Genomic DNA, 144179 nt, shown 5'->3' with positions numbered 1-144179 from the left:
GGGAATTTAAAGCTCAAAGTGAGTAGAGTTGACTGCAATATCAGTTATTATCACAGCGTGAATATCTGACCTCTGGAGATTGACACACAGGAGTTAAGCTCCTGTAGTAATCTCGGAAAACTGTTTTTTTTTAAAGAGGGTTGAATCTGGAATCTGGAAGTGCGCTAAACTATAACATCCCAAATAATCCAACATCTCTGCAAAACAGAGTGACTGCGACAATAGCTGCATGTTAAATATGTTTTGGATAGAGGCTGTCCTGTAAGACGCGCAGAGTCTTGCTGGACTCAGTTGATCCGTGCGCTCTGGAAAGTGATTTTGTTTTGTTTTTTCATGGATTTGCATCCTGAGGATTATTGGCTGGATATGCGGGAGGTTTCTGCATGACTGCGCGCTGTAGATGGATATACAGAGAAAGAAAGAAAAAAGCTTGAGGACATGGCATCTGAAAATGAGAGGAGACATAAGTAATAACAGAGTAGATTATAGCTGCGTGTTTGTCAGCATTTTTCAACATTGGCATCCGAAAAACTGATTTTTTTATGCAAGAAAATCTCTTGAGATACATTATTGACAATAACACCTTTACTTAAAGTCCCCTTATTTAGCATTTATATAGGAGTAACATTTAAAAAATGGTTTATAACACACTATAATGTAAGTATTTAAGGACATTTTATGTGTATATTAATGTAAACAATTATAACTTCTCCTATGAATACATATTTTATATTATTATTACAACTATATTATCATTCATTCTCTTACAGGTGCACACAAACACATTAATAAACAATTATATCTGCTTAAAACTATATTATAGGGTGTTATAAACCATTTATTTAATATGTTTGTATATCGCTAAGAAATGTCATAGAGGGGGTTTAAAGTAAAGTGTTAGCAGGAACATTTCCAGATCAGCCTGCGCTCTCCTCGCGCTCTCCTCGCGCTGGAGGCTCTCATCATTACCATGTATGGATCTTCTGTTGGTTATATGCAGGATATGTGGGAGGTTTCAGCTCCACCGCATCTCTGAGAAATGAGTTGAGGACAAGTGAAAGAGAGAAGTGACCACAGGGTGTAACTGTGCGTTTTTAACCCTTAAAAAGTAGAGCCTCCTGATATTTAGCTGAATTAATGTGTGAGTGTATGTGTATCATAGTTTCAATGTAAGTATATGTGAAGGAGGATGTCCAGGAACCTGAAGTGAGACTTTTTTTAAAAAAAAATGTGTGTCCCTGTGGATTAAAGACGCAGCAACGCCAGCTGGGTTTTGTTTACTACTACAGCTGTCCGAGTAGATTATGACGTCACCTCTCCTGCAGTTGGAGTGAGTAGTATCCATCCATCCATCCCTCCATCCCTCCATCCATCCATCCATCCCTCCATCCATCCATCCATCCTGTGCCCGGGTCAGCCCTCACGTGAGCGAGCAGAGCGCAGAGCGCGCGCGTGCCAAGCCAGTTCTGTTTACTCCAGTTGCCTCTCGCGCCATGACTCACATTATGTCACATCGTTGACGTAATGTGGTTGAACAGCGCGGGAACATCTGAGAAGGAAAAAATAGGTTAAATTACTAAATCCAAAGATTAAATGATTTGTTGAATAATTAGGAGGTGGAGTTTTTAAAACATAAGGCTGAAAATTTTCTATATTTTTCTTGTTTTCAACAAATTTCATGTTTGGATCAAAACCAACAATGAACTGATCTACTAACAAGTATTGTGTGTGTATCAAAGCCTGATATAACTTATTCCTCCGTTGTTGTCCAGAAACTATTAAAAACACGTCAGTGAGTCACACCGCTGCACTGGGTCACATGTTCCTTCATTATGACGAGTTTACTCACGTTAGTTTGTTTAGAAACGGCTCCAAAGACTAATAACAGTGATCATGTTTTCAGTCTCCGGAGAGTAGTTCAGTGTAAGGCAGACGCCACTGACCATGTGCGGAAACGCGGTTCTGTTTACAGCTTTGCTAGCTTGTTGTGCTACATATCACAACCTCTTGACTTCGTACTATATTGTTAATTTCTACAAGAACTTAAGTAGAAAGTGATCATGCCTGATACATTGTTGAACCTGTGCTATTTACACCACTAAACTCTCAATATTCCTATAAACAGAAGTCAAATGGACAATTTAACAATAAGTCATATTAGTATTTATTTTATTAAAAAAAACTTAATACATACACACAACCTGGTGGAAACATATCACAACTTCTTGTGCTGATAATATTTTAAAAAATAGTACAATCAGAGTTAATCAATAAAAAACCTAATTTATCTTAACCATAATTGCCATTTTTTGTGTTCCTTAAACATTATCCTCAATGTACCTTAACATAGAAACATGGACTCTACCAGATAATGTAACAATCATACAGGTTTGAGTTCCGGTCATCAGTTTTATTATTTTATATTTCTTAGAAATCATGTTTTGTACATCAGACGACTGTAAATGAGCGTTAGCTGCTGTTGCTATGGAGAAGAAGCCAATCAGAGGTGGAAATCGTTGTGGATTTTTTGAACAAAACACGGTGGCATTGTTGCTAAAATCATCCAAAACTGATCCAGAATCCATAACTGAATAAACTTAAGCTGCAAATTGTATTTTCAGTGTTCTCAAGATTGGATATTTAGCTTCTGCTTACCGTTAGCGGTGCGCAAAACAGAATTTGAAGCTTTGTGATTATATGTTTATGCATCTTAGGAGTTGTAGTTAACTTTTCCCATTAAGTTTTTATGTCCACAAGCTTTTATCGTTGACTTTTCCAGTCACAGAACCAGATATTTACTCTGCCAGTTTTTAATCTTTTGTATTGACGGGTTTTCAGTCTATCTAACCCTTGAAAGGCTCCAACTGTCAGTCACATTGTCTATGAGAAAATAAACAGTTCTTTCATTTCCAGAAACATGGATGCTTAAAAAAACTTTTTTTTTTGTAGGATTACTTTATTTTTTTACACAAAACATTATTTAAATCACTTGCAACTTGTAAGTCTCTCACTGTATTTGGAATGATCCAATCTGACGTCCCTCTATGTTTGTATTTCAGGTCATAATGTGAATGTGCAGCATCAGTTCATCCAATGATTGAGACCAGCACACCGACCATGTTGGACAGAACCGAGCCGGCACACTGCACCGTGTGCTGCTGCACGCTGGTCAACAAAATCCTGATGGTGCTCTTCATGGTGTTGCTGATTTTCGCCACCTTGTTTGGGAACTTGGTGACTCTGGCGGTGGTGCTGGGGACCAAACACTTCCACACGCCGCAGGGTTACCTGAAGGCATCACTCGCTGTGGCCGATCTTGCAGTGGGGATATTTGTTGTGCCGGTGTCGGTCTACGCCGAGGTCTATCTTATGGCGACTGACTCGGCGCCAGAGTGGACTTCATACAACTCACAGTCGGTGAGTTTCCACCCGTGCAATGTCATCGGCCCGATCTTCGCAGGGTGCACTTTGGTCTCCATCACAACCATCTTCCTGCTGACGATTGAGCGCAGCATCGCCGTGTTGAGACCGCTGCATAAAGACTCAGTGATTACACGTAAAAGGACCACGATCCTCATCGTCCTTTCCTGGGTGGGGAGTTTCTTCTTGGCGGTGTCTCCGATGGTTTTCAGCAGCGAGATCGCTCTGGAGTACAACTCCTGCAGCCGCATGTGTAATTACGCTCTGGGGACCATCGGCGAGTTCCCCAGCCAGGCCTGGAACATCCTCCTCCTCTTCCCCGCTTTTGACTTCACCCTCCTCGGTGGCACTGTGGTCATTAACATGATTTCTCTGTCCAGCATTAGGCAGCACTCGAAGCGCAGGAAACACCTGGCGGAAACCGAGTGCCAGAGCACCACCAAACCTACGTTCTCTGACATCAAGGCAGCCAAAACTATTGGGACGCTAACGGTGGCCTTCACCGCGTCGTTCACGCCCATCGCCGTCTTTGTGGTGGGGAACGTTTTGGGGAATAAGTGGTGCAACTTTTCCTTTTTCGCCTTCTGGATTTTGGCCACCAACAGTTGCTGGAATGTGATTATTTACAGCGTTTGGGATCAGAAGTTCAGGCTCCGCGCACACAAGCTCCTCATGCCTTTCCAGAGAAAAGACACAACCAAAACCTAAAAAAAAAAACACTCAGGAACCAAAGACTGCAGACAAACCTGAGCATCATTTAGACGTTTGTTTGTCGCACAAACTCTTTGTCCAACACACATCGTGAGTCTCGCTAAGAGGCGTGTCTGCATGTCTTGTGGATTGCTGTTGTGAAAGTAAAATTTTCTACATCGTTAACAAGCATGGAAAATTTTCAGATCACAAAATGTTGGATATTAAATGTCCCTCATTGTTGGGGATTCGTCTTGTTTTTGTGTAATGTTGCGATAACTGCGGCCTGTTTCAGTCTGTGGAATGTTTGTGATAAACATTGATTAAAACATGATACAAACAAAATCTGTTTTCTGATTCCACATCTGTCGTATGTAAAGATGTATTTGGAAGTACAGATGGGTCAAACAGCCTCCAGAACAGCTTTAGACTTAGATTCCTTAAATCAGTATCAAAAACGCCCCGAAGATAATCCCCCTAATTAACTGTTTTGATGCTGCTGGTGTCCAACATGTCTCATTTTCATACTCATCAAGACATTCAGTGAACCGTCTCATCCTTTATCGTTATGTTTCTACACTCATTTATTCAGGGTTTTCCTCAAATTGGTCTCCATGTCAGACCCATACAGAAATGTAGTATAGGCCATATTCACATATATGTGAGAAACTAGTAAATATATTCAGATATGTTTGGAAAATATATTTCAAAAATACTTAGAGCAATTAATCTTCATATTGCATGTGTAAATAGCAGTGACAATAAATGTTAAAATAATATTTCAAAAAATGCAAATATTTACAGACATGGATACCTATTAAGTGCGAATAAATGTGAGTCTAAATATGTTCACATATATGTGAAAAATACTAAAAAAGCAGCATAAATTGAACATTTGAATATGTTTCAAAATAACTTAACATATATATATCAGGGTTTCCCTTATAATTGCACAGGCCAGACAATGAGAACCCCTGTCAGGTCAAAAAATATCTTTTTAATGCCAAAAATAACGTCAAATATCCATTCATTCGGAAATCAATAGCGTTTGGGGGCGTCTCTGTGCAGTGCTGTTCTGAAATGTGAGTCAGCCTCTGTGTCGATGCCTGGGAAACTGTTGTTAGCTTAGCTCCCTTTAAGGAATAGGGCAGTGCGTAATGTGTGTGTGTAGCTAGCATGTGGTTGAGCGAGTGAGTTAGCGGCAAAAAAGTGAGGAAAGCAGAGGAAAAGGTTAGCAGTAAGTTATAAATCAGGTGATAAATGTATAGTACAGACTACAGTGTGTCAGTTAATAAATGCTGCAGCTTCTCAAGACAAAGAAAGGTCTGTTGTTTCCCCAACTGCAGGAAAAGTGAGGGGCTTAGCTCCAAAGTTAGCAACAATGCGTTAGCCTAAACTGACGATGCTAAACAGAGAACGGAGAATTGTGCAGCTGCTGAGTCTTTGCTCAGCTCAAGTCTTCTAGAAACGCAGAGGACTTTTTTGGCTTCATTTGCCACTGACCAACTTTCATAGGAATGAATGGACGCCATCTTTGAACGTGGTATCCAGCTCTCCTTAATACATCCATGGCAGGTACATGTGTAAAACTGAGATTTAAGGTGAGCTCAGAGGAACAAACTGCACAGAGAAGAGAACAAACATCCAACTGAAGAAACAAGAAGAAGAACATGTTTATGAGTGGAAGGGGACGTTAAAGGAGGTTGGTATAATTTCCTATTTTTAACTTACTTATAAAAACATTAAAAAGTGAAGTGAACAGATCTCAGGTTTGGATCCAAATTATGTACTAACAAGTAGATCTGTCACAATAACTACTTTTGTTGGACGATATATTGTCCAAGAAATAATTGCAATAAACGATATTATTGTCATTTTAAGAATATTTTATGCCACAGTTTCAGTTAACATAGTAACACTAGTTCAAATACCATACTTACCTATAAGGGAGGTGCCAGGATCCATAGCTTCACTTTATTCACTTACACCGTACCTGCAGCCTACATACACAGCCCACACACCCCCAGCATATGTTCACTAGTGGGAGTGAAGTGTTTTGGGAGAATTTGGTTTTCTAGAAATGTCAGGATTTTTATTTGTCGGGGTGAGTGTGGTGCTTACAAAAAAGGGACTTCATGAATTTAATAGTTCATATATATATAAGTCCTTTTCTGTTTATCTTAAAAAAGAAAACAAAAACAAATTTACAATCACCACATTAGTATTGTTCAGGTTGTACATTTTATATCTTGTTATGCTCTTGCATGTCAGTAGGTGGTAGTATTTAGCTGCGATTCCTCTGGGAACTGGAGTTTGAGGGATGCCCATAGGCTGTAAAAGATATGGTTGTAGCCACTGTGACGTCACCCGTTGGTTTCTGAAGAGTGGTTTTGAAGCTCAAAGTGGGCGGCTCCGGCCATCGCTATCTTCGCAGTGCCTGACTCTTGGCTAATCCAGAATGGACAAAGAGGTGGAGCTGAGCCGGGCCCGAATGAAGCCTGGTTGCTAAAACAAGCTACCTAGCAGCTAGTGACCTATCACTCAAAGCAGCCATGTCTTTAGCTAACATTAGCCCAAGGGTTCAGCGCTCAGTGTTCCCTGTAAGCTAAGTGTTAGCCTGGGTCCCAGGTAGCGGCGCGTGTTTCCAGAGTGTGAAAGGCAACACCCCGCGCTCCTTATTTGGAAGGTCCTGGCTCGAAAACGGAAAAGATGGCACCGACCATAACTGCAACTCTGGGCTTCAAACCACATCCAATGAAACCAACGAGTGACGTCACACCTCGCTAAATCCAGCTTTATATACAGTCTGTGGTTCTCTCTGTTCCATTCTGTCAAACTACCACTGCTACTGCTGTGCAGCGCTTTAATTTAACAATACTGACGTTTAAAAGTCCATTGTTGTTGTCGTCCCCACAACTGAGCTGCATTCGCCTACCAAACAGCACACAAAGATATGTGTGTTATATGTTTGTACCAGTGTGGACATACAGTGTCGCCTTTACAATTGACGTTCTGGATTGAAAACCATAGTAGAAACACAAGGCACAAGCTATATTTTAGAAGTAAATTAAGGTTAAGGGAAGCTCCTGGTTTCGAGTCATTAAAGAGGACATATTCTGTACATTTCCAGCTCTGTATTTATATTCTTGGGCTCTACTGGAATATCTTTGCATGAGTTACAGTTAAGAAATCCTTATTTATCATATACTTGCCCTTTATGCAGCCCCTCAGTTCAGCCTCTGTCTGAAACAGGCCGTTTTAGCTCCTGTCTCTTTAAGGCCCCGCCTCCTGATGACCCCACTCTGTTCTGATTGGTCAGCTTCTGGAAGCTGTGTCACAGCCGCTACAGTAGCAGGATTTCACTTCTTTTTCTCGTTCTTTACTCAAAATGTCAACCTCTCAAATACATCCATACATGTTGGAGCCAAAATCTGATCCGAAATATAAGAACGTGAACAACACGTGGAAAAACCTTAGCAACAACCTTAGCAACCAAGGCTACGTCTTTCATTGGCAAAGGTAGAAAGAAATGTTGAAAATGGAGCGTTCATGCAGGTTCAAGCCCTGACTTTTGACTTGCAGGCAGCATTTCCGCATATGTTCATCTCAAACTTTGGACTTTGGGCCATGTTTAACATCTGACATATATATATATATATATATATATATATAACAGAAAATCACATAAAGTAGAATATAAACCCTTTAAGTTCCAACAGTGGAAAAAAAGCATAAAGATGATGGCAAGAGGTAAACCCAAACTCAAATGTCCACCAATGAAATGTTCACAAAGTGAGTGTCTTTGTGTCCTGAGTGTGAGCAGGTATGTGTTCAGTGTGTTGTTCATTGACACTATTAGAAGAAAATTATAGACAAGACCGAACATGTGTTGTTTTGCACCCAGCATCTCACTTTGTATTGTATTGTACTGAATTCTGTGATTGAATGTTCACCGCTGTGATTTAGCCTGGTGTTGTTCTCTGTGTGATCTTTGGAAATGGTTTGTGTGACTCAGGTTTGTATTGACATTTCAATTTCGGGATGGTTAGTCTCACATAGAGCTCACCACTTTGCTTAAAGCAGATTTATTACGATGTTTCAGCAGTGTGAGTTTGTTTTTCACTCCCCTTAGAGCAGGAGGAGGGGCCGGCAGGCGGGTGGGGTGACTGGATGTACTGCATACATGGTTTTTATCCAGAAGAGGAGGGAGTGTTTTTCTGCAATTTAGACATTTTATCAGCACTTATAGAAAAGAAAAAACATTCCCATGAAACTCAAGCAAGGATTTATTGTGTCATTAAAATGGTATTTGTATTATCAGGAATATCATTTCATACATCGGTGTTATTTAATATGTAGTGTGTAGGTGAATGTACATTTTATTGGTTACTGCAAAGATTCATTTGCATTGCTTTTTGGTTTTTATTTTAATGATTTAAAGAGGACACATTTAACTTTTTTTTGGTTTTCTATTATTTATATTCTGTTATGATGTTGGATATCTACGTTAAACATGGTCAAAGTTCCAAAATTGAACGTATATAGAAATACTCCCTGCAAAAGTCAGTTCAACCTGCTCAGAATTCATCAGCCATCCGTTCTGTAGCCTTTGTTGCTAAGGTTGTTTCTAACGTCCATGTGTTGTTCGCGTTGTCCACTCTCATATTTCGGATCAGATTTCGGCCCGAACATGTATGGATCTAATTGAGAAGTTGACATTTAGAGTAAAAAACAAGAAAAAGAAGTGAAATCCTGCTACTATAGTTTGTTTCATAGTTTGTTTAGGTTGCCTCCGGAGCAGGAGGAAGTTTCCTGAAGCTAACCAAACAGAACAGAGCGGGCTCATAAAGAGACTGGAGCTGACAATAGATAATGCAGAAAATGCTTTTAACACGCTAAATCTGGCATTATTAAATATCAGGTCTTTGACAGGAAACACATTTTTCATGAATGATTTTATTATCAAGCATAATCTTAATTATATGTTTTTAATTGAAACTTGGTTAGACCAAGATATTTATTTATAAGTGAAGCTAGAATGCATAAGAAAGGAGGTGGAGTTGTCATTTTGTTTAATGATTCCCTCCAATACAAGCAGATATCTTATGGAAATTTTGCTTCTTTTGAAGCATATCTCGAGCTATATTTCTAACTATCTACAGGCCACCTAAAAACTGTGCAAACTTTTTTGATAACTTTGCTCAACTGCGGTCTATAATCTGTATTACTTTGACTGTTTTGTTATTGTTGGTGATTTTAACATCCATGTTGACAACCCCCAAGACAGCAGCACTAAAGAACTGTGTTGTGTTCTTGATAACTATGGAGTGACTCAGCATGTGACAGAGCCCACACACATAAAGGGGCACACTCTGGACTTAATCATCTCCGAGTGTCTGAACATTTCTAAGGTTGTGATGACTAATGTTTCTCTCTGTAATCATTCCTTTGTTTTTCTGAGAGTGCTATCTCCGTGCAAACAAATGCTCGAACAGGCGTAATCACAAAACGGTCTATCACTGAAAACACCAGTGAAATATGTATTCAGGCTTTCTCTTCCACACCTGCCCTCTCTTGGGTCTCGGTCAATGAGCTTGTAGATAATTTCAGGTCTAAAATTACAAATGTTATTGATGCCATCTCCATGGAGAAACACCACGCTGGTCAGAATAGAAAAAAAGAGAGTGTCAAAAAGCTGAACGCAGGTGGTGAAAAGCCAATCTCCAGGCACATTATGACATCTATAAAGAGAGACAGCAAATTTATAATTTGGAACTGAGAAATACAAGGCGGCCTTCCTTCTCTGACATCATTGCCAAAAACAATAATCATGCACGTGCCTTGTTTGCTACTGTCGACTAACAAACCCTCCTGTGTCAGTAGCCCCTGAACTTCTATCCATCAAGGCTTATATGAATTTGCCTCATTCTTCACAGACAAAATTCAGAAAATTAGACAAGCAGTCAGTGCCTCCATATCAGGTGCAGGATATGTGTTGTCCCTGTGTCCACTTACAATCAATATGAGTAGTATGACACAATCTAATGAACCATAAAAACCTGGAGGTCATTATACAACATCTGAAATCCTCCTCCTGCTGCCTTGATATTCTGCCAACAGGCTTTTTTCAAAAATGTTTCTAATTGCATGGCCTCAGATCTTTGTCAAATTGTCAAGGTTTCTTCCCACAGGCCCTGAAAACTGCAGTCATCAAGCCACTCTTAAAAAAGAACAAGCTAGACTCGCCACTAATGAACAATTAAAGGCCCATATCAAACCTTCTGTTTTTAAGTAAAATCACTGAAAAAGTTTTTTAACAGCTGAACAACTTTGTGACACTAAACAACTGTTTTGATGTCTTCCAGTAGGGATTTCAACCACAACACAGCATTGAGACTGCTTTTATTAAGGTCTTCAATGACACCAACTTAAACACTGACAGTGGCAGAATTTCAGTATTAGTATTACTGGATCTCAGTGCTGTATTTGACACAATCAACAGCAACATATTACTAGACAGACTGGAAAACTTGGGGGGACTCTCTATCACAGTACTAAACTGGGTTGAATCCTACTCAAAAAGCAGGGACTACTTTGTGTTTATAGGTAATTACACATCTGAGCAGACAAAAATGACATGCGGAGTTCCTCAAGGCTCCATTCTGGGGCCTCTTCTGTTCAAAATCTACATGCTTCCGCTGGCTCAAATTATGGAAAACAACAAAATATGTTACCACAGATATGCAGATGACACACAAATTTACATAACTATACAACCAGATTACTATGGTCCAATACAAGCACTTCAATTAAATAAAGATAAAATGGAGGTCATTGTTTTTGGAGCTTCAATCGGTAATGTTAAAAACCACAAACCAAGCCAGAAATCTTGGTGTAGTCATGGACTCAGACCTGAATTTCAACAGCCACATTAAGACAATTTCAAAGTCAGCCTACTATCACCTGAAGAATAAATCAATAATTAAAGGACTTATGTCTCAGCAGGACTTGGAAAAACTTGTCCATTCAGTAGACTCGACTACTGTAACGCTGTCTTCACAGGTCTCCCTAAAAAATCAGACAGCTGCAGCTGATTCAGACGCTGCTGCTCGAGTCCTCACTAATAACAAGAAAGTGGATCATATAACTCCAGTTCTCAGATCTTTACACTGGCTTCCTTTCTGTCAGAGAATTGATTTCAAAATATTGCTGTTGGTTTATAAAGCACTGGATGGTTTAGGGCCAAAATACATTTCTGATCTGCTGCTACTTTATGAACCATCCAGACCTCTCAGGTCATCTGGATCAGGTCTGCTTTCTGTCCCTGGAGTAAAAACTAAACATGGAGAAGCAGTTTTCACTTTTTATGCTCCACATATCTGGAACAAACTCCCAGAAAACTGCAGGTCTGCTGCAACTCTCAGTTCATTTAAATCACAGCTGAAGACTTTTCTGTTTGCTGCTGCCTTTTATTAAATCCAATTTGAGGCTTTTGATTAATTTCTTACAGTGCACTGTAACTTTTACTCTCCTGTTTTATCTTATTCTATTTTAGCTTATTTTTATCTCTAATTTAACACTTTTCAATTATATTTAAATGTCTTTTTATACTGTCTTGTGTTGCTTTTACATTGTCTTGACGCCTTTTATGTTTCATGTAAAGCACTTTGAATTGCCTTGTTGTTGAAATGTGCTATACAAATAAACTCACCTTGTCTTGCCTAAAGGGCCAGTATAAGACAAATAAGGAGCTTTTAACTGTAAATCATGCAAAGATATTCCAGTAGAGCCCCAAATTAAAAATGTAGACCTGGAAAATGTGCATAATACACACAGTATATGTTTGTGCATTTCCTTCACATATTTATAATATATTTATGTACAATATAAATCATGCAAATAATTACTCACCAAACTATATTGGTTGTTTTGCAGATACACTTCCAGTATGTACAGGACATTCAGTATGTCAAGATGAAAACACAACATTGATGCATTATTATCACGTTGAAAGGTTGTTGCGGGAAATGCATTAGTAAAATACCTATTTATACATCCAGCAGACAGGAAGCAACATTATAATTAATTTGTGATGTTGAGCATTGAGTAATGTTTGAGTTTGTGTCCATCGCATTATAAATACTGGTTAAGTAGCTTTAAATATGTATTTTTTTGATTCAAGGTTTGATTCCGGTGGGTCATCTGTTGTTTTTAAATCTTATATACTGTATCTACCCATTACATTTATATATTTTTAATATAAAAATGTAAAGATATATGAAGATTTGCTTGATTGTGGTGCTACATGAAAGGTCTGTCATCAAAAAGTTATGTTTAACAAACTAACTGATACTCTGATGTATATTAAAAACTTGTTATGACGTGGAAAAGTGTCTCACAAGTTCACAAACTCGTTAGTGGTGTTGATGTGAGTTGGCCTCTTCACTTCAGATTACGCCTTGCATTAAAGATGATATAAAGTTTGACTGACTTGAACTCGGCTGTAATCTGTATTCCCATCTGCCTCTCTGAGGGGATTTATTCCTCTGGAGGGAGTGAATCTGGCTGTTTAGTAATCTAATCAGACAACCAATCAATCTAATCAGTCAATCAGTCTAATTGAGATGTGAGTGCCTCTCAAACTGACAGCAGATGGGACTTTCTAATCAGCTCAGGTCAATTTTATGTTCAGAGTTTTAACAAAAACAAGTTCATAAGTAAATGAATCAAAGGGAGGAAAAAAAAAATCAGCGCTGATTTTAAAGAGCATCTTTAATCAAGAGAGCAAACATCTTGCGTGAAGGTGTTTACGTTTCAATTTATTCAGCGAGCTTTTATCCACAGGGACATAAACTCTGAACTCTTCTGGTGTTGTTAACATTCAGCTCACGGAGATAACAGAGGAGAGAGAAAAACGCGAGTGAGTGAGAGAGCGAGCAGGTGGGTGTTTGGTATAATTTTGACCATGACATTTTGAATACAGATACAGAGTGGCCACTGTTGATATCAGTGTTAATGTTACCACTAAGTACAGTGTGAGAAATGAATAATAAAGACAGAAGAAGAACTGAGGAACAGTGGGAGCCAAGAGGATGAATGACCACAGGACACTGCTGTAGATTTGACTGCATTTATTCAACAGTAAACCGGAAAATAAGCAGGTGGGACCCAAGAAAAGTTCAATCTACAGAATCATAAAAAAAACAATAAAGATATGTTTTCAAAGTCTTTGTAAGAGTCACAATTCTCACCCCAACTCCGGTGTGGGACCGGTATGAAGAAAGGTATGTATGAAGTCTGTCTCCAGAGCTGTATGTGTGTGTTCACTTCAATCCTACCGCACTTGATGTAGGTGTAGAATATGTGACTGTTCTTTAGTTCACAGCCTTCTTACTGCAGGCAACAGGCTCTGTACCTTGTGGGCCGGGTTCACAATCCAGTACTGGAAAAGGTTTTCTCTGGAACCTTTGAAATCGTCTCTTGAGTCTCCCTTTGAAAAATATCTGTCCACCTGGTGAATGTCAGTCCAATATTTACTCTCTTTTATTTCTGTTGTTGCTCTCTACCAACTCCTGAGGGAAATATCTGGCTCTTTAGCTGCTAAATGCTCCACTATGTTCACCAGCTAGTCTACAGCTAACTGTGTGTTTGGTGCTGAGCAGGTAGTGTACAGCGGCTTTTTAGAGCTTTTTCTCTTAAAATGATGCTATGAGAGCGCTGAGAGTGAACCAGAACAGTAAAGTTGCAGCCGGACAGATAAACAATGAGCTGAAACTCACTATAAAGCTGCAGAATCGTTGATAATTCTCTGTAGGTTCATCACTACGAGCCAAACACATTACACACTGACAGATCAGACATTATTATAAAAAATATAGATCAAGTTTCCCAACTGACTCTAACATAATGAAAGCATTAAATATTAACAACCCAAAAATTAAAGTTGCAATAAACCTAACTCACAATAATTGTGAAAAAGAGGAAAATGGCAGCTTTCATGAGACTGTCCTAAGAAATCAGGTGACATTATTATAGAGCCATAAAGTCTACATAGAGAGGAGGTCAGCGTGGCTGTATGAGTCGATGAAACATCAGACTTAAACACAGGAGACTGCAGTTCACTTCCTGTTTCAAACTGTGAGTCAGCACTGGTTTTTTTTTTAAAACTATGGTCACAATCAACCCAAACCATAACCACAGGTTATCGCTGACTAGTCATTTTAACCCGGTCGTAATTATGGCTTCGAAACTGGCTCGAACACTATTTACAAGTCAGAATCTCATAATTACAAACCACTTCATTTAAACATGAAATTGGAAGCGAGCACATCCAACTGGCTCTAGACGATCTGCGCTCAGAGGCGGGTGCACTCGTGAGTGGAGAGGTCGCTGAAATCAAAGTAATTATATTATCTGATTGTTTTAGACTTTTCCTCTGTGTGGTAGTTCTGCTTCATTTATTGTATTCATTTTTCTTTGTAAAACATTTTGTGTTATGTGATTGTCCCTGGGTAATCTGTAATACCAAGACAGAATTTTATTTTCTTGATATTATAACTGTAAATAAGGGACATCAATACTGGGATGGGGGAATGGGAGAAGTGGGAGGGAAGGCAAGTAAAGAGGACTAATTGGGTGGATGTACGGTATGGATAGACTTCACTCAGGTGAAACACATGACAAATGAGTGCAAAATGTTGTTGCAGTGAGGGAAAGATGGTTGAGAGAGATCCCAAACCTATATGTTGAGAAGAAAAACTGATGTAATATCTGGAATGTACAGTAAAAATGTCGCCTACTCTGTCATGATCCAGTCACCATCTGTCCTCAGTTCCTCTCTGCAGCCACATCCTCTCATCCGCAGCCCTCTGCGCCGCCCTCTGTCTGTTTTCAGCACCTGTTCACTTCTCTCAGGCCATGTTCTTCCCTCCAACTCCCCAGACCTGCCAGCTACAAGCTGTCCACCAGATGCCCTCGGACATTTCCTCTTTTCTCCCCATCAACACACCTGTCCCCGCTCAGTAATTGTCTGCACCTGGCACCGGTCCTTTACTTTGTTCTTTGCCAGTTCAGTTGAAGTTGATTTATGGGACATTTGCTTTCCAGCCAATCCTGATCCTGTCTAATCCTGGACTTTATCTGTTCCTGTGGTCTGACCCTGTTTTGCCACCTTTTTATCTGCCTTGCCACTCTGACCTGGTCACCTGTTTTGGACCAGCTCTCGTTGCTACCTGTAAGCCTGAGTTTTAAGCTGTGTCTCAAATCACATAACTTCTGTTAGTACACTTTCATGTAGTACACTGTGTACACTATGTACTCACTGGCGTAGTGCGCAAATTTCTACAGGGTAGTGTTGTCTCAAATCAAACACGGCTGTTGTGCACTTAACCGGAAATGACAATCGCAAATTAACATTAGCTAGCTTCAGCATTCGCTTTATCGTTCGTGCTACCAAATCATTACAGGCTGCTAAATTAACCCAAAAAACATACCGATGGCTTATATCCGACAACAGTATAGTGGTGCTTAGTGCTAAAAAAACACATGTATAACTTACATTTGTATAATGTGGTGATGTTCACCGTGGTTACAACATCCTCGGCCGCCATTCCCAGTTTGAAAAGTGGTCCCTCTCCTTCCACTGCGTAGCCAAGATGGCGACCATTGAGGGCGAGAAGTGTCCATTGTTCCACACTCAACTTTTTGACCGTTTTGAGTGCTCCATCCGGGTACTCACAGTTTCCCATACTTCTCAATGTGAACGCACTTACGCACTCAAAATGTTAAGTGTAAGTACAGAAGTGTGCGATTTGAGACACAGCATTTGCTTTTGCATTAAATTACCTTCTAATTTCACCTGCCTCTCTCTCTCGTGAGTCCACATTTGAGTTCTCCACCTGTCTGTCCACTGTCCTCATTCGTGACGGTACACAATACAAAATAAGTTGTAAAAAAAAAAAAGAAGAAAAAGAAAGTGAGTGCACATAACTGTGGTAAAACATGGTGGGTCAATGCTGAACAAGTACATCAGTCTACAACATCTATTGGATGCAAACGATATATTGAAGAATAAACGTTTTAGGGTTCTGGGGGATATTTGGGGTTAACACTGGGGTTAAGGAGGCTTTTGGAAGTTTGGGGTTTGATTAAAAAGGACTTGATAACAAGTTTTTATCTTAATTTGAGGGTTAATATTTTACAATGCACTGTAACTTTTATTCTCTTGTTTTATCTGTCTTATTCCCTCTTAGCTTCTTTTTATTTCCAAATTGAACACTTTTTAATTGTTTGTTTGTTTTTATGTTTGTGTTGCTTTTATATTCTGTTTTGATGCCTTTTATGCTCTGTGTAAAGCACTTTGAATTGCCTTGTTGTTGAAATGTGCTATACAAATAAACTTACTTTGCCTAAAAAGCCAGTGTGTGAGATTTAGTGGCATCTAGCAAGTGTGTAGGAGAAACTACGGTGGCCGCGAAAGGCCTTCTCTAGATCCAGTGTTTGGTTTGTCCCTTCTGGGCTACTGTAGTAACATGGTGGTGCAACATGGTGGGCTCCATGGAAGAGGACTCCCACCCTCTGTAGATATAAAGGGCTCATTCTAAGGTAACAAAAACACAACAATTCTTATTTTCAGGTGATTAAACACTAATTAAAACACACTTATGAATATTATATTTCAATTCTGCCAAGTCCGTTCTGCTAGATGCCACTAAATTCTAAACACTGCACCTTTAAACTAACATAGGAGTAAAATTGTGTACATGTTAGTGTTGAGCATATCCCCGGCAGCAGAATAATCGGTACAGCAGGAGGCTTTGTTGAGGAGCTTTAAAGCTTGTGTCGACATGGATTTAGTGTCACAGTGCTGAAGCTGCACAGACGCCTCTCTGCCTGTTCACAACTAACAGCCAGAACCAGATTTAACTGCTCTAACGCTGCGTTCAAAACACACACTTTCCGCTCACAAGCTTCAGCAAACAGCTTTCCCTGTTTGGCTTAAGGACATGCACCCAAATGTTCTCTTTTATTTTGGAAATGTCACAGAAATGTAGTCATTCATGTGTTAAATGTAAAGCTGGGCTGCTGGTGACCGTATTTCCTCTAAACCTTTGTAAGCCGTTCCTCGTAAAAGACTAAAGTCAGTCGGACAAACTTGATGTCAAATCAGCCGTTCAACAAGCAATTAAACATAAGCTGACACATATTCAGCATGAACATTTCACTGACCATCTAAAGAGGTCAAAACTCCAGCAACACTTGTAGTATATAGAACAACTTTACTGTCAGACCAGAGCTGATGAAGACCACAAGCTGAAATGTGTTGACATCATTAGATTATTAATAGTGAAGCATCAGTGTTAGAGCAGCATGTTACTGTTGTAGCTGCTGGAGGTGGAGCTAGTTTACACTACTTTATATACAGTTAGCTAGTTTAGTCCAGTGGTTCCCAACCTAGGGGTCGGGCCCCTCCAAAGGGTCAGCAGATAAATCTGAGGGGTGGTGAGATGATTAATGGGAGAGGAAAGAAGAAAAAACAAAGTTCTGATACACAAATCTGTTTTCAGTCTTTGGACTTTTTCTCTAATCTTTGATTTTTGCTGAAATATTGGATCATTTGAACATTTATTGAAATGAAAGCATGTGAGAAGTTTAGAGGGAAAAATCACTATTTGGTGGAGCTGTTAACAACTCATAGACATGTGAAATGTGACCCCGACCCCGATTATTTAGACTGAAGTTCAGTGAAAAAGTAAAATGCTACAGCAAAGAGGAAAAAGAGACCAGCAGGCTTTGAACAAGTGAAGAGGAGGATGGCGGTCTGTATATAGTAGGACTGTATGAGGTTTGGTATTTTGCTGCACAGGATCAATCTGCTGATCAGGAGGAAGATAAACTCGGGTTTTGGAACACAGCTCGGACACATGGCTTTATGCTGGACGGCTGCAGTCGGCTTCACCACAGATACACACATCTGATCTCCTGACTGATGGAAAATAAGTGATTGATGTACAGATTTATAATAATGATTCAGCCCATATTATACAGAACAGAGAAGGAAAAATCATTCACTCTACAGTGACGGGATAAAGTCTCAGAAGGACTATTGTTACTGGAGGAGGAGAGTGTTTGTACGGGATTAGATTTGTTTCATAATTATTAAACTAAATCTTCCAAAAGCAACATTTACAGTAAAACAACAGTTCTATATTTGATTACAATATTATCCACTTTTCTTTCTCTTTCTTCAGTTTTGATGCTGAAGTTTTTCAGTTCTGACACAAAGCTGTTGTACCGGCGGGTATTACAGAGCTGCGTCCCCATTGGCCAGTTACTTGTGGTGGGACTAGTGAATGGTCGTAATGGCTTAAATTATTTCCCCCCTACCAAATCTTTCTTTCTCTCACAACTGGTGCTCCCACCAGAAGGTGAGTGACCTGTTATTATTAATTATTATTATTAATTAATTATAAACAAACATATGGATACTTTGGCTGATGAATTTAAGGAATGTGATGTGATAACTGTAACTATGCGTTTGTTTTGGCCTCAATCAGCTGCAAGAAAGCTAAAGCTAACATGCTAATTAGCTAGCGTTGCTAAAAGATAAATGTTAAAAGGCAAATATTATACTTTTTGTGATTTTCTGTTATTTATATCTTGTATTTTTCTGATCGTCACAAACACCTAAAATGACTCTTTATTATCAGAATTTGATCCATTTGGTCCAAAGTTAGAGGAGCTGTATGATTAAATTATTTCATCCCATTCATGCGTGCAGGGAGTGAACAGGAAGTCAGCTGGCTTGGACAGCAGATGTCTTGGAGTCATGCTCTGAACTGGCTTCACTGGTTTCAGATCAGTGCTTTTAGACTGAATAACTTCCACATGCAGACATCTGTCGGAGGGGGCAACTACCGACGGTGATTAACTGAACCATCCCTGCTTTTACTGTCGGTGTTCGTATATTCCTTCCCTCCAGTCTCTGGCATGTCTCTCTCAGTCCCCTGAAATGCAGGCAGTTTGCTGTTGTTCAGAGTTCAACCGTTGCATTCAGTGAAAACGCTCCACATGGATTTATTTCACTGTCATGAGCAAATCCATCGATTATGACAATTCTATGCAAATGTGTTGGAAAGAACTGAATGTTTACCTTCAAGTCAACACTCAGGGATAAAGACTTAATTAGATTTAAAAAAAAAAAAACAATTGAGGAAGTGCTCCTTTGATCTGACAGCTGTGACAAAAAGCAGGTGCTCCTGATGCTCTTTAATAAAGGCTTTAACCACCTTGGCGAAGCGGTGTGCTGTGACTATTTGGGGAATTTTACTTGTGAACACTTGTGAAAGAGCGTGAACCTGCACACAGTAAAGTTGAAAATAAAATTCAATAATAATAATAATGGCATTTAGCTTCATGCCATTCCTTCCATTTCTAAATTGTTCAATTACCAAAATAATCTGTTTCAGCAGGATTCTGCTCTGTTCTCTCTCCACAGTCAGACGATTCCCAGCGTTCGTTTTTTTCGAGGTTTAGGAAAAAAATCATTGCAACTTTTCTCCCGGAGCACAGCGGCCCTTATCTGAGAAACAGTATTGATTCGAGCTGAGCCTCTGAAAGATACTCTGCAGGGAGGTGCAATCAGTATCAGTTATGAGTCACATATATCAGGACAGAATCTGGACTAAACTTTTGCTCCATAATGTTCCAGAAAATCATTTTTCTTGCTGGTTTGATTCCAGCAGCTCATTCAGCCCACCTGTCCGCAATCTCACTGATGAGTTTCTCAACCTGCTCATATAACAGCGTAATTATTCATTACTGTACTGTATTTTTCTACAAAACATGAGCGTGAACCAGTCTGGAGAATATATTAAATATGAATATATACAAGCTTGATGCCAAAAGGAACAGAGTAGATCACGCTATGAATTAAGGTGCATCATTATCGAGACAAGAAAGTGAATTTATTCAAATGAAAACACTGTTTGACCTTAACAATGACTGACTTTCACATCAACCTCCTGCAGATGATTTGAGTTAGATAACAATGATAATATTTTGATCGTTTTTAACTGTGAAAGTGGGTCAAAGCAGGAAGGAAAAAGGAAGAAGTTGAGCTCTGAAAACAACCTTTGAAAAGAGAGAAATGTCTCCCGCAACTGTTTTCATTTGTAGTTTTAAATTCAAAACTAAAATTGGCTGAGATATTATTCTGATGTTGTATTTCTTCCTGATATGTTTTTCTCCTCAGTCTACTGGGAGGCCAGAGGTCACGGTTACCAGTTTTATACTGGTATAACAACCAGGAGCTGGATGATGAGCTGTTTTTTCTTCTTTTTCTGTAAAGCACTTTGTAACTTTGGGGAAAATGTATATATATAAAGGTTATTATTATTAATGTCACATATAAGCTGTCAAACATGTTTATTTCTCTAGATAAATGTTTAACGGATAAGTCTGGTGTTATTCTATATCTGTCAGTACTTTCAAACTTCCTTACTCTGTCTGTGTCTCGTTAATCTTTAAAAAGGGTTCACAAATATATAGATTTATTTATATAAAGGGCTCAGTAATTTCCTAAAACTGCTGGTGACTGTAGTCACTCAAAGAGGAGGAACTAGTGAATCTGTTGGGGACTATTTTCAGCTGCGGATTTATCTCCTGCAGCTGTTTTCATTTGCAGTTTTAAATTCAAAACTAAAATTGGCTGAGATATTATTCTGATGTTGTATTTCTTCCTGATATGTTCTTCTCCTCAGTCTACTGGGAGGCCAGAGGTCACGGTTACCAGTTTTATATTGGTATTATACTGGCATAACAACCAGGAGCTGGATGATAAACAGGTGAAGTGATTCATCTCATTTCTGATCATCTATTTAGTGCCGTTTTTTTCTTCTTTTTACTCTGTATATGTCTCGTTAATCTTTAAAAAGAGCACACGAATATATAGATTTATTTATATAAAGGGCTCAGTAATTTCCTAAAACTGCTGGTGACTGTAGTCACTCAAAGAGGAGGAAGTAGTGAATCTGTTGGGGACTATTTTCAGCAGCGGATTAATCCACATTAGGAGCTTTAGTAAAGGGATTCCCAACCTTTCTGGCTCCACGGATCGTTTTTATATTGACTTTGTCATTGTGGACCAGGAGGAGGGGGGGTTCTTATTGTTCATCAAGATGCTTCATCCTTAATCTCGCTCCATTTATCTTCCCAACTAAGGCCAATATACCTTCATCCCCAGAGAGAGAGGAAAAGGGAGCAAACGAGAGAGAGAAAGAATGGCTGATTATAACAGTGATTGTATTCTGGGGCTCTACTGGAATATCTTTGCATGACTTTCAGTTCATTTTGACTTGCAAGCAGCATTTCTACATACGTTAACTTTAAGTTTTGGAGTTTTGACCATGTTTAACATTGATATCTGACATTATAACATATAAAAGCATATTATGTGTTCTTTAAAACAACGCTGTTGCGCCAATATATAATAAATCACTGCAACAAACGCTGAAGCTGTTCTCTCTGAACACGACTACAGAGTAAGAAACGAGGGACACAATCCACAGCCCTCGTTCCGAAGTTCGGCTGAAGCTGAAATGAGGCTTCAGCAGTCTGAGTTTGCTTGATCGAGTCATTAACGTCAACAAATCTACACACGACTACCAGAATATATCCCTCCGCTGCAGCTTGACCAGAAACGTTCCAGAGAAATAAAAAGAGGAATTTTGTTCTAAGATACCGACTAGATTTAGCTAAAACTGCTGAAACTTTATATTAGCTTTAGCTGAACTTTGGAAGGTATTTGTACTAGAGATGTGCAGAGATCCCAGTATTTGTATTTGTATCTGTATTTGTTGAGGCAGCAAAATTATTTGTATCTGTATTTGTATTCGAATAAAAGAGGGAAGAGGCTTAAAAATCCTGTTTTTGTATTTATTACGCTTTTAATTTTAGAAAAATTAAAGTGTTACAATAAGTGTTCATGAATAAACTACCGTATGAAGGAGTTCTCAGATCATAGACGACTGCGCTGATTACTGAACTAAAACTTTACTCATCGCCTCATTGCAGACAGACCTCTACCTATTTATACACCCATAACACAGAGACAGCACACCGTGTAACATGTAGAAGAACTTCAAAGGTAATTTTTGCTTTGCACTTTTCATTTATTGCCTATTTTTTACAACCTAACTTTGTGGAAAGGAGAAGAGGAACAACAGGTTATGGAGAGTCCCTTGGGAGCACTCAGCTTTATCTCTGGGGAACACCCCCAACAAATAATTTTTAAAATATTTGTATGAAACCTACTATTTGTGCTTTGCTGAATAATGTATTTGTATTCGGGCACACCCCTAGTAGGCAGTTTGCTGTTGTTCAGAGTTCAACAGATTTAAAAAATCCATCGATTATGACAATTCCATGCAAATTTCTTGGAAAGAACTGAATGTTTACCTTCAAGTCAACACTCAGAGATAAAGACTCTTTAATTAATTTGATTTAAAAAAAAACAAACAATTGAGGAAGTGCTCCTTCGATCTGACAGCTGTGTGACAAAAAGCAGGTGCTCCTGATGCCACTTTAATAAAGGCTTTTTAACCACCTTGGCGAAGCGCTGTGCTGTGACCATTTGGGGAATTTTACTTTACTTAAATTTACACTTGATAGATGTAACAGTGGAGCAGAGGAGAGAGACTGAGATAACGATGTAATCGACCTGCGAACTGGTATTTGACGTCTTTTTTTTCTTCCCAAAAACAAATAATTTTAAAAATATTTGTATGAAACAAATATTAGGAGAGAAGACTGTGGATTTTCTCCTCCATCTCTATCGGTCTTTTCAAACCAACAGACACAAACTAGTTGGCAGTCTCTGGCCTCTCATGAGTCTCGAGGTGTCTGTGTATGTGTTGTGTTGCGTTGAGCACATAATTTACATACTCTGCTCTGGCAGGACAGTTGTTTTCTGTCATAGCCGCCGTACTAATGAACCAACAATGACAGCGATCTCGTTAAACACGCGTCATATAGGGACTGGTATGTCAGAGATCAGTATGTTGTTTTTGGGGGGTTTGACATGACAGAGACGAATGAGAGAAAATGCAGCACAGACGGTGCCCAGTTCAAGGTCATTACTGCAAAAAATAGCCTATTATTGGCGGTGAAATTATATAATTATTCACCTTTTTTCCCTGATGGCCTGGTGGTTGAGATCTTTTGCTTTAGTGAGTATTTCTGGCAGCAGGTTGGTGTGTGTGTGGGACTGAGTCCAAATAAACTGCAGTGTGTGTGTGTGTCACCCGGTGCAGCATTGTGGCTCATTGATGTGTTTTTAATATCTTTTGGACAACAATGGAGGTCCACAGCACAGAGGAATAAGATATATCAGGCTTCAGATACACACACAATACTTGTTAGTGGATCAGTTCATTGTTTGTTTTGGTCTTTTCATGAGATTTGTTGACAATAACTGTAAGATATTGTCAGCCTTATCCTTTAAGCTCTTGGCAAAGCACAATGAAAACCAGATTAACATATGCAGGCTAAAGGCTAAATAAATATGTATAAGATTTCTTTCTTTCTTTGTGATTTCAAACACGTGTCCCTTCATGTGTCTGTAGCTTTAGCTGTGAGGTTTCCATTTCAGCCGGCTAATCAGAGGTTATTTTGATACATAGGTGAATGTAATCAACTGTCTGTATTGTGTTCCTGGAATCCATTTGATTTTAATTGGTTTTTTTGTTTTGTTTTATCTGTTTGTTCCCTCTCATTCTAACCTCTTTTCCTTGAGCTCAGTGGAAACTGTCATGAAGGTAAATCAGGTAAGTAATACATTTATCACAAGATAAACTGTGATCTTTGGTTACAGCCTTTTAATGATAATCTGTTCCAGAAAGTCTTCTCTAAATCTCATCGACCTGATACTGGTGAGGTGAAGATTGTCGGCAGAATTTTCTCATTTTAAGAATTGAAAAGTGAAATAAAAGTACAAGCAGGTGATAAAAATTTGTATGCATTGGGTCAGAGTTTCCGTACAGGTGCCACATTCTCTTGTCGAGTTGGTTTTTACAAATCCCAACTTTTTCGGAGGAAGTGGTGACCGCCTCTTTCAAGCTCTATTTTGTATGTATGCAACGCTTATAAATGAGGCCCCTGGTCATTTAATTTGTAGGATTTGTTGGAAAACGGGTATTAAATTGTGTTTTATTAAAAAAAAGTCTTAAAAGTCTTTAATTTGGTGAACGCTGCAGAAATCCTGATTAGCTGCTCAATCTAAAGTTTTAACATTTTAAAGTTAAAGGGGACCGGTTATGCGTTTCCTTATTTTCAGTCATATACATAATGTTATAATGTCGGATGTTCATATTTAAAGTGGCCAAAGTGTCAAATATTGAGGTGAATGACATATGTAGCAGTTATCCCTGTGAGCAAAAAGCAGCTGCTTCAGACTGCTCTGAACGCTCAGTTTCCAACGTTTTTTTCTACTTTCTGTCCGAGCCGATGTCGGCTGGTGACGGATTCCTTTATATGGTCATCTGTTCCACACACAGCGCGCCAGTTAACTGCTCCGCTCCGCAAACATTATGGTGTTTTTCCATTGTTTTGGTGGCAGTCAGTCTGAGCCACGACTGTAGTTGAGCTGGCACGCTGTGAGTGTGTTTCCATTAGACAGCAGGGCAAAGTAAAATAAGTATTTTATCTGTTGGAGGTGTGCTGGTCGTCTGCAGCTCTTCATCAAACATCATCATCACTGTGGCTGTTTCTGTTTGTACTATTCCTCCCTGCATTGTTTCTAACTGATCTGCTGAACATATCGCTCCAAATATCTCCATATGTTGTTGTGTCGACTGGATTTTAACGAAGCTCTGCTAATTCTGTGAACATGTTTAATTTCCTGTAAATTATTCACAATAAAAGTCTCCCGTTTTTTAGTCATTTAAAAGCTTTTAACATGAAGCAGTAAAGCAGGAAACGTTGGGTTTGCATCAGCGGTAACTTAACACGACTCTGATACAGCTGCCCCTCAGCAGGCTTTCTGAAGCCAGCCAATCAGAGCGTGGGATCAGGGTGGGTGGGGGGGGGGGGCCTTAAAGAGACAGGAGCTAAAACTGCCTGTTAAAGGCAAAGGCTGAACTGAGGGGCTGCATGAAGGGCCAATATAAGATAAATAATGAGCTTTTTGAACTGTGAGTCATGCAAAGCTGCTCTAGTGGAGTCCCAGAATTAAAATGCAGAGCTGGAAATGAGCATAATAGATCCCCTTTAACAAAGAAACCGAAATGCAGAACAGAAACATGGGGACTGGGATCATTAATTAAGCACAGACAGATACACAGGTACAATTAATTATGCGCCGTTTCAGTATTGAAAATAAAAAGGCTAATATTTTAAAAAGGCATTAAATCAGTGTTTGTTTCCTGAGAGTAACAGGTGTTTTTCACCTTTGTTTTTCTGTAAATGTGTAAGAAAAAACATAATCTCATTATAATCTGGATTTACAAAAAGGTGCCAGTAAACAAATCCTGTTTGTCCATGACATATACTGTAATACTCCATTTATTTCTCTCCAATAACAATTTGAGGCTGCTTTCATTCAGTCTCCAGAGTCAGATTCTGTTAGGAATTTAAACAGAGGAATTACACAAGGCATTCAGGTAGTGACTGTGAGTCTGTGAGATGCAGCACTTCAAAGCTGGCTGCAGGTGTGCCCATGTGTGGGACCCTCTCAGGGGGATTTCGATTCAATAGCCAAATAAATGAAGATGAATGAGTCAAGCTCCCAAAATGTCAAAGATGAAAGGAGAGGTAGGTCTCCTTGGCAACAGATCAGACCCCAATTTATCGGTGGAGTTTCTTTCATCGTCTTATTGTGTTCAGTGTTTCCTGTGTTTGTTTCTTGTTCCTTTCAACATGTTCCTCCACAACGTTCCTGCACAAACCAGCGCGGTTAGACTTGAAAATCATGCAGAGATGTTGTCTTTTTGTTTCTGAATTTTCTTGTAGATTCAACAGTATCAGGTTATAATGTTCAAGTGAGGATCAAAAACAATATGGAACGAATGAATCTGTATTTGTTGTATTGATGATGGATAAATGAATGAATGATACGTCATGAAACTGGTATATTTGAAAGGAATATGCATAAGTTTAAAGTGTGATTTGTTTCCATGTTCGGTATGAAAAGCAGCTTCTGCAGAGAGAGAGAGAGAGAGAGAGAGAGAGAGATAATTCATCACAACCTTTTTGTCTGATCTGTATTTTATTGAGTGTTTTCATATCAGAGTTGCATCACCTGATACACCCACAACAAAAAGAAATGGAATCTAATTAATGAAATAATCCCTAAAAAAAAAAAAAACACACACTCCTTTTAGTTTGGAGCAGGTTTGTTAACCGGAGCAGCAGTTCATTTAGTGGAGAGGACAGCAGAGACATACATCATTTATGCATATCTGCCGCTCACAGCACCTCAGTTACCATAATTAATCAGTAAGTAGCAAAGTTTTCAACCACATGTAGCAAAAATTTTAACCAATTTCCAGGAAATCAGTAAAAAAAAATGCTAATAAATGCATGTTTCCCTCTACTGTTGTTATGCAAATATTGTTATTGGGACTATTGGGATTAACAAGTACACAGTTCCAGTCTGGTGCCATTAGACCAACTGCACTGTGTTGCGCCAGCTAATCATAAATTCATCATGATGTTTGTGTGTAAAGTCCTTTTTAATTTCCTCTAACTAAACTCAGCGAGCACTTTTATTAGGAACATGCTGCCCAATACAACAGCTCTGACATAAATTCTACTTTTATGAAGCTTATACATTTTTAGTTTCTGTTGATATTGTCAGAAAGGTGATAATGCTATGTCATGTTTAATATTAAGGATAGTGGTTGTGGTTTACTGGTGTGTATTGTATAGAACTGTGCTCCTAATATTAGGAATATCCACCTCATTAACAAACAGGAGGGGTGCAGCCTCATTTCCATCCCTGCAATTAGCTGTAAATAGATGAAAACACACCTTTAATCAGCCTTTTGTACATCAGTGATCCTGTCTGCTCCATCAGTCCTGAGACTTGTCAATAAGAAGAAAAGATGTCATTAGATGAGAGATGTGTTTTTTTTTATAGCACCCGTACCATTAATTCATCACATGCACCTCTAAACCGTCATCAGCAGTGATATCTCATCATTATTATTAAATGTCAGAAGATTCAAGACTCAAAAGTTAGTTTATAAATACACCTTTGATTTACTTTTACAGATATAGAGACTGCAATCACACAATCAGTGGAAATGTCTGAAAAACTGAACAATTTTTTTTTACCGTATGATTTCGTCTCTCACCTTGTATTTCATTTCCATTTCATCATAACACCCACAGCTGGCTCTAGGAAGAACTGTGTGTACGATGGTCTGAAGTATGTGTGATTTGCCTCATTCTCACTGCACATTCTGTTTTTATAAGTACCTGTGTATGTGCGGGAAATGCGGTGTATGTTTTTGTTTTTGTGTGTACACATCGTTCATACATGAGGCCCCTGATGTTTTCATCTGCAGCAATTTTTCATCTCTGCAGTGGATGCTCAATTGACGTTGAAAGCTGATGTATGATGCACATTTCCAGCTCTATATTTATATTCTGGGGCTCTATTGGAATATCTTTGCATGATTTACAGTTAAAAACTCCTTATTTATCTTATACTGACCCTTTATGCAGCCCCTCAGTTCAGCCTCTGTCTGAAACAGGCTGTTTTAGCTCCTGCCTCTCCTGATTAGTCCACTCTGCTCTGATTGATTAGTTTAGCAACGTCAACAAACCACGCAACAAACAATAGTCGCAGGATTTCACTACTTTTTCTCCTTCTTTACTCAAAATGTCAACTTCTTAAATACATTCGTACATGTCCGAACGAAAATCCGATCTGAAATACGAGAGTGGACGACGCCAACAACACATGGAAAAACCTTAGCAACAACCTTAGCAACCAAGGCTAGTGTCAGCTCATCAGGAAGATAGAAAAAAACATTGAAACAAAGTGTTCAGAGCAGATTGACGCCCTGACTTTTGACTTGCAGGCAGCACTTCTACATACTTTCAACTCAAGTTTTTGAACTTTGACCATGTTTAACGTCCGACATCAGAACAGGATATAAACAGAAAACCATAAGAACCATAATATGTCCAATTTAAGTTACATGCTTCATGTACATCATGATTTATTTGCTAAATGCTGCTTCACACAGTGTGATTTTGGGCTGTCTGGGACAAAAGTTGACAATCGTGAGAGAAACACGAGACACTGACACTCGTCCACCTGCCTGAGGACAAAATTCTGACTGAGTCAAAAATTTTAGACCAAATTCTCACAATGTGACTGCAGGTACGACCCACGCCTACAAACCAACCAATCAGAATATGATATGAAATGACACCTAATACACTGACCGACGTGACATTTCAGAAGTGCAGTTTTTTAAATAAATTTTAGTGGGAAATAGGAGTGTGCCCGAATACAAATACATTATTTGGCAAAGCACAAATAGTGGGTTTTATATGAATATTTGTTTCATACAAATACTTTAAAAATTATTTGTTGGGGGTGTTCCCCGGAGATAAAGTTGAGCTACTGACACAAGCAAAGTGCTCCCAACGGACTCTCCATAACCTGTTGTTCCTCTTCTCCTTTCTACAAAGTTAGGTTGTAAAAAATAGGCAATAAATGAAAAGTGCAAAGTAATAATCGCCTTTGAAGTTCTTCCCGACACGTTACACGCTGTGCTGTCTCTGTGTTATGGGTGTATAAATAGGTAGAGGTCTGTCTGCAATGAGGTGATGAGTAAAGTTTTAGCTCAGTAATCATAATAATTTTCTAAAATTAAAAGTGTAATAAAAACAAAAAAAACAGGATTTTTAAGCATCTTTCCACTTTTATTTAAACATAAATACAGATACAAATAATTTTACTCCCTCAACAAATACAGATACAAATACAAATACTGGGATCTCTGCACATCCCTAGTGACACTGAACAACACTCACACAAACTAAAACGATGGAGGAGAATTTAAAAAAGATGTTTGAGTGATTTCGCTGTATTTTCAGACATCAGAGCAGCAGACGGTTGACGAGCTGATGACACGTCTCCGCTTTCATTTAACTTTTTCTATTCATGTCATAGATCTACAATTCACCACACATTCACCTCACAATCTGACAGCCTCAGGCTGATACAGTGCAGTCTAACACAGATTGAGAGGATTTTATTAGACCCATCACTCACAGTGTGACATGCAATAAACTTACACAATCGTTGCATTTTCTTTTTTATATCAATTTACCAACTTTTCCACCTCAGGCAAGCATAAAAACCTATAAAAACAAGTAAAAACATGAGTTTCATGCATGAACATTATGCTTCTTGTATGTGTTGTTTGTGGTGTTGTTGTATTGCATTATCTCTGCATATATAGCAGACTATTAGTATCTATAATAACATGCATTCAACTTTAATGAATATCCATGTTGCAGCTGCACAGTGAGAGTGATGTGAAAGTGTTTTGGATAAATACGAGTGAATATTATCAGAATGTCAGAGAAGCTGCAAATTCAAAGGCATGCAAACAGCAGCACCTTATCTAAGCAATTATGTTGACGTGCACGTCTGTGTGTGTTTGTTAAACCCGTGAAGTCTGCGCTCAGCTATCAGGTGAGTTTTTCAGAGAGTCCAATTAAAATCTCTGCCTTTGTAAGCTAATTATTGGCCAGAATGACAAATGTGGAAAAATAAAGCTTGAAAGCAGGTTTAATTATCACAATTATGGACTCAGCACAGTAAGAAATGACAGATGTGTAGATGAAGATGAGATGGAGGTAAAATGTCTTGTGTTGGCAACTTTTACCGCTGATTCTTTAAACCAGTGTTTATCCCAAATGTCTTATTAATATTGAATAAGCTCTAAACAGTCTGTGTTAAATAATAGAGTACTGTGAGACTGAAAGCAGGAGGTGATTGGATGTTTTCCAAACAGGGTCGACCTGCCAGAGCAGGTTGCACTTCAAAACCTCACTGTTATGTAATCTTCTTTTTGTGTTTAAAGGACGGGATTAGTAGATCCCTTCATAATGCACTTACAATGGAAGTGATGGGAGACAAAATCCACATTCCTCCTTCTGTGCAAAAATGTATTTAAAAGTTTATCTGAAGCTATCTTCTTTCCGACTTACTGACCAATCTTGACGATTTGGAGTTTTTGCTCAAATTCTTTTCCTGAAGTGAATTTAATTCCGTTGAAATGTAAAAGGCATAGGACTGAAGATGCAGGAGTTAAGTTTTGAAATCAGTCTTGCTAACTACTACATCTGTACTGTTGCTAAAATAATGTCTTGTTTCAGCAGCAAGTCAACATTTCTGAGAGCAGAGCTGGACTTGTGATTCTGATGCTCCAAATTACACAGTGAGTTTCATTTTACTTTGTTTTATATGACAACATGCCCAAATAACTTAATTTTATGTCGATAATATCCCATCACTGTCTGTGTAGTGTTGTGTACTTGTAGATTTATTACTCTAGTGGCCTATATGAAACACATCAGCAATTTGCAGCAATATCCCAGTCCTTCAGTGTTGCGTTCCTGGATGGATGCAACACTGACGTGTGCTATTTATACTACTACAGTTTATGATACACACTGTTTGTTTTTCAGGTGGTTCACAGGGATAAACACTGAGAGGCACCCCGTCCTTTCACTGGAGATGGCTCCCCTAAAGAAACTAATGGACTTTTGAATGGGACAGCGAACCCTCTCACCCACCCACACAATCAGTCTCTTAGCCACACTTTTCAGTTACTCACTTAGTCTTGGTTACTCATAGTGACTCAGTCACTTTGTCAGTCAGCCATTCGCTCATTACAAACTTTTATAAACACACACTTGGACAGTCTGGTTACAACTTGCATTAGAGGGACATTAATTAGGGTTTTTTAATGGAAAATACCAATTTTAAAAAACAAACGCACTGATATTAGATGCAGTTATTTGGTTACAATAATGTGGTGAGCATTAGTACATGGCAACAATTACAGATGTATTGTACCAAACCATAACTTTGTGCAGTCCTCAGACTCGGGACTGCTCTCCGTCCCCCCGCACCAGCCGACACAATTTCGGAGACAGAGCCTTCAGCGTGGCTCCCCTGGACTCTTTCAAATCAGCCCTCAAAACCTTCCTGTTTGCTCAGGCTTTTGGCCCACAGTTAACCAGTTAACCTCTCAGTTGCTTATTATTTAAGCTCGGCTTAGTTTTCTTTTTCTCCTTTTTTGTAAAGCGTCCTTCTTAGATAGGAGCTTCTTCAGGGTTATGGTTAGGGTTATGGTTAGGGTTATGGTTAGGGTTAGTGGAAAGAACGTTCTCACCTGGCTTTTACTGATGCATTTTGATTCACTTGAATTCTGTCTGTGTGAAAAGACTCATCCACTGATTCAGACCAGAACAATCCAGGTTTGAAAACACCCCCCCTTACAGACCTTTGAGCTGTGTTGTGTTGTGACAAAGGTCTGCACAAAAAAAATAACCCTTTCCTTTACTTTCGAAACATCCTATCTGTGACCAGCAGCTGCTCTTTGAGTTGAGTCTCTGTGCATGTAGCCGTAGTGACTGTACGAGCCTGATTCTGCTGCATTACTCTTTAGTTCAGCTCTGCTCGTAAAGCAGGTTTGTTTTTGTTTTTTTACTCCACTGACCTTAAGCCCATGTTAGCCACTTAGTCACACCAGGATATCACATGACCTGCAGCTGCTGGTTCAGAGTACTTCTACCTTTTTATATCCAAATATCCATCCATAAAGCTTTTAAAAACAGTCTGCAAATATATAGAGAATAAATGCTGCTATGGTTCTCTGGTATACATGATGTGGAGAAGAATATATATGGTTAATATATATACTGTATATCCCTATGTGAGCCGTTCTAAAGGAGGCCAACCAGCTCACAGAGGAAAAAACGATCTTTTTCAAACACAAAACAACCTCCAGATTCTTCTCATCTCTTTATGTCGCTCCCACCGACGCACCGCAGCTGCCATAAAAGCATCAGTCGTTCTCTGACATTGGCTTCTTTGTGCAGCCGTGTCAGTCATTAGTGACCGGTGTGCCTTTAATGTTTACTAATGCATCCTCTCATTGTCAACAACAACATCAGTGCGGCTCTGCAGAGACGTGATACGGGAGGCTGAAGGCGGTGACTCATCAGTGGGATGGAGGTAAAAAAAAAAAAAAAAAAAGAGGGAGCTTGTTCATGAGGCGCTCACAGTTCAGGACTATCAGCCATTTGTGGATGTTTACTAACCGCAGAAATATACAGCGAACCCAAGAACAAATGAGATTTAATCAAGCTGGGAGCTGTAAGAGCATGCAGGTGAAGAATTATTGAGGGAAGCTAGATCAGAGTTTGTTTTGTTGTTGTTGTTGTTTTTTCCAGGTTTTCATCAGGTTTACTTCAACATCTTTATACCTTTTCTGGCAGGCAGAGAACAAAACACTGAGACGAGGAAGCTACACATGTCAAATAATAAACGAATATCAAGAAAGAAGTAAAAAAAAAAACCCTAAAAATTAAAACAAGATAAAAAAATAAGGAAGTGGATACTGGTGCAGATTCCTCTGTGTCAATAGTCTGTTTATTGTTGGTACAGAAGTATTATGAATCTGCATAGATATTGATTGTGCAAGATCACGTGATCAAACTCAAATTATTTCAGAATGGAGGATAGCGGTGTGCCCGAATACAAATACGTTAAGCAAAGCAAAGCACAAATAGTGGGTTTTATATGAATATGTGTTTCATACAAATATTTAAAAAATGATTTGTTGGGGGTGTTCCCCAGAGATAAAGCTGAGCTACTGACACAAGCAAAGTGCTCCCGATGGACTCTCCATAACCTGTTGTTCCTCTTCTCCTTTCCACAAAGTTAGGTTGTAAAAAAATAGGCAATAAATGAAAAGTGCAAAGCAAGAATTGCCTTTGAAGTTCCTCCCTACACGTTACACACCGTGCTGTCTCTGTGTTATGGGTGTATAAATAGGTAGAGGTCTGTCTGTAATGAGGTGACAAATAAAGTTTTGGCTCAGTAGTCAGCGCAGTCGTCTATGATCTGAGAGACTCCAGTTCAAGACCCGATGTGGGGACCTCCTTCATAAGGTAGTTTATTCATGAACACTTATTATAACACTTAAATTTTCTAAAATTAAAAGTGTCATAAAAACAAAAACAGGATTTTTAAGCCTCTTTCCACTTTTATTCGAATACAAATACAGATACAAATACTGGGATCTCTGCACATCCCTAATGGATACATCAGTCCCTCCCATAGTTTGGATTAAAATGGGGTAAATATGTCCTGTTAAATGACACTAAAATGCCCGACATGATGGTAAAACATGTTCAGTTCATGGTCAACAAGAAGTCTGACAGTAAATTCTAGAAATCCATTCTGCACCAATAGAACAAACTACTGTCTGCACAGAAAACCAGTTTGGACCAGCAGCCTGTTTAGTACTGGCACAGAACCCTGCACCAGTTCCATAGCTGCTGCCAAAAAATGAAGTGCTGTAAGAGGATTATATTAGTGATTAAACTGACCACAGTGACAGTGGTGATCAGTGATATTGATCAGTTATTGTGTTCGTATTTGTATCATATTAAATCTTTGATCACTACGTCACAGCACAGGTAGAACTGGGAGATACTGGTTAATTAACACAAAGCTGTCTGACTGTACCAGTTACAAACAGCCCACAACATACACTGAATGATGATGATGATGATGCCTTACTTGAATATAATAACATATATTATGAATATATATTTATAATAAAATTATAATATATTATTTTTAAATATTAGGTGTTGCGTTTGATAAATAGGAATACATGTTATATATTTAATTAATTAAATTCTATTGTTTATTATTTTAATATTTAATTTGTTTACATTTTTAGGATTTTTGTTTTATTTATTTATTTACAAATATTGTTATACAGTAGATTGTTTTACAGGAAGATCCTCCACTCCCCTCAAAGAATAAAAACTAAATATAATTTTTTTAAAAATGTCAATGAAAACATAATAAAAATGTATAACAACATAAATAATGTAAATAAATAAACATTAACTTTAATTATTTATGTATTTTTTTAATATCATGTTATTCATATTTTATTTAGATATTTCTAATTATTATTATTATAGTTTGTATTTATTTCACTTTTTTTTCCTTTTTCCTCACACATCTGTTTCTATTGATTAGTGATCACATATAAATAAAAAGACTCAGGTTTGCTTTTGAAATCCAGATAATTGAGATAAATCAGCTCTTATTCCTCCACATGTGCTTCTCTCATCACATCTGCTCTATTCTTGATATTTTTTCCGTTTATCGCCTCCCACTTTCACTCCCGACCTTCTTGACAGTCCCGCTTGTTTGCAGTTTTGTTCAAAGATAAAAGAAACGACGTGTTAATTCTTGTTCTTGTTCTTCCTTCTTGTAATTTGACAAATCGCTGATGAGCCTCTGAGGCTTTTTCTCTCTCCGTGTTCAGTGTTTGGATTTTTATCTTCTTTCTTGTGTTCCTTTATTTAGACAAGATTACATAAATGAACTTATCCTGCCAGAGTTATTAGTTAATCTCCTTTATCCATCTCTCGGCAGTCACCAGGGCTCAATTTCCACTTGTTTTCTTCTGCTAACACAGCGACACCCGAGATGAATCACGCTCGACACGTCTCTCCTCTTTGCTGAAGGGCCAAATTGTCATCTTAAGTCTATTAGATTTAAATTGACCCCTTCCCTAAAGCTACGTGTCGCCTGTAATACATCTAAAGGACAGTTTTTGTCTCAGCACAGCAGATGATGAGAAGTTAAAAGGCTTTCCTGACTCTGTATATACACCAGTGTGGATAAATCTGAGCAGAAGCTTCCCTCCTGTGTCTGCAGATTGGAAAAGATGTTCAACAAACATTGTCCGGAGGCAGAAATGATGTCACAGGTTCAGTTAAGCTTCGGCTGGCTGCACTGATGCTGTGATGCACTAATACTGTGATAGACCGACCCCGTGTCATCTCAAGTGTTGCCGTCGATTCGGGGAATTTTTATTACACCTGGTGTTTGGTCAATCTTCAGTTTGGCTGAAAGATGGGTGAAATAATGTCTGATGCATACCCTTACGAAGAAAGCACATGTGAAATTCAGTCTTTCACATTTGAACTGAGACATTTCACATGTGAACTAAAAATTCACAAAAACCACATGTGCCCTTGAATGCATCACATGTCCCCCTGAAGTTTCACATGTGAGACGTCCGAAAACCACATGTGACCCTGAATTCATCACGTGTGAAACATCCGAAAACCACATGTGCCCCTGAATGCATCACATGTTAAAACACATGTGAGTTATCACATGTGAAACAGTACTGCACATGTGATAACTCACATGTGTTTTTTTCGTAAGGGTAATTATTACCAAAAAATGCTGAAAAATGACATGCTGATTGTAAGCAGGTATAATAAATGGTGTAACGGGTTTAGTTTTCTGTAGAATAAACCCTCACTACAAATTACCCACTTCTGACCAATGTGGTTATAAAAACAGTTTCACATCATGTGGCTCATCGCTGGTCACCTGATACCTAACAAGTAATACCAAACTGAACAAAAGCATCTTCTGGTTGAAAGTTTAAAGGACGGGTTCACAGTTTTTCAAGTCCGGTGCCCAAATGAACACATGGGTTAGGGTGATGGAGGACAAAATCCACAGTCCTCCTTCTGTGCAAAAAATGTATTTAAAAGTTTATCTGAAGCTAATATGAAGCTTCAGCGTCCAAATGAGTCAAATCAAGTAGATATCTTTCAACGTTACAGTCTTTTTAGTGCCAAAGTTCCTCTTTTTGTTACTATGCTTCCACCTGCAGCTCAACAGGGAAACACTGTCCGAGGAAACACAAAGAGGGAATTTGATGCTCAGCGTGACTGACTGACCGTGTAACCACACCCACCAGTGATGTCACAGCGCACTGACCACACCCTCAGTCCACTTCTACATCACTGCAGTAAGTTGAGACCACTGGAGGCCAGAAAAAAAAAAAGTTTAGTTATTGTTTTTTTTTGCTTGTTAGTTGAACAGTTATGTTGCAGTCTGAAAAATGGTGGTTTTGTATGACATCGCCCACTGAGGTTTAATTTAGTCTCATTACAGCTGCTTTCACAGCAGCTCTGCCTCTGACTCTTCACCCTTCAGTCTGTATAAACAACCCTGACTTGCTCTATACAGTAGTTATGTAAAAACTAGAGACTATATTGTTCTATTTAGGAAAGGTTGTCTGTTTACATTCATCATCTCATTTAGTTTTTTAGTATCTGGATATGACGCCAATGTCAAGGTTATGTGACCTGTGTTAAAATAGCATGGACTCATTACAGAGATGCATTTATTGTGAGTAGAAGTGTAAACCGAGAGATAATTCCCCCCCGACTCTGCAGCTCTACAGAGTTTTTTTTTAGCCTCTTTTAGCTCCTAGTTTTGGTTTCATGGTATGTTTACTGAATAGTTCAGCTGCAGCAGAAAGCTGTTTTCAGGAAACAATCTCTGATGATTTTCACATTTGAGCTATGAAACTGAAGCTCTGCCAACATATTAAACTCTTTGCTTTGTGACAGTTCAGCCGTTTGATATTTTAATGGCGGCATAGTTAGTACATGTTTGTGAACTGCTTCATTAGTTGTCAATGAAAATGAAAGCTGCTTTCACAAAACAGGACATTAAATGGGTTTTAAAAAATACACACTGCTGTGCTTTTTAATGTATATTTTACTTGTAAATTACAGATATTGTGATTTTTTTTTGTAGATTTTGAACTGTAAACTGCAGAATCACCTGGATAGTGATTGTTCTATAGGTCACATATTCTATAATGTGAAGGTTTGTACTGTATATGAACTAATAGATCAAACAAATATAATGAGATATTGTGGTTTTTATGTTTTTTAAAACATACAGAGAGCTGAAGTCATGACGTCACATCAGGGCTGCATCTGTTCCACCAGCTTTCATCAGTCTTTCTGAAAAAAACGTAGCGTGTTCCTGGAGTTTATTTTCCATATTCTGAGACGACTCAGCATCCGCTACAGCAGCTGCTCTTAGAAGCTGAAACCTTCTCGATTTTAACAAAGTTAAACACTTCTTTGTGAGAAATTGTGGCAGCACGGGTACTTACATCATCGTAAGTTGGTTTCGTCCATAAACATAAATCTCTCCAACACTTTCAGCTAAAGTCATTTTTCAACTTTCTAGTTGTAACCTGTGCTGTGTGAAGACCAAGCGGCAACCTCCGGGGCTGTAAAATGAAGCCAGTGTGGAAGTGACAAAAACTGCAGTTCCTTGAATGGCCACTTGAGGCTCCAAAAGCGAGTCCATAGACCCCCATGTTAAAATGTCCAACTTTACAGCAGAAATAAACATGTTTACAGCCTGGTACAAACAACGGTTTTGGTCTCTGTAGCTAATTTCTCCTTTCATGACAACTGTACGGGGGCTGAATTATTTTATAACTCACCTGTTTAAATTTTATTAAGCTGTAAAGTTATGCATAATGAAGGACATGGCTGCTTTGAGTGACAGGTCCGCCAGCCGCTAGGTGGCTTGTTTCAGCCATTCGGCCCCGCCTCTTTGCCCATTTTTGATTGGCTGGGAGTTAGGCAGCGTCATGCACTGCCAAGATGGCGACGGCCGGAGCGGCTCGCTTTGAGCTTCAAAACCGCTCTTCAGAAACCAACGGGTGATGTCACGGTAACTACGTCCATATTTTTATACAGTCTATGGTAAAAACTTTGTATGTAATCACGCTGTGTTCTGTCTGAACACACATTTATAGGAATGAGCAATAATTTAATTAAGATAGTTGACACATATGGATTCACAAGCTGTGACAGCGACGGCTGCTGCTCATAGTGGATGAGAACTGGTTTTACATCCCAGCGACGTCACAGGGGAAAGCTGAGAAAGACCATGTTCACAATAAGCCGGCTAATCCGTAAACGTATCTTTTTTTGGCCCTTCGTCCAGACTAAAACGGCGTTTTTCTCCGCCAAAAACTGAGCTTTTCCTAAAACAACCTCCAGAGTGTGTAGATGTAAAAATGCTGGCTTTGGCAGGGAAAACAGAGCTCTGTAGAAACGCTGTCATATTGCTGACAGTGGCGTTTCATTGGAAGATGAAGAAAAAGAAACATAACAGCAACAGCAACAATGGCGGACAGCTTCATGTGAGTGTTGTTCTCTTCATCGCCTACTTTAACAGCTTGTTCAGAGTTAAACGTATCCATCTACCACCTTTCTCTGCTCATTCTGTTACAACTGTGTGTCGGTCATCTTATGGTGGATTTCTTCTGCCCCCTTGTGGCAAACAACCTGATAAATGCAGCTTTAAAGTTCATGCAGCAGCTTCAGTGACTCTGCTGAGGTGAAGAAGTGTCTCCTCCGCTGACTGTAATTACTTATGACGAGGCAGATATGGCCTAATTAATGCTTTCTGTTCTCCGCGGTATAAAGTCTGCTGATGTAAACACTGAGGCTCTCTGGGTTGTAGGAGGTAATTACAGGTCTCTGTGGCTGACAGTGACAGCTTAAGGCAGAGGGGACCAGGCTTAATTAAAGCCTAACGAGGCACCTGTCAAGTGACTGTAAAGAGTCGGGTGGATCACCCGCCCGCTCGCTGCCGACTTCCCGAAAATCTGACATGAGACCGTTAAGATCTGTAACCCTTGTTGGATTTACCTCATTCACACACTTACCTGTCAAGTGTTTAGTAGTTTATCATCTTCATTACTTTGTTTTGGCTTGTTGGTGTTGGAATAAGCTTCCTGTCTGACATTAAACATGAAAATGGAGCAATCGTGTTCCCATCATCCAACTATCACTTCCTCCTCTACTTACTCTGCTCGTCTTTAACACTTAACATTTCTTCACACTGTTTTCAACACGTTTTTATAAAGAGGTTCTGTAAAAATGTACAGTACATACAATCATAACCAAATTAATGTGCTAATAATATTCAAATGATTACTGATATTTTCTTTCATTGCATTTTTTGACAGCGCAGTGGTAAGAACATTTACTCAAGTACTGTACTTAAGTACAGTTTTGAGGTACTTGTACTTTACTTGTGTGTTTCTGTGTGATGCTACTTTATACTTCCACTCCACTACATTTCAGAGGGAAATATTGTACTTTCTACTCCACTACATTTATTTGACAGCTTTAGTTTTCAGATGAAGATTTGACACAATGGATAATATAACAAGCTTTTAAAATACAACACATTGTTAAAGATGAAACCAGTGGTTTCCAACCTTTTTGTCTTTTGACGTCTTACAAAAAGCAGTGTGTAGTCGGGGTCACATTTCACATGTCTATGAGTTGTTAACAGCTCCACCAAATAGTGATTTTTCCCTCTAAACTTCTCACATGCTTTCATTTCAATAAATGTTCAAATGATCCAATATTTCAGCAAAAATCAAAGATTAGAGAAAAAGTCCAAAAACTGAAAACAGATTTGTGTATCAGAACTTTGTTTTTTCTTCTTTCCTCTCCCATTAATCATCTCACCACCCCTCAGATTTATCTGCTGACCCTTTGGAGGGGCCCGACCCCTAGGTTGGGAACCACTGGACTAAACTAGCTAACTGTATATAAAGTAGTGTAAACTAGCTCCACCTCCAGCAGCTACAACAGTAACATGCTGCTCTAACACTGATGCTTCACTATTAATAATCTAATGATGTCAACACATTTCAGCTTGTGATCTTCATCAGCTCTGGTCTGACATTAAAGTTGTTGTATATACTACAAGTGTTGCTGGAGTTTTGACCTCTTTAGATGGTCAGTGAAATGTTCATGCTGAATATGTGTCAGCTTATGTTTAATTGCTTGTTGAACGGCTGATTTGACATCAAGTTTGTCCGACTGACTTTAGTCTTTTACGAGGAACCAGCAGCCCAGCTTTACATTTAACACATGAATGACTACATTTCTGTGACATTTCCAAAATAAAAGAGAAGAGACGATAAAATAGTGATTTTTCCCTCTAAACTAAAAGTACTAATACAGCAATGTAAAAATACTCCATTACAAGTAAAAGTCCTGCATAAAAAGTATTATGAGCTTGATGTAGTTAAAGTATTGCAGTAAAAGTACATAAGTATTATGAGCTTGATGTAGTTAAAGTATTGCAGTAAAAGTACATAAGTATTATGAGCTTGATGTAGTTAAAGTATTGCAGTAAAAGTACATAAGTATTATGAGCTTGATGTAGTTAAAGTATTGCAGTAAAAGTACATAAGTATTATGAGCTTGATGTAGTTAAAGTATTGCAGTAAAAGTACATAAGTATTATGAGCTTGATGTAGTTAAAGTATTGCAGTAAAAGTACATAAGTATTATGAGCTTGATGTAGTTAAAGTATTGCAGTAAAAGTAGTGGTTTGGTCCCTCTGACTGATATATTATTATATATGACATCATTAGATTATTAATAGTGAAGCATCAGTGTTAGAGCAGCATGTTACTGTTGTAGCTGCTGGAGGTGGAGCTAGTTTACACTACTTTATATACAGTTAGCTAGTTTAGTCCAGTGGTTCCCAACCTAGGGGTCGGGGCCCCTCCAAAGGGTCAGCAGATAAATCTGAGGGGTGGTGAGATGATTAATGGGAGAGGAAAGAAGAAAAAACAAAGTTCTGATACACAAATCTGTTTTCAGTTTTTGGACTTTTTCTCTAATCTTTGATTTTTGCTGAAATATTGGATCATTTGAACATTTATTGAAATGAAAGCATGTGAGAAGTTTAGAGGGAAAAATCACTATTTGACATATCGGTTCAGACATCTGATCAAATCCAGTCAGAAAAATCTCACTTTGATGAGACAAAAAGACGTAAAGAAAGACGCATCAGAGGCAGATGAATCAAACAAGAAGACATCACACTTCTGAGACTTTCTTTATTTAATGATGCAGGTGTTTGTTTTTTCCTTCAGATGTGATGTGTGTCTATATTTCAGTTCAGTTCATCATCTACAGAGCAGTGGTCGGTCCTCCTGCCTCAGTGTGACATTAACTGAAAAAAGCATCTTTCTAATCAAGTAACAGCCAGAAATATCAGATTTATCCTCTGAGCAAAACACACACACACACACACAGGTTTACTTAAGTCACTTTTGGGGTATTTACATAGACTTACATTCATTTCCTGTAGACTTATGCTAACTCTAACTTTAACCACTGAGCCCAAAAAATGACACACACACACACAGCAGGACCGGTATGAGTGCACTGATGCATTTGTGCAGCAGGAAACTTCAAACAGCTCTCTACAGGTGTACTTCATATCAAGCCTGTTCAAAGATAAAATGCTCCATATTTGACGCCTGCCCGCCTGCCTGCATGTACATCATCCTTCTCATTATCCTTTGAGATGCTCCTCTTGCGATTGATTGGTGCTCTCTCTCTCTCTCTCTCTCTCTCTCAACCCCCTGAGTGGCTCTCTGTGCTGAGTGGCTCCTGAATTCTGAATTTTGGGCAGAAATTATATCAAAGATCTTGTTAACGTTGCAGCCTCACTAATTGTGCCCCCCGGAGGAGGAGAGAAAAGGAACCCTGGGAGCAAAAACAAAATAAAACAAAACAACAAAAAAAAACCTCTCAACTCTACAATCAGATGTGTTTGATGAATACGGTAATTTGAGATTTATAATTTATTCAGACAAAAGGCCTCAGATGGGATTGAGAACAGAGACGATTTCTGGCGCACTGAAGAGCCCAACTAGTTTACTGGAAATGGGATGTTAAGGGTGACTAAATTTCCCCTGTTACCATGACAACTGTGACAGCTGTACAGCGGCTTTTCCCAACTGGGATTTGTCTCGTTGGTGCGACACCGACACTGACAGAAGTGATGTTATAAAGAATGGGAACAACTGTCTCCTGGAAGTTTTCTGAGTAATTTGCAGTAATTTAACTGTTAACTTTTAGGACATTTTACAGAGAGGATGGTGATATTTGGTGCAAGTTATAAGAAAAATGTAGTTTCATGTGTAGTTTTTTCAACAATTTCCTAAAAGTAGTTGCTGTGTAATGTCATGTTACATTAAACCACTGATCATGTGAAATATTTCTGTACCAACCACACGTCATTCAACATTTTACTGCCGATGCTTTTGCACCTTTTTAGTTGTATTTTTTTGTTAATTGCATTTTATACTATATATTGCTTATATTTTATACTTAAATTGCTTAGATTCTGCACCCTTAACCGCTGATGTTTTTTATATTTCTTCTTTTTTATATTTTTATTTATTTTTTGTAAAAATGTGTGAAGTAAAGATGTGTAAAGTCTTAAATATAATTGCACCATTTGAGGTTGATGCAACTGCAATGTTGTTGTGTTTGCATAATGACAATCAAGTAAATATGGTAATTTATAGGAAATGTGCTTTCCAAAAAGGTTTTAGTTTATAAGAATCTAATATGCCAAAACTAATACAAACTATATATAGTCCAATTTATTAAGATTGTTTGCAAAGTTTAATTCATAATTGATTTATTGAACAGGACAGTGTGCAGTATTAAGCATAAATGATGCACTGCACCGGAGTTAGCTTAAAGCTAATTTGCATCCGTAGTCCATTATAATCAAAACATACAAGAGCACAACAACAAACAATACAAAGCAAAAAAAAATCAAAACAAAACAAACAAACAAAAAAACCCCACAAAGAACACAGCATACAAAATACAAAGCTAGGAACCCAAATATGATGAGATGGTACTTACCAACTCAACCAACTTAACTTTTTTCTATTTTTTCATATAATTTGCACCAAATTGCACCACCTTTCTCTAAAATGTTCTAGAAATTAACTGTTAAATACCTGAAAATTACCCTGAAAATTTACAGGAATTTGTTATAAAATTAAAGGACCTTTAAAATAAAACCTCACCTAAAGAATAATTCTGGTTTTATTGTAACTTGGGTCTTATTGTCCGACCATCATTTCTAACAGTGATAACGTATCCCAGATAGCAAAATTGCTGTGGCCCGGACCCGACCCACACCCGACACTTTCAGCACTGGGCCACAAGCAGAACCGTAGCAATGCCGTATGTCAACCAAGAACAAACCAGATAAACCAGAACTGGTCCACATTTGATTTGGGATATTTGGGACATATTTGCTATTTTACATGTGGACCATATCAGGCTCACATCTATTTTGTCCGGTCCAGAAGAAGAAGACCAGCAGTGCCGCATCATTGCCTGAAGTGGTCCACTTCCATATGCTTTCTGGGATTGTACTTCTGACGGGTTAAGACAGACGAGCAGGTTGGAAATGAACCATCCATGGTGTGTAAACTGTGTTGGTTTACAAGAGAACCGTGATTTCTCTCCATAAATGAAATCTGATTTTAAAAACAGAACAGTGAACTGCTGTTTGTACATCCTTCATGTCTGATTAAGCTTCTTGTTGAATTGCCTGCAGATTCTGACACAGCTGGACTGTAAGATGACATTTTAGCATGAAACATAATGGAAGAAACCTGCATCCAATAGTCTTTGTTTCAGGACAAATAATAGTCTTCAGTACGTGAACATGCAGGATAAAAATCACAGATTCCCCCATCGTGTTTTTTTGTGGGAAACGGGACCAAGTTTTACTGTTCACGCTGGTTTCTAAATAAGTTTTTCTAACCTGTGTGTCTCTTTAAAACCCGTCTGATTGTCTGACTGCTTGATCAACCAGGGGCCTCGTTTCCCACAAGCATTTTCAAGACAAAGACTATTGTAAAATCCATCTTACAAACCTTCTTAAGCTTAAGAGGTGTTAAGAGGTGTTTCCCAAAAGCACTTTAACTGAAGACTCTTAGAGATGATGATGATGGCAGAGTAACAGCGTGACTCCTAAACACTCGGAGGAGGCTGAGAGCATCTTAAGAAGCTACAGGAGGAAACAGAAACTACATGCTGATCTGTGACTTCTTTTCAGTGATTTATCACATCTTTACTGTTAACCTGGAAGCTGCAGTGTTATTATTACTGATGGAAATGACGGACACAATTAAAATTACGGCACAAGAAGCTGTAAGTTTGGAGGAACTAAACCTATGATTTTAAGTTTAGTTCCTGTAGGATAGTTCCAGGTTAAAGTAGTTTGAGGTAGAGATGTGCAGAGAGCTCAGTATTTGTATTTGTATTTGAATAAAAGTGGAAAGAGGCTTAAAAATCCTGTTTTTGTTTTTATTACACTGTTAATTTTAGAAAATTGAAGTGTTACAATAAGTGTTCATGAATAAACTACCTTATGACGGAGGTCCCCACACAGACGACTGCGCTGACTACTGAGCTAAAACTTTATTTATCACCTCATTGCAGACAGACCTCTACCTATTTCTACACCCATAACACAGAGACAGCACACTGTGAAACATGTAGAAGAACTTCAAAGGTGATTCTTGCTTTGCACTTTTCATTTATTGCCTATTTTTTTTACAACCGAGAGTCCCTTGGGAGCACTTAGCTTTATCTCTGAGGAACACCCCCGACTCTGGGACTGATGTCCAAATTAGGAAATGTGCGTCATGTAGCAGGTGGATGTGACTCCCCTCACTGAGACCTGCTGATAGACGTCACAGCGGAGCAGAGGAGAGACACTGAGATAGTGATGTAACCGACCTGCACTCTGGTGTTTGACATGTTGTTTTTTCTTCCCAAAATATTTGTATGAGACAAATATTCATAAAAAACCCATTATTTGTGCTTTGCCGAATAACGTATTTGTATTCAGGAACACCTCTAGTCTGGGGGGTTTTGGGTTTGCAGGGTTGACTGGTCAAACACATAATGAATGTCCTCTAATATCCATATCAGGACACAGGACAGACATTTCTTGTTGTTTATTAACTTCAAAAGCAGAGTCGGGCTTCACTGTCAACTTCCTGAGTCGTTTTAAAAAGAGAGAAAAGAGAAGAGAGAGCAACGAGCCGAGAGCACCAACGAGCTAGAAAGTGAATGTGGGAAAAAAAACTTTATTTTCAGGTTTCATTTTCATCTAAAAACAGAAATATATAACCACAAAACACATCAACAGGTCGTCTACGGTGGAGAGCTGCGTATCTTCCTTTCATTCATTCATAAATACAAAGAACAACAAGACAACTCTGTGTTGTTCCTTCATTTGTGATCGCTGCAGTGTTTTTGGTTTGTTTTTTTTAAATCTGCAATGAGTCTAATTTGCATAATCTTCACAGTTCCTCAGATCTGGCAGAAACAGGAATGCACCAAAGAGACTTTTACTTCCTGGTTTAGTTCTTGAGATTAGTTCCTCTGCAGGTTCTGCAGAAACTCTCTGGTTGAAAACAGCCTAAAAAATAAAACGCAAATTGCAGCAAAACCGTAATTATACTTAAAACTCAAAGAACACATCTCATCAAAGTGTTGCAGTGTTGTAATTAAATATGAAATACTTGGATTCAAGTGATTATGGCGACAGTGAAATACTGAATGTGTGACTGAAGCAGGACAGAAGTAGAGAAATGACGGCTGGTGTCTCTGGTGTTCTTGTGTTTTTTTTATTTAAGAGGCAGACATCAGTGGCAGCGCTGTGTTTCAAAACAAGATTTCTTTGCAGACCTGCTGCACTAAGCCAGAATGCCCCCCTCCCTCCCTTCCCCCCAGAGAGGTGGACTGTCTGAGCTTCAGTCAAACTGGAATCACTGGGAACAGAGTTAAGGAGGTGGACTGGTATCAGTAGGTCTTCTTCCAGGAGCGGAAGTACAGCTGAATGGGGAGGAGAGGGTTTCTGTTCTGCAGACTCGGGTGGAAGACGTCAAAATCCGCCCTCCTCACTCTCTGCAGGTAGTCCTCCAGCACCACCTGCAGCACACCAACACCACAGAAGAAGAAGAGTTGATCAGGTTTGGCTGAAAGAGCTCTGACATGGTGAGTAAACAGCCTGGTAATTAGACTGAATTGCATTTTCATTTCAGTGTATTCATTCAGCTTCACATTGTGCTCATGTTAGCAGGTTTATTGTTGAGAGGAGCTCCAGCCAATCAGCAGCGAGAGACATCCTTTTTTTTTTTTAATCAACACAGAAGCTGTTGATGGAGCATTTACATGAAAATAAACCTCATTTTTGAGACTTCAGAGTCAGCGTTTTTTTAAAGCAAAGGCCATTAAATGTATTTAAATTCTGTAATTATTTCTCTCTAAAGTTTAGTTTTCATTAGCAGCAGAGTCACAATCACACTGATTCACTGTAAACGAGGCAGCATGTGATCCATCTTTTACTGTTTATAATTTGATCTCGGTGATATCAGCCTCCCTGTCGTTTACTGTTCTCTCTCTCTCCATCGATTTTCCACCTCAGCGTGTTTCCAGTTGTTCTCTGTGTGTGTGAAATCTGATAAACTGCCTCCAGTGATGTCACTCGAGTCAGCGTTGGCTGACAAGTAAAAACAATCTGAGGGTGTGGAGGTTATCAGTCGAGTTGAATTGTGGGTAATGTAGGTGCCCAAGTTTTGACAAGGAAGAAAAAATGTATAAAAAGACGACATCTGTAGCTCTGCTGCTTGATTTTGATCCTTTTCTTTAATAATGAGTCTGACAATAGTTAAAGGAGTGCGATAATAAATCTGTGTATTTCTCTTCAGTTTTAAAGTCTTATGTGTTGATGCAAAAGCCAACGTTTCCTACTGCTGCTGCTTCTCATTAAAAGTGTTTAAGTGGTGAGAAACTGGCTGGTTTTTATTAAGTTACAGGAATGTAAATGACACAGAGGCAGAAAACCAACAAATCAACCAGGACTGAAATCTAAAGAACTTATTTATACATATTATTATTATTATTATTAATATTCTGCAAGTTGACTTATAAAAACCTCTTGGTGTCTTTTTTTTCTGGCAGCTTCTCTGTCACTGTTTTTCTTGGACGTGGCTACTGTGGGCAGCAAACATCACGTCTATTTAAATCACTGAACAACACTGAGATGTTGGCTGTAATTCAGACTAGATTCTCTCCAGAGACTCAGATGTACGTTTGTCAAATGTGATTTTTTTCCAGTTTTTTTTCCTTTGAGCAGAAAAGAAAATTCAGCCTTAATTGAATCAGGGAGGAAAACTATCTGCACGACTACAGCAGACACCAGTATGTTTGTGTTTTTTACACGTAGAGTACAAGAACATGGAGAGATCACGTATTGTTCTTCCTCAGGCTTTGATATTTGTGCTCGACTCTCGCAGCGCTCACCTGTCTGAGCAGCATTTAAATAAAGATTTGTGTGTGGAAATAAAAGAGCTGCGGAGGTCAGTCGTCCCTGAGGCTTCACCAGCAGCGCTCTGCGTTTCCTGCTCTTTCAGATGATTCTCATCCAAACCTGCGATTCATCTGAATTAAATTTTCACTGGCTGTGTCTCACATGCACACACACACACACACACACACACACACACGCACACACACACACACACACACACACACACACACGCACACACACACACACACACACACACACACACACACACACACACACACTCACACACACACACACACACACACACACTCACATATGCACACAAATAACCTCGGCTGCACTGCAGACGTCCACTGCAGCGTGAAAATCATAATTCTACGTTCAGGAGGGCAGAGCGGTGTTTAGTGTCTCAGCTCTCTGCTGTATTTATAACAGATCAGAACAACAGCAGGTAGAACATTTACTGAGCTTCTCTCATCACAATAACTACTAGTCGGTTAAAGTTTAAACCAGTTTGTTAGAAATAAGGATCTTTCAGTAAAAAAAAAAGCCATAAAAGCTACAACAATGAGCCTAACAGTAGATATAATGTAGGGCTGCAACTAGAGATTATTTTCATTATCAATAAATGTTTTATAAAATGTCGATCAAATGTCTTGTTTTGTCCACAACTCAAAGATATTCACTTTACTGTCAAAGAGACTAAAGAAACCAGAAAATATTCACATTTAAGAAGCTGGAATCAGGACATTTATTCTTAAAAAAATGACTCTAAACAATTAATTGATTATCAAAATAGTTCAATACTTCAATAGTTGGCAACTAATTGATTAATCGGCTAATCGTTGCAGCTTTAATATACTGTATGTATCTTTTGTTCACTAGTTCTCAGCAGAAACAAACAGTGAACTCAACTCTGACTCATCATCAGCTTTAAGTTGACATGTTGAACTTGTTAGCAAACAGCTGCTTATTTCCACATCCAGCAGTTACAACATGATCATCACATTGATAATGTCAATAATTACTTGTGGGGTTCCTCAGGGTTCTATTCTTGATCTTTTGTAGTTTCAATCTAGTTAAAGCTGCTTGAAATGATGTTTTTTGTCCACTTGTTTTCAGCAGAATCGCCTCTAAACATGACTTCTGTCATATTATCAGTTTATAGAGCAGTTGTGGCTAACATGTTAGCAAACAGTTGCTTTATTTCAACATCCAGCAGTTACGGAGCAACATTATCATTCATGTGGAGTCGTGTTTCTGTCCACCTGGTGAATGTAAGTCCAATATTCACTCTCTTTTAGCTCTGTTTTTACTCTCTACCAACTCCTGAGGGAAATATCTGGCTCTTTAGCTGCTAAATGCTCCACTATGTTCACCAGCTAGTCTACAGCTAACTGTTGGTGCTGAGCAGGTAGTGTACAGCGGCTTTTTAGAGCTTTTTTTTCTCTGAAAACATCGCTATGAGACGCTGAGAGTGAACCAGAACAGTAAAGTTGCAGCTGGACAGATAAACAATGAGCTGAAACTCACTATAAAGCTCCGTTAAGCCGAGAGGAGCTGCAGAGTCTCTGATAATTCTCTGTAGGTTCATCACTACGAGCCAAACACATTAAAAAATATCAGTTGTAGCAGCTTTAAGTTTTTAGGAGGGGTAAGAGCAGACTTTCTAGAGGAGTTTCTGCAAAGAAATTGTCACTAAAATATGTTAAATCACAAACTGTGTTTCTCAGGTGGAAAGCCAGTAAGTGTATTTTATATTTAAGCTACTAGCTAGATCAGAATATGAGACAATTAACTCTGGAAATTACATTTAAAACAGTGGGGGTCTTTTATTTGAGGACAAGACAAACACATGTTCACAACAACAGAGATGCTTTTGGTTCTGTTTTAACAGTGAAAACAAGGTTTTTACTGCAGAAACACATCGAGCTCCAAAATCGTCTGTCAAACGGTCGAGAATAACTGCTGTCACAGATAACGAGGAGCTCAAAAAGTCAAAAAAAAAAGACAATCTGCAAAAAGCTGAGGAGGAGTTCCAGTAATTGTGATCACTTCCACAGACGGGCTGACTGACACTCGTGACTTTACAATCTGCTTTAATGGAATTATTGAACTTTTACGAGACAGAAAAGCTTCACGGATGAAGACTTTCTTCTCCTTGGATTAATAATATCTGAGGGGAAACTTTCCTAACAGCCTTTTTTTTTTTTTTTTTTTTTTTTTTTCCCACAAACAGCTGTTGGAAAAATGGTGAGTCGTCTTATATTCAGGCCAGTAGACTGATTCCATCTTATGAGACTTTCCTTCACTTCATTTCAGCAGGAAATATTGTGTTTTTTACTTCTCTACACCGACACTGTTTACATGTTAAAGGTGGGTTTACAGTTTATGTGATTAAAGCGAGTCTATTCCTCAGAAATGTAAGAGCTGTGATTGGTCAGCTACGGTTAATTGACAGCGACGACACCATGATGCAAGTCTGAAGGAAGAGTCAGTAATCTGCTGCTGGTCAGTAATAAACATCTGGCATCATCTGTCTGTCACAGTGAATAAGAAACATCGTTTATATAAACGACGAGAGCGCGGAGATAACGAGACGAGACCGACCTTCCCTCTGCTGCTCGTAACACCAAGTAAATGAAAGGATGTAAACACAGATACTGAGGCTGGAAGATCAAAGCATGAAACAGAGCGATGACGTCTGTCTAGTGTTGCTGTCGTGATGTAAAAAAGGTGAAATCTGACACTGAATTATAAACCCAAACCCCCCGACTGCCTGTACCTACAGCTGAACTGTCAGGATCCTCTCGTTTCAGGTATAAATCCAGAGACTTAACATCATTTCTACAATTACACAGTCTGAGCTGTCAGAGTTTAATGTGTTTGGCTCGTGGTGATGAACCTGCAGAGAGATATCAGCCACTCTGAACCTCCCCCCCCCCCCTCGGCTTTATAGAGAGTTTCTGCTCTTTGTTATTAAAAATTCCAGTAGTATCTCATCCTGTAGTTATAAAAAGATTAGTCTCTACTACTGTTATGCAAATATTAAGGTTTGGGAGCATCAGTATAAACAAAGCAGAAGAAGAAGAGGACACAACGAGATGACGTCATCTCCTTTGTTCATTACGAGTAATTATGAAAATGACAATGTTTTTAGAAAATTCACTTAAAAAGCACTGAGATGTCAGTTCTTAATTAGAGCTGGATGTGATAAATCGTTTCACCATTTCTTAAGCAAATAATAATTCAGTTTCTGAAAGGTGAAAAATTGAAGCTTTTTCTTTGTCATACAAATATACAGTTGAATATTTTTGGGTTTCGGACAAAACAAGACGTCTGAGGACGTCACATTTCACTCTGAGAAATTGTAATAGTGTATTGTTCACTATTTATGGACTTTTTATTGATTAATTGAGAAAATCATTGGCAGATTAATCAATAATAAATAGTTTCAGCCCTATTTTTAATAATATCAAGAATATTACGCCTCTCCAAAACAAAGGGACCCGGAGATTACAGGTAAAAACACTGAATAAAACTGTTTCACCTAAAAAATCAATATTTCTCCGACGATGTTTGGTGACCACCGGACATCCGGTACGGGCTGTTAGCCGAGCTGCTGCTAACACTTGTTCGGTTTATTTCTCTGATAACTTAAGATCCAGACGTCCAATGACTAAAATCCTTCTTCCGGCTAAAATATATAGTTAAAAACCACCTAAATTTATCATGAAAATGTGGCTTAAAACTGAATAAAAGTCCATTTATAACAGTTTGTGTGGAACAACCACAACGCCGATGTATTATCTTGTATGTGTGTAAGTTACTCTTTGGTAGACGCCATTGTAGCGGACAAACACAGCGCCGCCGTATGCATCTTGTGCGTGTTTACTCTTTGGTAGAGGAGGTATGACGCCATTGACAGGCGACCAAATGAAACGGTCCGTTACTTTGATTATATTACAGATTTCTCTGGGTTCTGACTGAGGTTATCATAATTCGTCCATGAAAGGGTTAAGCAAATAATAATGAAAAATTAAAGCTTTTCTTTGTCATACAAATATTCGGTTGAATATTTTTGGGTTTCGGACAAAACAAGACATCTGAGGACGTCACATTTCACTCTGAGAAATTATAACGGACGTTTTTTTCACTATTTTCAGACTTTTTATAGATTAATTGAGAAAATCATTGGAAGATTAATCAATAATAAATAGCTGCAGCCTTATTTTTAATAATATCAAAGATATTACACAGAATACCTGGAAGCTAAACCTTGTTCATAGATGTTAGCAGAAGAAAATTATATATTTATTTATTTATTTATATAATTTCTTTTTGCAAAAATATTGAAAAGCATTCGGTGCTACAAGAATTATGTTTAATATTTGAATATTTAGTTCCAGTTTTGCTAACAGGCGGCGGTGAAACACACTAACAGACACACACACATTTGCAGCCTGTTAAACATGAATAAGCGAGTTTATGAGTTGTTTTTTTTTTTTAAATCTGTTTTTCTTCTTCTCATCTCAAAATTGCCAAACTGAGTGAAAATCATTCTGATATTTTGCCAAACCGAAGTCGTGTTTGTGAAGATATTTCCTGTGACGGACGGATGAAACGATCCCGCGGCGAAAAAAAAAAACGAAACACAGACACAAACTTAGAGGCTGTAATTGTAAATGTATTCTCCTTTAAGCAGACTGGCATCATTGTTTTTCATGATTGCCTTCAACTTACATCATCGCTCCACTGAATAACAACATCTCCTCATATTTTCACTGTCAGAGCCACTTAAGTGTTTTAACTCCTGCTGCTCGAAGACAAGACTGACGTGAATTAACTTTCAGTCGACATGCGAGAAACTGAAAACACATTTAGAATCTCTGCATGTGACCTGAAAGCACATTTTAGAATCTAAAAAAAGAATAAAGTGATGAATTATCTTCACCGAGGATGTTTTAGTTTGTTTTTTATCTGCAAGATACCTTGAAAACATACAATAAATATATTATAGAACACATGTCAGAGGACAGATCCGCCTCAGGCTGAGCTGTAACAGATTAGAGTTAGAAACTATCGAGAGATAAAAGCTTTGATATTCAGCCCTAAAGGCTTGTTTGAGGAATCAGTTTATTGTGATGAGAAGTCAGAATCGTTCAGCTTTAGTGAACATTTGGGTTTTTGTGTGTTTGTGCTACTTAAAAAACACAAAAAGAGAGACTTTCATTTGAATAAACTGGTTTAAATGTTGCATTTACTTCAAGCTTTTCACCAGCGCTTAATTAAAAGTTTCAAGTCATCATTTAACATTTGCTTTTCAGTGTTTTTTTTGGGTTTTTTTTTAAATATTGACAGATGGCTTCCTTTTTCCTCCCCAACTTTTTCAAAGCCACATGGATAAATGTCATCCTGAATTTGTCCCAGATTGTATTTAATCCATTTATTTAATGTTTGAAGACTCACCGTCTGGAGGAAAGCCGGAGTAGCAGCTGCCGGGACGTCGTGGCTGAACGATCGCGCCTGAAGGAGAAAACAAGAAAAAAAAAACTCAAAAGAAGAGTTTCAGACCGAACACCATTAAAAGTTTATTCACATTAGTGTCACAAACTGGGACTAAAACTGAGAACAAGTGAAGCGAAGAAACGTCCACATTGACGTAGAAAACGCAGCTCAGCTGAGAGTTTTATGACGTCATTCAACCTTTTCACAGGTGTTTAAAGTGTAAATAATAAACTGAATGAGTCCATTTAAGCTGCTTCAGTTTCAGGTGTTGTATCCTGGTTGTTGTCGTACATGACGACTGTCAAACTAGTCGAGTATTTAAACAGCAGGTGGCGCTAATTCTCCAGTCGGTGCCATTAAACCACTGAAGAAGAAGAAGGCACAACGAGATGACGTCATTATACGTTTTAACGTATTTTAACATTCTAATACTGTTCAGTGCAAAACATTGAACATTGTTCCTGACTCCTCAGCCTCTCCCCTCTGTCTTACTGCATTTATTAGCACATGAGCTACAGATGACTTGAAATGCAGAAGATCCTTCTTTTCTAATCCAGACATTCTTTTGAGGTGCCGAGCATTCACTCAGCATCCTCAGCCCCCCCAGCATCCCCAGCATCCTCAGCATCCTCAGTATCCTTAGCCCCCTAAAACTTCAAGCTACATTCTAATAACATAAATCAATTGATTTACAGCCAAAAAAGTTACTGCAGATGAAGTATTTTCAAGAACAACACAGTTGCAGTAATAGTATAATTGTAGTTGAAATATAGTCAGTGATGCTTGATGTCCAACTTAGTGGACAGATGATTAATCGTCATTTGTCATACAATTTTAACAACTGTTTTATTCCTTAGTTTTTACTTGATGCTAGAAAATGTACCTGCAAGGGTCTACTACCATAGAAGGATTGGCAAGATATTCCTGAGCTGCTGAGCGTTTCCGGCCAGTCGGCGGCCATCTTGGTTTTGAGAAATTTGTGTTGCACTTACAAAGGCTGGCCAATGGATGGCAGCGTATGGGACGACACACTAGAGTCCACTGTGTTGGCTGATGTGCAACTATACCATTAAAACCCCATGCATATATACTGTCCACTGTAGTGACCACCATGCATGAAAGGGTTAATAGAGCGACAGTCAAAGCTCAAACGATGAGAAACATGACGGAAATATGATGTTTCTGTTAGTTTCATGTATCGATGTGAGGAAGGTTACAGTCTCCTCATCATCGCTCCGCACAGAATCTGATGTTTTCAGCTCTTCAGTCACATGATTCATGACGTCATCATAGATTCATGGAGTCTGTTTACGTTGCACTTCGTCACATTTTGCTTTTACTGATGCATCAACTTTTCTATTTCAGCTGAACGTAAAAACTTTTGTGATATTTTCACTTTTTTAAAAAAAATTTCTCCTCATTTCAACTCATTGAAAACATATATAGATTTTTTCATACTGTGTTATAGTTTCTATAGCTTTTCTTCTACTATTTAAAAGTTTAGTTATGTGTTTCCATTAAGAGGCTATAAAGGCAGAAAGAAGAGCATATTTGACATTTTGGCTCCAGAAACTAAAACTTTCTGTTTATTTAATGTTTTTCTGGGTGAATTTATGTTCTACAAATGTGACTTTTGGCAACATTTTCACCTTTAAAAGAAAGATTAGGGTGAAGAAACCATTTTTCTTGCAGTCACGTGTCCTAATTTTGTCTCTTGGATACATTTAAATATACATATTTAATTGTTTGTTTGTGCTTTATACACTGCGGTATATTAATATCATTATGGATTTAAATGTTTCATCAGAACCATTATACTGTATATTCTAATAACTGGAATAACCTGCATATCAACCTCCACTCTTGTTCTTTTTCAGTTAATTAGCTCAGCATTTTTCTAATTGACTCACAGCCAGAAGAGAACATCATAAAAGGACAGTAAACAGTAAACACATTAAATACATAAAGGAGGAAGTAAACCCTCATTTATATCCTTATTGTTTACACTCAGTACAATCACATGTGCTCCAACTGTTAGGAACATTTCTAATTGGTGTAAACAAGGTTCAAATAAAACATTAACGCTGACCAATGTTTGGACGGCTGCTTAATGAGAAAAAAAAAAAAAAGCTTCCACACATAAACAAATCAATGAGGCGTGTTAGCCGACGCTAATAAATCTCAAAAGCAATTAGCCCCAAACTCATCAGAGCTACATTAGTAACTAAAACTTGATTTAAAATGAACTTTCCAGAACATTTTCATTCAGCCGCCGTGATGCAGATGCACAACACATCTCACACAGCTGCGTGTCAACTCTCACCGCTCTTCATTTGAATATTAAAAAAAATAGCTCTTCATCGTGTTCCTGCTGTTTCAGCTCTGGCTAAAGTGGCTTAAGAGGTGTTCAAGAGCTCTCAGCGTTCAGTGTTACAAAACAAAGCTGCTGCGGGAGGGAATTTTAATTTTCCCTTGTCAGAGCCTGGATTTCAGTCGCCAGCTGCTGCATCAGTGTCGGGAGCTTCGGTCTCACTTGACTGTGATGTTGTTCGGCATGAAAATGGTTTCCAGAGAAACTTTTTTTTTTTTGCTTTTCCAGGACAGTTTCCAGGACTTTTAGAGAGAACAGATTCTACCTAATAAAAGCTGTGGGGTCGGATTCATCAAGCGTCTCAGAGCGGAAAATTTGATCCCACTTTTAAGGCCAAGGCGTAAAAGCTCTTCAACTTTCTTAACTTAGGGAACCACTCCATCTCGGCTGCTGTTTTACTGCACTCAGAGCCACAAAGTAGAAACTACATGTTGTAGTTCTCTTACATAGATACATATACACGCCTTCATAGACTGTAAACAAAGCTACTCACATGGGTTAAAAAATAAAATGTAGCTTATTAAGTAAATTATAACAGTATTAAAAGTATTAATTCTGCAATGTTATACAGAAATGTGAACATAGCATCTCTCTGGCCTGAATAAATAAGATTTAAGACCTTATAAAAACATTTGACCTGTTGTCATGAAGCTGAGGTTCATTATCCAGCCAGGAGGACGTGATTGTGTTCACTAGGGCTGCAGTCTGCTGGTCGACTGGTCGATTAGTTGGTCGATATGCTCTCGTCCGACTAAATTCTCATTGGTCGAATAATCTCCGTGTTATTTTCATAAGGAGAGAAGTGCTACATCAACAGCTTTCCAGGATTAATCCATTATTTCCTGCGGCGGGGGGGACAGACTAACAAATTACCTGTGAAAACAACGGGGGTGTATTCAAAACACCCCCGTTGTTTTCACAACTTTGAACTCGCCCAACCTAACGGAGACTGCTGGGTCTAACTGTACTCAACGTTTACTGAACGTTTACTGAATCTGTGTTTCTCCATAATGACACAACGAGAACTCCCGCCAGGCCAAAAAATTATTTTTTAATATTTGATAGCGTAAATAGCGGAAATCGACAGCGTTTGGGAGTCTCTGTGCAGCGCTGTTCCGGTACGTGAGTCAACCTCTCTGTCGTTGCCTGGGAAACCACTGGTCGCGCGGCTCCGTTAAGGAGTATGTTTGCGTAGCGATCAGCAGGAAGGTGTCAGTTTGGCAGTAAATGTACAGTACAGACTACAGTGTGTCAGTTAATAAATGCTAAAAAGTCACGTCTGTTGTTTCAAATGCTGGAAAAGTAAAGGGGGTTAGCTCCAAAGTTAGCAACAATGGGTTAGCATAACCTGAAGACGCTAAACAGAGAAATGTGTGGCTGTCGAGTTTACTGTGCACTCTGTCCCGTTACATTTTCTTTGGTTGACTACAGCCCTAGTGTTCACTGTTCGTTTTAGCTGCTCTCACATGCCTAATATCTGTTTTTTGGGGGAGTCAAAACAACCTTTCAGTGAGCTTGTTCTCATCAAGCTTTAATAAAACATCTCTCCTCTCTCTGAACATCATCTCCTGACAGCTTAGGACTCCTCTGGAGCTCCTAAATGTCAGCCAATATAGAAGAGATTTCCTTAGTTAAGAAAGTTACTTTTACTCCTGATCCTAAAAGTAAAACCAAAAACGTTTCACCCTGTGATTTTTTTGGCCAGTTAGGAGTGATTTCCTCCTGTGAGAAGCTTAGTTTTCACAGTTTGGTGCAGAAGAACTTGACCTCAACTCCATCAACACCTTTGGGATGAACTGGACTTGATTGTCCGATCGTATCTTGTGGCTAAAGTGGAGCGAATCCCTGCAGCCATGTTCCAAAAGAAGAACGGGGGCCTGTTAAGTGTCTACATACTTTTGGCCATGTGATGTGTTACGTACGTGTTCCAGGTGAACGTGAGCCTGACTGGCGATGTCATAGGTGACGTCTCGGATGCTCTGCTCCCGGCTGCCGCGGATGAAGTCCTCCTGAGAAGCTCCGTGCTGCAGAAACACAGAAAAAGACAACGACTCGTTATGTTTGTGTTTCGGGTTCACAACTGATTTCAACAACAAAGACGATCTCTGCAGTTCAGCTTTACACACGTATGAGAGATGAATTACTCTTTAAAACAGCTGAAAGAAGAAACTTTTACTGCTCCGGGTTGCTTTGTTGTACACCGCGAGGGCGGGAGACATGCTGCTGCAGGATACAGCCGACACTGACGCCTCACAGAACCATCTGACACCAGAACCCAAAAACCTTAAACTGTTTAAGGTTCAAGCTTTTACATTACTGGGTCACTGGAAGTATTAATCTGTACAAACATTTGTCTTAAATGTTCTCCAAAAGATTTTCTCTTGATAAAGTTTTGAGTTTTGAGTTTGAATTTCTGCTTTTTGTCTCATCACTAAATATCATCACAGCTCATGCTAACGGTGGGCTTTGAGGTTTAATAACATCTTATCATATTTATCACTTTTGAACCCCTAATCAGATCTGTTTAGGTTTAGTGAAACAAACCTTTAAGTAACATAATATTTAAGAACTAAGACTCAATGAATGACATTCAAAGGTCTAAAACACAAGTTCTGCGAGACAGATTACATGTGTAATATTTAGATAAATGGCTGCTTGAATGATCTGTACATTGTTCTTTGATAGTAAAAAAAAAACAAGACAAAGGAGATAAAAGACAAACAGTGAAGCTAAAAGGTGCTTTTATGTGATTTTTGTCAGCTTGCAAAGGTGGAAACCTGAGAGTTTAAGACCAGAATACAAGAGTCAACAGTCATGCTAGCAGCTCTATAATGTTTAGCATGTTAGCATGATTACATTTGCTAATTAAACACAAAGTACAGCTGATGGGAATGTCATTAGTTTATAATCCAGAGTGTTGGACAAAATTAAATTTTGACCAGAAGACTGGTACAGTTCATAAAATTCATCTTGACAGGAAAATTAATATGTGACCAAATTATACAGCAATCCAGCTGATAGTTGTTGGGATATTTCATTAAAGCGCTCAGTCAACCTCATGGTGGCGCCAGAGGAAAAGTCAGAGGATCACCAAATCCAGGAACCTTGAATATCTGTTGTAAATTTCATGGGAATTAATCTGAGATATTAGTTGAGATATTTCACAAACGTCAACCTCATGGCAGCGTTAGAAGAGAAGTCAGAGGATCATTAAAGTCGGTGAGATTCATCCTCTGATTGCAATTTATAGTTGTTGAAATATTTCGGTCTGGACCAAAGTCAGACAGACCAACTTATCTTTCTATTATTTTCTCCGTTAATTGGTTAATCTTTGGTGGTTAAAACTCTACTTCAGAATCCAGAGTGACACCTTTAAACTGCTTGTTATGTCTGAACCAACTGTCCAAAACCCAAATTATGAAACTGACTAGAAAACAAGCAGCGGATCCTTTCATTCGAGAAGCCGGAACCGTCCACTAATTGCTCCTAAAAGTGGTAAATTGGCAACAACTGGCAGGTAATGTGCCAGATTAATGCTCAAAATACCCATGAAGCCTCTGTGTGTGTGTGTGTGTGTGTGTGTGTGTGTGTGTGTGTGTGTGTGTGTCCTGGTGTTTGGCTACATGACGCTGCTGTCAAGACCAGACTGAGTTGTTGTTCTGTTTATTCCACATAAAACCTAAACATCACTTCCTGTGTTTCAACAGAAGAACATTAAATATAAAAGCTTTCATGAGCTGCTGTAGGACTGATCATAAATATGTTACAGCTATGAAATAAAGTGGAATAAAACTGACATCTACATGATCATTTAGAGAATTATTGTCTCAAACACTTTGCTAGAGATGATCTGTTTATATCAGTATAATAAAACCTTTCTTTCTCCTCAGGTGTTCAAAGGTTTGAAAGTTTAACAACTGAAGAAAACTTGAAGGAAACTTAAAAAAAATGCTGGAGGAGCTTTTGAGAGACGTTGCAACAGTTTAGAACTGCAGACAAAGAAAATACAAAGAAGAGTTTGGAGACGTCTGATACAAACTGAGACTTTGTAGAGAAGACATGTAAACTATGAACAGTTGTTTTGTCTTAAAAAACACAGAATACATCAAATAATGTTTAAAAATGATGCGTCACATTGATTCATGAAGCCCGAGAGGAAGGCAACGCGTAAAGCAGTCTAAAAAAAAGCCGTCTGTATTGATCTATAAAGAGATGAGAGATTCTTACAGTATCTTCTGTTCACAGCTGCTTTATACTGTATGAAAAGCTTCTCCGTCAGTCTGCAGCGTCTGAAGGCAGCACGACTGATATGTTGATAAATCTGCTCCCTATCTTGGTGCAGACACGCATATCTTTGCATGATTTCCAGTTAAAAACTTCTTATTTATCTTCTACTGGTCCTTTATGCAGCCCCTCAGTTCAGCCTCTGTCTGAAACAGGCCGTTTTAGCTCCTGTCTCTTTAAGGCCCCGCCCTCCTGATGAGCCCACTCTGTTCTGATTGGTCAGCTTTCAGGAAGCTTCCTCCGGCTCTGGAGGCTACGTAAACAAACTATAGTAGCAGGATTTCACTTCTTTTTCTCCTTCTTTACTCCAAATGTCAACTTCTCAAATCCATCCGTACATGTTGGAGCTGAACAACACATGGAAACACCTTAGCAACCACCTTAGCAACCAAGGTTAGGGAACAGACGGCCATTTATGACGTCCTGACACCAGAACAGGAAATAAATAACAGAAAACCAGTAAGAAGCAGAATATTTCCTCTTTAATCTCAGTGAGGTTTTTCCTGGTTAAATAAAAAGGTGAATAAAGTCAAAGAGTCCACTGTGTTTACCTTCATTAAACCTCCCGCTAACGACATCAGGCTGCTGCAAGTAAACAGACACCTCAGCACACATCAGACGGGTCTGTAATAACCGGCCTGTTTAACGGGGGAGACGTCAGATTCCCGGAGCTCATTATTCCTTCATGTCACAACCTCTTGTTCTGATTAAAAGAAAAATTCCAGCAGCTCTTGAGTTATTCTTGAAATTCATTACCAAGCAAACACTGCAGTGTTTAAGATGTGATTACAGTAGAATTATAACTGAAATAGCGTCAGGTTGAGGATTATTTGAATTGCGGGAGGGAATAAATTAAATATCCAGGAGAGCTGCGAGGCTTTCTGCCCGCTGTAAAACGTTCTGCAGGATTTAGGAGGATGAGGAGCATCTTTAGCATTTTATCCCACCGCGGATACGACTGTTGTTTGGATGTTTTTACATTGTTTCTTTTAACAGTTTTTATCAATGGTTTACATGTTGGTATTTATTTACTGCACTTTGATGAATGAATTGAACCTTTGCTCCAACTAAATATATTCTTCAAATTACATATTTCTATAACGCGTCATCGTCCTCTGGCTGCAGACGTGTGGTGTCGTGTTCACATGGCAACACACATCCAAAACAACAACAACAACATCATTTCCTGGAGAAGCCGATTCTTCTTCATTTGTTGAGCTGGTTGTCGTCACGCTTCGCTGTGATTGGCTCAGCTGTTTCAGAGCTGTAAGACCAGTGATGTGATTGGCTGAGAGTGTATTTATTATTCATCTTCTCATCTATACTCCACTGCTCCCGGCACCTTTGCACTTTGCTGCACATAATTGAAGCGAAACAGCAGGTGGAGACGCTCACACACACCTAACACTTAGCTGCTTGTGTTTGTGTGATTAAAACAGAACCGTGACTTTTTAAATATTTTTCTTATTGTCAACAAATCTCATGTACAGAACTCATCCTACTTCCAAGAACTGTGCAAACATCCAAAGCCTGATATGTCTCCTATCTGTTGTTGTGAGTCACAGCGCTGCACATGTTCCTTCATGTAGAAACGACTGCAAACAGATTTGTTGACAATAACAAAGAAACACAGAAAATCACCTGCCTTACCTGGTGAACAACATCATCTTGAAAATAAGATGCAGGAGGAATCTTTTTTTTTATTATTTGTGAGACCTTTGAACAGGAGGAAATGACATCTCTTCACTGGTATATTCTTCTCTCAGCACCTCGGCTCTGCAGACTGTGACGACTAAATCGAGGCTCTCGAGTGAAGCGTTCTGACCTCGTCTCTTTCTCTAACACGAGACAAAAAAAAAAAAAAAAACAGGCCAATTTCTGCTCCTGTTCCTGTCTGAATGGGAGGAAACTTGCCCGAGGATGTGAAGATAATAATGGCTGAAAGCTGCAGAGAGAGATTTCTTTTATGAGAGTGAAGGGTGAACACTTCAACCAGTAACACCTGACTGACAAAACCATTTATATTCCACCTCAGAGCCACCTGTCAGCATCCAAACATATGAACCATCAGCTTATAATCTACCAGTAAATCACTTATTTAAACCTGGAAACCAAACTGGCTGCACTTCCTGCTCAGGATCGATGGCGTTATTTCCAGTTTTCATCAACCACATGTTGAACAAACAAGTGAAATGCTTAAATTGGCCCAAGTGGTGCACTAACACCACCCGGCTGTTATATATAATATATGAGACAATAACCCTGAGTTGATAAAAATCCAGAAAAAAATCATCAGTTTCTGTATTTGGACCGTCAGAGTGTTTTCACAACTGAATCTTGTGAATTTCAAGCCCTCAAACGAGTCTTACAGGCAGATTTTCCTCTCAGGATAAAGTCACATCTTCTCTCAGGTTAAGAAATATTGAGCAGAGCGACTAGAAACAGCCAACCGGTCCTCCAAATTAAACCAGCAAATACATCGTTTGACCATGTGACACCAGAACGACACATAGGAGCGTTTTCTAATCGACAGGATGACATCGTTTATCTGTGTTAAACATAAACCATTAAACATAAAGATGTTTGATGACGTGGCAACACTGTGGTTAAAGTCTGGTTAGGTTTAGGCACAAAAAACCACTTGGTTATGTTTAGGGAAAGGTCATAGTTTGGGTTAAAAATCATAGTTACATTTATTTTAAAAATGTCCCCATTCCTCCTCCTCTTCCTCCTCCTCCTCTTCCTCCTTCTCCTCCAAATGTGGAAAATTTGCCGACATATACGTCATCTGAACTGCGTCACTGCTCCAGGTCGTACTTACTATGGCCACTAGATGGCATCTGTCATTCAAATATAACTTTATTTTCATTGTTGGTGACTGACATTCTGATTTTCTCGGGAGGACAGTCGCCACACGAGTGATGATCAACACGGTTTATAGAACAAAAACTAAACGAAGGCGCACAGCGACTGATACCGCTGCTGTGAAATGTAAGATACAAAACACAGACAGAGGAATTAATAAATGTACAGCAGCTGAAATGTGCTGATCTAAAACTGCTGCTTCTCTGTAAAGTCGACACAAACAGACGGTGGTGATATATATAGACGGACACATCATAGTGACGTTGTTCTGTTCTCTCTGTGTGCAGAGTTTGTTTTCATTTATCTGCTGAAGGAGGAAAGTTTCTCAGAGTTCACCTTAAATCTCAGTTTAACACGTGAACCTATGAGCAGGATTTATGACATCACAACCAGTTTGGAGCCAATCATGGTCCAGTGTTCAACTTACATAAGTGTGATGTGGAAACTCGAAGCACAAACAGTGAGGAACTGAAAGATTTTAATGAGATATTTATACTTTTTTATGAAAAAACCTCATCAGATGATGATATTAAAAGCAGATTAGTTCTTTGAATGTCTTAAATCATGTCTGGAGGATGTTTGTTATGTTTTTGTTAGATTCTCTTCTTGTCTACAGTGAGTTAGATGAGCGTCAGTGCTGCAGGTCTGAAACAGCACAGAAAGCACACCAGCCTCACTTCTAATTTACAGCAGTAAAACGTCTCCCGACAGCCGCAAACACACAAAAACATTATAACTAATGTTTCTGTCTCCAGCAGGAAGGACACCATATTTAAAACATTTATAAAGACATTTCTGATGTTTTAAACCTTCTAAAACCTTTTTTTGAAAGCAATAAAGTCAGAACTTCTCTAGACCTGCAGATAACCTGATATTACCAGATGTTTATATTCTTTATAAGACAGAAATCTCTTTAATTTAATTACATTTAGAGTCTTTTAATCTGACCAGACTGTATTCTATGATTAGCATGGATTTATGGTTTATAAGTGAACCATAACTGCACTCTGAGTCATGAAGCGTGAGTCATAGAAAACATCCATGAGTCCGTTAGTCATGTTCAGCGTCTTTTGGGGTAAAAACTGACACTGACTGTTTGTTGCCTCGAGGCTGCGATCATGTGTCAGCAGAGTCTCAGTCATATGAACCCGGAGGCTCTGCAGTCATGCAGTCAGGTAGCGTTCAGAGCAAAAAACACAAAAATCACTTTTATCCATCTGACAGAGCTTTTAATTAGCTGTTTAAATAATGTTCTGATGCTGCTTTTATCTGTTTGACTGATTTGCTCGTGTAGTTTTTCATAAAATAAGTTGTTTGAATTGAATTTTAATTAAAATGTTTTGAAAAAGAAAAGTTTTTGGAAGTTTTCTGGAAACAATTGTGTCATTTGTTAAAAAAGAAGGAAAAAAATAGGAATTTCCACTAAAAAAAAAAAAAGCTTTATTATTTATTGAATACTGGAAATGATCCACATATGTTCACATGTTTGCATGTTCAGCTGACTGTTAATTAATAAAATGAAAGTGTAATAACTAAAACTGTTTGTATCCCTTTAATTACAACCAAATGACAAAAGTTCTTTCAAGGAAACTTGGAAAATAATTTCTGGTATCAAATCAAAGTCCTTCACTGTCTTTTGTTTCTGTTCTTGGTTATTCTTCTAACATTTTATTTAATGGGTCCAAAATCCTTGAATAACTTCCTGATAATTTGCAAGAAGTTTCCTTGAAAGGAGTAATTTGGTATTAATTATAGAGATAATATAGAACGTTGAGGATATAATTTATTTTTATTATCCACCAGGCTGGAAAATGATCTTTATGTTCACCAAAGAAATATACGTGAAGCAGTCAGTAAACCAAACACAGAGACTTTAAACATTAAAAACAGTTAATATTTGTGGTTTTAAATGTCATCGGTTACTATGAGGAGTTCAGAAGACTGACGGCTGAGATGAAGGACAGGTTAAACATGTTATTAGTTTCTAGACTCTACAGCGCCTCCCGGAGCTCAGAGACTCAAACTGGCTGAACAGAGGATGAGAGTAAAGTTAACATCCAACAAAGTTGAATGAAGGATATTTGAGGTTTGTAACTTTTCAGCTGATCATCAGAACAAACCTGAAAGTTTATTCTAAGATCTACAGTTTAAGTGATTGAACAAGGCTGGAAGATGAAGAGTTTTATACACTAGTTTTACATTAGTTATTACTTTTAATTGATGTAATTAAGTTCAATTGAAGTAAGGGAAAAAAAAAAATTTCAAATTATTTGGTTAAATTAATTAACTAAACTGTTTTAATCTTTACATTTAGAGACACTGAAGTCTGACGTCACTGTGCTTCTCCAATTAAAGTCAATCAAGACTCATCAGAGATCAATACAAGGCTGCAACTAACAATTATTTTCATTAATTGATATGTTTATCTCTCTATAAAATGTCAGAAAATTGTGAAAAAGGTCGAGATGACGTCTTCAAATGTTGCGTTTTGTCCACAAACCAAAGACATCTAGTTTACTATCAATGAGGACTAAACGAACTGGAAATTATTCATATTGAAGAAGCTGGAATGAGGAAATTTTCTGACTCTAAATGATTAATAGATTATCAAAATAGTTGGCAACTCATTAATTAATCGCCTATTAGATCCAGCTGTGGATCAATCTATAAACAAACACACCTGTATGATCACAGTATCCAACTGTTGAAATCTATTCATGCCTTGTGTGTCACTGTTGACTGAGATTAATAGACGCTTGTGCAAAAAATTAAAAAAATTGTTTACACACAAACATCCATCTACTGATCGACTCATCGTCTCTCAACCTGTCGACCGTCTCACTGAAGACAAAATACAACAAAAACTATTTTTTTTCCTCCTTATTTCCCAAAAACAAGAAACTGGAAAAGACTTTTCACTGTCAGATGTGTTTTTACACTTAAATATGAGGAATTATACACATGAATCAAGTCAAAGGTATGAATGTGTTTGAGTGATGTGTTCAGTTCATCCCACTGGATGAAGAAGAGGAGCTAAATGGTTCTGGAGATGTTGTGGGTGTTTGCAGCACACCACCACAGCGCCCTCTTCAGGCAGCAGAGTGGAGGTGATGTGAGGTCAGTCAGGAGGCCTCAGGTCACAAACATCATCACTCCAGCTGAAGACTTTAAGGGCAGAGCCTGTGTGCTTCATGCAGCAGCCTAAATACATCTGCACCATATATATATATATATATATATACTGTATAAACCTTCCTCCTCCTCCTCCTCCTCCTCTCAGATCCTCCAGCAGCAGCAGCAGAGGTTTGTTGTTCTCTATGTGGGACAGATGGCTCAGGAAAAGGTTGCAAATTGTTTGCAGCGTTATTTGTTTATCTGTTTATCAGGCAGGAGGGTTTAAATCTGAGGTGCTCTACTTTTTCATTGTACGGTCGTTGTGTAATGATCCCGATTTCATTACTGCTTTTCTACAAGAACATCTTCTGATATCACGTCACAGCCGAACCATTAGTCAGCAAAACGTGTGCAGGCGTGTGTGTGTGTGTGTGTGTGGGGGGGGGGGGGGGGATTCTTGTGATTTTATGTTAATTATATTCTGATGTTAAACATGGTTAAAGTTCCAAAACTTGAGGTGAACGTGTGTAGAAATGCTGCCTGTAAGTCAAAACTCAGGGCTTCAACCTGCCCTGAACGCTTTGTTGCTGCTATGAGCTCGTCACGCATGCCCATAAACAGCTGTCCATTCCATAGCTTTGGTTGCTAAGGTGGTTGCTAAGGTGTTTCCATGTGTCGTTCACGTTGTTTACTTTCATATTTTAGATGTGATTCAGCTCCAACATGTACGGATGGATTTGAGAAGTTGACATTTGGAGTAAAGAAGGAGAAAAAGAAGTGAAATCCTGCTACTATAGTTTGTTTACGTAGCCTCCGGAGCCGGAGGAAGCTTCCTGAAGCTGACCAATCAGAACAGAGTGGGCTCATCAGGAGGCGGGGCCTTAAAGAGACAGGAGCTAAAACGGCCTGTTTCAGACAGAGGCTGAACTGAGGGGCTGTATAAAGGACCAGTAGAAGATAAATAAGGAGTTTTTAACTGGAAATCATGCAAAGTTATTCCAGTAGAACCCCAGAATATAAATATCAAGCTGGAAATGTGCAGAATATGTCCTCACCCTCTAAGTTGATATGTTGAACTTGTTAGTAGACAGTTGCTTATTTCCACATCCAGCAGTTACGGAGCAACATTATCATTCATGTGGAGTCGTGTTTCTGTCCACCTGGTGAATGTAAGTCCAATATTCACTCTCTTTTAGCTCTGTTTTTACTCTCTACCAACTCCTGAGGGAAACATCTGGCTCTTTAGCTGTTAAATGCTCCACTATGTTCACCAGCTAGTCTACAGCTAAGCAGGTAGTGTACAGCAGCTTTTTACAGCTTTTTCTCTGAAAATGACGACACTATGAGAGCGCTGAGAGTGAACCAGAACAGTAAAGTATTTGAAGTTTTCTGCTCACCAACATGCAGATGTCCATTGGCAGATAAACTTTCCGTCGGCTGCTGTTATACGGAGTCGCTCTCAGACACGTCACGATTCCGTGAGCTTTCCCGATGTGACTCGCTGCGTGGTCCGCATGCACGTTTTTCACCCCTGTGAACAAAAACAGACAAAAAGTTTGGGATCACTTGTGATAAAATTTCATCCTTTACTCACTTTTTACTCATGTTGACGTTTCATTCAGTGTTTCATCTGCTGAAGTTCAAGTCCACCTGTCCTCACCTAAACACTCCAGCAGCAGGTATAATAAGGAGGACTGTGTGTTCTCTGAATACTTCTCCAGTTCCTGCAGGTTCCTGTAGGCTCTGTCATCCATATCCTTTTCCTGAGACACAGACAGTTTTGGTGAAAATTCATCTTAAAAAGGACAGATTCACAATATTTCCAGTGTGTCTTAAACCAGCAGTCAGGTGTCCATATGAACAGTAATGTAATCATTCCTCCTGTTCATACTGGATATTAAAAGATCCTTCAAATGTGCTTTCAATGGAAGTGATGGAGGCCAAAATCCACAGTGTGTCCACACAGTCATTTAAAAGTCTGTGTGAAGCTTCTATTCAGCTTCATCAGTCTGAGTTAGTCATATCAAGTGGATATCTGACACATTTACAGTCTTTTTAGCATCAAATTCCCTCTTTGTGTTTCCTCGGACAGTGTTTCCCTGTTGAGCTGCAGGTGGAAGTATAGTAACAAAAAGAGGAACTTTGGCACTAAAAAGACTGTAACGTTGAAAGATATCTACTTGATTTGACTCATTTGAAGCTTCATATTAGCTTCAGATAAACTATAAATACATTTTTTTGTACAGAAGGAGGACTGTGGGTTTTGTACCCCATCACTTCCATTGTAAGGTCATTATGAAGGGATCTTCTAATGGTCAGTATGAACAGGAGGAATGATTACAGCAAGAAAAACAGGTTTCACAGTTCATTTGGGCTCCTGACTGTTGAGTAAATATTTCCTTTGTTGACAGCACTTAAGACTAACATACCGTTTTTGACTTATAACCTCTTTATTCAAAGCATGTCCAATTTCTTTTTCTTTCTCAGACTGTTTTATTTGAATATTTTAAGGTCCTGTAGACGTCCAGTATAACAATCCACCATCTCAATATGAGCCAATAAATAAATAAAAAGTATAAAGACCAAAAAACTCTGTGTAATATTTGTTTTTTCTTTCCCATCTCTTGAGGAGGCTCCTGAACCCCAGACTGGGAACCAGTGCTTTAAAATAACACTGATAACCCACCAATCAAACAAGACACATGATGTATAAGCTGTTATAACTATACATTCAACAAGGTGACTTTAATAAAGCGACACATGATGCAGCCGTGTCTTACTCTCTCTGTTATGATCCTCAGCAGCCATCTCTTTGTCAGGTAGTGTTTCCTCACCGCCTGCAAAACATCATCCAGACCGTTAATTATCTGACGAGGTATCGTTTAATCGACTTAAAGTTCCTGAGAGAACAATGACGCTTGTTACAGAGATATAAAACATCTAGCAGGCTGGTATTTACCCTCCACAGCTCGTTGCTGACCGGCTGGTTCGGCGGCTCGTCTCGGTAGATTTCCTCTATGGCCGTCTTCCAGAACTGCATTCGCATCAGACCAATGGTCTTCTGGGAAACGGAGTCCTTCACCTTGTGGAGAAACACACACATAAGAAGGCAAATGTTTAAAATCAACTACTTTGGAGCAGCCTGGAAACAAAGACTGGATGATTCGTGATGTAGTTTTTTAAACAGAGAAGCTTTTACGTGACGTTCTGGTATCAGCAGTTATAAAAGTACAGAACAGTAGTATTAACTGTAGTAGTGGAGGTGGTACTATAGTATCAGTAGTATTATGAGTACTGAGTCCTGGTCCTGTCTGGCTGTAGGAATACCTGCCTGTGCCAGCTCCACGTTGAAGGCTCTCAGAGCCAGAGAGGAGCGTCGCGCCTCCTCCGGGAGGAGGAGCGAGGACACGAAGCCGTCATAGTCTCTGGACCTGAGAGTGAAGAGTGAAGACATACACTTTATATCATTCTTACATACTTATAGTCATGTTTCACTCTTTGTTTTTGTCATTTTTAGATAACTTGCAGTACTTTTCTACTTCTGACAACATTTTCCTCCTTTTCTTACTACTTTTTGATTCAGCAGGGATTCAACAAGTTATATATTCATATTTTTCAGACAAACAAAGATGCAACAGATATGGAAACAATCCTAAACATGATCAAACCTCTGCTCATTAGGCACCAAAGTTATTAAACTGAAAATGAAACGTGTTTGAGACTTTTAACTAAACTATTATACAACTATTTAGAAAATCTATTAATCATTTTAGTCATTTTTTAAGTAAAAAAACCCCAAAATATTTCCTGGTTCTCATATGTGATGATTTGCTGTTTTTCTTTGTCCTATATAAAGGTGATTGAATATCTTTATGTTTCGGAGCTTTAGTCGGACAAAACAAGCTAACTGATGACATCACTGTGGGCTCTGAAAAATATCATAAATGCATTTTTTTCACTATTTTTAACATCTCATCATTACCCAGGCCACAAACAAACAAACAAAAAGCAAACACAGCGCTTCATTTAAATTTTCCAAATACGAGATCAAAGTTGACCAAAAATCATAGAAAGTACAACCTGAACACTGACTGACAGGACAGATACTAGTAGAACAATTTCATGTCTTTAAAAGTTAAATATATTTATTTTAGTTTAAAATACGAAATGTAAAATACATTTCATTCATTACTATAAACACAGACGGGTGACAAATTAACGGAATAACCAGTACAGGTCTGAATGTTTGACCCCTACAGTGAGGGGATCTGGTGGCTGCTGTTTGTTTGTTGCTCGTCCCCTTAGAAGGAAGGATCACTGCTAATCAATACTAAGTAGTTGTGAGTGATCAGCTTTGTCCTATGATCAAACATGTCTATCCTGATGGGAGTGGTCTCTCTTCCAGGATGATTCACAGGACACGAGGGGTCACTGAACGGTCTGATGAGTATTAAATGATGTGAATCATATGTTATGACCTTCACAGTCACTTGATCTCAACCCAGCTGATCATCTATAGACACGCTCTCCACCATCATCATCATCATCATCACAACACCAGATGAGGGAAAATCTTTCTGAAGAATGATGAGTTCAGAGCCTGTAGGATCAACGACACTGAAGCTGTTCTGGGTGTCTTTATATTGGTTTTTCCTTTAATTTGTCACCCGTCTGTATATTATACATATATACATATATACATTCCTTGTCTATTCCTTGTCGTTGTGTTGTAAGTTGCAAAATCAACTTTTTTGTCCACCGGTCAAACGGCTGGTTAATGTTCACGTTTTATCAGCCGCTCAATAGATCACTGATTGTTTGTTTGGTTTTTTGGCTGGTGAGTGAAGCAGCTACTTGCATATTTCACCAGCATTTGGCTGCTGTCTGGTGATAATTTTGTGCCTTTTGTGTTTTGTATAAGTACATGAGGAACCGAAGTCCAACTCCATGTGTGCGTAAACGTTACTCAGCCAATAAAGATGATTCTTATACTAAATATTAACTTCTGTGTGATCTGGATTGAGCCGAAATTAACAGTGAACACTACAGATTAAGATAAAACACTAACATTTAAAAATATATGTATTTAGTGTTATTAATTCTTGCGATGTCTGTGTTTATACCTAATATTTGAATGAAGTCTGGCGAGGACTCGTCTCCCTACAAAAAATATAAACCTAAATTGAAACTTATCCTTTTATAATATTGCTATATTCCTTTTAATTAAGGACGTGGTGTGTGGAGTCTGATGATGGAGGTAAATGAAGTTAATTAAGTTAACTTCAGCTGGTTTGTTGTGATGACTGAGTGCAGTCAGACCCACCGGACCAGATCCAAGCAGAACTTCTCGTTGTGTTGTGAGTCCGCCGTCGCGCTGCTGGCGGCTCTGTGGACTCCGGCACCGCTGGGTGAAATCTGTCTGTGAACAGCGAGATACAGCCAGGTTTTACTGCTCAATAATCCATGTTTAACACTGATGCCAGCTGCCATGTTACCCTTCAACTTCTTCTTCTTCTTCTCCTTTTTCCCGCAGACCGGGGACGGTTTAATGCACTGCTGCCTCCCGCTGGTGTAAGACCGTCATTACTGCTGTATATCTGTTGTGACATAGATGTTTGGTTTTGGGGAAGTGTACTGAAATGCCCCAGTTTTCTCAGGGGACTCTTTTTAATTCACAGTTTCTCTAATTCAATGAACAAAACCCTCCTTTCCCCAGAATAGAGCGGACAACGTACCAAGACATGTTGGACAGACTCCAGGCGCCAGATGCGTAAAACTCTGTAGATTCATGACTAAAACTGTGTCTACGCACAAAGTCAGGGAACATTATTTTCGCCAGATTTATAAAGCTGTGCATACTCAGTAATGAAGAACTGGGCGCACATGCAAGAGCCTCATTTCCGCTTCCACAATTAGCCATAAATGGATGAAGACGCCCTGAACCAGCTGTTTTCATATCAGTTCGCCGCCTGCTCCACCGGTCTGTACAGCTGTCAATGAAACAAACGGGACAGAAGAAGAAGTGCAGTTTCAAAGATTGTGTTGCACCGGCGAGTTTCTCCAACAACAGCAGCTGTACGGCTCTTTAAAACATCCATATCATTAATTCATCATTACATATCTCAGAAATGTCATCAATGATCAGTTTGTAGCGCTCATATCTAAACTGACTTTACAAGATGTGTCATTACTAAGGATAAAATAGAAATAATATTAAGAGCAAAATAAAATATTGACTCCCGTGTAAATTAAAAGAATAATAAAATTAATTACACAAAAGCGATCAATGTTACTTTTATAAATGTGCCTTTGATTGGCATTTTACAAATCTCTGTGTAAACGCAAATAAATAAATAAATCAAACAGTCAGTGCAGCTGGTTATCAACCTAAACAAACAATGTTTCACTAAAAGATTCTCACCTTATATTTCATCTCCACCTCATCACATCTCCCTCAGATCGCTTAAGAAAATCCTGCTGGTCTGAAGAATGTGTGAGATGCGCACATTCTGTGTTAATAAATACCAGTTTATGTGCAGGTTTTTGTGCGTACGCCTCGTTAATGCATCTGGCTCCTGGAATGTGGAAAGAATCCGGAGCAGCGAGAAACAAAAACCAACACCCGGGCCTACAGGACGGGATCTACACCGCCTGTCTGCACAGAGAGGACACTTACACGCGGGTACACACGCGGGCACACATTAAAAACCCGGGCAGCGGGTACCATAGGACCCGCCGTAACCATGGCAACGAGCTCAGCGAGGCGCCAGAGTGTGAGGCTCCTGCTGCTGTATCTCCGGGTTTGGCTGTTGGAGAGCAAAGACGCACGGTGAGATGTTAAAATTAACCCGTGTTAAAGACAAGCGTGGTGCAGCTGAGCAGAAGGCTCAAACCCCCATGTGGTGCAGGGCTTAGTAAGGGGGCCCTATGGTGCTGAGCTTATACTGGGGGCCCTGAGATGCAAGCTTGTGGAGGTTTGTGTGGAGTGATCAGTTCCTGTAGGTAAGGGGGCGCATGTCCGTTGATGAGTTTGTATGTGAGGACTTTGTTGTCAATCCTGAAGGAGACAGACGGCCAGTGCAATGAAAACAGAATTGGTGTTGTAAGTTCGTGTTTTGGCACTCTCATTAGGTTCCCTGTGAAGACCGCGTTGCAGTAGTCCAGTCTTGAGGAGATAAAGGCATGGATGAGCTTCTCTGCATCTGACAGAGTTTAGAGATGATTTTGAGATGGTAGAAAGAGGTTTTGCACAGATGTCTTATGTGGTCATCAAAAGTCAGCTGAGGGTCAAACCTAACACCCAGGTTAGTGACTGAGGAGAAAGGGGGACGTCCTGGCTGTCAAAGGGTGAATCTCAATCTTGTGTGGAGTGCCAATAAGGAGAGCTTCAGTTTTGCTACTGTTTAACTGGAGGAAAATTGTGCTCATCCAGACCTTTATGTCCTTAAGACAGGTGCTGAGGCCTGATATGGCTGCAGAAGGGCTTGGGGCAGTTTTGATGTACAGCTGAGTATCATCGGCATAGCAATGAAAAGACATCCCATGTCTGCTGATGACATGTCCAAGGGGGAGCATGTAGAGGCTGGGTGCTGAGAACCGATCCTTGTGGAACACCACATGTGACAGGGAAGGAAATTCTGACAGTCTATTGGTAGTATGGAGGGCAGTGTGATCAACAGTGTCAAATGCAGCGAGTGAAGTGAATTTCTCTCCACAGAACCTCTACAGACAGTGATGTTCTGCTGCCATACGCTCATGGCCATGGCCCCTCTCACTCTCACCGCCACGTCAGGGACTGCCAGTCCGTGGCCCATGGCAGCATCACGTATGAGACCTGGCCCTCCAGGAGCTACAGTAGCCTTCCAGTGGCTGAGTCCACTGTCTTCATATCAGACATGCCAGGCAGGTCGGGCAGTTCCCGCTGGGTCTACGGTCAGTGATGGAGTCAGCAGTAACGTGTCGTAAGCTGTAATAAGTGTTATCTTATATTGAAGCTTCACTGTTCTCAGGTCACATGACTGTGGTTCAGGACCCGCTGAGGACGTTGTCAGTGTTGGAGCCTGGCGGGTCGGGCGGCTGTGAGAAAAGCCACAGGGTGTCGGTGGTGGAAACCGCCGAGACCGCTAGCTGTCTGTACGCCCAGAACGCCGGCTACTTCAACACCACCACTGATGGGTGTCTGGGCAACATGGTGAGTGACGGCAGGATGGTGAGAGATGGCGGCGGGGTGCAGAACGCCCAGTTTGGCATCAGAAAGGACGGCAGCCTGGTGTTCGGGTAAGATAAACACAAACAAAAATGCAGCACAAAAAAACGAGAATTATAAGATAAGAAGAGCCTCCTCTGTCCCCCCAGGTATCTCTCACAGGAGGATGTTCTGGACCAGTCCAACCCGTTTGTCCAGCTTGTCAGTGGAGTGGTGTGGCTGCTGAGGAACGGGGAGGTTTACATCAACCAGAGCCTGGAGGCCGAGTGCGACGAGTTAGTCGACCAGGGTAAAGCTGCAGCTAAAAGTCACAGCATTTCAACACAAATACTCAGACCTGGAAGCATTTAGTGACTCGTCTGACACACTTTCCAAAGTGAACTGTTACTGTCATTTTTTACTTTGCGCAACTGATTGTTTTTTCAGCATTCACATCTCTGTTGAAGCAATCAACCTCCAGCTGTAGCTCAAGATTCAAGAGACTTTATTGACATTTCCACAGGCACAAAGTCCATGCAAACTGCAATACTTGCGTGGTTCAGTCAGTCAGGGTTAAAAAAACAAAAAAAACACTGTCCGAGGAAACACAAAGAGGGAATTTGATTCTAAAAAAGACTGTAAATGTTGCAGATATCCACATCAGCATTCAGATTTTTTCCACACTTCATGTCAAGTGAAGTAATAAAGACTCCACCTGCAGTCACAAACTTCACATCACTGATACACTGATAGAAACACATGAGCAGCTCTATAAAATGTCAGAAAATACTGAAAAACGACCCTCACAAGTTCCCAAAGACCAAGGTGACCGAAACTAGACCAACAGTCCAAAACCCAAAGATATTCAGTTTACAGTTATATAAAACTGAGAAACACAACAAATCCTTACAAAATGTTGTGACATATGACATTTTTTTCTTTGAAAAATATCTAAAAACTGTTGTTGATTCATTTTCTGATGATTGAATCAGAACTAAAATGGTGAAAGTTTATTGTAGCTTCTTGTTTTGGAGCTTTTTGTTTAAAAAAAGTGGTCAAAATGGATGTCAAGCATCGTCAATATTCAAATTTAATTATTCAATCAAATTGACATTTTGTTTGCAATTTGTGTTCACATTGTGAAATGAAAATTAAATAAATTTTTATTTTCATGCTTGAAAAGGCATCATTACCATAGTAACCGTTCCATAAATAAAATGAAATTGAATGTGAAATAACATTTGGAAATATTACATTTTAGTTTCGTGTTGAATCTGAATATAAAACACTTCCTTTATATTCTGACAGAAATGTTCCGCAATTTTGTGGATGTGTTGTCAGCGAGGACGGCGGTGGGTCACGATGCCAACGGCAACGTGGTTTTGTTTCATGTGGACGGACAGACCAATGAAAGAGGGTAACATTTATTATTTATACTTATACATTTATTTATTTATACTTCTACTAAATCAGAGCAGCATGTGAAGCATTTGTTCACCTGTCCTCCTGGTTTTCCAGCACTTTAACATTTGTCAGCTTGTATCAGGTCGTACATATTAAACACACCTGATAAAAACAAAAGCGGTCACTCTACACTTGACAGAATAACATTCATAACACACATGTTTGTTCATATTTGAGCAGCATGAATCTTTGGGAGGTGGCAGACTTCCTGAAGAAGAACGGTGTGATCAATGCTGTCAATCTGGATGGAGGCGGGTCTTCCAGCTTCGTGGTCAACGGCACATTGGCCAGTTACCCTCCTGACCAATGGTGAGCCAATTAAACATGATAGAAGTAACCGTGATTTCAGCACTGGACTTATTTATTCAAGGGTCAGGATTTTATTTTTCAGTAACTGTTACTGCTTTTTTCCCTCGTTTCGTCTTTTCCTGATTACGATTATAATTGAAAATCAGCAGAATTATCTGTTAAGGTTTGCTTTTGTTTCTTGTATTCACTGTCAGTCCATTTCTTTCCTCCAGAGCTGTTGGGAAACTCGGCTGATGTTCAACAAGCTCGTTACTACAGCTGATCATTTTCACATCATCATCAGGCAACAGTCAGTCAGTTGTCTGTGTTTCTTTGTGTCTCTGGGCTTATCTTGTCACTGACATGGACGAAATTGATAAAAGCTGACTCTGACCATTCAAAACTGAAGATTACCATCCTTTAACGCTCTTTGTTGTGGGTTTATTTTGTCTTTTAACAAAGAAACCTGGCTCCAGTTATTGTTGGATGAATTTTGATCTCACAATTCTATACAATAAATCCCCCTTTTAAGCTCAAAAAGCAAACAAACAATCAAAAAAACCTCAAACTTGAAAAATATCACCTAAATAAAGTTTATTATCATCACTGTTTCAGATGTAGTAGGAGTGGAAGTAGTAATACCAGTAGTAGCAGTGGTATAATTTCTACTTCATCTTTTCTTCCTTCTTTCCATGCTCTCTACCGCTCATCTTCCCTTCCCAGTGAACCAGACAGCAGGTGGCGTTGCGCCCGGCGTGTCTCCACCATCCTGTGCGTCCACCGGCGGCGTTGCCAGCCAGAAAACTGCAGCGGAAACGGCGACTGTGTGGACGGACGCTGTCGGTGCCAGGAGGGCTGGCAGGGAGCCGCCTGTGACTCTCTGGTGTGTCAGCCGCCAGCCTGCGGCCCTCATGGCGTCTGCACCGCCAGTAAGTGTGGAGCTGGAGCTCACTTGCAGCCAGCGGTGGTTAAAACAGATGATCAAGCTAACAAAGACATGTAGTGAAGAGGTAGAGGTGACGTATCACTGTGCCAGAAAAGCTTGGTAGCTGTTTTTTTGCTTTAAAAGTTGTAAACATTAAGTCCTGTAGTGCAACAACAATCGCATTTTCAGTCTCCGGAGAGTAGTTCTGTGTAAGGCAGACCCTAAAAACCCTAAAGATAAGAAAAATATAGAAAATCACCAGCCTTATTCTTCGAATCCTTGAGAAACGGCACTGTGGAGTTTGTATTAAAAAAACACAAAACTAGAAAGAGCACTTCCTGGCCAAGAAATTGCAGTTTCCTGCAAATATATTATGGCAGTTTTCAGCAACATCTATATTATTTTCCCGTTTATGAACCATGTTTTTAATGTCTCCCTGGATTTTATTCTTGGCAAGGTGGAGAGGAATGAAACACAGTCAGTGGGGTACTGATACCTGCATGTGCAGTAACGAGTATATTCACTTGACACTAGTGATAGTGATGGCTACTCAAACCATCCGTCAGTCTGCTCTGTTTCACTTATAGATTTATCTAAGCTTTGGTACATTTTTGGACTTAACATGTTTGCCACTGCAGTGAAGAATGCACACACACACACACACACACACACAGTAAAACCATGCCTTGTTGAATGACTGCAGGTTTTACAGGTTTATAAACCACATCTTCTGTCTCCTGTTGCAGACGGTTGTGTCTGTGCTGCTGGATGGAGAGGAAAGAACTGCAGCCAAGGTAATCATCTGGTCACTCACAAGCACACACACACACACACACACACACACACAAACACACACACTTTCACACTTTCTCATCAGAATTGGTCTACATGTCGTATCCATTATTCTTGTGTGGGACTGCGCAGAATCTGTCACCTGTTTTTTTTTTTATCTCTCTATATATTATCTCTAATTTGGATGTTTCACTTCATTATTTGGGGGAATCCAGATTATGTGAAACAGCTATGGAAGTATTTCTCAGAGGTCAGAGTTACATATTTATAATGTAACAGCAGTTACAGTGTGTTGTTCTTTGTCTCATTTCTTGCACTTCAACTGTTCTTTGACAGTTTTATTTTTATTTTTTACACCACCTGCAGCTCCTCTCATCAGAGACAAATAACTCAATCTCCCCATTTAGCCTTAATAAGCAGTATAGAAACATTTAATAAATGGTTTATAACACACTATACTGTAGTTATAAGCAGATATAAGGACATTTTAAGTGTTTATTTATGTACAATATTTGTCAGTAAATATAACTCTATTAAAACATATTTTATATTATTACAGCTGTGTTTTCCTATATTGTCAATCCTCTTTTTATACAGCAGAAAACAACTATACCCTACAGTTGTAGACTAATATATTAATAAACACTTATATCTGCTTACATCTACATTATAGTGAGTTATAAAGCATTTATTAACTGTTTATATCTCATCTTACTAAGGAAGTTAGGAACAAACCTCAAACCAAAAATGCATCTTATTATGCCAATTATTTTAATTAATTCAGTTAGTTTGGCTAATAGATTCTAGACTGTGATGTTTTATTGATGTTCATCTGTTGTTGTCTGAAGGTTCATTGATCACCTGCGATCAGCCTCTGCATCATTTCCCTCCTTTCTCCTCGGCAGGATGTTTTCCAGGTTACTATGGTGATGGCTGCAGACACACCTGTGTATGTTTTAACGGAGCTTCCTGCAACCGTGTCGATGGACGCTGTGTGTGTCCCCCTGGTTTCTATGGCAACTTATGTGAAAAAGGTGGGACTGCGTGACAGCAGGGAGATTTTATTTTAATTATCGGCGTTTTTAATATAAAAGCTTTTGTGCTGAAGATGTGATGTTGAAAGGATCGAACCTCTCCGTCAGCGTGTCCTCCAGGTTTCTACGGCGTCTCCTGTGCCGAGCGGTGTCAGTGCGATGACCAGTGTCCATGTGACCCGCACACAGGAAGCTGCGTCTCCAACTTTGACAGCAGATTAAACAGAGGTGACGCACAAGAAACACTTTTTACTGCAACACATCTCTCTGATGACTGGAGTTACTGGTAAGGTTGTAAATGATTTTCTTCTGTCTTTCCCACAGCAGGACAATGTTTAGCTAAACAAATGTTTACAGTATGGAGACAACAAGAAGAGGCGTACAGAGACAAACCGTATCTGACAGAGTAAGATATTCTCCTCTCCTCCATCTGATGAATTTATTCTCCTCAGTCCAAAGTCTCAAATAAGTTCCTACATTTTACATCTAGTTTAATCTGATCTAGTTTGACTAAAATTTGCGTGTTTATGAGGAATCTATGACCCTTTCTTCCTGCAGATTTTTAAAATTTACATTATTTATGATCACCTGACTTTTCAGGTACTTGTATTTCCTTTTCTTTTCTTTTTTTTTTATTGTAATGCACCACAACACCGAGGCAAGTTCCTTGTACGTGCGAACCTACATGGCAATAAATGTGTTTTTGGTTCTGACTAACATAACCAAAAGTTAATTAGCGAGGGTCAAACATACCATCCAAAATATTCCTGTGAATTAAAAATGATGATTTTTGATAGCGTAGCGCTGCAAGGGGTCTTTTTAATGACTGATGCTGATAACTGCCAAGTTAAAGCAAAACTGAGATTATTGCAACAGTCATGTAAAGTGTAAGTGTCCTTTTTTTCAGTTGAAATGGGAAATTTGATTTTAAGCTTCATTATGGTGGTTGGAGGACCCCAACAAACCATGAGAAATCTTATGAAGACGCAGCCTTTCTCTAATTTTCCAGTTCAATGCCACAAATTAATCACAGCAAAACTGGACTTTTTTTAAAAAAAAATATGACAGTATGTTTCATATCTTTTGATTAAGCTGTTTCCAGTGGTTGCTTATAGAAACATTCTGTTCATAATCTCCCTCAACATGCTGTGTTCAGGATCAGAACCTGATTAAAAGTTTGTAAGATATTAAAAAGTCAAATCTAAACTTTCTTCTCTCTACAGACAAACATGGCTGATAATCACCGTCGTCCTGGCCTCCCTGCTGTTGGTCCCACTGGTGTTTCACTTCATGCGGGCGAGTCGCAGATGGCTTCTCTTTGGTTATTCCTACACACACGTCCCACTGAGCAACGCCAACGGAGACAAACTGAGTCTCAGATTGCTTCAACTTCATTGATACCCCCTTAAAAATTAAACACAAATATACTGAAATCTGGGAGAAAAACCCAGCAAATGAAAAGGGACGAGTGAACATATTCCCAACTTTAAAGACTTTGTGCCAGTACAGGAATACATTAAAAAAGCAGACAGACCCAAAACATTAATTACACCAAAACAGCATTCATTCAAGTCAGTTTGTGACAGTCATGTGACCACACAAATTAAAAATACCAGAGAAATGTTGGTATTTTTTCAAAATAAAAAAATAATAACATTGAAAGAATATTCTGTCTTGTTTATGATGAAATGACTTTTTCATGCTAATAGCAACTCTTTGCATTTGCATATTTTTTCCTCCATGATGACCGTCTTAGTGCTCATATATTGCTTTAAAAAAATCCACATGTATTTTTATGTCCCTATTACTGTATATTTGACATAATGTTCATTCATTGAGTTGTTACAGTTGTTCTCACATGTTTGAAGTAGAGCTGTGACGATCAACAAAAAATTAATCAGAAACTATTTTGATGAGGGAATAATCGTTTTTGTCCATTTTTAAACAAAAATGCTAAAACTTTGCTGGTTGCAGCCTCTTGAATGTGAGGATTTGAAGCTTTTCTGAGTCATGCCAGTAAACTGAATATCTTTGGATTTTGGACTTGATCAGACAAAATAGGACATTTGAAGGCATTAAAATGAGCTCTGAGAAATTATAATGGGCATTATTCACTATTTTCTGATATTTGATAGTCGAGAAAATACACAGCAGATTTATCGATAATGAATATAATTGTTAGTTGCTGCCCGAGTTTGAAATCTGTGCTTATTGTGTTTACTTGTCTGCGTGTGTTTGTTCCTTAAGGAAGACTGAAGTGCAGTCAATATGTGTTGGTGTTGTTTTTGATGATGTATCTGCTGACTGAGGCTGTTGCGTCAGTGTGTCTTTGGTTTTTGGAGGCAATCCATCCCCTTTCTTACAGACAACTCAGCTGTCTTTTATGTGTAATTTCCACACTTAGTGCCAAAAGTTACACTGATATTTTTTGGCTTTGTTGTTAATGTTGAGCTTTTTATAAAGGTACAAGTAAACAAGCTAACACTGTGTTTTGAAAAGATATGGAACCACCACAGTTTTAGAAAGAAAGTTCAATCAACCAGTGGATTAAGAAATACTCAGATCCTTTACTTGAGTAAAAGTACCAATACAACAATGTAAAAATACTCTGCATGACTCATGCACTACTGCATGAAAATCCTACTACAGTAAAAGTACATAAGTATTATGAGCTTGATGTAGTTAAAGTATTGCAGTAAAAGTACATAAGTATTATGAGCTTGATGTAGTTAAAGTATTGCAGTAAAAGTAGTGGTTTGGTGCCTCTGACTGATATATTATTACATATGACATCATTAGATTATTAATACTGAAGCATCAGTGTGTAAGCAGCGGGAACAAATCAGGGAGAAAAAGACGAAAAGAAAAGAAATTTCAAGTTACAGTGATGATAGAGAGAACGAAAGAGAAATCCACTTGGTTGGGATAAAACTGACTGGGAGCAGTGGACAGATCTGGAGTTCCGATGGACAAACGTGAAGCAGCCAGTTGGATTATGGACAACGCTGGCGATGTCAGTGTACTTGATATTAAAAGAAGTGATCATTGTTGGATGTGTGTCGCAGAAATATCTGAGTTAGATGGTTACCAAGTGTCTTGTGTCCCCCGTTAATAGAAGAGTTCCAGTAAAGGGCGTTGGGGATGGAGTACCATATGTGGTCAATGCAAGTAGATTTTAGAATGATCAGGATGAGTGACGGAGAAAGGTGTGAAACAAGATGCGTTATGTTGCATTTTGAATCAGAAATCCTACCTGACAAAGTATTCTTACATCATATCAGTTACTCAGTAAGGCCTTTTTGTTCCCAAACCCTTTCAGTGCAGACATTGTTGTAAATTTGGACACAGCTCGCTCGTGTGTTGACGTGATTTGGGGACATGTGTAAATTTGGAGATGAGAAGTGCAGCAGCAGAAACTGTGAAAAAGAGCCCAAGTGTAATGAGTGTGGGGGGAGTCATGAGGCATGTAAAACACTGTCCAAAGAGAAAGAAAGAGATCAGGTTAGGATCAGGTCCAAGAGAAGGCAAAGCCATGAGGACGCAGCTAGGAATGAAAAGATTCAAGAGGTAAGGGAGAACAAATCAGATAGGAAGCATGGTAATGGTAATTAACAATGCTGCTGAGGCAGAGAGGAAATCCGACAGAATAGAGATAGTTGTTGATGCAGCAAGAGAGTTTTTGGATATTGTGGAAATTATTGGAGAAGAAGTGCAGGAGCTGCTGAGAGGCTGTCAGGCTCTTTCAGGGGTGGGGTGAGGAAGACTTTTATTTATTTTAATTTAATTTTATTTAATATATAATAATTTAGGGTAGGTATGATTGAATTGAGTCTTATTTTCAATCCACTAGATGGCGTAATGCGGTATTTCCGATGTTAAACTGCCAATAAAAAAAAAACCAACGAAGAAGAAGCAGAACTTTCAGCTTGTATTTTGTAGAGCCGAACAGGAAGTGTGTGTCAGTGCGCTAGCTGGAGGATGTGGGATCCAGCCCGAGGAGAGGGGAGTGTGGCAGGCTAGTTATCCTCCTCATATGGCAGCAGCGACGGCGAAATGTCGGTGTGTGGGGCTGCTGTTGTGGCTCTGTGTCCGGCTGTCCGAGACCAGAAACTCCCGGTAAGAACCGCCGGTTCCAACGCGGAGCTAACCGCTAACGTTAGCCTGCCAGCTGTTAGCCGAGCTTGAAGACTTTTAGAGAAGTGTGTTCAGACTTGTTTCTCTTCATTGGAAGTGACAGTTGAGTTAGCGGGATAAGGATCATTTGTGGTAGGTTAAGTTTTAGGTAAATTTATCATGAAACTTCACGTTCATGCTAACATGCTATTTAAGTTCTTATCACAGTTGTTGAAGGCAAAGTTCAAAACTCTTTCATTCTGTCCTCCTTAAACACGTATCTAAGTCTTATTTGACTAATCATGAAAACAAATAAGTAAAATTTTAATATTTAACAACTGTTGCTACTTTGATTTCATGTGTTGCATATATAGTATTCAATAGATTGAGTCTGTGTTGTGTTGAAATGATTAAAAGAGCGAATAACATTAGTTCGGACAGTTAACTGATAATACTTGATACTTGGTCACATGATGAGACCTGTCAATACTCTTCTGCTTTCAGTCATCACAGAAACTGACAGTTTATGTGCAAAGACACTTTGGCCACAAGATGGTGTCGTTGTCACACACAGGCACAGTGACATTAAAGGACCCGTTCATCATTTCTCAAGTGTGTCTTAAAACAACAGTCAGGAGCCCAAATGAACAGTGAAACATGTTTTTCTTGCTGTAATCATTCCTCCTGTTCATACTGACCATTAGAAGATCCCTTCATAATGCACTTACAAAATCCACAGTCCTCCTTCTGTGCAAAAATGTATTTAAAAAGTTTATCTGAAGCTAATATGAAGCTACCTAATGAGTCAAATCAAGTAGATATCTTTCAACGTTACAGTCTTTTTAGTGCTAAAGGAAAACCGCTTTCACTGTTCAGATGGACACCTGACTGTTGGTTTAAGACAGACTGGAAAAACTGTGAACCTGTCCTTTAACAACACCCTCCACTAACATTATAAAAATTAAAACACTTTTATGAAATAAAACATTTAGGGCTTCAACTAAAGATTATTTTCAGTATCCATTACTCTGTTGATTATTTTCTTGATTAATTGATTAGTTGTTTAGTTTATAAAATGTCAGAAAATGGTTAAAAAAATCTCTATCACTGTCCCCAAAAGCTAAGATGACGTCCTCAAATGTCTTGTTGAGTCCCGACCAACAATCCACAACCCAAAGATATTCAGTTTACTCTCATAGAGGATTAAAAAAAAAACAGAAAATCAGAGAATTTTGACTTTTTTTAAAATTGATTAATCAATTATCAAAACAGCTGTTGATTAATTTAATAGTTGGCAACTAATCAATTAAACATCTAAGCCTAGCAGCTCTAGACTTAACAATCAAATAGTCTAAAAAGCATTTGTCATTAATGAAAATACTAATAAGCTGCAGCCTTAAACCAAATGCAAAAAAGCCCAACATTGATTCAAACATCACTGTGAGCAAAAACCACATAAAGATGATAAAATGAGATCTGGGACCAGTCTGTAAACCAGTAATATGATGCTACACACGCTATGTGGCCTTGAGATGGAAGTTAGATAACAGTTAACGCCCCCCACCCACCCCCCCACCCACCCCACGGAGACCTCAACCACATCTTGTTTGTGACATTTTCAGTGTGGTGAATGTTAAATAGTCTGTATTTATGTATCACTTTTACACCAAAGTGCTTTACAACGCGCCTGTCGTTTACAGCTGCAACGATAAGTCGATTAATTCATTTGACAGAAAAATAATCAGCAGCTATTTTGATAATCGATCAGTCGTTTCAGTCATTTTTAAAGCAATAATGACGGTAAACTGAATATTTTTGGGTTTTGGCAGTTTGAAACAGGGCTGCAACGATTTTTTTTGTCATGAAAATCAACGGAAAAAGAAAATCTGTTATTACAGTTTCTTTCATTTTGTAAAAACATAAACATGCTACCAACCACTTTTGTCAACACATACTAAAGAATTTCCATCTGCCTTTGTGTCTCCGTTATAGATTAACGGATGAACAAACTTGCGCTTTTTGTCCTAATGTTTTCTTCTACTGTTATTTCTCTGGTCGGAGAGAAACCACAGCTCAGCTCTTTGAAAACATTCCTTCACGTGATGAAACTCAACGATTTGACCAACGGAGGCTGTGTGATGAAATCCGCCCCGTTCAACGAATCCACACGGGACCCAACACAGGATTTATTTATCAAACCCTAAAACACTAAAAACATATTTTTCATTTCTGCGGTCTCCTTTAGGGGATTGAAGTAAAGAAATCGATGTTTTCGGGACAGTTTCTTCCTCACAGTGAGTCGACACAGACAGTAAAGGACACGTTGATGTTGGTGTGTTGTTGGCGTCATAAGAAGAGCTCATTTATGCTTTTTTATTTTTCTAAGATGCATTAAAGAGTAGGCGATATGAATAAGATACATATATCACGGTTTATGTACACTGTGAATCATTATATTGTAAAGTTTCTGAACGTTTTATGGAAGGACATGAGTGTCTGTTTTTGTCTACCTCAGCAAATTAATAATTGAAAAAATAAATATTTAGCAATACTGGATTTTTAGATTGTGTTGTTTGTATGTTTATTTATAGAGGGCAATGCACATTAAACATCAACATTTTAACAACATTAATATAAATGTTTCAGGCTTCTCTCAGCTAATTAGCACCTGATGTCCTGATACGACTGAAAACTGAGAAAACACTTCATGCATAGTGTTGCAAACGCTGCAGAAAATGTATCACAACTCTTATTAATAAAACAGGTATTAAACACTATAAACAAGTTAGATTCAATCAATAAAAAGACATCATTAATACGTATCTGATGTGCAGCACTGGCCACAGTGGTCTAATACACACAGAGATATTAAAATGATAGTAAATAGAAACATCTCTGATGGTAGACGAATTTAAATAATGTCACAATATCATCATGTTCTTCTTCTTCTTCTGTCAATTTTTACACAAATCTGATTATAATAATACCATTTGCAGGTCAACAGTTAACAGCAGTTATGAGCGTTAAAATGTTGTATATTTGTTTAATCAGCTTCTGGTTTATGAGGATTTGCTTTTGGAACGTTGGTCAGACGAAACAGACGTCACTTCAGGCTCAAGGAGAATTTATGATGGACATTTTCCACTGTTCTTTTCATATTTTGTAGACTAAAAAGTTGAGGTTTTAAACCAAATGCAACCAGTTTGTTTACTCCATAATCCCAACATCACTCAGACTAACATCAGTGTGAACAAAACAACAAGAAGTTGATGGAGCTGCAGCGATTAGTCGATGGACAGAAAATTAATTGCCAACTATTCTGATAATCAATCAATTGTTTGTCTTTTATAATAATAAACTGAATATATTTGTTGGTCGGAACACAACAAAACATTTGAGGGCGTCGCCGTGGACTTTGGGAAACAGTGATCGACATTTTTCACTATTTTCTGGCATCTTTTAGACCAAACGACTAATTGCTTAATTGAGAAAATAATTGACAGATTAATCAATAATGAAAATAATCGTTAGCTTACTCAGTGTGTCCCACTAACATCCATCTGCAGCCTGAGCAACAAGGAGTGAAAGCGACTTCCTGTAAAACTTTGTAAACATTTTTCTTTCTCTTTTTTTTTCCAGAGACTCAATGAAAGATGACATTTTGCTGCCCTACGCTCACGGCCACGGCCCCTCCCACTCCCACCGCCATGTCCGAGACTGTCAGTCCGTTGTCCACGGTAACACCACCCACGAGAGCCGGCCCTCCAGTAACCACAGCGGGCTGCCGGTGGCCGAATCCAAAGTGTTTGTGTCCGATGTGCCGGGAACTTCCAGATGGGTTTACGGTCAGTGATGAGTCACAAGTTACAGGAAAACAAAATGGACTTTATTGACAGAGTGCAGTGAGTTTGTGCTGATCTGTGTTGAATTCTGGATGTTTGTTTGATTGAACCTCTGATTTATTGATCTGTCTGTTTCAATATTTACTCTCCAACCTCTGATCCACTTATACAAAAAAAGAGTTTAACAAGAAACAGGCGTACTGTAAATTTCCAAAGTATTCCTGTTAAAACCGAGCTCACCTCCGGTCATCTGGACTTGTGACTGATGATGTTTCACAAGAACACGGATACAGAGAAACCAGAGGGTCAGAGGTCTCTGATTGATGATTGATAACCCAATAGCTCAGAGGTCGGATCGATTCCTTTCAGGCTCGATTGCTTTTCCTCGTTGTCTCTGAACTTTATATCTTGAATTGTAGAGTCTGAATTTGACCAAACGTATCTGAATTTTTGACTTTGATTTTTAGCTCTGAATGTAGCTTTTGAATATCAGGAACATGAATTTTCCACGTGAATTTTAAATAACCAATCTCAAACTCATATTCCAACAAGCAACAGCTGTATAATAAAAGCTGAACCACCTGAAATTGGTTATTTTAGCAAATATACATGGAGGAAATCCTCAAACATCGGTAGTTAGGCTATCTGTATCCTAAAAATGGATACAGATGGATACAGGCAAAAATGTTGTTAAGTAAAAGTGCTTCTTATATACTTTTACTTAGATAGATTTTTAAATGCGTGTCCCTGAAGCAGCATCTTTGTCTCCAGGTCACATGACGGTGGTCCACGACCCGCTGAGGACGGTGTCGGTGTTGGAGCCGGGCGGGCCGGGCGGCTGCGGGATGAACCAGAAGGCGTCGGTGGAGGAAACCGCCGAGGCAGCCGGGTGTCTGTACGCCCAGAACGCCGGCTTCTTCCACACGAACACGGGCGAGTGTTTGGGCAACGTGGTTAGCGACGGCAGGATGGTGCGGGACAGCGGCGGAGTGCAGAACGCCCAGTTTGGAATCAGGAGGGACGGTACGCTGGTGTTCGGGTAAGAGATCCAGTTTCAACCATGTTATGGGGTCATTTTACCAAAGTTATTAAGGATAGTGGTAAAACTAAAACTACCTGTGTGGCTAATAAGAGAAAAAATGACCCTTTTAACCATTTATAATCAGATTTACTTGATTGGTAACTTTGTTGGAGATGGCAGCAAAAGGAAAGGAAGCTTGAGAGGGTCAGTTCATGCAACAAAAAAAAAACAGAACCACTTTCAGAAATGGTGGCTTCTGAAGAAGAAAATACACATTTGAGTAGAGATTTGATAATCAAGTGATGTCTGATCCACTTATACAAAAAAGAGTTTAACAAGAAACAGGCGTACTGTAAAGTTCCAAAGTATTCCTGTTTAAACCGAGCTCACCTCCGGTCATCTGGACAGAACACAGTACAGAGACGCAGGCAGATTGAGGGTCAGAGGTCTCTGATTGATGATTGATAACCCGATAGCCCAGAGGTCGGATCGATTCCTTTCAGGCTCGATTGCTTTTCCTTCTGAAGAAGAAAATACACATTTGGGTAGAGATTTGATAAACAAGTGATGTCTGGAAACAACTCCTTGATTAACAAGATGCCAACTGTGTAGGATTAGGCTAGGGCATTAGGGTTATGGTCAGGCTTCGGGGTAGGGTAGGGTTAGGCTTTCCTGCCTTTGACCCCTGCTGATTTGACCCTTTTGATCCTGTCTGAATGCAGCGCCCCCTTGATTTCACCTACCTGAGAGCCCCCCCCCCCTTACTATACTGCCTTGATCCTGGTATGCAAATGCCCTACCTCCCTACCTTTTGGTTACCAATTGTTTGATCTTACGGTATAAAGTGTTTCCATCCCTTCTGTGCTGAGTCAGTAAACTCACCGCATCATTAAACCACTTCAACCACTGTAAACTTTGAACAAGGACTTGAGTGATTTTCTTCAACACTTCAACATCAGGATTTCTGCAGGATGCAGGTTTACTGATTCACTTCAATGTGCAGCTCTGCAGAGTATAATACTGTTCTATCTATGTATGATTTGACTTCAATGCTGTTTCTCTTTACTTTTTCCCAAATGTGGCTGTCTACTCTGACATTTTGATAAATTCAGTAGATGAAAAACCAAAGACAAACGATATAAGGTAGTTCTAACATAATCTATAATAGTTTGACCTTTTGGGAAATAAGCTTGCTTGCTGAGTTAGAAGAGAAGATTGTTTCTACTCTCTGGACTGGCTGGTTAGCTTAGCACAAAGACTGGAAGCAGAGGGAAACTGTTAGCCTGGCCACCTACCAGCACCTCTAAAGCTCACTGATGAACATGTTTTATCTCGTTTGTTTGATTCAATTATTATTATTAAATTAAACATGTCAAGTTGTGGTTATGATGCCGTGACTTCCTGGATGTCTGGCACCCTCATGGTGAGAACAAGACTCCAGGAAATCACTGTTCCCGGCCAAGAACACAGAAGAACACAACCTCCTGTGAAACCACAACTTGTCGCTCAGCTTGGTTCCCACAGTGAACATCAGCGTTTCACCCTGAAGTTATCAATCATTTCTAGACATAAAGGAAACTGATAAAACTCAAAACAGAACTATAACAGAGTGGAGATTTGGAACCACCAGCTGTTCACCGCTGCCTCTCTGTTCAGTGTGACGACTCTCATGTTCACCTGAAGAACAGCTGAATACTTGTTTACCAGATATACCCGGAGGAAACACGTCGGTGGCCATCTGTATCCCAAAAATGCAAAAAAAGGTTTATTATGTAAAAGTGCTTTTTAACCCTTAGGAGTTTGGGGCTATTTTGGCCGTTTTTGCATACTTTTATATTTGCCTTTTATATATCACTTTAAAAAATGTTTGGTATCTTTTTTTTCAGCACAACATCACCGATATGACTAGACAATCATTTTTTCACTTTGACATACTATGTGACTTTGTTTTTATGCTACAACATCCTGAAACAGTCATTTGATCCCGCCGGCGTGATAGGCGACTCCTAAGGGTTAACATATCAGCCATGTATGTTATTTGTACTTCATAAGCGCACATGAGCACCACTTCTATTTCCTGTCTGTCCGTCCTTGCAGAGGAATCCCTCCTCTGTTTCTCTTCCTGAGGTTTCTCCCACTTTTTTCCCCCATTAAAGGCTTTTCTGGGGGGAGTTTTCCTAATGAGTATCGAGGGTCTAAGGATAGAGGACGTTGTTCAGCTGTACAGATTGTAAAGCCCCCTGTTATTGGGCTGCATAAATAAAAATGTACTTGACACTGTGCTTGTGCAGCTTGGTGTGAGATGCAGCCAAACACTGTTGGCATTATCACAATAACACAACAAGATCTCAATAATGACTTATTTAAAGCTTTTCACAGCTCTGACACACATACAGTAAATGTTTTAGGTACTAAGAGTAAAGTAAGGATGCCTACAAAAATAATGATAATAAATAAATAATAAAATAAAAATTGTTCCTGCATCTTGGAGAAGTTGCCACAGTTCTTCTTCAGCTGCTTCTGTCTCATCATGTTACTGACGTCATGATGTTGAGATCAGAGACCGTCTGTTGCAGGACTCCTTGTTCTTCTTGCAGCTGCAGATAGATCATAATGAGTCTGGCTGGATGTTTGGGCTCGTTGCCATGCTGCAGATGATCAAGACGCCTCCCTGATGGTGTTACATAATAAGATAAGTCGATCAACCGCAGAAGCTCTCTGAGTACAACAGCTTTTGTTTTGATAAGACACGAGCTGCCATTCTTCATGAGAGATAGCATCAGTGTCAGAACGTGTCTTTAAACAAACTTCACCCGCTTTCAGTCTTAATCTTTCTCTGCTTTTCTGCGCCTGACCACCTCCTGTTTCTATATTGTCACATTTCGCTCCAGCCTCCCCTCCTTCATCTGAAGTAAACCACATTTGCAGCCGAGTGACTTCCTGTTTGCTCATATCAGTAACTTTATAACGTCTGCTTATCTGAGACAATCTGAACAACTCCAAAACAATTCACAGACCATGACTCACTGTTGACTCACGGTGGCTCGGGTCCAACTGTGGGAACATCACAATGGAAATCCAGACACCTTCACGTCAGATCGTCGGGAAAAGAACAACAAATGAAGCATGAAATAGTGGAGTTAAATAGTTAATTCTCAAGTAATTTCCTCATTACTCCCCCAAGGATAGAGCTGGATATTTATAATACCACCACAGGGTCAACGCTCAACCACCACGCAAACAAAACACACACACATTTTATCTATAAACCCCCCAAAAAAAGTCAATTTAACTTGTTTGTTCGATACTTGAGGTCAGTTAAACCAAGAATTTCTACATGATGCAACAGTGTGTGTGTGTGTGTGTGTGGGTGTCGTGGAGGTCAAACATCCAGAGAGAAGAGTGAAGCTCAAGTAAAGTAAACATCGATATACCTCACACACAGAAAACCACAAAAACCTGCTTCAACCAGCGATTGCATCATCCCCAAAATGTCAACTTTCGGTCGCGGTGTGATGCAACAGTCGAGCCGTGTTTACACCCCCCTGCTTAAAAGTCGTGTTTTCTTATGTTGCACAGATCAGGTGTCTCATTTATAAGTGTTGCATACGCTTCCCACGTAAAAGTTATGATCTATAAGAACAAACTTGACCTGTACGCAAACTCTGAGCCATGCATACGCACAGTTTGGACACAATGATTCCTCTCATAAACATTCAAACCAGCAGTATTATGTGTGCTTGTGCTAGTGAGCCATAACTATTCCATAAGCACCTTTCAATCTTTAAAGATATAATCCAACTCAAACCTCAAATCAAAGTCAGCTCAACATTTCGTCAGCGCCGTCTCACCCTGGATCCTATAAATGAGACCTGAGAGATGTTTTCATAAGTGGAAATAAAGCTGTAAGTGAACGCAACTCTTTCTAGAAACATTAAGCCTCATGTGTTCAATGCATCAACAGTTTTATGTTCTTTCTCTTTTCTGTGAGTTTTGCTCGTATAAGTTTTCCAAGTTGGATTCAGTAAACTCTTTTAAAAATTGGTGGGAAATCGCTCGTTTCAGCCTGATGAACGTTCCTGAGATTTCATCATCAGCATAAAACTATTAGAAAATATTAATACAACTCAGAGCAGCTGCACTGTGACAGAAATAAAGAAGTTAGAAGCTAAAAAACGTCTTTATAAAGCAAAACGCTCCATGAATAATATGAGAGGTGTCATGTGACCATCAGAGATATTAGAGGAGAGAATATTACAGCCTACAGTAGCTGATGTTACACTGTCAGAAACACCCTGAACCAGCTGTTTACTGACATAAACATCAACACATTAAACAAACTCAGTAAAGTGATGATGATTAGATGGTGAACAGGATATTAATTTTGCATTAAGCTTGTTATTTTAGTTCATCTCAGTATCACATTTAAACTGAGACTGAGACTGTGGTAAACCAACATCTGTTTGAGTGTTTAATGATGTAAATGGTAGATTATTACTGCAGGCTGGAGGCTACATGTGCACCTGTGCAGCTCCTGTGTTTCATGGACTGTAAACAATCTATTTATGAGAACATGTTGTTTTAATTTGACTGCTAAATGGGCCTGAAGTGTTAATATCTGAGAGCCGTTTTTAATGAGCTTTATCAAACAGCAGCTGCTGCTGCGAGATATAAACAATAAGTTCATGCGCTATTGTTACTGGAGGAAAGTAAAGGAAGTAAAGGATTGCTGGAGGACTGGGGTGTGTGCAACCAGAGTCAAAGTTCAAAACACCAAAGAAGGTTCCCACTGGCTGGTAATGTAAGGTGATGTAATGTAACTGGAGGGGATTCCTCAGTGTGAGTTGAGGTAACATTGTCACAGTAATAATAATCGGGGAGATCGCTGCTGTCAGAGTTATGTAACTACATCTGTGGCGTCGTGCCAGCAGCCAACACATCAGTTTGAACAACTGGCGTCAGGATAAGGTTATCAGATTCAAAGCCGCAGTTCACGCCGACATAACAAACAAAGTATAGAAGGAACTCCCTGTCGGTGGGTTCGTACCAGGCTGATTATCTGTCTCCCCGTCTGTCCTCACAGGTATCTCTCACAGGAAGACGTCCTGGACCAGAACAACCCGTTCGTCCAGCTCGTCAGCGGAGTCGTGTGGCTGCTGAGGAACGGCGAGGTTTACATCAACCAGAGCCTGGAGGCCGAATGCGACAAGACGCAGGAGACGGGTACGTACGGCGCCGGGTTTACGCTGCTTTTAAAGATATTCAAAAAACCACAAAAACCATCTACTGCCTGAAGACGCTGGTTGATGTATCCTGTTTAGAAACAGCTCCAAAGAGTAAAAATAGTGATAAGATAATAACCAGCAACACAACCTCCTCACTTTATACTATATTATAAATTTCTCAAAGATCTTCAGTAGAAAGTCTCACTTATCAACATGTATTAAAACATATTTTATTGAGGGAACACTGTGTGACCAACCTAATGAGTCTCTGCTTTGCACTCTGTGTTTTGGATGAAGAAATATTGCGTTAACATGTTTTCAACATCTTCTGTTGCATCATATTTCTTATAAATACATAACAAAACACAAACACATTGAGATGATGAGTCACCGTGACTGTTATAACCGGTACCATCATGAGCAGCTGATCTTGTTGCTGCGAGAGAGAAATTATCTAATTAGCGCCGTTATGAAAATAGCGCTCAGTGTTCGTCTGTCTCTCATCTTCTTTCAGCTCCGTCAGTCCGTCACTCTGAGTGTTATTTTATAAAACTGGTCAGATATTATATTTATATACTAACATGTGAGTGCAAGGTGATAATAAACTGCAGATGTTAATGTACAGAAGGTGACGTATCCACATTTCTGGTTGCTGAAACACATAAGCAGGTTAGTTTCCAGACATTAGTTGCTATAGTAACATACACAGAGTCTTTTCTTGTAACAGAAAATCAAAGTTTTCCCTGAGCTTCACCTCATCAGACTGAGGTAAGTCGCTCTGGTCTAGGTTTCCCTCCTTCCCTCCTCCCTCCAGCTGCCGGGGATCAGTTCACCCGACCGGGAGGCAGCGACTGGATCCGCTTCGGTTCAGCAGTAATTAAGTGTAACCGTATCTCAGAACGCCGCGGAGCGATGTTTGCATAATGTAGAAACCCGAGAGTTACCTGACGTGACTCCATCACACCAACCCAGAACACAACACACTGCACTGTTTGATTAACAGTGACAAGAGTGAAACTGTGAGCACCAACCAAAGTTCACATCAGTGTTCTCAACTGTTGTTACAGCTGCAGAGACAGAAACACACTTTATAAAAGAGATGAGATGAGTTTTCACAGCACTGATTCATCATCCTCTGATTCTCTAAATCAGGGTGTAAAACTCTATAGAGAAGACACACACACACACACACACACAAATTACTCTGATTCATTTATTTAACAGATAAAGATTAAAAAAACACTCTTAAATAAATTCATAGTTGTGTTTTTACCCTCAAATGTTATGTAAAACTCTATAGAGACATCTGCCCACTGTAGACAGTCAATCATGGCATTAGTAGTAGTAGTAGTACAGCATTAGTCGATTAATTGATGTAGTCAGTCTTTTAAAGGGGACATTTTATGCTTTTTGTGATTTTTAAAGCTTAAAGGATTAAAGAGACAGGAGCTTAAACGGCCTGTTTCAGACAGAGGCTGAACTGAGGGGCTGCATAAAGGACCAGTAGAAGATAAATAAGGAGTTTTTAACTGTAAATCATGTAAAGATATTCCAGTAGAGTCCCAGAATATAAATATAGAGCTGGAAATTTACAGAATATGTCCCTTTTTAATGGAAAAATGTGAAAAATGTGCCTGTTTCAGCTTCTTAAATATGATGATTTCTTTGTCATACATGACAGTAAACTGAATACTTTGATGTTTTGGACTGTTGGTCGTACAAAATGAGACATCACCTTTGACTCTGGGAATTATAACGGTCATTTTTCACAATTTTACAACATTTTGTAGACAAAATTAATAATAAACGAATCAATAAAATAATTGGAATCATTAGTTGCAGCTTTAATAGTCTAATTGTTTATTTGGAACCCGCTTAATGTGAGTTTAAATAATGAATATTCCCCCTAATGTTTCTCAGATTATTTACAGCCTGGCAAATATGTAAAAAACTTAAATTTAAAAATCTGTATCTAAAGGTTAAAACCATCACGTAAAACTACAAACTGTGTATTGAATAACAGGAATTTTGCACTTTGCTCTTCGCTAAACTTGAACTGAACTCTCAGTTTTTTGTGGTATTTATTTTTATCTGTAAAGTTTTTATATATTGTGCTTGTAGTTTAAATTTTTATAGTTTTGTATTTAATTTTCAACTCTGTTTAGGAAGAGTACGAATTATGTGTCAATTGTTTTCATGTCAAGAGACACAAAATACAAGATATTTTCTACATCAGATGAATATAATTTGTTTTAACAAGCCTTGTAGATCTTTTATTTATACTAAACATTTTTTTTTGTACTTTAATAGGAGTACTCCGTTATTTTGTGGACGTGGTGTCGGCCAGGACGGCGGTGGGTCACGACGCTGAAGGCAAACTGATCCTGTTCCAGATCGATGGACAGACGGAGCGAAGAGGGTAAGAAAAGGATTTAACTGAAGGAGAACAACGGGAAAAAGGTTAACCTTGATGTTTTTATCTGAAGCAGCTGCAACATTTCAAGTTTAATGTACAAACACATGAGGCAGAGAACATGAGGTGTTGCTTGGTATCAACAAACATTAGAGACATGTGGACAAGTACAGTTCATAACAAAGGCATTTCAGTACTGATGCCTCATATAAGAGAGGATCAACTTGGTCTTGTACCCAGACCATGGGTACAACTTGGCTTGGTTTTACACTGTATCCATTCAAAAAGAAAATCTAATGTTGTGATAATTGTCTAGACCCTGAATGTAAGACAACCCCACTTTTTCAGACATATTTCCATGAAAACAAAAAACGCCTCATATTCAGACCAATACGGTAAACTTTTCAAATCCTGTAGTGATCTGTACTTTATAGCCTCTATAAGTTAAATGTCTTTATTCCAGCGTTGTCATTAAGAGGCCAACCTTGCAGCTTGAATATCAGTCGGTCATTCTTTATATCAAGCCTGAGAGAATCACTGTCGTCCCAACATCTGAGCCGATCACTCAGCGATGAAGCTCGATCAGTTTGACTCTGCGGTGGGCGTGATGTGATTGCGTTACCGTGGTAATCTGGTAACCGCGGCAGCTCAAGGATTAAGTATTTTACATGAGGTCTCTTTTTGTTCCATATAAACCTAGAAATGTGTTTATCCCCATTCTCTAAACTGTTTAAAAGGTTCCTGTACCGGCAGAGCTGTGAATAGATAATAATTTGAGAAGGGTTCATCTTGATTGATCTTACTCTGCTGCCCACCTGTCCATGTCAATATATATGATTATAATTAATAGCATACAAGGAGGACATTTATAGACCCTGAGGTACTGAATATATAATAAATGCCAGTTAAAATTATAATTATTTGCCAGTTCTTGGGCGGGGGTGTAGTTAAATGTCAAGGCTTGTGTTTTGTGAATATTAACTACATATCCAGACTACATCTTTAATAAATTCATCAGCAAAGGTAACCCTGAACCTGGGTTTTGTAATGATCCTGCGTACAGGCAGGCTTTATACCCTCCAAATATCTTTCCTGTCTAATATTTAGTGCCAGAGGTTCAATAAAGACATTAAAGAGCGTCGGGTTAATGGAGCAGCTCTGTCTGTAGAATTAGAGAGAGTCTGCCATTAATTTCTATCCAAGCAGTCGAGGATGAATATTCAGATTCAGACAACTTTATTTATCCTGAAAGAGCAATTCAGTTTAGCAGGATACCCAGACCATGCATAAGGAAAACAAACAAACAAAAAAGAGACAGATCTATGCCAGAGACAGTCAGTACACAAATAGGTACATAATAAATAAGTAGAATCCTAGTCCCAGCAATAACAAGCCCCAGAATGATTAGTTAAGACAATAAAAACTCCACGAGTATGGAAATATTATTCATTCCACATACTGCTATCAAGGTTTAACAGCCCGATGGCAGAAGGAATGAAAGATTTGGAAAGACGATTTGCCTTCACAGGTGGCGCAACGACAGCCTGAGGGCATTAAAATGAAGTCGGAGGACAGGATGTGGTCGTGTTGGGAAGCTTTTTTGACCATCTGCCTCTCCAACAGAGAACGCAAGTCTCTGCCAGATACCAATTATCTTAGAACAGACCTTCACAGTATTGTAGAGGCCGTTCTTGCCCTTGAACATAGTGTCTTTGTGCATTGTTTAAATCCTTTACTGAACCCAAATCTGTCCATTACTTGGTATAGGAATATTTAGCTGTCAGAGTCAAAAGCCTGCACTGTTTCTTCCTGTATTAATAATCAATAACATGGAGAGTCTCTGTATATTATCATGAGTTTGTCTGTTTCTTATAAACCCAGTTTGATCCTCGTCTATCAAGAGTAGCGTCACCTTTATCATCCTCTTAGGTCATATTCACACTAAATCAGGCGGTGCGGCGTTCAGCAGCAGGGTCGAGCGGAGGTGTGGGGGAGGGGAAGGGAGGGGGGAGGGTGTGGGTGTGTTTATTTATGCTCTAGAACGTAACTGCTGTGAAACAATCACAAAATAACATTTTATTGATCTGATTCACCGGCTTTCCCGTTACCAACGCTCCCTCTCTTCATTCACTCTCTAGCTTGCTCGACCACAGCTGCTCTCTCTCTTTTTCTCTCATCTTTTTTTAAAATGAGTGGAGAAGCCGACAGCAAAGTCTAACTTTACTTTTAACGTTATCATATGAAGATAAATGTACTCCCCTACTCCCCCGCCAAAACAGCCGCAGCCGAAACGCACTACCCCCACTCTGATGACTGGGAGGACCGGCGTTTTCTCTTAGGCCTTAGTCAGAATTGATGTTTACAATTTATAATCTGGACTCTTATTGGCTGATAAGAGTTACAGTCCAGCTGATCTTTGCCCTCTTTTGGTAAATAAAAGTCTCCCTCCCATCATGATGTGATGGAAACAGGTTTTAACTAATGAAAACAATGATTCTGGTGGATATCCATCAGTGCCTGTTTCCTCACTTGACGTTTCAGAGGAGAGTTTGTCGTTGTGCTTTTTGCAAAGAGAGGAGACATCTAATGAATTTAAGAAGTGTTTTAATGTCACTAGCTCTCTCTGGTTGGGTTTATAGTGATCAGTAATATATTTCACATGTTTTCTGGTTGTTATTTTATTTGTTTTAAGGTCTCTGACTTTATAAATGGAGCTTTCTGCCTCATAGTACGTTTGTTTCATGAATCTTATTTTCTTCTCAACCTCGTCACTGTGGATTTGATCCGTTTCCTGTTTAATAGATCTCATTTCCAATAAGGCAGATGGATCCGTAGCAGAGCTAAGAAGTCGTTCCAAGTCCCTAAATTTAACTTCCAGATCAAGCAGTCTGTTTTAAACTTTTTTTTTAAGAAGTCAGCTAGAAAATTGACGAAATGGAAAAAAAGGAAGCAATATTCTTATTTACCACCCAGTAAGTGGATGAGAGAGTTAGTTTCCCTCTGGGGAGGAAAGAAAGAGAGGAGACGCAGCTGTGGACGAGAGAAAAAAAAACATATGATAATTTATTCCATTAACATAAAGTGACTCACAGGCCTCTGAGTCAATACAAAAGTGCCTCGACAAGGAATTAAATATGCACAGTTTACTTCTGCATGCCTGAACCACCGCTGTGAAAAACATCTTCTCACTGTGAAAAACATCTCAGAAGAGTTTGACTTGATGAGGTTAAATAAAGTTTTTTTTTTGCAATTTTCTTTGCCCGATTTATTCAAAACACACAAAACACATGTTTGTTTTAATTCGCTGCTTTTATTTATGTGAAAATGTTTTGTCAAAACCTCAAAAAACAAGCTGAACGTTTTAACGTCTGTCACAAAGACTCCAGTCGATGCATCAGAGGATCATTCTGAGAGTCAAAAGATGTCGAACGAATATCAAAAAAACGTTAATAACAGTGTCTGACTTGGAAGATGGAGATCATTGGACTGCCTCTTTCAGTGCTTTGGTTTGTAGAATATGAACATACTTTATTACTAATGTTTAATTTAACAGAATATGACAAACTTGGATCAGTGTTGAACATTTTCTTAACAGGAGCAGCCGTAGAAGAAGTTAACCTAAAATAAAATGATGTCTAAGACAAGCAGGAAATACAACACTCAACACAACAGACACATTTCAGTTGGTCCTTAAAAGATATTAAGATGAAATCAAACTTTATTGATCTCAGGAGGGAAATGTTGCTTTACAGCAGCAGAAGAAGAAGCCAGAGAGGTCAATAGGAGCATGATACAGATAAATAGAAAAACATTCTGTATATTTATACAGATAATAAAAAGGATCAGAGTTAGAATGCTGTATATTAACTGGTTGGCATAAATATATGTCTAAAACCAATAGCGCCATTATCTTCAATCCAGATATTTAAGGAAAGCTTTGACTAAACAAAGCAAACAAGACAGACGAGCAAACAGAAACCAGTAGATGATCTGAACAAACATTAATCCAACATGTCTGTTTACTTCCTGAAACCACAGTAAAACAAGTAGAACAAGCTCTGAGAAACTCTCTTGAATTACAGCAGAGATAAGAAGAACATGGTCGTACGTGATAAACATGTCATGTTGACAAGATAGTGAAGATGAAGATGGTTGTGACAGTTATTATCAGTTATTATACACCGCAAACTGGAGCTGGTTAGTGGTGTCACGGCTCTCAAGAAACATCGAGGTTTTATTGTAAATGTGTTGTCAACATCTTTATTAGATAAGAAGTGGGAGACGTGTTGATAGGCTGCTTGGAAACAGGAAGTAGTTCATGTTAAGATAATAAACTGATGAAGAAGAAAAAGAGGAAAGATGGAGGCAGAGAATAAAAACAATAAAGATGATAAATAGGAGTGAAGTGAAAGACTTTTTAACCTCTGAAAGGTTTGTGAGATGAACTAACACTGTTAGCCTCACGTCACCTCAACCCACTTAAACCTCTCCACTGATCGATTCTATTGATCGGACTTTCCCTCCACCACCATCATCATCAGAGCAGCGGTGACCCTGCAGACCCGCTGTGACTCTGGAGATGAATGTGTTGCTGTTAACGATCTGACGTGGAAAAGCAGGACAACAAGCTGACATGTCTGCACATGTCTGCTGCTCTCTGTGTATCAACATTCGATATCAGACCAGCAGCAGCTCAATAAAACCTGAACTGACCCGACAACAACCTCAACCTCCGTCTGTCATCAGCAACAACCTCAACCTCCGTCTGTCATCAACAACAACCTCAACATCCGTCTGTCATCAACGACAACCTCAACCTCCGTCTGTCATCAACGACAACCTCAACCTCCGTCTGTCATCAACGACAACCTCAACCTCCGTCTGTCATCGACAACAACCTCAACCTCCGTCTGTCATCGACAACAACCTCAACCTCCGTCTGTCATCAACAACAACCTCAACCTCCGTCTGTCATCAACAACAACCTCCGTCTGTCATCAATGACAACCTCAACCTCCGTCTGTCATCAACAACAACCTCAACCTCCGTCTGTCATCAACAACAACCTCAACCTCCGTCTGTCATCAACAACAACCTCAACCTCCGTCTGTCATCAACGACAACCTCTGTCTGTCATCAACGACAACTTCAACCTCCGTCTGTCATCAACGACAACCTCGACCTCCGTCTGTCATCAACGACAACCTCAACCTCCGTCTGTCATCAACGACAACCTCGACCTCCGTCTGTCATCAACAACCTCAACCTCCGTCTGTCATCAACAACAACCTCAACCTCCGTCTGTCATCAACGACAACCTCTGTCTGTCATCAACGACAACCTCAACCTCTGTCTGTCATCAACAACAACCTCAACCTCCGTCTGTCATCAACGACAACCTCAACCTCCGTCTGTCATCAACAACAACCTCGACCTCCGTCTGTCATCAACAACAACCTCCGTCTGTCATCAACAACAACTTCAACCTCCGTCTGTCATCAACAACAACTTCAACCTCCGTCTGTCATCAACAACAACCTCGACCTCCGTCTGTCATCAACAACAACCTCAACCTCCGTCTGTCATCAACAACAACCTCAACCTCCGTCTGTCATCAACAACAACTTCAACCTCCGTCTGTCATCAACGACAACCTCAACCTCCGTCTGTCATCAACGACAACTTCAACCTCCGTCTGTCATCAACAACAACTTCAACCTCCGTCTGTCATCAACAACAACCTCAACCTCCGTCTGTCATCAACGACAACCTCAACCTCCGTCTGTCATCAACAACAACCTCAACCTCCGTCTGTCATCAACAACAACCTCTGTCTGTCATCAACGACAACCTCAACCTCCGTCTGTCATCAACGACAACCTCTGTCTGTCATCAACGACAACCTCAACCTCCGTCTGTCATCAACAACAACTTCAACCTCCGTCTGTCATCAACGACAACCTCCGTCTGTCATCAACAACAACCTCCGTCTGTCATCAACGACAACTTCAACCTCCGTCTGTCATCAACAACAACCTCCGTCTGTCATCAACAACAACTTCAACCTCGGTCTGTCATCAACAACAACCTCAACCTCCGTCTGTCATCAACAACAACCTCAACCTCCGTCTGTCATCAACAACAACTTCAACCTCCGTCTGTCATCAACAACAACTTCGACCTCCGTCTGTCATCAACAACAACCTCGACCTCCGTCTGTCATCAACAACAACCTCGACCTCCGTCTGTCATCAACAACAACTTCAACCTCCGTCTGTCATCAACGACAACCTCAACCTCCGTCTGTCATCAACAACAACTTCAACCTCCGTCTGTCATCAACAACAACCTCAACCTCCGTCTGTCATCAACAACAACCTCAACCTCCGTCTGTCATCAACAACAACCTCAACCTCCGTCTGTCATCAACAACAACCTCAACCTCCGTCTGTCATCAACAACAACCTCCGTCTGTCATCAACAACAACCTCCGTCTGTCATCAACAACAACCTCGACCTCCGTCTGTCATCAACATCAACCTCGACCTCCGTCTGTCATCAACAACAACCTCCGTCTGTCATCAACAACAACCTCCGTCTGTCATCAAGAACAACCTCGACCTCCGTCTGTCATCAACAACAACCTCCGTCTGTCATCAACAACAACTTCAACCTCCGTCTGTCATCAACAACAACCTCAACCTCCGTCTGTCATCAACGACAACCTCAACCTCCGTCTGTCATCAACGACAACCTCAACCTCCGTCTGTCATCAACAACAACCTCAACCTCCGTCTGTCATCAACAACAACCTCCGTCTGTCATCAACCTCAACCTCGGTCTGTCATCAACAACAACCTCAACCTCCGTCTGTCATCAACAACAACTTCAACCTCCGTCTGTCATCAACAACAACCTCGGTCTGTCATCAACAACAACTTCAACCTCCGTCTGTCATCAACAACAACCTCAACCTCCGTCTGTCATCAACAACAACTTCAACCTCCGTCTGTCAACAACAACCTCAACCTCCGCAGCGGTCTGTAGTCTTCTTGGAGAAGGTGTATTTAAGTCATTACAGGGTTTCTGCAGGTCTTCAAAAGTCTTAAAAGCCACTGAATTAAATTTCCTCAGAATTGGCCTCAGAAGGTGTTAAAGTCTGTAGATGCTGCTAAATCTCACTCACTGATCCTTTAAATAGTCTTAAATGTCATTTACAAAGGTTTTAAATATTTTCTCTTTCCTGCCGTAGACCGTCTCCAGGAAGCTCATCATCTCCTAACGAGCAAGTCTTATTTTTATTGGTTAATCCATCCATCAGTTTTATGCTGCTAGGTTCCATAAATAAAATAATAATAAACATGATTTCATCAGGTGTTGTTGTTATATTCTCCCGGGAAGTCCTGAAAAAAATGTGCTAGAATTAATAAATAATTCTTGGTTTTCTATCATACTTTCTTTCTTTGGCCAGTATGATGATTTGTTTCATACAAGTCATAAATCACATTTAATTTACTATTTAAAGGCTCTTTAAAAAGTCTTAAATTGAACTTGTTGAACCCTGCAGATTAGTAGAGAGAGAGAAAGTTAATTGATGGCTATTTTGATAATTGATTAATCATTTTGAGGTAATTGTCAATAACAAAAAAAAACATCAAGCTCCAGAAAATAAGTGTTTGATGGATGAAAAATTGTGAGAACTCGATGCTGCGTTCAAAGATGGCGCCACGTTCATTCACATGGAAGTTACCCAGTGACGCCAAATAAATTCTCAGGATAACCCGACTGCTGAGCCGCTTCATGTTAGAGGTTGAAACAAACTTAAATAAACTTAAAAACAATTCATTTATTAGCATTCAAAGAAACTTTTGCTCCCACAAGGTTTTACCTGCACAGCAGTGAGCGCCATACGTCATCAACACTTTCTCCTTTTTCCACCAACACTCTCTTCTAACGTCGTCTTTCCAACGTTTTAGTCGTAATCTCTGTTTTCTAAAACATGTATCGCTGCCAACAGCTCAACACTCGACGGCCTCAGTCTGTCAACGTCGGGAGTTTTAACCCTCCGTTAGTTATACGTATGTTATAAGTTGTTCTGTTGAACGTTGTTCAGAACAGAAATGTGAAATAACAACGACACTATCTTGATGTTTTGTTTTCTGATTTGGAAATTATTCAATATGAAGACTGAGTTTAATAAGGTTTATGTTGTAGAGCAGGATCGTTGGTCATTTGCATTATTGCAGATCAACATTTTTAGAACAGAACATGGAAGTTGTGACGTCACTTCCTCTCAGGTACCTGATACTGTGACGGACTGACAGATGTGCTGACAGATGTGCTGACTGTCTGACCCACGTGGTCGTTTCTGTCTCTTCTGTCTCTACAGTATGAATCTTTGGGAGATGGCGGAGTTTTTGAAGAAGTATGGAATCATCAACGCCATTAATCTGGATGGAGGCGGGTCTTCCACCTTCGCGACCGATGGCTCATTGGCCAGCTACCCGTCTGATCACTGGTGAGCCGTTAATCCATCGCCTCGCCTCTACCATGAAACGTTTCGACAGATACGATAAAAATGTTTTATCTCTTTTCCTCCCTCCCAAGTCAACCAGACAGCAGGTGGCGCTGCGCCCGGCGTGTCTCCACCATCCTGTGCGTCCACCCGCGGCGTTGTCAGCCAGCGAACTGCAGCGGACACGGCGACTGTGTGGACGGAAGCTGTCAGTGTCAGGAGGGCTGGCGAGGAGACGCCTGTGACTCTCTGGTGTGTCAGCCGCCAGCCTGCGGCGTCCACGGCTTCTGCACCGCCAGTAAGAACCAGACCAGTGACTCAAAAAAACGTCATTTTCAGAATTTTATTTCATTTAGTAATTTATTTTATTTAAGCAGGATTGTCTCTGGAGATATAAACTCATTGGAATAAACCTAATATAAGAAACACCTCCCAGTACAGCGATGATACAAGAACAAACACAAACATCATTCACTGATATTTATGATATTTGCCACTTCAGAGCGAATCTGTTTGTATAACTGCTTCTTGCGTGACGCCCGTTTCATTTCTTTCTGTCTCTTGTGTGTTGCAGACGGCTGCGTCTGTGATGCTGGATGGAGAGGACAGAACTGCAGCCGAGGTAAACAGAGACACACACACACACACACACACACACACACACACACACACACACACACACGGTTGTGAGTATCCTCATTCATTGACACGTTGTCCTTTAACGTATCTCCATACATCCCTTTATTAACACCCATATTTGAAGGATTATCACATGTCGCTCATCTCTATGACAGCCGGGTTTCACTCCTCCTTCAAGTGTTGACATTATTCAAACTAATTAATTTCTTTAATCTTCAAGCTGCTCTTTGAGGAAGTGAGTTCAGGGCTGTATGTCCTCACTCTCAGTGTCTTATAGGACACATATTCTGCTCATTTCCAGCTCTATATTTATATTCTGGGGTTCTACTGGAATAACTTTACATGATTCACAGTTAAAAACTGCTTATTTATCTTCTACTGGTCCTTTATGCAGCTCTTCAGTTCAGCCTCTGTCTGAAACAGCTCCTGTCTCTTTAAGCCCCGCCTCCTGATGAGACCACTCTGTTCTGATTGGTCGGCTTCAGGAAGCCGGCCAATCAGAAAAACCACATAACAATGTTATGAAGGCTGAAATAAGCTAAGAAGAGAGAAACAATACTGAGAAAGCTAAAACAACCTAAAAACATATAATTCATTTAGCATATAATTTACAAAAGACTTGAATTCAGCCAGAAACGTTTTTATTTCTCTCAAGAGACCCAAAGTCCTCCCAGAAGTTCTCTTTTTTTTTTTTTTCAAAATTATTTTCTCATAAACAGTGTTGTTGCTTCCAAATTACAGTTACAATCATATTAAGGAACATTTACAATCAAACTGTTAAATTACTGAAAAACAAAAGTCTTACGTACATTAAATACAAACACATATATATACACATATATACATACAGACACATCACATGAGAAATGATCATTTCTCCTTTTTACAATTTAAACATTTATATAAATATTTCCTTCCTCTGAATCGTAACCACTAATCAACTAATCAGTATCAATCTCTTATTGATCTCTTCAATTTCTGTGTAATTTTCTGCTAAATGCTGCATTATTTTATTGATAATTAGTCTTATAAATGTGTTTGTTGTTCATACTGTATATGTGAGGAATGTTTGTTTTTGTCTAACTTGTCAGTTTTTATTGTTCTTCCAGTTTTATGTCGTTGCTCTTTGAGGAAACCTGCTGAAGCACTGAACTAAGCTGCTAGAAATAAAATTAAAATTAAACTGTTAAAAGTAGCTGAAGCAGAAAACACGTCGTTATCTCGACATACGGAGTGAAGAGCAGGACAAACTGCTGATATAATGAGGTTTTCTTACTTCTGGACCAGGACCTGGAGGTTCTGGTTTCACTTACTTACAGAGATGCAGATCAGCTGTTATTCAGTTTTATGCTTCGGTTTGTCGTTTCCATGGTAACGTTTACGGCTTTTCCTCTTTGCAGAGTGCCTCCCCGGTTTCTACGGCGACGGCTGCAACCAGACCTGCGCCTGCGTTAACGGCGGTTCTTGCGACCACGTCCACGGACTCTGCACCTGCCCTCCTGGTTTCCATGGCAACACCTGTGAACAAGGTAGAGCTGCGTCTACTTTAACATTTATACATCTACTGTCCTTCTATACATTTAATTCATCTTTGTGACACTAAATTACTCATTAAAATATATAATTATTTGTCCTCCAGTTGTTTTTAAAGATTTTTCGGTTTTGTTTAAATATAAAAAATGTCAGTTTATCATCTTTAAAGTTTAATTTCTCTCCGTCAGTGTGTCCTCTGGGTTTTTTCGGCGTGTCCTGTGCTGAGAAGTGTCGCTGTGACGACCAGTGTCCATGTGACCCGCTGACAGGAAGCTGCAACGCCACACTGCCAGTAGAGACCAACTACGTTTTACACACAGGTACACACACACACACACACACACACACACACACACACACACACACACACACACACACACACACACAGATATTCAACAAATGTATAAAAATCAATGTTAAAGTTAAATTATATAATATTGAATTAGAGCTGCAACGATTAGTTGATTAATCAATTAGTCGATTGACAGAAAATTAATTGGCAATTGTTTTGATAATTTAATAATTTTTATAGTAATTTTTAAAGAAAAAAAAACAAATATTTTCTTAATTTGATGACAGTAAACTGTATATTAATGGTTTTTGGACTGTTGGTCAAACAAAACAAGACGTTTGAAGACGTTTCCTTCAATCTGGAAAATTATAACCACAATTTTTTACAATTTTCTGTCATTTTATAGATAAAATGATTAACTAATTAATTGAGAAGCTAATCAGCAGATGAATCAATAATAAAATAAAGAGTTAGTTGCAGCCTTGTTTTGAATAATAAAGTTTTACACTAAATAAAACAGATGATCTCAGGATAATAAAACACTTTAAACAGTAAAATCCATCAGAACAAATATACAGAATGAACATTTTATCTTCAGTTGTTTTTATGTATTTTCATATTTTACAACCATGAAATCTGTTCAGCTGCTTCCTCCAACATGTAGGAAGTTTACTGTCGTTTGTGTGGTGGCGGGTTTCTGATCCCAGTGAGGTCACGGCGGCGGCGGTCACTCAGTCTGCAGCTCTGTACACGACTACTGTTCCACTTCCAGCTTCATGTTTCTGTTGCTTTCTGTAGTAAACACAAGTAAAAACTCACTGCTCTGATTGGTTCACACGGCCTGTTGTACTCTTCTCAATGTTGGGAACACACGTGCACATATGTGAGGAGGTCATGTGACCTGACAGCAGCACATCCACCACAGATACCAGATTAAGAGACTCATCAGTCAGACATTTCTCTATTCTCTGTTAAACAGCAGCTGAGATTGACACTAAAATGAGAACAGCTGGTCCACCTTCAGTGAGCCTGAAGTCTGAGTCAAGTTAAGCTAACGCGTTGTTGCTAACTCCCTCCGATAGATGAGTATTTTCTTTGTCTTGAGGAGCTGCAGCTTTTATTTACAGACACACAGCCTGTACTCTTCATTTACTGCCAGACTGACAACTAACTGCTAAACATTTCCTCTGCTCCTACTACACACACACATTTACACACACACACATTTACACACATACACACACACACACACTGCCTTATTCCCTAACGGAGCTACACTACTCTTGTACCTTTCACACAGATGTCCTTTGAAGAACGAAGAGACGGAGGATGACTAAAAAAAAATCCACAATAACGCAGGGTCATCAGTAGCTCGTTGATATTAATGATCGTCTGAAATTTTAGCAGCGGCGCTCATAATCCTGCAGGAGAAACACTGTTGTCTGTAATTGAATTGATTGATCTGATGCTCCTCAGTGTTTGTAATAGTTGGACTGAGGATGTTCCTCTCCTTCCTGTGTGTTCTTGGCTTGTTAAAGTGAAGTGATTTAAGGTCACTTGGTTTAAGGTGTTGCTGGAACATGAGGCTCCTTTTTAGAGCTGCAACAATTAGTCAGTTAATCAATTAGTTGATTGACAGAAAACATATCTGCAGTAATAATCAAATAATCGTTTTAGTCGTTTTTTTAAAGCAAAAACAACAAAAAATCGCTGATTTCAGCTTTTCAAATGTGCTGAATGAAGCTTTTTTCTGTCATACTTGATAGTAAACTGAATATCTTTGGATTTTCTGATATTTTACAGACAAAAAGACGAATCAGTCAATGGAGAAAATAAGTGTCAGATCACCAGTAGTGACAGTAATCAGTAGTTTCATCTCTAGTCTTCTCTCTGCTGCTGCTGGTGCTCGGTGTATTGACAGAGTGAAACAGAAAGCGTGAGACTGGGAGACGGAGACACGCATGGTGTGAGAGGCTGAATGTGTTTTATATCAGTGACTCTCTGTGTGTGTTTATCATTGTGTGTGTGTGTGTTTTTTTTTTTTATGTGCTTTCACATTTAGCAAATGTTTGACTGTTTGCGTAGAGCAAGAAGTGAAAACAGTTCTGTCTTTGTTGCCGTCTGTCCAAACAGAGCAGCAGCAGCAGCAGCTCTGAATGTATCGACTGAACTGGGAGGACTGGAAATGTTTCACATCTGCACATCAGCTCCCCAAAAAAACCCACTTCTCCAACCGCTCGTGGTTATCTGGAGCCGTCGGTGTAACGTTTATCCAGACGGGCCTTCGTCTGGCCTGCTGTCTAGTGTTTATTTAGTGGTTTAATCTCTTTCCATTGTGTGTATTTTATTGTTTTTCTCTCTTTATTTGCTTTTTATGGTCTTTTTTTGAATAATTGTTCTCTTGTGAAGCTCTTTTGCTTTGTGAAAGTTGTTTTAACCTTGATTAGAATAATATTCCAAACAAAAACCTGCCTTTTCTACATGTTTTTACTGGTAGAATCAGTTTTTACATGCAAGCAAAGTAAACATCCAACATGAACATGAAACATAATAGAGCTGCAACTAATGATTATTTTCATCATTAATTAAATCTCCTTCCTTGCTATCTGCTCTTTCTGCTTCCTCTCAAGCACCAGCTGCCAAATATCGATCGTTTTCTCTTTTCTATAAGAAAAATGTCATGTCTGAATAAAGCCGTGAGGATTATTAAAGGACGAGTACGCACATTTTTCAACAGTCATTTTGTGCAAAAATGCATTTAAAAGTCTGTGTGAATCTTCTATTCAGCTTCATCAGTCTGAGTTAGTCATATCAAGTGGATATCTGACACATTTACAGTCTTTTTAGCATCAAATTCCCTCTTTGTGTTTCCCTGTTGAGCTGCAGGTGGAAGTATAGTAACAAAAAGAGGAACGCGGCTCAACGTAGCCTGAAAAGAAAAAACTAAGATTAAACTTCTTCTTCTTCTTCTTCTTCTTCTTCTTCTTCTCTTCCACAGCTGGAAACTGCCTGGCCAAAAAGATGTTTACATCTTGGAGAAAGGAGGAAGAAGCTCACAGAGAGAAGCCTTATCTAACAGAGTAAGTGTCAAAGCTTCAGGTCACATGACCTCACCCCTCACCTTTGACCTTTTCACCTTTGCAGGGCCGTCTTTCACGTCTGTTCAATAAACCTTCTCCTTCATTTTTAGCAGCTTGAGCATCTTATTTTGCTAAAAAAATAAATTAAACTTCAACACACATGAGACAAAAATAAAACAAAACTGGAAGAAGAAGAAGAAGTTGTTTTATTCTCTGACAGTCGGCAGGTCGACAGATTTGACCCTCAGATGTAGAAAACGTTTAGTGAACTGAGGTGTGAAATCTCTTCCATCTGCCAGCCGACGGCTTGTAAATTGAAACCACGACTGTTCGGTTTATCTTCTCTCGCAGCCACTTAAACACACACACACACACACACACACACACACACACACACACACACACACACGTCGTCAGCAGGGTCTGTTTCCTGTCAGCGAGGCTCAAAGTTAAACTCACTAATAAAACACTTTTTTTTTAAAAAATATGTAGAAAGAGAAATCACGAGGACGCGGCGGCGCTACGTCTCACACAGCGGCGTGAGATATTTTAACGAGGAGTATAATAATCATATCTCGGGAGTCATGTCGTGACCGTTTCTGTCCTCTGCTCTGATTAACGTCCGTGACGACGACAACAAAAATAAATAAATAAATAAATAAACAACAGGGAGGCTCTCCAGGCCTGCGTCTGGCTTCTTGTCCTCTCTAACATGTAAACACTCTGAGGACGGACGCATTCATTAGCCTCCTTACCTTTCACATGCAAGTTAGGGATTGTTAGTTGTTGCTATGGTTACCGGAGAGCGCTTTGTGAAGGGGTACTACAGATGGAGGAAGGGACTTTTTTTTTTTTTTTTTTAATTCATCTGTTTTAACCCTTATTTGACCAGATAAGTTGGTTTAGAAAACATTTGAACAGCTGGAGCAGTGATGCAGGTACGGAAGGTGAAAGATGGCAACTAGTTTAATAACTTTTAATAATCCTTTTAATCATTTATACAGAAAAACTGCCAAAATCCTGCTATCAAATGTGACTATTTGATCCTTTTGTTTGTCAAATATGAAAATAAACTGAATATTTTTTTCAGGACCAGGTGGGTTTTGTGTAATTGTCGTGGTATTTTTAATGTTTTTCTGACATTTTATAGATTAAAAGATGAATCGATTAATTAAGAAAATAGTCAGTAGGTGAGACAGCAGTTTGCACACATTCATAAGCTGTTTTCAGTCATGGAATATGTAACAATGTTGGATTCATTTATCTGTTTTTGTCTTTAGACAGCGGTGACGTTAATCCTCCATACGGCTTCATTCAGATATGACGAGACGCAGAAACAGATAAATATTGTTTGATATTTACCGAAAAACCTAAAAATGTTCGGATAAGAAGGAAGGAGACTTTTCAGGCTGCATCATTGATGGATTTTAAAACTTATTTCGCTGGTAAAGATTTAATGAACGAACACTTTAATTGTTTCAGGTTGATTTTCTTTGCTAAAGTCTCAGAGCTGCAACGTTTCTTCTGTCAATTATTTTCTCGATTAATCGATCAGTTGTTTGGTCCATTAAAATGTCAGAAAACGGTGAAAAATGTTGATCAGTGTTTCCCAAAACCCAAAAACATTCAGTTTACTGTCAAAGAGACTAAAGAAACCAGAAAATATTCACATTTAAGAAGCTGGAATCAGAGAATTTGGACATTTTGTTTCCTCAAAAAATAACTCAAAACGATGAATCGATTATCAGAATATCTGGAGACTAATAGTGTTTAAGGAATCGAATCGTCTTCCTGTAACAGTGACTGTTGTCCAGATGAGAGAAGATGTTTAAACATCTGAGTCGGCTCGTTGCTCAGCGCCGTGAGCTGCTCGGAGTCTTTGGCATCTGTTTTTTTTATTTTTGTCCTGAGTTTCAGCTCTCAGGTTACTGACAGACTTTCCTACTTTAACGGTGACACAAATACCTGCAGACGCTACTCAGGGCTGAAAAACAGCACCGTTAACTTCAGGTTATATTTTAATTTACAAAACTCCAAATACGACAACATACATCAGAAATTATAGACAGGACGAGGAAACAAACAGCTATTAGTGCATCAGGTTAAATAGCATTTCTACTCGTTATATTACATTTATAATTTAAATCACCATTATTTTATTTTTATTTGTTTGATTTTATATACACGAGTAGTTTTTTGTGCCTTTTTTTTTCTTCTTTATTTTACCTTACTTACCAAACCTATTCACTTGGACATTATAATAATAATAATAATAATAATAATAATAATAATAATACCAAAAAGTACTTTTCATCTTACTGTAGTTTGGAGAAATTTGTTTGAATCATACCTCAATACTTAAAGCAAAAGGCTGGAAATGTTCTATATTTATCTTATTGTCAACAAATCTCATGTTTGGATCCAAACCATCAATGAACTGATCTACTAACAGGTGTTGTGTGTTTGTATCAAAGCTGAAATATCTGATTAAAAACACGTCAGTGAGTCACATCGCTGCACTGGGTCACATGTTCCTTCATCATGAAGAGTTTGGTCACGTTAGTTTGTTTAGAAACGGCTCCAAAGATTAATAACAGGGATCAGGTTTTCAGTCTCTAGAGAGTAGTTCTGTGTAAGGCAGACGCTACTGAGCATGTGCAGTAACCCTGTTCTGTTTCTGTTAGATTTAGTTCATCTTTGCAGCAACTTTTTGCTGGAAGGGTTTGTTTGAAATGTGTCAATACGACGATTGTTTACTGTAAAGAGACCTGTGATCTCGCACATGCTCAGTAGCGTCTTCCTTACACAGAACTACTCTCCAAAGACTGAAAACGTTCTCGTTGTTATTAGTTTCTAAACAAACGGCTCATTGTTAGATTGACTCCAAAGAAACATCTTTACACTAATGTTTACACTATGAAGCCTGTCTGACCCTCCTCTTCCTCCTCTTCCTCTCCTCAGACGATCATGGCTGATCATCACCTTCACGCTCGCCGCTCTGCTGTCGGTCAGCCTGCTGGCTCACGTCTTGCGGGCGTTTCGCGGCTCGGCGGCGCTGAGTCACTTCCCCGAGCGCCGTGACTACTCCTACGTCCCGCTCAACAACATCAACGGAGTCTCTTCACGCGCCAGGAGCTCCTCCGGGAAAGAAGCGGGCGTCGGTTTGGAGGACTCCGACTCTCAGGATGAAATCTGGTCTCCGCAGAACTCAGGGACGTTGTAGCTGTCGTCGGGAGGAACGACGTCTGTGGACCAAGAAGTAACGATGAGAAGCGACGAAGAGAAACAACCGACTGATCGATTTAATCTGAATCTTGTCAAAGTTCCATCGACAATCCTGCTCAAATGAAAAGGAAGTTTAAAGGCGAAGCACAACAGTTTTCCAGGAGAAGAAGAAGTCTTTGAATTTAAAGATGAAAGAGAAGATGTCAAAGCTTTATTTTGTCTCCATCGCAGCTCCAGGTAGGACGACGTTTTCCACTCGTAAACTGATGAACTAACCGGCGTTCAAACATCTGGTGGTTACCGAGGTTTTAATCTTCTAACACAAAAAGGTTTTTTAAAATGTTTTCTCTCATGATGCACTGAGCTCCGTGTTTGAATGTAACACAACTGTGAGATGAAATAATGTGCAGATTATATCAAATCATATCAGATTTAAAAAAAAAAAAAAAAAACGATAAAGAAGAAGCACAATTCTTAGTCGTAAGTGGTAAAATATCCGGTCAGGTTTCTCTTCAGCTTTGTATTAAATCAAGATTTCATAATGTTCACGACATTCTTCATAATAACTCTTTTTGTAAAAGTCACCAAACTGTCATATCTGTCACGTCAATCACAGGTTCTTTTCTGCCTGTTTTATACATATAAATAAATAAATATTAATATCAGGATTCAATTCTGACCACAAAACGATGAATCTCCGTCTGATTTTGTTTCTACGTTCACCAGAGTCTCTTTAGAGTATCAAAGATTGAAGGAATCTTTGATGTGTTGCATTTATACTGGTACCAGTACAGTACTGGATGTATGTGGGGTCCCCGTTCATTTCTATGAAAGTTGCTCAGCGGTGCATGAAGCCATAAAAGCCACTTCCTGTAAATATACAGTGCACCCATGGAGCATGCTCAGTAGAGACTTCCTCCAGCCGAGACCACTAACTTCTGTTTTAGCCTCCAGTTAACTTGAACAACAATTCGATCACGCGGCTCTTCTAGACTTTCGAAACGTGATCAGACCAGAAGTCGTTTGTTTTGATGCTCAAAACAATTTACAGACGTCTCTTTCACAGTGTGAGTCTGACATGATGTAATTACACAGTTTGGCCACTATGTAACTGGCGCTGTTCCTGAGGGTTTGACTGTCAGTTAGAGAGAATTGAAAATATAAACATTTAAAGTCTTTAGCCGCACTAGAGACTGATGTTCATTACACTCCAGCTGTTGATCCTACAGAGAAAAGGTTTTGTTGTTATCTATTTGTTATTTAAATCAGTCGCTGAAGGTTTTATCTTCCATAAAGCAGCTGTTTTAGGACAAAGTGCATTTCCGTCCGTTTTTATTCACATTTTCAGTTTGCGTATAAGAAAAAACCTGAGTGGAAACACTGAAGTTTAAGAACATCACAAATAAGTTTTTTTACGCTCAACTGATGTGGAAAAGTTGATGTATTGATACATGATGACGTACGAGAATCATGTGACTGAAGAGCTGAAAACATCAGATCTGTGTGGAGCGATGATGAGGAGACTGTAGCCTTCCTCACATCAGTACATGAAACTAGCAGAAACGTCACATTTCCATCACATTTTCCATCGTTTGTCGCTCTTTTAACGTCGTGTCTTCTTCTGCAGCGGTTTAATGGCACCGACTGGAGAATTAGGGCCACCTGCTGTTTATCTGCTGATATATTCTGGAAATTTGTGTTAATTTGGATGGAAACTTGACTTCAGACCTGGATTAACAACAGTCGTACGTAGACTCAGCTGTGCTTTGAGTTTAACATGTTCAAGGCTTCATCAGCAGCATTTAAGGGATAGTACGCAGATTTTAAGGCACATCAGTTCATCCTGTCATGAGCTCAGACATTCAGAACAAGCTCTGGGTCATTCTGAGGTCATGATGTCTGTTTAGTGCATTTTTCTGCAGCTCACAAACACACAGCTGCTGTTTTTCTTTGTGGTTTGAAAGTTTCATTTTCTGTATCCTGAGTTGTTTTGGTTGTTGTTTTTTTTTTAAATATAGTGATTTTAGAAACAGAGGACTGACTGTGTGAAAAGGAAACGAGGTTTCTTCTCTGCCTCTCTGACTGGATTATTATTATTATTTTCTACCAGCAGCTCTCTGGTGTTGCTGTGAGTAAAAACTTCTCTTGTTTCGGTTTGTTGTCGGTTTGTAGAGTCGAGCTCAGCCGAGGCTGCAGGTTCTGTCCACCAGCAGCTCTCTGGAGCGTTCACATGAACTCCGAATCGCTCCAACGACTACGTGTGAAAACCACAATCTGTTCTAGTTTCACTTTTCAGCAGCTGAGTTTCTACATGCTGGACGAAATGAACGTAGCAGACGTTTCTCACATTATATGACAGTACGCAGTAAGTTTATATCATACTTACCGGTGATGAAGTTTAAGGAGTCAGAAGATATTATTTCTGTTTTGCAGGATGTTTGCTTTAACTGACATTTAGTCAGTTGCACAATAAAAAAGATTTTTAACTAGTTTTCCAAGCGAACCGTCTTATATTGGTTGGAAATTTAAAATGATGCAATTTAACATCAAAATATACAAATATAACTGACAATGAAACTTAAAATTTAGTTTCATGTCATAGAAAATAAAGAATGAGTAATTCCATCTTTGAGGATTCTGTAAATAAAATATAAAATTAAATATAAAATAATAATAGAAATGGAAATCAATATATATTATTATATTTATTTGTCATGTAGCCCTGCTACACGTAAAATCAGCTCAACTGTAACAAGGTCAGACAGAATCAGCTGTAACACGACGTCACAAAAAGCACTTTTGATGAGGCTGAAAAATATGAAGCTTCAGCTGTTTAAATGAGTCAAATCAAGTAGATATCTTTCAACGTTACAGTCTTTTTATACTTCCACCTGCAGCTCAACAGGGAAACACTGTCCGAGGAAACACAAAGAGGGAATTTGATGCTAAAGTGACTGTAAATGTGTCAGATATCCACTTGATATGACTAACTCAGACTGCTGAAGCTGAATAGAAGCTTCACAGAGACTTTTAAATGACTGTGTGGACATTAGGGGTGTGCCTGAATACAAATACGTTATTCGGCAAAGCAGAAACTGTTTTTTTTTTTTTTTTTATGAATATTTGTTTCATACAAATATTTCAAAAATTATTTGTTTTCAGGAAGAAAAATAAACCATGTCAAATACCAGCGTGCAGGTCGGTTACATCACTATCTCAGTGTCTCTCCTCTGCTCCGCTGTGACGTCTATCAGCAGGTCTCAGTGAGGGGAGTCACATCCACCTGCTACATGACGCACATTTCCTGATTTGGACATCACTCCCAGAGTTGGGGGTGTTCCCCAGAGATAAAGCTGAACTACTGACACACACTTCATGAACACTTATTGTAACACTTTAATTTTCTACAGTTAAAAGCGTAATAAAAACAAAAACAGGATTTTTAAGCCTCTTTCCACTTTTATTCAAATACAAATAATTCAGCTGCCTCAACAAATACAAATACAAATACTGGGATCTCTGCACATCCCTGATGGACACACTGCAGATTTAAATGATGGAGAAAAAAACTGTTAATTGGTCCTGTAATAACTGAGTTTAAGGATGAAAAATGACAAACATGAGTTGCAAACAGGTAATATTTAAATGATCCACCTCCTCTAAACCTCTAAAGAAATAAATCTCTTCTGACTGGAGCTGAGCAGCCAAAATTATAAGTTTCTGGCTCCAGGAATGAAGACGTTGGCGAGCGATTGAACCAAAACATCCCTGTATGTGAGGTCAGAAACGCTACATGCATGTTTCCCTTGCAGACTGACTGACAGGCAGCATGTAAACATACACGCTCAAGTATTTGGCAGGCTCGGTTTTGCCCCGCAGCTCGGATATGTGAGGAGCTGCAGGAATCTGAAGAATCAGGTCGGCTGTTATTACTTCTTTGAAACTCGGCCGACATCTTTACAACAAAACCTGTCAGGATGCTTCTCTCTCTCTCTCTCTCTCTCTCTCTGTGCCGCAGGCTAGTGGGATAGTCCAACATTAACAAAACTTGCATCAGACGCGCTGTCAGCTGATATGGAAAACAGGCTGCAATCACCCTCAATCTGCTGCCCAGAGGACTGTTTCACCAAATCTGCTGACTGGGAGCTCGTATCTGTGATATGAGAACACTTTCTCCTACAGTTGGTGAAACATTTCACAGATAAAATGCAACTACAGGCTGAAAAAAAAATGTGTATTTAAAGAGAAATTCTGCATCAGTGTTTGGCCTGAATGTTCTTCTAACAAGCAGTACAAATGTCACAAAGTCTGTGACCATAAGAGTCCTTCAGTGTTCCAGATTATGTTCGTAGTTTAATAAATGTTTTTTGAAATGTGATTCAGACAAGTTAAGGTGCACATCAGTTTTAGAGAAACAGACTGTAGCTCCGTAAATCAGGACAGGAAATGTCTGAAAACTCAGCTTTTCCATGAAAACCTCAACACTTGTGAGCCTTTTAACCTTTCAGCAGTTTGTTGATTGTTGCACTACTTTCTTGTAGTTTATCGTATCTCTGATACACTCATCTACTTCAACTTGTTTCTTTTTTTTTAATGATTTAAAGAAAAACTTGTCTTCGCTCGCTGCAGCTCATCAGCTACTTGAGAATTTGTATCAGGGCTCTTGTAAGTAAAAATGGCTAAATGTTTCTCAGATATTTCATCATAAATCAAATTATTGGGCAGAAGTTAATTTGACCTCATGGTGGCGCCACATGAAAAGTCATCAGGATTCAACCTCTGGGGAACATGAACGTCTGAACGGGATTTTGTGCCGATCCGTCAGATAGATGTAAAGTTCTCTTTCTTTAAATCCTCACTTATGACCCCCCCTTTCCCTCTTTCTTTCTCTCTCTCAACCCAACCGGTCAAAGCAGATGGCCGCCCACCAAGAGCCGGGTTCTGCTTGAGGTTTCTACCCGTTAAAAGGGAGTTTTTCCTTCCCGCTGTCACCAAGTGCTGCTCATGGAGGGAATTGTTGGGTCTCTGTAAATTAAAGAGTACGGTCTTGACCTGCTCTATGTGAAAAGCGCCCTGAGATGACTTTTGGTGTTATTTGGCGCTATATAAATAAAAATTGATTGATTGATTGATTGACTTGGACAGACGACTTTCAACATGTGGAACTTTTTACCCACAGAACACTGAATGGATCATGACTGAGATCATTTTAAACTCAAACAGTTTTTAAAGAGAAATCAGTCATGTAGTCCATGTTTTTGACTGGTTCTGTATGTTTATGTGTTGTTGAGTCTTGTGCAGTTTCATATTTATTTTAGCCCTAACTAGCTTAAGCTATAGATGCTAGTTCATGCTATATATGTGTCCCCATACAAATAAACTTTAAATAAATAAATGTTGAGATGTGTCACTGACAGAGTGAAACATTTAACCTGTCAGAGGATCATTAAAGTCATTAGAATTTATCCTCTGGGGATCTTGAATATCTGTAGTAAATTTCATGGAAATCCATCCAATAATCGTCGAGATATTTCACCTCACAGTGACGCTGGAGGAAAAAAGTCAGAAGATCACTGAAGTGGGAGGGATATATCCTCTGGGGATCATGAACGTCTGAACAGAATTTCATGGCAATGCTTCCAATTACAGTTGAGATATTTAAGATGAACCAGGTGCAGCAGCAGCAGGTCTGTTTTAAACAAATAAAAGTGTGACATTAATATGTAATAAAAACACCAGGATGTTCTCCATCTGCATCAGTTTAACAGAGAATACCAACAGGGCTTATTTGTCTGCGTAAATTAAACCAAAATGTTCACTAAGTCCACAAAAATGGAGTTTATTTAAACACTTGGCGTCGCCGACTGAATGATTAAAAGCCTCCGTCTGATGTGACTCGGTAGTTATTGTGTTCATGTTGTACAAACTGAAACAGAAATCGGTAAATTATTGAACTCAGCAGCTTCGGTCGTTCAGATTGTTCCCATTTGGTTTTTAAATAAGCAGCTGTGTTTGACTCTGTTCTCTCTGTCTCTGTTTTGTTCTTGTGGTCTGAGCGAAGGTGAAATTGGTTGACTTACGGCGGTCGTTAAGCACTTATCTGCAGAGGTGCAGCAGTGTTCAATAATCCTGATTGCATTTACCGTCTGCAGTAGGGGAAAGTATGAGGTCGACCACAAGCTTAATTTCTCCTCAGGTTCATTTTTCTCTCTGCTGTCGCTGTTTCCTTTGCAAAGATTGATCATTTGTCCTGTTTGCAAGGACAACCAGGCGTTTCTAAATAGGTCACATGACTCAGTAAGAGATTTCCGGTAACCAGTCCTCCTGCAAGGTTCGAGGGTTTTTTTGGCAGCGATGTGGAGTCAAAACAAAAAGTGATTCCAGTTAATCTGTAATGTTAGTTCAACATGTTTGTCTTCTTCTCTGGTGTTTACATGAACCAGCAGCCGAATGTGAGACTTTATTTGCATGAAACATGAAGAACAATTAACTGACTGAAAAATGAATCGTCAACTATTTTGATCATTGATTTACTAGATTTAGTCATTTTTTTAAAGAAAAAATACCAAATATCACCTCTAAAATGAATCTAATATAATATAAATATATATTTCCTGGTTTCTTTAGTCCTCTATGACAGTAAACTGAACAAGACATTTGAAGACGTCATCTTTGGCTTTGGGAAGCAGTGATTAATTTTCAGACATTTTATAGACTAAACAACTAATCATCAGATGAATTAGTTAGTTGCAGCCGTGTTTTGAACACATCACCGCTTTAAGAAACTGTGGTGGACATTTTTCACTCTTTTTCAGACGTTTTATAGACTAAACACACAGTTAGCTGTAGACTAGCTGGTGAACATAGTGGAGCATTTAGCAGCTAAAGAGCCAGATATTTCCCTCAGGAGTCGGTAGAGAGTAAAAACAGAACTAATAGAGAATGAATATTGGACTTACATTCACCAGGTGGACAGAAACAAGACTCCGAATGAATGATAATGTTGCTCCGTAACTGCTGGATGTGGAAATATTTATTTAATCTTTATTTAATCAGGCAGTCTCATTGAGATTAAGATCTTTTTTCCAAGAGAGGCCTGAGAACAAGAAAACATTCATAAGACAAAAACACAATCGGCAGAGAGAAGCAACACAACAAGGAATTAATAACAACAGTTACAAGAACAATAAAAAACAAAAGATAATAAAGCTTTAAAATCTCCAAGAGAAATGATAAACCCAGTTCATTCCATTTAAAAGTTGCAGAGCAGCTGAAACCAGTTCTGCCAACGTTAGTGGGAACATATGAGATATCTGAGGTTCAGTAGTTACTGGATGTAAATAGGAGAAGAGATGTGAGACAGTTTAGAAGCTTCAGCAGTAGAAAAGTGCTGATGGGGCAGCATGACAATACAGAATATCTCCATAATGAAGGACAGACATGAAGGTTGGCAGCACAACAGTTTTACGGTTGAAGGAAGACAGACGTCCTTTGATTCTATACAAGGAGCCTCGTTTGATTTTTAATTTGAGTCAAATGTTGAATATGAATCTTGAATGATAGTCTGCCGTCAAGCCAAATTCCTGAGTATTTGTATGACTCATTGAGAGTAATATGGGTGCCGTTTAAAGTTTTAATGGCAGGATAGTCTGAGTCACTGGTGGAGGTTGAGAACACCGTGTACTTGGTTTGTTCCGCGTTAAAAAACCAGTCTGTGATTAACGAGTGATAATTAGAAAGGATCAAAGGCAGACTGAAGACTAGTCGAGAGCCTGGGGCGTGTAAAATTGTATCATCTGCAAACAAAAAATAGACATTGAAGTATTGATTAGGGAGAATTATTTTATTTATGTATAATGTAAACAGCAGTGGACCAAGTATGGACCCCTGTGGAACCCCATTTCTGATCCATCAGCAACAACAGTCTGAGTTCTCTCTGTAAGGGAAGAGTGGAGCCAATTAAACATCATTTAAACCTTTAGACTGTAGTTTATAAAGTAGGATTATATGGTATTAAATGCTTTTTAGAGATCGATGATAAGAGAAGCACAAAATTTATTTTTTTTTATCCAGGGAGGAGAAATAAGCAACCGTTTGCTAACGAGTTCAACATATTAACTTAAGAGCTGATGATGTGTCAGTGTTGTGTTCACAAAGACATTCACACATACGTACATTGATGAAATAAAAACAGACTTTTGAGAAAATGTCTTTAATTTATACTGTAGTTATTTATAATTTCTCCAATTAATTCACAAACTGAGTGTCTTTTTTATTTATTTAATATTGAACACTTTAGGGTTGGTATATTTGAACATGTACAGTACATTTCCATGACATCGGAGTAAAGTCCATCTGCTGAAGATCATGTGATACACTCAAAAGGTCTGGAACAAGCGAGCTAAAGCTGCTTTTGCAAGGTCAAGAGACATGAATCTGCCAAAAGGGAGTGAAAACTGAGCAGGGGGTTTAAAGGGTTAAATGCTTTATTATATGTTCACATTTGGTTTTGTTGCTCATGTGATCGTAGATAATTATTATTCGAAGAGGAGGAGGAGGAGGAGGAGGAAGATCTCTTCACATGCACTCAAACTTTCAGTGACTCACTTTCCTCAAGTTATTTTGTTGGAGAAAGGAAACAGGCTTTGTTTTCATGACTTCACCGCTATTATTAACAGACTTTTATGAGCTGAGGTCTGCAGCTCAGCCAGCACAGAGCGGGTTCACCGAGGTGACTGACGGGACGTCGAGAGCCAATGACCCGCTGGCTCTCTGCCGTTTGGTCCCGCCTCCGGCTCTGCTCAGCTGATGCAACTCAGGAGGAGGATGTCACTTTTCCTCCAGACTTGAGTGTGTGTTCTGCAGAAACAAGATGACTTTTCATGACTTGTAAAGTGTTGAATTCAGCTTCCTTGAAAAAAAAGAGTCTTAGAAGGTTTTAAAAAAGCAACACATTCACATTCAAGAAGCTGGAAAACAGTGAATATTTAGTGTTTTTGCTTGAAAAAAAGTGAATCAATTGCAAAAATACTTGCAGTTAATTTTCTGTCAGTTGACTAATTGCTTAATTCAACTAATTGCTGCAGCTGGAGGTTAATCCATCCATCTATTTTCTGCCTAAATTTAATTAATTATATCATTAGGGGTTATTGTTACATACAGCTCCACTACAGAGCTGAAGATATGTGATACAGAAATAAATAACTGGAGGTTTTCCATCATACTTTCATATTTTAGCCTGTTTGATAGTAAAACATGTATTAAAAAGGTCTTTAAAAGTCTTAAATTTAACCCTGCAGATACTCAGTGTTTTATCATTTTATCATCCGTGTGTGATATCAGCCCATCAAACTCTCCACCTCTCTCTCACACGCTGCATTTTTCCTCTGGGTGTGCTCACATGTTTGTGGTCTCGCATGTCAAAAGCTTATCGTGACTTAAAGTGACACTCCACCCTTCAATCTATCTGTTGAGCATCAAACATCCTGTGCAGAAGTGTTGCTTCATCATTAAGAGAGAGAGAGAGAGGAAGAGAACACCAGCTGGTCAACCTACAGTCAGTCTGTTAAAGGACCAGTCTGCTGATTCTCCAAATACAACATCTCCTGTATGATGTGTTTATCCAGAGCCTGAAACATCTTATTCCTCTGTGCTGTAGACTAAAAACAACTGGAACAAACCTCTTGACTTTGTACTACATTGTAAACAGAACCGTGTTCCTGCACATGCTCAGTGACGTCTGCCTTACACAGAACTACTCTCCAGAGACTGAAAACGTGATGCTGTTATTAGTCTTTGGAGCCGTTTCTTAACAAACTAACGTGACCAAACTCTTCATGATGAAGGAACATGTCGCCCAGTGCAGCGGTGTGACTCACTGATGTGTTTTTAATAGTTTTTTTGGAACAACAACGGAGGAATAAGATATATCAGGCTTTGTATACACGCACAATACTTGTTAGTAGATCAGTTCTTTGTTGGTTTGGATCCAAACATGAAGAAAAATATAGAAAATCAACATCCTGATTCTTTAAAATGGGTTCAAACTGCTTTCATGCTGGAAAGAAAGTATCACAAACTCATTAAAGCGCTCCTCTGTCCGTCTGAATGATCAGTGTAGACGAATCAGACGCCGTCACTGCAGCGACGCCTCAGTTACAAACCTGCACATCTCACTTTTTCCCAAAAAAATCTGTCCAGGAGATTCCATAAAAATGGTTATATCTTGAAAAAATAGTCATCATATGCCATTAAAATAAATGTTATAATCTAAATAACTTCAACTTTTCAATGTGTTCCAGTTTGAACAGACAGATAAATGTCTGTTTCTGCTCCGTTAAATATAATTTACTTCTATAAATCTACATTAAATCCTTGAAATATAAAGAGAAAACTGATCTCTGCTCGCTCGGTGTTAAGAGTAACGTCTCCTGGCTGAAATTCCACTTTTACAGCAATCATGTGTTTCAGATTAAATGAATTAAATGGTGAAATGAGACAGAATAAATTAAGTCACCACAGTTGACTCATGATTATTCCAGGAAATTCTTTAAAAAAAAAAAAAAAGTTAATGTATTGGTGTAAACGTCAGATTTATCATGTTTTAAAAAAAGAAACTTGATAAGAAGACGACTCACGAAACAGCTTCAGTTATACAGAACGTCACAAAATGAATGTCAGATACTGAAATTCTATTAAATCCTTGTTTATTCTTATTGAATTTCACACTAAATCCCAATTTAAGACTAAAAATACTTAATAACCATTTCTTATTTTGCAAAAAAAAAAGCATTTTCTTGTATAAAAAGATTATTTTTTGATTAAATATCTTATTTTCTTCCCCTGGACATGGATATTTTATGGTTTTTGGTCATATTTTATCTTGTATTTGGAAAATGCAAAAAAAAAAAAACTTGATGTTTTGTTATAAAAAATATTTATATTGTTTAATGGAATTTTGTAAAAACATCACATCACACAAACCAAACATAAGACCAGTTGATTGGAGACGACTTGTGCAATTTGGAACAAAAGCTGCGTCTGCAATTGGTCAAATGTTAAGAGTGTGTGTGTGTGTGTGTGTGTGTGTGTGTGTGTGTGTGTGTGTGTGTGTGTGTGTGTGTGTGTGTGTGTGTGTGTGTGTGTGGTTGTAAAGCTGTGAACAGTCACACCCCACAGAGGTCAGTGTGTTACGGCGTGCCGCTTGGCCCACATTCCTCTCTGCATGTTTACGTCCTGAGGGAAGAGACAAATCGACCGATGAACCCTCGACTGACACGACTCGTCACCATAGCAACCGTCAACAGCTGGAGGAGGTAGTGTGAGTGTTTACCCCTGCGGAGAATCTGATGTTAAAGGTCCAGGAAGGAAATATAATTCAATGTAAGTTTTACTCCACTTGATTGATCTGACAGCAGTAAATACTTTTCAGGTTGAGATTTGACATAAAAACAAACACATGATGGTCTCATAAACTACAACACATTGTTCAACGTGAACCTTTTGGCTCGTGAGTCAGTTGTGTCAGACGTCTGTCGGTGTTTTTCCATCCATTTGTCTTTATGTGCATTTTCAATTTCTGAGTGGAAACAAACAGAAATGTCATATTTCCATCGTGTTTTCCATCATTTGAGCTTTGACTGCTGCTGCTTTTTTAATGACATCATCTCATTTTGTCCTCTTCTTCTGCAACGGTTTAATAGCAATGACTGTTTATCTGCTAATATTCACACAACAGGAGTTATTAGCATTAGTTCCCCTCCAGACTTCCCACATGGTTTCATTTAAATCACAGCTTGGTGTCCAAAGAGGTAAAATTATCCAACATATCACAATAGTCAAAACATGAACTTTTGTTTTTTCTTCTCTCCTCTCCAATTAATCATCTCACGACCCCTCAGATTTATCTGCTGACCCTTTGGAGGGACCCCGACCCCTAGGTTGGGAACCACTAGACTAAAGTAAACCACTACTTTTACTGCAATACTTTAACTACATCAAGCTCATAATACTTATGTACTTTTACTGTTGTAGGATTTTTCATGCAGGACTTTTACTTGTAATGTAGTATTTTTATATCGCTGTGTTGGTACTTTTACTGCAGTAAAGGATCTGAATACTTCTTCCATCTTTTTAAAACATCAAATACATCATTGAAAGTTGTGTTCTGTTACTTTGTGCACACAGATGAGTAATTAGAGAGCACATATTTGCATTTCAAGAGCATAAATTGCATATTTGAGAAAATAAATTAGTTAATTAGTGAGTGAGCTGTGACAGAAGGATCTCAACAAGGTTGTGTATGAGGGAAAGTTGTGTTTTTGTCAATATCTCTGAGAAGATATGGAGCATACTAAGCATACAGATGGACAGTAGAGAGGTCGGTCGTGGACATTTTGATGCTTGTTATCTCGCAATAAACTTTATTAGAGATACAACATTTCAGTTCTTAGACCTTCATCAGATAAAGCAGCTGTAAGGACTGAAACATATCTCTAGTAAAGTTTATTGTAAGTGAAAGGACAGTGTGTGGGAGGTACACATGAGCCTTTACAGTCAACGCTTGTTATCTCACCTTCAACACTGGTCACCGCTGGAATTCCTGTTTGCATGAGGAGATGTTTACTGCCACATCTCACGCCTACAGGAAGTGAGTGTGCACCTCTTAAACACAACACTTGGAGTTTTGGATTTTTCCAGAATTAGACTCAGCCTACTTGGCGGCGTATACATTACTCAATAAGAGTTCAGTGACAACAACACGAGGTCGTTGACCCCCGCTGTGCTTACAGAGGACGGTATTGTGCAACACAGACAGTAAACATTAGCCACTTATGTAAAGACGCAGCAGCAGGAAGGCGACTGTACATTGTTATGACGGCTGATTGTGATGCACAACAGTGATAACATATTATGTTGGCAAGCAGGACATTATGTCCATAGACACGCACACACACACACACACACACACACACACACACACACACACACACACTGAACAGCTTGTGTGCCTCATTGTGTGCCTGTAATATTAATAAATACAACATGAGACCAATGATTTGTATGAAAAGAGCTCATTATTATTATCCACAGTCTATCAAAAAGGGGACAAACATCTCATTATATCTTTAAAAATATCTCCTCATCTGTGCACACACACCTTAATATAAACTTAGAGCAGCTATTATCAATATTTTCTTACACTATCACTGTCTGAGCTGTCAGTGTGTTATGTGTTTGCTCTCGGCTTTACGGAGCTTTATAGTGAGTTTCAGCTCATTGTTTATCTGTCCGGCTGCAACTTTACTGTTCTGGTTCACTCTCAGCGTCTCATAGCGTCGTTTTCAGAGAAAAAGCTGTAAAAAGCCACTGTACACTACCTGCTCAGCACCAAACGGCAAACAGACACAGTTAGCTGTAGACTAGCTGGTGAACATAGTGGAGCATTTAGCAGCTAAAGAGCCAGATATTTCCCTCAGGAGTTGGTAGAGAGTAAAAACAGAGCTAAAAGAGAGTGAATATTGGACTTACATTCACCAGGTGGACAGAAACACGACTCCACGTGAATGATAATGTTGCTACATAACCGCTGGATGTGGAAATAAGCAACTGTTTGCTAACATGTTAACCGCAACTGCTCTATAAACTGATAATATGACAGAAGTCATGTTTAGAGGCGATTCTGCTGAAAACAAGTGGACAATAAACATCATTTCAAGCAGCTTTAACTAGATTGAAACTACAAAGGATCAAGAATTGAACCCTGAGGAACCCCACAAGTAATTATTGACATTATCAATGTGATGATCATGTTGTAACTGCTGGATGTGGAAATATGCAGCTGTTTGCTAACAAGTCAACTTAAAGCTGATGATGTGTCAGAGTTTTGTTCACTACTTGTTTCTGATGAAAACCAGTGGACTAAACATCAGTTACTGCAGGTTTAAATCATGGCTGCAACTAACGATTATTTTCATTATCGATTAATCTGTCAAATCTCAATTAATCACTTTGTCTCTAAAAAAAATAAAAGTTTCATTAAACTATCATATTTAATAAGTTGAAACCACAAAATGTTTGGACATTTTTTCTCAAAAGAATGATTAAAACAATTAATAGACTCTCAATATATACATTTTCTGTTGATCAACTAACCGATTAATCAACTAATTATTGCAGCTATACTTTAAGAGTTGACTGTCGTTGCCTCCGTTTACCCTCACTTTGCAAAAAGAAAAGGCAAAAGACAAACTTCTTTTAGAAGACCTCTATATATAGTTTCACATTTTAAAAAGGCTCAGTAATTTCCTAAAATAAGAAATAACACAAATATAGAACATGACAGATAGATATGATTAATAAAATCATCAAAAATATAGATAAAAAAACGTTTACAGTCAATTTTCTCTTATTTGAAAACATGACCGTTTCCTGGTCGTGTTTCTGGTTCTTAAAAGTTGGGCTTTAAATTTCAGGCTGCCAGTCAGAGCAGCTGTGATGTAACATGTGGGAAGAAAAAAACAGGAAGGGAGCAGTGAAGGACGCGTTATCAGTGTTGTGATGTCAGAACAGAGCAGCACAGGTGTGACCTTGTTGTTCGGGAATGGAAAAATCTAGGCTAACATGTTGCCCCCATGTCCTACTTCTGTGTGTTTTTCCACATGGACTTTTTGTTTTGCTAGTCTGAATGATTAACTAACGAAGTACATTTACTTAAGTACAATTTTGAGGTGCTTGTACTTGAGTATTTCACTTTTAAGCTCATAATACTTGTGTACTTTTACTTTACTACTTTTTCTCATACAGGACTTTGAGTTTTATTTTTAAATTGCTGTATTGGTATTTTTACTGAAGTAAAGGATCTGATTACTTCTTCCACCACTGGTTTTGCTCTTCAGACCATCATAAAAGTGACAGGTCAGGGTGATGATACTGCCAGTATTCTCCAAGCAGCTCTCAGGGTGGAGAAAAATACTCATAATAACAATAAACTGTCAAAAAAAATATATGAAATGTTAAAAGCCTGGCAGCAGCATTTTGTATCAACTGCAGTCTTTGGACGTTTCACCTGTTGATACCAGAATAAAGTGCATTGCAATAGTCAATTCTGGAGGAGATAAAAGTATAGATGACCCTTTCTAAGTCTGCAGAGGAAAGAAATGACCTGATCTTAGTTAGCTGTCTCAGCTGGGAAAAGCAGGACTGCAGTTTGGTCACCTGAGCATCATAAGACAAAACAGAGTCAAAATAACACCTAGGTTGCAGCGTCTTTCTGAACATTATTAAATAAGGCACCCAGACTAGAAGAGAGATTGTTAGCGTTAATGCTGCTGGGGCCAGAGGAGGTAATTATAACTTCACTTCTGATTTGGAGTCATTCAACCGCAGGAAATGTTTAGACATCCAATTTTTAATTTCAGCAAAGCTGGACATAATACCAGAAACATCAGTGGTACCAGACTTTAACTGGGTGTCATCTATGTATCAATGGAAATCGATGTCATGTCTACGCATGATTTGCCCCAGTGGTAGCATGTATATAGTGAATAAGAGGGGACCCACAATAGACCCCTGAGGGACCCCACAAAAGAAAGAAGCACAAGAGGACAGATGGACCAATCCAGAGCCACATCACTGATGCCAACATGGTTCTTCAGATGGCTGATTAAGACATTATGGATACCAAATATGTCAGAAATGTGTCTAAAATGGTGCACAAAACATCTAGAATATAAACACAGAGTCTTGGGTTTGGTATCAGGGTATATATGATGATGATTTTAATAAACTTAAAGTGGCTTAAGTGTGAAAAAAGGGAAAATCTGTATGCAGGATTCAGGGAGGATGTGAAGGCATCGACACCACCAGTTTAAAGTTTAATTTTCCTCCAGGACCATTAAATCTAATATTATTTATAATAATCATAATCTTTATTTACTTTTTGTAACCTAATAAAAGTTTGTTTTAACAAGAGATTTAAAAGAAGTCACTGACTGATTTACCGTCCTGTAAGATATTAATGTTTTTAACAGTCTTGTCTCCAGTTGTAGCGACGCAGCAGATTTCACACTCAAGTGCAACTAAACCTGTTTTACACTCAGAGTAAAAAACACTGCAGACTGATGCAAAAACCAGATACAAAAGACAAGATAGTCAACATCATGATGAATATTTAAAAAGTGTAAATAAACAGGAGTAATATGAAATCCAACACTACGTCACTCAATAGTCTCTCAAGTGACTGTTTAGTCAAGTGTTGCAACAGTTATTTTAATTATTATTCTGCTGATTATTTTCTCTTTAGTAATTATTGTTTGGTCTGTAAAATGTCAGAAAAAAGAGAAAATTGCACATCAGAATTTTCTAAAGTTGAATGTGACATCTAAAAATGTCTTTTTTTTTAATATCTTGTTTCATCCCGACCAACAACAGTCCAAAACCCAAAAATATTCAGTTTACAATAACAGAAAACACACAAACAAAAAAACACAAAAGCAAAAATAAAACAACTAATAATTGACTTCACCTATGACCTGTGATACTGGGATGAAATGTCCTCAGTGTTTCCTCAGCGCATGGTGTCAACATCAGAAGTGCCAACCTCATCGTCTGCCGCTTCCTGTCCCGTCATGCAGGATGAGTTACTTCCTCCTTCTCTGCACAGACGCTCTTGTTTTGGAGCAGCCGGGGTTGATTTACAGCTCAGTTTTTGAAGGCATGTGTTGTGCACAAGCAGGGAACAAACTGTACACAATATTTAGGGACACTTCCTCTTTCTGGTGGGTGATGGGGTCTGGCTCGCAGTCCACGTTCACCCGAAGGATTCTGGATCGAGGTTGACGTCAGGGATTCCTAAACTGGGAAAACAAATTTAGTTTATGTTTTAAATTTCCAGAAAATGTGAATGAATGTTTGTTTACATCTATAGTAGGAGAAAAACAGTTGGTGGCACTAGACCATTGCAGATTTTGGCCTCCATCACTTCCATTAAAAGCACATTTGAAGGATCTTTTAACAGCCAGTATGAACAGGAGGAATGATTACAGCGAGGAAAACCTCTTTCACTGTTCATATAAACACCTGACTGCTGTTTTCAGACTTGAAAAAGTTTGAATCCGTCCTTTAAATTAATATCCTACTTGTTTGAATACGTTAGAGAATGATGCAACATTCCTCCAGAGTTACAGTTAATTTCCCGTCATATCAAAAAGCAGTTTTGTCATCATATGTAACATCCATTGACATGTTGAGACAACATCTTAACTGTAAAGGCTCACACCTTCAGTCTCTTGAAGGAGGAAATGTCCAAAGGCAAGAGAAGAGAGACTTCCCACACACTGTCCTTTTATTTGCAATAAATTTTATTAAAGATACATATCAGTACATACAGTATCTCTCATAAAGTTTATTGCCAGTACAAAGACAGTGTGTGGGAATTCTCTCTTCTCTTAACAAGTTGAGACAAGAATCTGCAGACTGTTGGCAGAGACGCCTCATGTCTGTCACCTCGGTGTCCTCGTGTGAGCCCGTCTGTCTGTCTGTCTCGGCTGCGTTTTATTACAAACACCTTTGTCACACATACCGTAAGTTCACAGCAGCTTCAACGGTTCTGAACTCCAGCAGGAGGTCCTAATGTCTTCTTCTAGGGCTGATGGGGTTTGTTGAACCCACCATTGACCCAAATATGCTGTTCCACATGTTTGTATCAGCATCTTCTGATAACCGGTCAATTCACTAAAGAAACACTTTTCACGGGAGGTAAAACCAGACGTTGCAATTTCATTCAGTGACATTTATGTTCGGCAAATAATTCAGCACTTTCAAACTTTAGAGGAGACATATCGTGCTTTTTGTGATTTTCTCCCGTTTTTTCCTGTTCTGATGTCAGATGTTATAGATGCAGAGTGAGGGTCTCTGGCACAACTTCACCTACTTCCAAGGTGCACGGAATCAGAAAGACGAGAACTCCTGCAACACTTGTAGTATGAGGAACAACTGTTCTTCCTCATACTACAAGTGTTGCAGGAGTTCTCATCTTCCTGATGTCAGATGTTAAACATATTCAAAGTTCCAAAATCCTCCTACAGTAAAAGTACATAAGTATTATGAGCTTGATGTAGTTAAAGTATTGCAGTAAAAGTACATAAGTATTATGAGCTTGATATAGTTAAAGTATTGCAGTAAAAGTACATAAGTATTATGAGCTTGATGTAGTTAAAGTATTGCAGTAAAAGTAGTGGTTTGGTCCCTCTGACTGATATATTATTATATATGACATCATTAGATTATTAATAGTGAAGCATCAGTGTTAGAGCAGCATGTTACTGTTGTAGCTGCTGGAGGTGGAGCTAGTTTACACTACTTTATATACAGTTAGCTAGTTTAGTCCAGTGGTTCCCAACCTAGGGGTCGGGGCCCCTCCAAAGGGTCAGCAGATAAATCTGAGGGGTCGTGAGATGATTAATGGGAGAGGAAAGAAGAAAAAACAAAGTTCTGATACACAAATCTGTTTTCAGTTTTTTGGACTTTTTCTCTAATCTTTGATTTTTGCTGAAATATTGGATCATTTGAACATTTATTGAAATGAAAGCATGTGAGAAGTTTAGAGGGAAAAATCACTATTTGGTGGAGCTGTTAACAACTCATAGACATGTGAAATGTGACCCCGACTACACACTGCTTTTTGTAAGACGTCAAAAGCCAAAAAGGTTGGAAACCACTGGTTTCATCTTTAACAATGTGTTGTATTTTAAAAGCTTGTTATATTATCCATTGTGTCAAATCTTCATCTGAAAAGTAACTAACGCTGTCAAATAAATGTAGTGGAGTAGAAAGTACAATATTTCCCTCTGAAATGTAGACAGTAGCATCACATGGAAATACTCAAGTAAAGTACAAGTACCTCAACATTGTACTTAAGTAGCCTTAGTAACTTTCACTGCCAGTGTAGTGGTTTCATATTTGATTAACATGGTATATGCATATAATATATTTAATCCTAACAAAATGACTTAATATATGTGTGTCCTTGTATTAGGTGGAGAGGTAATGTGGGTGTATGAAATGGTTTATAGGCAACGTGGACTGTGTCATAGATGTTTAGCCAAAATTGTTTGCATGAGTGGACACAGGTAGCAGCCAGAGCCTGATGGTGGCCGAGGTGGCGCCCACCAGAAGATATAATAAGGTGTTGATGTAAGCAGAGTGTCATAAATATGTCAAGCGGAAGAAGATAAGGGACTTGCCCACTTGCCCACAGGAGCATGAAGTGGCAGCAGGGTGAAGAAAGGTGAAGAGGAGACGAAAAAGAGGTGAGGTAACTTGCCTTAATGTTAAAAAAGCTGAGATCATTATTGGCAATATATCAAATTTGGTGGTGGAGGTTTTAATGGTGGAAGATACATGGACTTTGTGACATGGGAGGAACCCTGACGCTCCACATTGGGAGGCGCTCTCTCTCTCTTCAGGGTATTTAAGATGATGGTTTCTTATTTGGTTTTTATGTTTTTGCTTCCTGAACCGAACCTCAGTTTACTGAATTATACTGTTTGCTCAGTAAATCTAATATCGCACTGAACTCAACTACTTTTGAGACTAAAAGATGTTGTGTAGCTGAAGATCTAAAGGCCCAAATGACAAACTTTTATCAGTTACCACACCAGCTGACAGTTATTACACAGCCGGGTTCAAATTGTCGTCTTTGTGAACTTGACATGCAAACAGAGAGGAAGATGTCAATAAATACATTTCTGAAAGCTTCCACTTATTGTTTTCTGTTGCTGTATTTTATGACTCTGTTATGGAAACTTCTCGGGGTGTGGCGTTTAAAGGGTGTGCGGATACTCAGAAAACAGGAAACACTGCAGCTCGACCCGGATGTTGGTTTCTTTATGTAATATTTTAGGAAAAAAAGCCCCACATTTAGCCCTGTTATTGCTCCCAAAAACCTTTGCCCAGTCATGCCCTTTTCAGGAGAAAGGAGGGAGGGAGGGAGAGAGGGGGGGGGGTGTCACGTGGGTTGGTGACAGCCCGTACCGCGCTCTGTGATTGGTCGAGCCGCTCCAAGCCCGTCCCCTCCGATAGGCTGTCCTTGGCGACGTCACGGCGATCAGCTGTTGGAGCCCCACAACAACAACAAAAGAAAGAGCAGTCGGGGGACTGAAGGAAGGAAGCTGAACCGCACTGTGACTCCCGATGTAAAGAAAAAATAAAAAAACCCCGAAATTAACATTTTTTATATTTTATTTCTTCCGCGAAGAAACCTCAAGTTTTTCTATTTTTCGAAAAGTAACGTCTCTACCTCAGTTTTAAAGGATTTTAATCACGATTTCAGCTCGTTTACATCCTCTGCTTCTGCCGCAGGTGAGCTCTTTGTTTTCTCCTCCGTGAACGTTAACGGCTCCGGTGCCTTTTTTTTTATTCTGATGCTAATTACATTTTTTTTCCATCCACTTAACAGCAGAGACACTTTCAACACATATAACAGACACATATTTATAAGTTATGTTGTGTTATCGATCGTTAAAGATGTATTTTAATCGCTTTTATCTCGCTGCTGCGGCGGTTTTGTTTTGTTGTTGTTGTTTTTTTTTTTTTTTTTTTGCTCGCTTTAGCTGCAGCGTTTCGTGTTTTCCGCCATCGACTAAAAGAAGTTCCCGGTGTGTTCTGGAAAATCTTTCATGATATATTTCGAGAGATAAAAGTTAAACAGGCAGCTCTGCGGTCCTGCCCTGCCGGTGTTGAATTACAGCCTCCTCCCCTTCCTTTTCTAGTTAAACCGTCCCGACGCTGCTGCTGCTGCAGATTAAAACCGGACCAGTTCGTCTTTTTTGTCCTACAGACTGGTCGTTAAACCGCATTCAGCTCCACAAGACTCAGCCGATTAATCGATTAGTCGACGGGAAAGATAATTAATTGACAACCATCTCTGTAATCGGTCATGTAATAAATGAAAAATGCTAATCATTCTCTGTTTCCAGCTTTTTCTAAGTGAGGTTTTGTTCTGTGTCATTGTAATATCAGTTTTTATTGATTGAGGACTATTTAGCAGATTGAAGACGTCACTCTGAGCTCACTGATTGGCATTTCTCACTATTTTCTGCTGTTTAATGAACCAAACAATCGATTAAGGAACATATAATCATCTATAAGAACAATCCTTTGTTGCAGTTCTTGTAACAAGCAAAAATGCTCAATAAATTGTAAATTTACTGCTTTTGTCGGTGTTATATTATTGTAAATTGACTTTATTTGGATTTTGTATGATTGGTCAGACAAAAAAAAAGATATTTGAAGACATTATTTTGGGCTCTAGTGGATTGTCATTGGCATTTTTCCTCTATTTTCTGCCTACAGAAGGCTATTAAACTCTATTTCTGCTGTAATAAGCAGATGTGTGTAAACTCATATCTGCTATTTAAAAGATACGTCCATCCCTGATGATACGAGACCTCCTGGAGCCTAAATCCTGAGCAGATTTAAGGATTTAAAGCGTCCTTCATACCTCTCATACAGCACATTTTACGCTCGGATGAATAAATAATGCGGGATATGATGTAACAGATGTATTAATTGCGGTGTCGTTCAACAGAAATCCGCAGCTTTGACTCCGTGACCCGTTTAACAGCATTAATCTCCCATAAAACAGCCCGATCAGCTTTCCTTTGTGTGTTTTGGTGATTATAGCGAGAAGAATGGATTCATATCTGGTATTTGTTTATTCCTGAAGTGTCCCGGGACTGAGGAGGAGAAGAGGAGGAACAGGTGCAGCAGATTATCGGCCTGCTGCTGCTGTTTGTTGTCGGTGTGACAGTCAGTCAGTCAGTCAGTCGGTCGAGACCTTGTTGAGTTTTCGGTGCGTCTCTCCGTCACAGCTGCTCGGTGTTTACAGAGGCGGAGTTTGGCTTTTGTTCCAGAGAAGAAGAGCGAGCGATTTCTGTTTCTTTCTGCACGTGTAATGAATATGACAACAGAGAAATACGAGCCGGGGCGAGAGGATTTAAACGCATCACAGCCGAGGGATGAACCTGCCTCGAACGCGCCGCGCGTTCAGGTGCTGCAGAGAAAAATCCGACATTTGGACGTTTTGAGTTGTTGGCGGCTGATGAGACGAGAAAAAAAACACACGTCCGCCTCCTGGTGGTGAACAGACGTAGTGTTTGTGAATAGTTTAAATGTTAAAGGCACATTCCGCGATTTAAAGTGTTACCAAGATTAAAAACACAATACTGGAATCAGCTGTTCCTCCCAAACTGATTAATAGGTTTAAAAAATACAAAAACTAGACAACAACCGAAAACACAGTTCAGTTAATGTTTTCTGGTTATGTTAGGTTTGTTTACATCAGTCATGTTTGTAGAGCTGCAACGATTAGTCGATTAATCAATTAGTCGATCAATAGAAAATTAACTGCTAACTATTTTGACAAGTGAAAAATCATTTTGAGTCATTTTGTAAAGGAAAAATACAAAAAAAATCTCTCAAATGTGAATATTTTCTGGTTTCTTTTGTCTTCTATGAGAGTAAACTGAATATCTGACATTTTTTAAACATTTTCTGACATTTTATAGACCAAACAACTAATTGATTAATTGAGAAAATGATTGACAGATTAATTTATAATGATAATAACTGTTAGTTGCAGCTCTAGTTGGCAACAGGTGTTTACATCAGTGATGTTGGTGATCGATCAGGCTGAATATTACATGTAACGACTGTCAACTGTCAGTCAAAAGAAAAAGATAAAACATTAGCAGCTATTTTGATAATCAAATATTCATTTTAATTGTTTAATTGTAATTCTTTTAAAAGCAAAAATACCAAATATTTTCTGGTTTCAGCTTCTCAAATGCCAGACATGATGAATTATCACAGCTGACAGGAAACTGAATATGTTTGAAGACATTTGAAGACGACACCGTTGGCTGTGTGACATTATAACGGCAATGAATGGATTAAGCAGATATTGATCCAGAAAAAACATTAAAGTAGTTTTTCATTCTCATGTTGTCTGAAGAGCTTAAACAAGTTCCACCAATCAGATGGTTGTATGCAGCCTGTGAGGCAAAACTCAGGGCAACAACAGGCAACTAACCGCTCTGCTGCTTCTGATGAGCAAACAGTAACAAGTGGAAGCAACTAGAGTGACGTTTTTATCAACTCTCCTCCTCTGTCGTCTACGTTCTGGCAGTTCAGAGAGATCTTAAATTAAACGGAGCGACAGAAGCAGGATTTTGAAGTGGAAACATCTCTCTTGGCTCTAATCTGCTCTTACTGTGCCAGTTATCTGTTCATACAGCAGCTGCAGGAGGACGGTGACACCGTTCTCGTTTAGTCCTCCATCAGTGTGAAAACGTGCAGCGTGAAGAGGAGACCGGCTGCCGGCCAGCTGTGTCTGCGTATCCTCTTCTTTTATTTATGGAAGCTTCTCTCCGCTCGTCTCCATCAGCTCCACAACTGCAGCTGCTGCTCGCTTCCATCAGACCTGACAGGAAACGAATCCACCCTCAGTTACAGTGATTCACTCTGCAGCCTCGTAGGAACCAGGCCTGCAGACGAGTAACAGTCTTTATTCTCTATATCTCTGTATCTGAGGCTCCTCTCACACTTTATATGACGTCATTTACAACCAGACAAGTGCAGGTGATGATAACTTTAATTAAGTTGTTTTCTTCAGTGATTGATTGATCAATTAGTCTCTAAATGGTCAGAAAATAGTGAAAAATGTTCCTAAACGTCTTCAAATGTCCAAAGATGTTCAGTTTACAATGAAAGAAAACAGAGAAAAGCAGAAAATCTTCATATTTATAGAAGCTGGAAACAGAAATTGTGACTTTTTATTGATTGATAAACGACTTTAAATGATTAATCGTATCAGTTTATTGTCTAAATCCCAGCTAAAGTGTCACAAAGGTAAAAATAAGGTGTTTCAAGATGATAAAAAACAAACAATGACAGAAAATTCTGTTTATTTTTCTGAATTTTCGTTGGGAGTTTTTTTAGTTGTATCTCTCCAGGTGTCACATCCTACAGTCATCCTACAGTCAGACGTTCAGCTGTGACATAAAACTATAAACTTCTTATTGTTTAAAGAGTTTAAACTGCTGAGGAAGCAGCTCACATGGTTTTGTATTTTTCATTTTGGAATAAACTGTCAGATGGTTTCAGGCAGATTTTTGGGTCTTTTTTTTTTTTTTTTTTGACCAGAAAAACAAAAACTTTCCTTCTTCTTCTTCTTCTTCTTCTTCTTCTTTTTTAAAAAGTCTTAATTTACTGACGGTTGTCACTTCAGATCTAAATCTCTTTTTATTGAGAAAGTTGTGGCCAAAACAGCAGAGAAGGAAGAAGAAAAAAACCACTAAATCACATTAAAAACACGCCACAGCACATAAATGTCAGCTGATTTTTTTTATTTTTTTGCATGAAAAGTGTGAAGGTTCGGTGTTGAAGAGGCAGCGAGGTGAAGCACTAAGAATACACAGCATCTGCTGAAAGGTTACCTGTAACTTAATAATTATTTGGCCGGCTGCTGAGACTCTTGGCTTTTTAAAATGACAGTCTGACCCCATTTTCTATTTTAGAGTGAAAAGTCCCCTCGTCTACTGCAAATAAAAGAACCGTTTCTACTGGAAAAATACCTTCACACAGCAGCGGCTGTCACTTACACCCCAACAAATATATATATATATACCATATATATATATATAAATACATATTTATATAAGGTGATAATCAAAATGAACAGCTTGACTTTATTAGGAACAAACAACTCGTTTCATCTGTTGCTTTTTCAGGTTTGTTCAGCACAGGTGCAAAGTAAAGTCATCACAGTGATTAATGTTGATTATCACCTTATATATATATATATATAAATATATATATATATATATAACTGGCTGTGCATGGGGGAGTTCTGTCTTTTGATAGATATATAAATATAAATCCATGTTGTTTCAGGCTCTCTGTGTTATTTAAAGTTTAATGGAAACTCAGTTAGTTTTTTCTTTCTGTATCTTGGAGATGTGGTTGAATATCTTGTTGACTCTCTGCACTCTGTAGGAAAAGATGATTGAACATCTCAGTCTTTATTTTTAGTCTTCAGCCCCGAACGACACCGACTCGACTCGCATCACTTGAGGCAGTTTTATCAGATTTCACAAAGTTTCCTTTTAGAGACACAAAAGGCTTAAAAACTACATTTTACACACCTGGAAACACCTGGAAGCACCTGGAAACACACACTGATGTTCCTGGTTGGACTAAATAAAAGAATAAATGCACCAAAATATTAAAACATAAGTAAAAAAAACAAGAGTAGAAATTTAAAAGGTGTAACAGCAGTTTGTTTCAGTCTCAGTGAGTCTGTTTCTAGATGTTTATCCAGAGCTGCAGATCATAGTTAATTAATAAATAATAAATAATAAAACTAACAGTTTTTATATAATTGATGAATCTGTCGATTTATTTTCTCGGACGATTAGTTTTTCAGTCTTTAAAATGTCAGTAAACAGTGAAAACTGTGAATCATCGTTTCCCAAAGATGCAACCTGGAATATCTGGTTTCATCCGAACCAACAGTCAACAACTCAGAGATCTTCAGTTTACTGTCACAGAGACCAAAGAAACCAGAAAATATTCACATCTAAGAAACTGGAAACAGAGAATTTAAGCTTTTTTTTTTTTCTTTTTTCTCAAAAAGATTCAAGATTGAATCAAATAGTTGGTGATTAGTCTGAACTTTTGACCTGAAACATAAATAATCTCACAGCTTCAATATTTTTCCAGTCATATAAAACATTCAGAAAGCAGAAATGATGAAGTTGATTTGATGATGAAGGTTCATCACTAGTGAATCTGGAGTCTGTTGATGTAGATTCAATCTGTTTCTCTTTTCTTCTTTCAGGACTTTGTTTTGTACTTTTGCACTCGTTGACTCGATCGTGACGTTGAGCGATGTCCAGCCTGCTCCTGCTGGCCCTCAGATGATCCATGACCACACGCTGTTGATGCACTTTAGCACCTTTCCGGAGCCCTTCCCTCGCCGTGAACCCCGCAGCTGATGACCAAAGTGCCCGCCACGCCCCCCCGCCGTCGCCCCGAGCCACGCGCCTCCTCCTCCTCCCTCCACCTAACGCCCCCCCGCGACGTCCCGGGATGTTCCAGAGGTTCGCCAGCGCTCTGTTCGGGGACGACGTGGAGGAGCTGAGTCGATGCAGCAGACCCGGAGACGGCAAAGAGGAAGAGGAGGAGGATGAAGACTGGATCCTGGTCAACTACCTGGGTAAGTAACAATAGCTAGGGGTCTCAATCAAAAGAACAACAAAAGACGGAGTGAAGTAGCAAGGGATCATGGGAGTTGTTGTTAATCATTCAGGATGTTTTTACCCGCAGAGGTCTCCTCCTCTCCAAAAACAAATGTACATGCAGATTAAAATCATTAAAATATTAATTAAAGCTGTTTCACCTAAAAAATCAATATTTCTCCGAAGATGTTCGGTGACCACCGGACTTCCTGGAGGGGCTGTTAGCCGAGCTGCTGCTAACGTTTGTCCAGTTTATTTCTCTGATAACTTAAGATCCAGACGTCCAATGACTAAAATCCTTCTTCCGGCTAAAAGATATAGTTAAAAACCACCTAAATTTATCATGAAAATGTGGCTTAAAACTGAATAAAAGTCCATTTATAATAGTTTGTGTGGAACAACCACAACGCCGATGTATTATCTTGTATGTGTGTAAGTTACTCTTTGGTAGACGCCATTGTAGCGGACAAACACAGCGCCGCCGTATGCATCTTGTGTGTGTTTACTCTTTGGTAGAGGAGGTATGACGCCATCGACAGGCGACCAAATGAAACGGTCCGTTACTTTGATTAAATTACAGATTTCTCTGGGTTTGATAATGTAAGTACACAACTCAACAACATATATAACATAGGTCTAGTTGTTTGAGACATTTTAATGTGGAATAATTACATATTATAACTTTTTAAAACCAGTCAAATATGCAAATCCAGCTCAAGACGTTTTTGTTTTAAACCTCATGATAAAATCATGTGGAGGTAAAAAAAAACTAGAGCTGCAATGATTAGTCAATTAATCAATTAGTGGACAGAGTATTTATAAAGTGATGACCACGGCATCGTAGTTCAGTTTTTTTCCACTCAGCGTATTAATTTCTTTAATTAGAAAGCGTCTTAAACGTCTCAGGTTCGAGTTCAGTCAGTGACCTTTAGTGAACATTCCTCGTTTCTCTCTCTTCCCTCATTTCCTGTCGTCAGCTGTTCAACTAATGAATGCCCCAAAAATATCTTCCAACTTTCAGAAATACAACATAAAAACACAACCAGACACCAGCAGCTGTAATAAACCAGTAATAAAAACATGCAGTTGGAATGGATGAAAAAAGTTTTTCTTTTAATTTAATTCATTTTAAAGATTTAACCAACATGAAAAGATCCTCTTCAAAACCTTCAAATTGTGTTTCATGGTCTATAAACCTGATTTTATTGCTTCTGTGCAGTAAAAGGTAATAATTGAGTAATAAATCTCTCATGATGAGACAACGAGACGCTCTGTTAATCTGATATCTTCATGCTGCTGCAGCCTTTAAGTTTAATCTGTTTATGATTCACATCCAAACATGTCAAACTGTTTATTACAATCATCTAAAGAGGTGCATGTCTGAAAGTGACACAACAAATAAATTAGTAACAAATAAATGCGTTTTAAGTTTGGTTGAGTTGAAGCAGCAGAAAATAAAGCGACAGGCTTCAGATCAGGAAGGAAAGTTACTGAACAACTTTAGATTTTGTTACGGCAGCTACGAGTCGGGGGCCAACTTTCCAGAGCTGTCTGAGATCAGAGAAAGGTCCCAATCAAAACAGACACGACACACACACACACATACACAAACACACACACACACACACACACACACACACACACACACACACACACACACTCGCTGTGTACACAAACATGACACTGTAGTGACTTCCAGAAGGCTCTGAGTGAAGTTTGGCCCACCGTTCACCCACCGCCGCTCACGACTTGACCCGTCTCCGATTCCACAGGCGTGTGAATATTTTTGGGGAGGGGGGGGGGGGGGGCAGAGCAGAGGAAGACTGGCCCAGTTCTGGCTGGGAGGAGGAGGAGGAGGAGGAGGAGGAGGAGGAGGAGGTGATGGGGGTGGGGGGCATCAGGCAGTTTATGGGCAAGTCAACCTGTAAACAGGTCAAACAAAAGCGTCGGAGGAGCCAGAGGAGGTAAAAATAGAGTCTGCTGGAGGTGGACATGTAAGGGCACAGAGACGCTCTGACGTCCCTCCTGACAAACACACCTGGTCTCAGCCTCGTGTTTCTCTCAGGTACGTTGTCAACTTCCTGCTAAAAACATGAAGCTGCGAGATAGTGATCTGGTTTGATGGATGTTTGATGGTTTAAATATAATAAGAGACTCTCTGGTTTTGCAACGTGATGTGATTTAATCTCAGAACTGACCTGAATAAACACTTTGATCCCGGCGTGATTTATGTCCCAATTTTTTTCCAGCTGAAGGTCAGAATGATAAACTCCACTTAAAGAGAAACAGATCGACCAGTTGAGGTTTGAGGTTTTGGAAATCTGTCAATACTGCAGATTTCAACCCCTGCAGATGTTGCTATTTAAGAAAATGATCAGAAAAACAAGAGTTGAGCTGATCAGAGTCGTGCTGGCGGTTCGTCATCGGACCACCGGAGGCTTGATTGCAAAGAGTTGAACCTCAATATTTTTTTCAGTATCGACCAAAAATGTGTCAGCGAGTATTAAAGTGTTTGCACACGTTCACAGTCAGTCAGTTTGCCACTATTTCAACATTTGAGAACTTGTTGTTTTGTTGCATGAAGAAGTGAGTTCTGCTGAAAACATGTTTATGTTCCTCAAAATATTTAGGTAGTGAAACTGACTCATCATATCCACACTAGTTTAAAAAAATATGCAGCTCAAATGATACTTTCTACATCTCTCAGTGCAGACTTGGATGGATGCTAACACACGAACGCCCGCGTACACCGAACGCAGCATAAACAGAACTGAAAATACTGGCGGCATCACGTTTAGAGCTGCAACTTTATCGATTTAGTTGTTTAGTCCATAAAATGTCAGAAAAATGTTTCCCAAAGCTCAAGATAATGACTTTAAATGTCCCAAACAAACCCAAAAGATGTTCAATTTAATGTCAAACCAGAAAATATTCACATTTCAGAAGCTGGAACCTCTTAAAAAATGACTTCAAATAATCAATTAATCAACTAATTGTTGCAGCTCTACTTCATATGTCTTGTTTTGTCTGACCAACAGTCCAAAGATGTTCAGTTTATTGCTGTTTATGACAAGGAAAAACATCAAATCGTCACATTTTAGAAGCAAAATTTATTATTAAATTATCAAAACAGTTGCCGGTTAACTTTATTTTAATCGTTGCAGCTCTATTCTTGTGTAATAAATGATAAATCAATTAACAAAACAGTCGTAAACCAATCGATTAATCGACTAATCACCTGTTGCAATAAGCTGATAGACGTGTGAGCGTGACGTGCAACCATGTTTGTTTATGATCAGTGAAACGTGTCAAAACTCGACTGAGGTGAAATCATCCGGAGCAGCTGAGATCAGATGTTTGTTTGTGCTGAAACTCTGCAGACTTTTTTTTTTATTGGTTGATAAAGGAGAAAGTGTTGAAGGTCAGTCGGTTCATTCAAAGCCACACTGACCTCATTAACCCGTCACACACACAAAACCTGCCAAGAGTCTGTAAAAAAAAAAACACTCAACAACAACAGTGTTTGACTCCTGCTGCTGCTGTAGAGGCCTGTTCTTCTTCCTCCTCCTCCTCCTCGCTCTGCAAAAAAAAAAAAAACACCTGCAGCCTCTGGAGGAAGAGATCAGCTGCTATAATGGAGTCGGACAGCGAGGGGGGGGGGGGGGGGGGGGGTTTGTCCCGCTGAGAGGATAAACCGTTGCGGATCAGCCTGCCGGGCGCTGAGTCAGCAACTCTGCAGCCTCTCTCTCTCTCTCTCTCTCTCTCTCTCTCTCTCTCTCTCTCTCTCTCTCTCTCTCTCTCTCTCTCTCTCTCGGTGCTGTTGTGGGTAAACAAGGATTCCTCTGTGAACTTCCTGTGAGTCGCTAATGTCACGTGCGGAAACGAGCTCCAAAAACTCTCTCACATGCATGGAAAGCGAGTTACATGCATACAGTAAACAGTGACAGAACAGAAGGTCATGAGGAGATTATTTGATGAAGGTGCCAAGTTGCTGCTTTTCATTAGTCGCTTCGGTCCCGACAGTCGTCTGTTTTGTGCAGGAAGATAAAGCGCAGCAGGGGTAAGCGATGAAGATCAAATATCAATTCTTATTTACAGGCTTTATTTGACTGCTGGATAAAAATACAACGTCCTTAAACAGAACTGAAATCAAACAGAGACGTCTGCTCGGGTCGATTTATTTTTAGCGTCCAGTCTGCCAGCTTGAGATCATGTTGCCTTTCCACTTCATAACTTCCTGCGTCTTCTTCTGTGAATCATTAGAAGCTGATGTCGGATCAAAAGGAGCCCCCCCCCCCCTCCTCCCCCCTCCCTCCCTGCAGCTTCTGGCAAACAGCCTGTTTTGCGAGTGTTTAGATGTTGGCACGTTCACAGTACGTCTGTGATGATTTATGTGCACCAAAAAAAAAAAAAAAGTGCAGCGGTCAGTATCTGAGGCTTGGTGTAGGAGGGATCAGGTGGTTGTGAGGAGATTAAACGGTTGTGTCGGTGTGTGAGAGGAGACAGAGGAGACAGAGGACGGGTTTAACAGGACACACAGAGGCGTGTTTGCAGACACAAACAGAGACATGCGTGCAGGCTGCGGTTTGTGTTGAACATGTGATGCTGAGCTGTCAGGAAGTCGTCCTGCAGCTCTCTGTGGCTGTGCAAGAAAATGATTGTTTACATCACACTGCTGCTGCTGCTGCTGCTGCTGCTGCACAAACAGGCCACGCTGCCCCCTGCTGGCAGACCGACGGCGTTACACCAGAGATCGATTATACAATCAGATTCCCACAATTAAAGCAGTGACGTCTTTACCAGCTAAACAACAGCTGGTCCAGTAAATACTGTGGTGAAAATATAAGATGCCAACCTGACATTTAAGGGTCATCTGAAGTACAAAAACACATATTTTCTCATTTAGCTTTACTGTTTTTATCTGTTTCTGTAATTTGTGGCTCCTCTTCATCATATTGGAGGTGACTGAGGTTTAGTTTGTGTTGCTCAACAGGCGGCGTCAGGTTCTCTCTGTCCCTGCATTCACTGTATCTCAACTGGCAGAATGCAAAAAAAACCATCTAAAATTCAACAGCAGCATCTCTTGCGGTAACAACATCTCCGTAGAACTTTTTCACAGTAGGAAAAGCAAATATCTATTATTTTTATTATCAATTAATCTGCCAATTATTTTCTTGATTACTCTTTGTGTCTATAAAATGTCAGAAAATAGTAAAAAATGACCATTTCTTAGAGCCCAAAGGTGACAAATGTCTTGTTTAGTCTTATCAACAGTCATAAATCCAAACATACAGTTTTCTATCATCTGTGACACAGAAAAGCTTCAAATCTTCACATTAAAGAAGCTGCAACCAGCAAATATTTTACTATAATTGATAATCAAAATTGTTGCAGCTTTACACGTTAACTGAATATATTTTACAGTCAGCTGTCAGATGTTTTTTGTCCGATGCAACTTGACAAAAAGTCAGCAAAGTGACGACATGGATTCAGAGTGTCTCCAAACATGTTGACAGCACATGTGCACATCTGCTTTCTGCTCTGCGTGTCCGTTTTTTAGTGTATATCAGGGGGTTGAATGAGGACAGTTTCTGGAAAGACGCGCTGCTGTCGATCCTGTGAAGCTGGTTCTACTGAGTGGACGCAGAAATATCAGAGACAGAAACCTTAAAATGTAACAA

At 39.1% G+C, this 144179-nt stretch overlaps 5 protein-coding genes across 14 annotated transcripts in view; 4 read left to right on the top strand and 1 right to left on the bottom strand.

Annotated features, from left to right (window-relative positions):
• LOC121904949 (olfactory receptor 4D9) overlaps positions 1-4847 on the top strand; it is a 5837-nt gene extending 990 nt beyond the window's left edge. The window contains exons 1-2 of one of the 3 annotated variants that reach the window (XM_042422777.1): positions 1-18; positions 3060-4847. The exon at positions 1-18 is cut by the window's left edge and continues 990 nt beyond it. In XM_042422777.1, coding sequence (XP_042278711.1) covers positions 3094-4128 — 1035 coding nt within the window. In that variant the 5' untranslated portion in view covers positions 1-18; positions 3060-3093 and the 3' untranslated portion in view covers positions 4129-4847. Of the gene's footprint in view, positions 19-808; positions 1140-1542; positions 1568-3059 lie in introns of those variants that run through there. The other 2 variants (XM_042422778.1, XM_042422779.1) reach the window with 2 other exon arrangements.
• A 40564-nt stretch (positions 4848-45411) lies between these two features.
• Positions 45412-71180, bottom strand: ndufaf6 (NADH:ubiquinone oxidoreductase complex assembly factor 6). 2 transcript variants are annotated; one of them, XM_042424938.1, is made up of 9 exons: positions 70936-71180; positions 68944-69043; positions 68572-68694; positions 68393-68449; positions 67273-67375; positions 67010-67143; positions 57272-57373; positions 52940-52996; positions 45412-46092 (listed from the first exon to the last, which is right to left on the bottom strand). In XM_042424938.1, exons 1-9 carry the CDS (start codon positions 71100-71102, stop codon positions 45964-45966), a joined length of 972 nt encoding a protein of 323 aa, XP_042280872.1. In that variant the 5' UTR covers positions 71103-71180; the 3' UTR covers positions 45412-45963. The 2 variants fall into 2 exon arrangements, with proteins under 2 accessions (XP_042280872.1, XP_042280873.1); XM_042424939.1 differs by lacking the exon at positions 70936-71180 and having other exon boundaries at positions 68940-69029.
• Positions 71181-72098: 918 nt separating this feature from the next.
• Positions 72099-80235, top strand: LOC121904921 (N-acetylglucosamine-1-phosphodiester alpha-N-acetylglucosaminidase-like). 7 transcript variants are annotated; one of them, XM_042422721.1, is made up of 12 exons: positions 72099-72441; positions 73330-73544; positions 73622-73889; positions 73968-74107; positions 75106-75214; positions 75442-75570; positions 76273-76478; positions 77221-77268; positions 78115-78300; positions 78409-78528; positions 78628-78706; positions 79524-80235. In XM_042422721.1, the coding sequence occupies exons 1-12, from the start codon at positions 72356-72358 to the stop codon at positions 79696-79698; spliced, it is 1761 nt and encodes a 586-aa protein (XP_042278655.1). In that variant the 5' UTR covers positions 72099-72355; the 3' UTR covers positions 79699-80235. The 7 variants fall into 7 exon arrangements, with proteins under 7 accessions (XP_042278655.1, XP_042278656.1, XP_042278654.1 ...); XM_042422722.1 differs by having other exon boundaries at positions 72100-72441; positions 73330-73514; positions 78625-78706; XM_042422720.1 differs by having other exon boundaries at positions 72101-72441; positions 78625-78706; positions 79524-80234.
• A 1968-nt stretch (positions 80236-82203) lies between these two features.
• Positions 82204-112871, top strand: LOC121906214 (N-acetylglucosamine-1-phosphodiester alpha-N-acetylglucosaminidase-like). The gene is made up of 12 exons (XM_042424937.1): positions 82204-82416; positions 86053-86258; positions 87027-87294; positions 92360-92499; positions 94812-94920; positions 103304-103432; positions 103522-103727; positions 104004-104051; positions 105469-105597; positions 105790-105921; positions 108892-108973; positions 111935-112871. Exons 1-12 carry the CDS (start codon positions 82334-82336, stop codon positions 112194-112196), a joined length of 1794 nt encoding a protein of 597 aa, XP_042280871.1. The 5' UTR covers positions 82204-82333; the 3' UTR covers positions 112197-112871.
• Positions 112872-132258: 19387 nt separating this feature from the next.
• Positions 132259-144179, top strand: part of tp53inp1 (tumor protein p53 inducible nuclear protein 1) — a 16873-nt gene continuing 4952 nt past the window's right edge. Inside the window, exons 1-2 of the mRNA XM_042422639.1 lie at positions 132259-132559; positions 138099-138476. Of these exons, the coding sequence (XP_042278573.1) occupies positions 138350-138476 (127 nt within the window). The 5' untranslated portion in view covers positions 132259-132559; positions 138099-138349. The remainder of the gene's footprint in view (positions 132560-138098; positions 138477-144179) is intronic.

This window comes from Thunnus maccoyii, chromosome 10 (assembly GCF_910596095.1).
Source record: "Thunnus maccoyii chromosome 10, fThuMac1.1, whole genome shotgun sequence".
NCBI classification, from domain to species: domain Eukaryota; kingdom Metazoa; phylum Chordata; class Actinopteri; order Scombriformes; family Scombridae; genus Thunnus; species Thunnus maccoyii.
This window is presented reverse-complemented; position numbering and strand designations above follow the sequence as displayed.

Coding starts and splice junctions, on each gene's coding strand:
- ndufaf6 (XM_042424938.1), bottom strand. CDS start 71,102: ATGGCAGCTGGCATCAGTGTTAAACATGGATTATTGAGCAGTAAAACC. Junction 68,450..68,571: donor TCAGCAACGAGCTGTGGAGG/GTAAATACCAGC, acceptor GATGTTTTGCAG/GCGGTGAGGAAACACTACCT. Junction 67,144..67,272: donor CCTGCTGCTGGAGTGTTTAG/GTGAGGACAGGT, acceptor TTTTGTTCACAG/GGGTGAAAAACGTGCATGCG.
- LOC121906214 (XM_042424937.1), top strand. CDS start 82,334: ATGGCAGCAGCGACGGCGAAATGTCGGTGTGTGGGGCTGCTGTTGTGG. Junction 103,433..103,521: donor AGCTACCCGTCTGATCACTG/GTGAGCCGTTAA, acceptor CTCCCTCCCAAG/TCAACCAGACAGCAGGTGGC. Junction 108,974..111,934: donor GAGAAGCCTTATCTAACAGA/GTAAGTGTCAAA, acceptor TCCTCTCCTCAG/ACGATCATGGCTGATCATCA.
- LOC121904921 (XM_042422720.1), top strand. CDS start 72,356: ATGGCAACGAGCTCAGCGAGGCGCCAGAGTGTGAGGCTCCTGCTGCTG. Junction 73,890..73,967: donor GACGGCAGCCTGGTGTTCGG/GTAAGATAAACA, acceptor CTGTCCCCCCAG/GTATCTCTCACAGGAGGATG. Junction 75,215..75,441: donor GGACAGACCAATGAAAGAGG/GTAACATTTATT, acceptor ATATTTGAGCAG/CATGAATCTTTGGGAGGTGG.